This window comes from Carcharhinus amblyrhynchos, chromosome 27, assembly GCF_965287045.1.
Source record: "Carcharhinus amblyrhynchos chromosome 27, sCarAmb.v2.hapA, whole genome shotgun sequence".
Taxonomy (NCBI): Eukaryota; Metazoa; Chordata; class Chondrichthyes; order Carcharhiniformes; family Carcharhinidae; genus Carcharhinus; species Carcharhinus amblyrhynchos.
The window spans coordinates 39785725-39929024 of record NC_137350.1 but is presented as its reverse complement, the minus strand read 5'-3'; the positions used below and the strand labels follow the sequence as shown (position 1 = coordinate 39929024).

At 47.1% G+C, this 143300-nt stretch overlaps 4 protein-coding genes across 5 annotated transcripts in view; 2 read left to right on the top strand and 2 right to left on the bottom strand.

Moving 5' to 3' along the window:
• Positions 1-40533: 40533 nt before the first annotated feature.
• On the bottom strand, positions 40534-61735 carry LOC145359072 (cartilage-associated protein-like). The gene is made up of 7 exons (XM_080213446.1): positions 61234-61735; positions 53181-53330; positions 51828-51999; positions 49674-49802; positions 48115-48260; positions 43276-43359; positions 40534-41640 (listed from the first exon to the last, which is right to left on the bottom strand). The coding sequence occupies exons 1-7, from the start codon at positions 61690-61692 to the stop codon at positions 41491-41493; spliced, it is 1290 nt and encodes a 429-aa protein (XP_080069572.1). The 5' UTR covers positions 61693-61735; the 3' UTR covers positions 40534-41490.
• Positions 61736-76643: 14908 nt separating this feature from the next.
• LOC145359276 (peptidyl-prolyl cis-trans isomerase FKBP10-like) lies at positions 76644-102146 on the top strand. The gene is made up of 11 exons (XM_080213819.1): positions 76644-76873; positions 77495-77697; positions 78923-79068; positions 80937-81126; positions 83070-83215; positions 86009-86198; positions 93212-93357; positions 95439-95628; positions 96497-96639; positions 98392-98555; positions 101064-102146. Exons 2-11 carry the CDS (start codon positions 77507-77509, stop codon positions 101250-101252), a joined length of 1695 nt encoding a protein of 564 aa, XP_080069945.1. The 5' UTR covers positions 76644-76873; positions 77495-77506; the 3' UTR covers positions 101253-102146.
• A 517-nt stretch (positions 102147-102663) lies between these two features.
• Positions 102664-125838, bottom strand: LOC145359277 (cytosolic 5'-nucleotidase 3-like). 2 transcript variants are annotated; one of them, XM_080213820.1, is made up of 9 exons: positions 125782-125838; positions 118984-119082; positions 113902-113971; positions 112193-112239; positions 107450-107535; positions 106454-106543; positions 105746-105908; positions 104891-105091; positions 102664-103167 (listed from the first exon to the last, which is right to left on the bottom strand). In XM_080213820.1, the coding sequence occupies exons 1-9, from the start codon at positions 125821-125823 to the stop codon at positions 103030-103032; spliced, it is 936 nt and encodes a 311-aa protein (XP_080069946.1). In that variant the 5' UTR covers positions 125824-125838; the 3' UTR covers positions 102664-103029. The 2 variants fall into 2 exon arrangements, with proteins under 2 accessions (XP_080069946.1, XP_080069947.1); XM_080213821.1 differs by lacking the exon at positions 125782-125838 and adding an exon at positions 114809-115031 and having other exon boundaries at positions 118984-119083.
• A 16909-nt stretch (positions 125839-142747) lies between these two features.
• The window catches only part of LOC145359125 (kelch-like protein 10), a 24420-nt gene continuing 23867 nt past the window's right edge, over positions 142748-143300 (top strand). Inside the window, exon 1 of the mRNA XM_080213524.1 lies at positions 142748-143182. Within this exon, the coding sequence (XP_080069650.1) occupies positions 142763-143182 (420 nt within the window). The 5' untranslated portion in view covers positions 142748-142762. The remainder of the gene's footprint in view (positions 143183-143300) is intronic.

The following is a 143300-nucleotide window of genomic DNA, read 5'->3' as shown; positions in this document are numbered from 1 at the left end:
GGTGGGGGGGGTGGTTCCTCCATAGTCCCCCCTTCACTCCAGTGGGGTGGGACTGCCAGCTTGCTGTAAGTGGGAGCTGTTGTAAACCTTGTTGGAATGGAACAGACCTGGTGGGGAGTGTGGGTGGGGGAGTGGGGTGGGTGACAGTCTGGCAGGCCCAGACACTTCAGTCCCAGGCCTGCTAATCAGATAATAACAAACATTTAAATAATTTATTCAGCACTGCGCCAATTTCCGCTCAGAACTGACTTTGCCGGAAATCCGGTGGCCAGTGACTCACAGGGGCTGTGGTGTCCAGCGGGAAGGCCACTACACAGCCTCCCCTCGAGTCTCCCGGCCCACTGTGCTGTTCCAGCATCACCCCCTCCCCACCACCCCCGCCCCCACACCCAAAATTTAAAAATTAACATTGCTTTGACAAAGGGTCATCCAGACTTGAAACATCAGCTCTTCTCCTCTCCTTACAGATACTGCCAGACCTGCTGAGATTTTCCAGCATTTTCTCATTTGGTTTAAAGATTAACACAAATTCAAAACTCTGCATATTAAGTAGGATTACTAACATCTTGAAAAACAATGTGTTTTGAGAGAGGAGAGGGAAGATGTAGGGTTTTCACAAGGGAATTCCAGGGCTTAGGGATCTGGACAGCTGGGGTGAAGGAGATGTGTGGGGTGCACAAGAGGGCAGAAGGACGTAAGAAACAAAAGAAAGTTTAACCCCTCGAGTCTGTTCCACTGTTCCATGAGATCATGGCTAGTCCGAGGAGACGGTGTGATCCAAAGGCCTGGGGTAATGCAGTGGGGATCAAAGCATTGCTGGAAAAACTCAGCAGGGCTGGCAGCCTCCATGGAGAGAGAAACAGAGTCAATATTTTGTGTACAATATGACTCATTTTAGATTTCTAGCATCTGCAGTATTTATCTTTGATTTTACTGCTCTGGGGACATGGAACCAACGCCCACTATGGCCTCTGGTGGAATTGGAATTCAGGTAATAAATATGGAATATAAACCTCATCCTGATCATAGTGACCATGAAACTATCACTGATTATTGTAAAAACCTACCTCATTCACTAATGTCCTTTAGGAACAAAATCTGCTCTCCTTACCCAGCCTGACCTACATGCAACTCCAGATCCACAATAATGTGGTTGACTCTTAATTGCCCTCTGAAATAGCCTAACAAACCTCTGAGTTCAAGGACAATTAAGGATGGGTAACAAATGCTCGGTGGCACAGTGATTAGCACTGCTCCCTCACAATGCCAGGGGACTAGGGTTTGATTCCTGGCTTGGGTCACTGTGTGTGGAGTTTGGACATTCTTCCCATGTCTACGTGGGTTTCCTGCGGGTGCTCCAGTTTCCTCCCACAGTCCGAAAGAAGTGCTGGTTAGGTGCATTGGTCATGCTAAACTCTCCCTAGATGCACCTGAACAGGCGCCGGAGTGTGGCAACTAGGGGATTCTCACAGTAACTTCATTGCAGTGTTAATGTAAGCCTGCTTGTGGCAATCATAAACTTAAGCTTTAAATGCTGGCATTGCCAGGAACGTCCACATCCTTGAAAGAATAAAAATCTTGCACACCAATTTCATTTTCCTACATTATCCTCATTTCCAGTGATTCCTTTAGTGTTCTTTAATATACTCATTAAATGTACTCATTAGTTAAGCACCCACAAGCCTTTGAATGAGAGAATTTCAAATGTTCACACCCAGTAAGTGAAAAAAATTCTCTTCATCTCATTTCGAAATGGTCGACTCCTTTAATGGGCACTCATATTCCCATGACGATGTGGATACTGTCTGGTAGCACTCCTCCCAAATGTTTATTCCAATATTCCTGTCAGACATCAGACGTTGGAGAGTAATTATCAAGCATAGACTTTGTCCATTCTGTAGCGACAACACCCACTTTGCCTGCATCAAACTGGTTCTGTTGCATTCTGTGGCAGTCTGGAAATCTGAATGTTTGATGAATTCTCACAGTTCCTGGATGTATCAGCCCAGCGGACACAGAACTCCAGATTTAAAACTTTGACTCTATTCTCTCCCGGCAGATGCTGTCAGACCAGCTGAGATTTTCCAGCATTTTCTAAGAATGAAATAACCTGTGTCACTGTCTCCTCTTCTCCCTGTTAGCCGTTTACTCTCGCCTGTTACACTACAGTTCAGTTTCACATCTCTTCCCACATCTTTCTTTCATTAATCTTTATCATCAGACACATTTCTTAACACTTTGATCTCATCTTTATTAAACTTGCTAACTGACAATCACTTCCTGACAGAAATGCGAACACAACTTTCCCCTCAAATCATATCCTTTGTCCAACTGCTGGCTCCAACTCCCATCCTCTCTCGCTCCTCCCATTTTCTATTAGTTGTGACTCAATGCTCGTTCTCCACCTCTCAAACCCCACTTCAGGGTGGAACAGAAAATCCACACAGAACTCCAGTGAGGTACTGAGGGAGTGCTGCACTGTCAGAGGGTCAGTACTGAGGGAGTGCCGCACTGTCAGAGGGTCAGTGCTGAGGGAGTGCCGCACTGTCAGAGGGTCAGTGCTGAGGGAGTGCCGCACTGTCAGAGGGTCAGTGCTGAGGGAGTGCCGCACTGTCAGAGGGTCAGTACTGAGGGAGTGCCGCACTGTCAGAGGGTCAGTATTGAGGGAGTGCCGCACTGTCAGAGGGTCAGTACTGAGGGAGTGCCGCACTGTCAGAGGGTCAGTGCTGAGGGAGTGCCGCACTGTCAGAGGGTCAGTACTGAGGGAGTGCCGCACTGTCAGAGGGTCAGTGCTGAGGGAGTGCCGCACTGTCAGAGGGTCAGTACTGAGGGGGTGCCGCACTGTCAGAGGGTCAGTGCTGAGGGAGTGCCGCAATGTCAGAGGGTCAGTACTGAGGGAGTGCCGCACTGTCAGAGGGTCAGTACTGAGGGAGTGCCGCACTGTCAGAGGGTCAGTGCTGAGAGAGTGCCGCACTGTCAGAGGGTCAGTACTGAGGGAGTGCCGCACTGTCAGAGGGTCAGTGCTGAGGGAGTGCCGCAATGTCAGAGGGTCAGTACTGAGGGAGTGCCGCACTGTCAGAGGGTCAGTGCTGAGGGAGTGCCGCACTGTCAGAGGGTCAGTGCTGAGGGAGTGCCGCACTGTCAGAGGGTCAGTGCTGAGGGAGTGCCGCACTGTCAGAGGGTCAGTATTGAGGGAGTGCCGCACTGTCAGAGGGTCAGTACTGAGGGAGTGCCGCACTGTCAGAGGGTCAGTACTGAGGGAGTGCCGCACTGTCAGAGGGTCAGTGCTGAGGGAGCGCCGCACTGTCAGAGGGTCAGTACTGAGGGAGTGCCGCACTGTCAGAGGGTCAGTGCTGAGGGAGCGCCGCACTGTCAGAGGGTCAGTACTGAGGGAGTGCCGCACTGTCAGAGGGTCAGTGCTGAGGGAGCGCCGCACTGTCAGAGGGTCAGTACTGAGGGAGTGCCGCACTGTCAGAGGGTCAGTACTGAGGGAGTGCCGCACTGTCAGAGGGTCAGTACTGAGGGAGTGCCGCACTGTCAGAGGGTCAGTGCTGAGGGAGTGCCGCACTGTCAGAGGGTCAGTACTGAGGGAGTGCCGCACTGTCAGAGGGTCAGTGCTGAGGGAGTGCTGTAGTGTTGTAGTTCCCCCTATTAGATGAGATGTTAAAGAACCCCCGTCTGCCCTCACAGTCTGATATTAAAGTTCCCAGAACACAATTTGAAAGGGAGCTGGGGATTGGAAATTTTTAGCTAAATTGGTGGCAAGGTTCCCGTATTTTGTAAAGAGTGGACAGCGCCATAACGTCATTCAGATAAACTGTGGCAAAATCCATGTTTCCGGGACATTAACACAATCTTTACCATTGGCAAGAATTGGGGTGGAGGAAAATGATGAAAACAAGCTTTTTTCCTGCAAGTATCAACCTATCAGCCTTGGGTCAGAACCTTTTGTGGAGGCTCTGTGGCTTCATAAAACGTTCCCACAGTTAAGGGTTTGAAACAGAAGCAGCTGAAGAATTAACACCTAACTTGAGTCATTCAATTCAGAGAGAACATGATTGGGAACAAGCAGAAACATGCAATGGTTTGGAATGTTCCAACGGTTTTGTGCAGCTGAAAGGGACTTTGGCAGAATGCACAAGTGGAGAGAACATAAGGAACAAGTCCCGATGACCTTAGCTGCAGAGGACTGTAGAACAGTTGTAATAGGCAACATTTCAATCAAAATTACTCAGGCAGAATTGGACTTGATGCCAAAAAACATCATAAATATGTTTAGCCTGAATATCCCTGGGCTTGTGCTTGTATATAAATCTATAGTAACACAGTCAACTTGCTATTGAATTGTATTCTTCAGGAGAGCAACACAATCATCAGAGGAAATCATCCAACCAAAAAGAAGTATAAATTATTAGTCAACACTTCCGTGTTTTGGTTATTACTTTAGCTGCTACTAATTGGCTTCATTTCCACTGCTGCTGATGTTGGAAGGTCAGTGGAATTTTACACAAGGGTAAAAATCTCTCAGAAGATAAATTGGGCAGGATTTTACAGGCTCGCTCATCCCAAAACCATAAATATCCTGCCCGAGGTCAACAAGCCTTTCCATGATCCGCCCTGGCCCATTCCAATTCCCCTGGCAGACGGGACGATAAAATTCCAGCCAAATAGTACTGAGATCAAGATGAGAAGAATCTCGGTGACAACTGGGAAGTCTGGGTGAGTGCCAGAAGTGGTCAGGGAGAGTGAGGGTGGCAGATTGAGAAAACCTACTGTGGCTTGATACAAATGCGGATAGCGATGAGGACCATCAGAAGATACAGCAGGATGTAGATCAGTTGGAGATTGGGCGGAGAGATGGCAGATGGAGCTTAATCTGGCCAAATGTGAGGTAACGCATTTTGGAAGGTCTAATACAGGTAGGAAATATACGGTAAATGGCAGAACCCTTAAGAGTATTAATAGGCAGAGGAATCTAGGTGTACAGGTACACAGGTCACTGAAAGTGGCGATGCAGGTGGAGAAGGTAGTCAAGAAGGCAAAAGGCACGCTTGTCTTCATCGGCCAGAGTATTGAGTTTAAAAATTGCCAAGTCATGTTGCAGCTTTATAGAACCTTAGTTAGGCTGCACCTGGAATATAGTGTTCAATTCTGGTCGCCACACTACCAGAAGGATGTGGAAGCTTTGGAGAGAGTACAGAAAAGATTTACCAGGATGTTGCCTGGTTTGGAGGACATTAGCTATGAGGAGAGGTTGGAGAAACTTTATTTGTTCTCACTGGAACAACGGAGGTTGAGGGGCAACTTGATAGAAGTCTAAAAGATTATGAGAGGCACAGACAGAGTGGATAGTCAGAAGCTTTTTCCCAGGATGGAAGAGTCAATTACTAGGAGGGCACAGGTTTAAGGTACGAAGGCCAACGTTTAAAGGAGATGTACAAGGCAGGTTTTTTACACGGAGTTTATTGGGTGCCTGGAACTCGCTGCTGGGAGAGGTAGTGGAAACGGATACAGGAGTGACTTTTAAGGGGCATCTTGACAAATACACGGATAGGATGGGAATAGAGGGATATGGTCCCCGGAAGGGTAGGGGGTTTTAGTTAAGTCAGGCAGCATGGTCAGAGGGCCGTAGGGCCTGTTTCTGTGCTGTAATTTTCTTTGTTCTTTGTTCTTTGAATAGATCTGTGGTTAGATTGTATCTGGAGTCTTGTGTTGTGAGAGCTCTACCTGAGAGAGGGCATATTGGCTTTGGAAAGGTGGCAGTCCAGATTCAGCAGAATAATACTGAGAGTGAAAGGATTAAATTAGGACAGGCTGGATAATCTAGAATCATATTCCCTTAACTACAGAAGATTGTGTGTTCAGATGGTGGTAGGATTTGAAAAGAAAGATCGAGAGAAACTGATTAAACAGGTGAAGGGATCAAGAGTGTAAATTTAAAATTCGAGCTAGGCTATCCACTTTAACACCACCCCATAACCCCGAGCTTGCACTATCCCTCTTCCTGATATCACTTTCTTTGTCTATCAGGAATGAAAATTGGAATGGCACGGTGGCACAGTGGTTAGCACTGCTGCCTCACTGTGCCAGGGACCCGGGTTTGATTCTGGCCTCAGGTCGCTGTCTGTGCGGAGCCTGCACATTCTCCCTGTGTCTGCGTGGGTTTCCTCCAGGTGCTCCAGTTTCCTCACACAGTACAAAGTTGTGCGGGTTAAGTTAATTGGCTATGCTAAGTTGACCCTAGTGTCAGGGGGACTAGCCGGGTAAATATGTGGGATTACGGGAATAGGGCCTGGGTGGGATTGTAATCGGTGCAGACTTGAAGGGCCAAATGGCCTCATTCTGCACTGTAGGGATTCTATGATCCTATGAAAATCCCTCTTAACAAACTTTCAGTTGATTAGCAATGTTCCTCAGAAAAGGATCTGAATATTCCCAATCCTCAGTGATTGGTCTCTCTATCAGGATCCACCAGCAGCTGGGCAATTGTCAGCTGGATCCTTAAATCCTGAGGGCCTCCAGAATGGGTCAGAATAATAAGTAAAGCTGGACAGGAGCCCCCTAAATAAAGGGACCCACTTATCCTCGTCCAGCACCAATGTGGGGCAGTTAGCAATTGGACCTGACTGGAGTTGACAGAAAGATGGAGTTGAGGCTAATGATTAGCCATCATCGTGTTTGGGAGGGGGTGGGTGGGGGGAGACTGTGGTGTAATATCACCGGACTATTAATCTAGAGGCCTAGGTGTGTCTCCATGCGAACAAGGGTTCAAATCTCACACAGTAGCTGGTGGAATTTGAATTCAATTAATAAATCTGGAATGTAAAGCTACTGTCAGTAATAATGACCATAAAACTATCATTGATTGTCATACAACCCATTTGCCTTTTAGGGAAGGAAATCTGCCGTCCTTACACAGTCTGGCCTACATGTGAACTCCCGCCCCATTGCAATTTCTTAACTGCCCTCTGAAATGAATTACAGAATCCCTACTGTGGAGAAGAGGTCATTCGGCCCATTGAGTCTGCACTGATGGGAGGTGGTGTCATTGTGGTATTGTCCATTGAACTAGTAATTTAGAGACCCAGGGCAGGATCTGAGGACCCGGGTTCAAATCCCACCACGGCAGATGGTGAAATTTGAATCAGTAAAAATCTGGAATTAAGAAATCTAATGATGACCATGAAACAACTGTTGATTGTCATTAAAAACCCATCTGGTTTACCAAAGCCCTTCAGGAAAGGAGATTTGCTGTTCTCATGTGACTCCAGACAGCTTCCAAATGCCCAAATGGAGGGCAATTAGGGATGGGCAACAGACGCTGGTTTTACCAGCGACGCCCACATTCCATGGAAAAGTAATGAGTAAAAGAAAGACAGACAGGCTCGAGGACCACAAGGTTTTATTTTTGATGTTCTGGCATTGTTATGTTTCCACTGTTTCCAATTATGTTAAGGAAACAAACAAATTATTATGTAACCAATCTAAAATAAGATTTTTTTAAAAAATGTGTTCTCAGCGCATGAACGTTACTGACAAAGTCAGCAGTTATTGTAACAATAGCGTTGCTGGCTCCCCTCAGAGGGAACTTACATATTAACCACATTGATGTGACGCTGGAGTCACAGATATACCAGACTGGGTAAGGACGGCAGATCCCCCTCCCTAAAGGACACTAATGAATTAGATGGGTTTTTCCAACAACCAGTTAGTTTTATGGTCACCATTATTGACACTAATTTTAGTTTTTCAGTATTATTAAATTAACAGTCAATGGTCCCCACATCAGGAGAGAGGTCATCTGTATCCTGTTCCTCAAACTGCTGAATTCAGGGACACACAGGTGATGTCCCAGAACTGTAGGATACAATCGTTGTTTAAATTGTAACCGTCAATCTGACACTTGCACAGACCATTGTGAGTAATTACCAGAGAGAATCCGGCCTATCACTTTAATTCCGAGTCTTCTTTTTATTAGCTAAGATTGGTGAGAAAGTATAGCACTGATCTTTAATCTGATGCAGAAAACAAACAGTGGATTTGAGTGTGGATGGTCAGAGGCCAGTATCTCTCAGTGTCTCCAGTCAAACTCAGGCAGAGGCCTCTGCTGGTCCCAGGATTGCACTTTAATGTGTGTGTGTGTGTGTGTGTGTGTGCGGGTGGGTGGGTGTGGGTGGGTGGGTGGGTGGGGGGTGAGAGGTTTATGAGAGGGGGAGGGGGGATTGAGCAGGAGGGGGAGGGGGAGGGGGGGTTGAGCAGGAGTGGGGGGTGGGTAAATTGTGCTTCAGATAAACCAGACAGCAGCTGAAGATTGTTAAGAGCAGCCTATCGAATGGTCTGTTCAGCGATACTTCCTCCTCTGGGAGTCCCTGCCACTAATTACTGAGTAACAAGACTGCAGAGAATGTCTGAATTTATCACCAGGAGGGTCCCCCTGGGCCTCCCCACCCTTCCTCCCACAGTTTAACCCTTTCAGGAGTGGTCTGCTGCCAACAGCCGCAGAGATCCATTACCCATGTCGCAGGCACTGAATTACCCACCTGCCTTTTCTATTTAATTTCTTCATCCACAGACTCTGATTATTAAAGATCATCCTCCCCTCCATAGGGGACCCAGACAGAGAGCATCAGACAGGATAAAGTGTTCCGCACATGAGACAAAGGGAATTGGAGGTGTCAGAGGAAGAGGGAATAATTCAGGAGCTATGGGGAAAGAGCAGTGAGCTGTGGAAGGTGGATAGGGAATGGGACTTTTTAAATCCCTCTTTTATTCATTTTTACGGGATTGCCAGTTACTAACTACCCTCCATTTCAGACAGCAGTTGAGATTCAACCACATGGTTGTGGTTCTGGAGTCACATGTTGGCCAGACCAGGTAAGGACGGCAGATTTCCTTCCCTAAAGGATATTAGTGAACCAGATCAGTTTTTAGGACAATTGACAATGATTGCATTTGATTTATTATTGTCACATGTATTAACATACAGTGAAAAGTATTGTTTGTTGCACGCTATACAGACAAAGTATACTGTTCATTGAGAAAGAAAAGAGACAGTACAGAATGTAGTGTCACAGTCGTAGCGAGGGTGCAGAGAAAGATCGACTTACTGCGAGGTGGGTCCATTCAAAAGTCTGACAGCAGCAGGGAAGAAGCTGTTCTTGATTCGGTTGGTACATGGCCTCAGACTTTTGTATCTTTTTCCCGATGGAAAAAGGTGGTAAAGAGAATGTCCGGGGTGCGTGGAGTCCTTGATTATGCTGGCTGCTTTGCTGATGGATGACAGATTGACAGAGTCAATGGATGGAAGGCTGGTTTGCGTGATGGATTGGGCTACATTCACAACCTTTTGCAGTTCCTTGCAGTCTTGGGCAGAGCAGGAGCCCAGACCAAGCTGTGATACAACCAGAAAGAATGCTTTCTATGGTGCATCTGTAAAAATTGGTGAGATTATCATGAATGGTTTCATGGTCATCATTGAACTTTTAATTCCAGATTTTTATTGGATTCAAATTTCACTATCTGGGATTCGAACCCAGTTATCCAGAGTATTACTCTGGTCAGTGGACTATCAATCCAGTGACATTTCCACTGTGCCACTGCCTCCCCATACTTGGAGTACTCTTTCAAAGGGCTGGCACAGACACAGTGGATTGAATGGCTACCCCCAGTCACGTACAACATCAGACAAATCAAATCCTTCCTTCACCTGATGCCTCCACCTTCCCTGCGGAGGGAGTTGAGGTCATGGAGGCAGTGAGGGGGAGCCAGAGCTGAGAGAGCCATGGGAAAAGGCGGAGAGAGCAGGGAGAGATCAGGCATCACATCCAAGTGTCGAACAGTAAGGACGTGCCAACCATTAAATTTACCCTCTCCGTCACACAGAGAACAGACAGACAGACACTAACTATAGGCAGTGGAATCCTTCAGTTCTGTAGTGGCAGGTGGGGAACTTAATTTGGTATCAGGGCAAAAATTATTTCCCTGCCCTCGGGATGAACTGTCAGAATTCTATTCTTAGGATTTTAAGGTGGGTTAAAGGTCAAAGGTGAGTCAAGGTTCCCAATGAACAATGTCAGGAAGACATTTTGCATTCATTAGTATGTCACACATGTTCATTAAAAGGCTGCCTTGCCTGAATTAAGCTTCCATCAATTGCAATTGGAACATTGGCTGAGTGACACGCAGCTGGCCAGCTTCACTCTTCCTGGGTTTTGAGTAGACGGTGTTTTGGCCATTCACAACGTGACGCATTGGCTGTTGGTCAGACAAACTGCTCCAAGCGTGAAACATGGTCAACTGGAGAAGGGTATCAGCAGGGGTCGGGTGGAGACTGCACGTGAGAGGCAGGCAAAGGGGATAAGGTGGAGGAGGAGTTGGGGGGATGCTAGCTGTGAAGGGACTGTTTGATGGAGTGGAGGGAGGGATGAGCCTTTTGTCTTGGGTCTGGGGACTCTATGACTTTATGGGCAAGGATGCTTGGAGAGAGATGCTCCTCGAGGGCCTGGTAAGTATTTACAATGATGAGGTCCTGAGGGTTGAACTGAGATACTGGGCAGCAGAGGGAAAAGTCACAGTCAGAGGGATTGGGATGAAGTAAGGTGGCAGATCCAAGGACAAAGGTGCCGGGGGGGCGTCGAAGGTTTCATGAGGTGGTTTGTCATAGAAATCAACTACACAGGTGGCTTGGGTTATGAGTGGAGTCAGGGTGGACATGGCGACAGGAATAAGTGCAGACTCTGACGGGAGGGAAGACATGGGGGGGGGGGGGTGATGTTTGGAGGCCCGAAGGTCTGGCTGTTGCAGTCTGCAGGCAAACCTGCCTTTCTACTGGCTCTCAGCCAGGTGAGAAGGGGGAGGGCTGGTCACAGGTTGGCACAGGATCAGGAGGAGCAAGGGCCTGAGCAGCGAGAGGTAGATGGGGCTGAAGTAGGTCAGGATGCTGATGAACAGGGGCCAGCGCAACAATGAGCATTGCTCTGGCCACCAGAGTATCACAGGCACAGAAACCATCTCCAAATCAGCAAAACAGAGTCATGGGATGTGGTTACACATATCTGCTGACTTCTCCATGGCAACCAAGGAGTAAACTGCAAGGACTTGGAGGGAAGCTCATGCCGGTGATACTGAAGGTCATCACTGTCTTAAACCCCTTTGCCCGAGCTCCTTCAAGAGTTCCACTGGGAACGGCTGGCATTCTCCAATTAGTGGGGCAAAGCTGCATCTTGCTCTAGAAGTCACCGATTGGTCCAATTCAACTGCAGTCAGCATAGATTTCTCACAAGAGCAAAGAGCTATTGGCTGCAGTCATGAGAGCTCCTTGGCAACAGCCAATCAATTCACCAATAGAAAAGGATTCCACTCTGTGAATGTGGAACTCAGTCTGATCACAGAAGGAACATGCTGCAAGATTCTCCTCAGCCCCAGAGAGCTCCCATAACAGCAACCTGCTGGCCTACTCCCCACTGCCTCTGGTGTATGATGGACTTTGGCGATTTTACCAGCAGCTTCTTACAACCAAACAAAGACTTCAGTCAACTGCACAAACACCTCTAATTGTACACGGATATTCCTCTTGCAGTCAAAGCTAACTTGACCATTCCTTCCTCACTTGTAGCCTTCAAGTATGTATTAGTTCAAAATGACAAATAGCTAAAAAGGCCATTAACAGTCGTACTGCCCAACACAGCTTCCTCCAGACATAGACCATAAGACATAGGAGCAGAATTAGGCCACTTGGCCCATCGAGTCTGCTCTGCCATTCAATCATGGCTGATATTTTTCTCATCCCTATTCTCCTGCCTTTTCCCCATAACCCCTGATCCCCTTATTAATCAAGAACCTATATATCTCTGTCTTAAAGACACTCGATGACCTGGCCTCCACAGCCTTCTACAGCAAAGAGTTCCACAGATTCACCACTCTCTGGCTGAAGAAATTCCCCCTCATGTCTTTTTAAAGGATCATCCCTTTATCCTGAGGTTGTGCCCCCTGGTTCTAGTTTTTCCTAGCAGTGGAAACATCCTCTCCACGTCCACTCTATCCAGGGCCTCGCAGTATCCTGTAAGTTTCAACAAGATTTCCCCCTCATCCTTCTAAACTCCAACAAGTACAGACCCAGAGTCCTCAACCATTCCTCATACGACATGTAAGGCAACTTCCAGGGTGTATCACCAGACAGTGAGGAGCATCACTCTCTCAGCCCTCAAACCGCATCTACAGAGTTCCTGGCCACTCACAGAGCAGATTTAACTCCCCTCGAATATGCTTGGCATCCACTCACTGCCTGAGAGGGTGATAGAGGCAGGAAGCCCCACAATATTTAAGAAGCACTGAGATGATCACTTGAAATGCCAAAGTGTAAAGTGGTGCAGACCAAGTGCTGGAAAATGGGATTCGAATAGATAGGTGCTTGATGGCTGACACAGATACAATGGGCCGAAGGGCCTCTTTCTGTGCTTTAAAACTCTTTGATTCTATGATATCAAGGCAACAGCAGCGGTGACCTCAATGAACACATTTTCAAAGGTCAGAACATGGTGAAGTGTAATTACCGGGTGACATGATGTGTGTCCAGGCAGCACATTCACAAATAATGGCCAATGTTTAATCACGGGCATTTGTGATTAGTAGGCATGTTCTCAACTTGAGAGAAATGAAGAAATGAGAAATGAAGCGAAACCTCGACAGCTGCAGCTGAGCTGGTATAAATTGAGAGAGATGGATACTCAACGAGACCTTGGAGTCCTTCCGCATCAGTCACTGAAAGTAAACGCACAGGTACAGCAGGCAGTAAAGAAGGGAAATGGTGTGTTGGTCTTCACAACATACCATTTGAATATAGGGATTGGGATATTTTGCTGCAGTTGTACAGGGCGTTGGTGAGGCCACACCGGGAGTATTGGGTGCAGTTTTGGTCTCCTTACCTGAGGAAGGATGTCCTTGCTATAGAGGGAGCACAGTGAGGGTTTACCAGGCTGATTCCTGGGGTGGCAGGTCTGTCATATGAGGAGAGACTGAGTCAGTTGGGATTATATTCACCGGAGTTTGGAAGAGTGAGAGGGGATCTGATAGAAACTTATAAAATTCACACAGGGTTAGACAGGGTAGATTCAGAAAGAATGTTCCCGATGTTGGGGGGAGTCCAGAACTAGGGGTCAGAGTTTGAGGATAAGGGGTAAACCTCTTAGAACTGAGGGGAGGAGAAATTTCTTCACCCAGAGGGGTGGGGAATGTGTAGAATTCACTCCTGCGGAATGTAGTTGAGGCCAAAACGTTGTCTGATTTCAAGAAGAAATTAGATATAGTTCTTGGGGCTAAAGGGATATGGGAGGAAGGGGGGAATCAGGATATTGAATTTGATGATCAGCCGTGATCATAATGAATGGCGGAACAGGCTCGAAGGGCCAAATGGCCTCCTCTTGCTTCTAGTTCCTATGTTTCAATGCTGTGCCCTGTTGACAGTGAGACTTTGGTAGGTGTCTTCTGGTGGTCAGGGGCCGAGAGGGCACTGGCCTGATGCAGAGGTACTGGGTGACCCTCCTCAGCCTGACCCACTGGAGACGATGGGGTGACTGGCAGAGGGGAAATGGAGCTGGGCACCCTTGGAGTGTTTTGTGATGATGCCTCTGAGTGCCTGGCCAGCACCCTCCTCCCCATGGGTGGCCAATGGCACCTGACCTTTTGAGGAGAAAGGGCACTTGAAGGAAGGTTGAAGATACACTCCCACCTCCTGCCCGGACACTGTTGCACTGTCCCCATCGCCCAGAGCACAGAGTGACGTTCTGAACACATATCTAGCAATCACTCTATGTCCTGCTGGACCTGGGTCTCTGGTGTAGCTGCCATCCTTTCCATGGGGACAGCGAGTCTCACAGACAGAACATGGATAGACTTGGGTCCAGTCTGCACATGTGGCCTCCAGCATCTCTGCCTGATGTCCCCCTGCCTTTCTCCAGCACGTTTCTTACAGCTGACCCCAGAGGCTCATTATCTGCATGGAGCTGAGCGTAGCCTGGTCTTCAGCAGCCGCCTGAGTCGCCACGATCTCACCTCTCCACCTGTAGTAGACCCGTGTCTGTGATGTACCCACCAGATTGTGAACCCGAGCCGACTCCAGAACGTGGATCCACTGGGGTCTCTGCTGGTGGAACGTGCCGTGAATACCATGATGGTGCATCTTCAGAGATTACTGAAGCATCCTCCTCAGCTGTGAGCTTGGTCGTGGAGCTGTGCCTGGTCTCCCTTGTTGTTCTGCCCTTTTCTTGCTGCTACCTGGAACAGAGAATGAGCAGAAAGAGTAATTGACTGAGCAGGTGTGTAGTGGAGAACCTGCCTCTCTCTACATCAATGGGGACGATGTAGAAATGGTCGCGAGCCTCCAGTTTCTAGGTGTTCAAATCACCAACAACCTGTCTTGGTCCCTCCATGCCAACGGTACAGTTAGGAAAGCCCACCAACACCTCTACTTTCTCAGAAGACTAAGGAAATTTGGCACGTCAGCTACAACTGTCACCAACTTTCACAGATGCACCATAGAAAGCATTCTTTCTGGTTGTATCACAGCTTGGTATGGCTCCTGCTCTGCTCAAGACTGCAAGGAACTACAAAGGGTTGTGAACGAAGCCCAGTCCATGACACAAACCAGCCTCCCATTCATTGACTCTGTCTACACTTCCTGCTGCCTCAGGAAAGCAGTCAGCATAATTAAGGGCTCCACGCACCCCGGACATTCTCTCTTCCGCATTCTTCTGTCAGGAAAAAGATACACAAGTCTGAGGTCACGTACCCACCGACTCAAGAATAGCTTCTTCCCTGCTGACATCAGACTTTTGAATGGACCTAGCTCACATTAAGTTGATCTTTCTCTATACCCTGGCTATGACTGTAACACTACATTCTGCACTCGCTCCTGTCCTTTTTTATGAACAGTATGCTTTGTCTGTATAGCGCGCAAAAAACAATACTTTTCACTGTATACTAATACATGTGACACTAATAAATCAAAGCATACGCAGCAATATACACACTATACATGGCAGTATACACAGTATACACAGCAATAATGGCAGGGCAATTATTCCTGGTGTCTCGGTGTCTGTCACTTGCTGGATACAATCTTTAGCCAGAGGGCAGTTCTGACATTTGACAGACTGGACTCATTGTGCAGACAGCTGCACCCATTAAATAAATTACAGGGAGGCTAAAGGATTCTGAAAGGCTGGATCCTGATGCTCAGTCATAACAGCAGAGAGTTCAATCTTGGACAGTTCAATAGCAGAGAAGGGCTTGTGTCTGTATAGTGTGACCTCAGAATGCCCCCTCTCCCCTCCACCACTCCCCACTGCCTCCACCCATAAGGTGCTTCACAGCCACATGGCCTGTTTGTGCACAGCAAGCTCCCACATACATCAATGTGATAATGAGCTGATAAGCTGCAGTTAATGAAAGAGGATGAATATAGGAATGGGTTGAATCCTACGCTGCAGAAGAAGGGCATTTGGCCCATCAAGTCTGCACCAACCACGATCCCATCCAGGCCCTTTCCCCATGCATTTACCCTAGCTAGTCTCCCTGACACTAAGGGGCAATTTACCATGGCCAATCCACCCAACCGGCACATGTTTGGACTGTGGGAGCAAACTGGAGCACCTGGAAGAAACCCACACAGACACGGGGAGAATGTGCAAACTCCACACAGACAGTGACCCAAGCCGGGAACTGAACCCGGATCCCTGGTGCTGTGAGGCAGCAGTGCTAACCACTGTGCCATCTAGTAGAAATCCCCTTGGTCTTCAAAACGGTGGTTAAGGGATTTTGTATATTAACGTGAAAGGGTGGAGATGAGACTTCAGTTTACCATCTCACCTGGAATCCCACCTTCCTCAGCACTGGGCTGTAAGTGTCAGTGCAGATAGACCCTCAAATCCCTAGAGTGAGGTTTGAATCGATGACCTTCTAAGAAGTGAGAGAGTCAATCACTATTCACAAATGAAACCTCCGCAAGTTACAGCTCCAACAGCACAGCCCTACCCTACTGACCTGTGTTCATTATGATCACAGACCACCAGGATGTCTGTATCAAATGATCCCACCGAACATACCTTGCCTGGAAAGATAGCAGGGTTTCCTGAACCCATTACTGATTCTGTCCTCCTCCTTGTCAGTTCACATTTATAGCAATAACACAGCAGCTGTAACACAAATCAGGACAGACATTCAAAAGCTGATTAATAATGAATCCCCTTATCACCATAAAAGGCACAAATGCAAATTATTTATAGAAAGAGATTTAAATAATTTTCTGTCCGTAACATCCATCTTCCAATGCCCTGTGTCCATTCACTCCTTTGCTCTTTCTGATCTGTCTGACCATAGACAGAGACCAGGATGTTCCTCACTGCCTGTGAGAGAACTCGCCATGAAGGTGACATTAGTGTTCCTTTAAGGAAGTTTTTTTTAAGAAGACATGATTTCTGCAGCTTACAGCCTTTGGTGATGTCATGGGAGGAGAAAAGAAGTGTCAGCAGGTCAGGAGACAGGGATTGTTCTCAGTTTGGTTTTAGCTGCAGTGTTCGAGGCATCTTCGATGTAGCTGGAAAAGAACTCTCTTCCTCTCCGTTCTGCTTTGAAATTTTTACTGAGCTGAAAGAAAAGCTTGTTGCCATGCTGCTGTAAACATTCTGTTCTTCAGTGTTTTTGAGGAGCTAATATAACTGTAGGTTGCTCTAAGTTTTCAAGAACATTTGAAATCAGCTTTCAACCCAGAGAACGAGATTCCAGCATCATGTGAGTTTTGGCCTGCACAGTGATAAATCTGTTTGAAGGATGTTGGCTTTTGGTTTTGAATAGAGCGTCATTAAATAGGGGCGGCACTCTGGCACAGTGATTAGCACTGCCGCCTCACAGCTCCAGGGAACTGAGTTCAATTCCCAGCTTGAGTCACTGTCTACTTGGAATCCGCTCATTCTCCCCATGTCTACATGGGTTTCCTCCAGGTGCTCCAGTTTCCTCCCACAGTCCAAAGGATGCGCAGGCTATGTTGATTGGCCATGCTAAATTGCCCATAATGTCCCAGGATATGTAAATTAGAGGGATTAGCAAGGTAAATATGTGGGGTCAGACCATGGGGTGGGATTATTGTTGGTGTGGATTCAGTGGGCTGACTGGCCTCTCTCTACACTGTAGAGTAGTTTAATGCAGACAAATGTGAGGTATTGCACTTTGGAAGGACAAACCAAGGTAGAACATACAAGGTAAATAGTAGGACATTGAAGAGTACAGTAGAACAGAGGGATCTGGGAATACAGATACATACACAGATAGATAGGGTCGTAAAGAGTGCTTTTGGTACATTGGCCTTTATGAATCAAAGTATTGAGTATAAGACTTGGAATGTTATGGTGAGGTTGTATAAGGCATTGGTGAGACCAAATTTAGAGTATTGTGTGCAGTTTTGGTCACCTAATTACAGGAAGGATGTAAATAAGGTTGAAAGAGTGCAGAGAAGGTTCACAAGGATGTTGCCGGGACTTGAGAAACTGAGTTACAGAGAAAGGGTGAATAGGTTAGGACTTTATTCCCTGGGGCGTAGAAGAATGAGGGGAGATTTGATAGAGGTGTATAAAATTATGATGGGTATAGATAGAGTGAATGCAAGCAGGCTTTTTCCATGGAGGCTAGGGGAGAAAAAAACCAGAGGACATGGGTTAAGGGTGAAGGGGGAAAAGTTTAAAGGGAATATTAGGAGGGGGCTTCTTCACACAGAGAGTGGTGGGAGTGTGGAATGAGCTGCCAGATGAAGTGGTGAATGCAGACTCACTTTTCACATTTAAGAAAACTTGGACAGGTACATGGATGAGAGGGGTGTGGAGGGATATGTTCCAGGCTCAGGTCAGTGGGACTAGGCAGAAAAATGGTTCGGCACAGCCAAGAAGGGCCAAAAGGCCTGTTTCTGAGCTGTAATGTTCTAAGGTTCTATCGGGTTTCTATGATATATTCATTATGAGTTATACATTATAGTGACTGTTGTGTTTGTTTGTAATTGATAAAAGTTCTTGTTGTTCATTCTCCAAGCTGATGCTTCCAGAATTCCAACTAAAATTTCCTCTATGAAATCATTGAGATAAAAACAAAAACAAAAGAGGACATCTTTGCATAACCTATTTCTATAGCAGCATGGTGCACTTGGGATATTCCAAACAGAAATGTAAACTAATTAAATTTTACCATCAAAACAACCATTTGATTCTGAGGCCTTGATGAATAATTTTTATCTCTGATGGGATTCCTGTAAACATCCGGTCTCTACAGGAGATCAGCGACATGTCACCCATTTCTTTGTGTTTCCTCACTTCTAAATCTGCATTTATTGAATAATCACAACCCCTGTGATCCGAGGCATGAATAACTCTCACCCCCAACCCATCAACACAGTTAGATTCCCCCTTCGAACTTTTATTACCCTTGGTCTGTTTGACTTGTTCTTACTTTTAGTTTGTTTATTAATTCCTCCGCCAGCTGTTTCCATTTATCTCTTTAAAAATTCCACTCCCCAAATTAAGTTATCTCTAAACTGTCAAAGATAAAAAAAATGAAATGTGTGGATTCTAACAGTGGGTATTTTCTGAGTCTAAATCTTTGCAACCTTGGCACTGTAGTTTACCCTGGTTTGAGCTTCTGCTTTTATATTTATTTCATCATAAAGACAGCTACTTTCATCGCCATCATATTGTTGTTTCACCTCCTGAAATCCTCCTTCATGCTTTTATTATCTCCAAGCTCGATGCTTTCTGTGCTCGCCAGGCCAGTCTTCCACCTCACACCCTCCATAAATGTGAAGCCTTCCAAGATTTTTTCCCATATATCCTAACTTGCACCGAGCTCCATTCACCAGCAGCCCTGGGGCTTGTTGACTCCCCTTGCTTCCTAGTCCAAGGAATGGCCCAAGTTTTAAAATTCCCATGTCTATTTTCAAATCCCTCCTTGGCCTCGCCCTTTCCTGTGTAATCTCCTCCAGCCCCATATTTCTCCGAGATCTCTGTGCTCCTCTAATTTTGCCCTCTTGAACACCTCCAATTTCACTCTACCATTGGTGGCCGTGCCTTCAGCTGCCTGGGCCCTGGAACTCTTTCTGCCTCTCTACCTTTTTCCACCTCCTTTTAAGACACGCCTTAATCCTCACCTCTCCTTAATATCTCCTTTTTTTATTTATTGGTGTCACAAGTAGGCTTACATTAAAACTGCAATGAAATTACAGTGAAAATTCCCTAGTTGTTATATGCCTGACGTCAATTTTCTATCTGATTACACCTCTGAGAAGCACCTTAGCACATTTTTGCTACATTCAAAATGCTTTATAAATATAAATTGTATTTGCCATTGTTAAGTCATCATGTTAAGTTCATTAGTTCCAGATCAGTAAAATTTCCTCACCAACATCAAAGAAGCAGTCTATACAATTGAAATAGGTCACCCCACTGAGTGAGTGACCTGAATCTGTCTCTTTCCCTGTTTTTCAGTTTCTCTGAATATTTATATTTTTGCCATCAGAAAATTTGGCCTCAAATTCAATCTGCCCTTGGTTAGTTATTCTGGGGTGCTGAGGGACCTCAATACTGCACAGACTGTCCTATTTAAGCAGTGAAGCTATCAGGACAAGTACATACACGTCCGGTGAATCTCACAGCTTTGTACATGTGATACAACAGGCAGTCAGACTGGTTTGCGTGACCTTGATTACAGTAAAATGTTTGATAAGTTATATGAAACTGCCTATAAGCACAGATGCAGACAGAGACAGAGAGAGAGAAAGAGAGACACAGAGAGAGAGAGGTACAGAGAGAGATAGATTCAAAGAGAGACACAGAGAGAGACAGACAGAGAGAGAGAGAGATACAGAGAGAGAGAGATAGTGAGATAGAGAGAGAGAGAAAAACAGACAGAGACATAGTAAGATAGAGAGACAGAGAGAGAGAGAGACAGAATATTGAGAGAGAGGTAGAGAGACAGAAAGAGAGAGAATGTAGATTCTGTATCAGAAACTGAGATTATCTCAATGTGAGAACATTGTTCAAATAACTTTTAGAGAAATTTGTTTCTAACCATTTACACTGATTTTTCTGCATTGCCAACTTTCCCCCAATCACTCGCCTTCCCACTAATGTTCACACATCTGATCCTCCCTCACTCCACGCTTTCTCACTCCACCCTCCCTCAATCTTACCTGACCCTCCCTCCCCACCCCTTCATCCATACAAACTGTTTACACTGAGCTTATTGGAATCCATGATCAGGAGGGTGAAGCTTGACTGATTCCTCATCCCTGCCCCAGAGCGCTGAGCTGAAAGTTATCCCCTGATTAGTTATCAGAGTGGAATATGAGAAAAGATGTCTTTTGTTTGGGGCACAAGACGGAGGGAGTGTAAGTAAACTCCATCAATACTGCCCCACAAACATGCCTTTATTTCACACTGACAAAAAGCCCTCCACCACAGCAGAAAATGTTCTAACACCAACTATCTCTGCTCTCCATGGGAGAGACTGCGATTCCTAAAAAACTGGGTGTGTCAGTATTGATAGTGCACACTGAGGTCAGGAGTTTCTGTCTGCGCTCCAAGTGATGTAGGTACAGCCACAGTGCTGTCAGGGAGGTATGTCCAGAATGTTGGACCAACGACAATGAAGGAGTTTGAGATATTTCTGAACCAAGATAGGATGTGTAAACATTGGCATCCTTCCCCAACTGGATTTTTGGATTAGGACAGAAAACGTCAAACTTCTTTAGCAATTAGAACCACGAAAATCTTGCTGCTGTTCACACCAGTAGGATCTCACTGTCCCACTGACAGTGCACCCCACTGCGAGTTTCCCCAGAGTGAGAGTGTATCCAATGGGAAAACTTGTTGACCCAGTGGGACCATGAGATCCCACAACAGTAGGTGACACACTGTCTCCCAAGCGAAACCTGCCATGGAGAGCAAGAAAAATCCTATTCAACATCTCTACAGAATGAGATCACTAATATGTTACATTTGGTCAGTTTTACTCTCTGGTTATACGAATTATGATGTGGAGATGCCGGCGTTGGACTGGGGTAAGCACAGTAGGAAGTCTCACAACACCAGGTTAAAGTCCAACAGGTTTATTTGGTAGCATGAGCTTTCGGAGCGCTGCCCCTTCATCAGGTGAGTGCCAATGTTTGAGTACCACTGACCTGATGAAGGAGCAGCGCTCTGAAGCTTGTGCTATCGAATAAACCTGTTGGATTTTAACCTGGCGTTGTTATGAAAGTTGGAATGTAAGCAAGATAGTGGAAGATAATTTGAAAGCAATAGAAATATGAGGCAGGATTTTATGGCCTCGCTCATCCTGAAACTATAAAATCCTGCCCGAGGTTAACGGACCTTCCCACTGCCCGCCCCTCACCTGCTCCGATTCCCGTGGTGAACGGGACAATAAAATCCAGCTCACGGTCTCTCAGATGAAGATTTGTGGGACAACAAACACAATTGCTGGAATTATACCACCTCAACCACCCGAGACTTGTAGGACGGAGGCCAACAAAGAGTGCTGTTCTGTGAGCCGCGCCCACAATTCCGGGGGCGGGGGGGGGCGGAATGCTGATAAAATTCCAGTCAATGAGTCAGGAAGTTTGGAGGAAAACAGACAGACAAGAACAACTTTTGCGGACAATCACCAGGAGACAGCAATATGTCTTTGGAAGAGCACCCAGGAGCAAGAAAATATAATGTCTGGTAATGAGTGGTAAAACCGAGGAGGAAATTTGGCATGTCAGCTACAACTGATAGACTCCCTACAGTGCAGGAAGAGGCCATTTGGCCCATCAAGTCTGCACCAACCACAATGCCACCCAGGCCCTATCCTAATATCCCTACATAAGCAGCCAGCGTAATTAAGGACCCCACACACCCCGGACATTCTCTCTTCCACCTTCTTCCATTGGGAAAAAATACAAGTCTGAGGTCACGTACCAACCAACTCAAAAACAGCTTCTTCCCTTTTGAATGGACCTACCTCGCATTAAGTTGGTCTTTCTCTACACCCTAGCTATGACTGTAACACTACATCCTGCACTCTCTCGTTTCCTTCTCTATGAATGGTATGCTTTGTCTGTATCGCGCGCAAGAAACAATACTTTTGACTGTATGTTAATACATGTGACAATAATAAAACAAATCAAATTCACTGACTGTTTAAGAAGGAAAAGAGAGAAAAGATTTGAGAACAACAGCAAGGTTTTGTTACTATCCAGGACTGTGAAAGTGAGAGTCACAATCAGCAACATTATAAACCTGTTTTGTTGGTTAAGGAATAAACACTGGTGCAGGACACAGGGGAGAATAGCCCTCCTCCTCTTCAAACTGGTGATTTCTCATGTCCAATCAACAGCACAGACAGGCCTCAGTTTAACCTCTCAGATTCACCCAGACCAGACAGCAAGAGAAGTTATTCTGGGTGAGATGATTGGTGGCGAGGGCCGTGGGTTCTTCACCTGAGCAGAAAATCAGCTGCCTCAAGCGGGGAGGGAAGAAATTAAAATCCCTGTAATGAAATGAAAGCAGACATGAACCCAGAGTGCCCAAGGCATTAACCCTCCCTTTAGCTATAATCAGCACACATTAGAATCTCTCTCCAGCTGCTCCCATCACAGTAAATCAATAGACAGTTCTTCCTCTATCTGGTATTCTGCTAATAATTATCTTAAATCAGTAAAGATGATATGAAATGTGCAGGGATTTACTGCGGGAACTGGATAGAAATACAGCCAGATCTCCACCTCCAATCTGAGGAAATTTAGCAAATATCCTTTGCTTGTTTTATGCTGTTACTATTAAAATATCCAGAATATTCAGCCTCTCAGTCTGTACACTCTTTTGTCATTACCCCAAGGTGCGAGGCTTGTTGCTAGGAAGCAGGCTTTGTGTTTGTGATATTTTCAGATCTCTGTAAAATCGCCCAGAGGCACACTCGGTGAAGGATAGAGCTGGATATTTCCGAAAGGAGGGGGGGATGAATTTTCCATCTGAGTACTCCTGGATTGGGTGCAGTTAATCAAATCATCGAAACGGACAGAAGAAGGCCACTCAGCCCAATATGTCTGTGCTTGCCCTTTGAAGGAGCTGTCCAATTAGTCTCATCCTCCTGCTTTTTCCCCAGAGTTTGGACAAATTGGCCCCTCCTAGTATTCACCCGATTTCCTTTGGAGAATTATTACTGAAGGTGCTTCCTCTGTAAGGCTGCATCTTCCAGCTCACTGAGTAACAACAAAATTCTCATCTCTCTCCCTGGTTATTTTTCCAATTATCTTAAATTAGTCTCTTCCGGTTTCTCCTTATTTACCCATTAAAATCCCTCAACATTTTAAACACTTTTAATTAAATAGCCCCTTAGTCATTTTTACTCTAAGGAGATTAAATCTTGCTTCTACAGTTTTCCCATGAACTGCCTTGTTCCTGTTATTCTGTATAAGGAGAATGGTTGAACCCCTGTGGAATGGACCTTCAGGGAGAATGATATCACTGAAGCAAAATACTGTGGATGCTGGAAATCGGAAACAAAAACAGAAAATTCTGGAAAGACGCAGGCCTGAGAAACACAGTTAATATTTCAGCTCTGCGGCCTTTCAACAGATCACGGGGAATCTCCAGCCTCAACTCCACTCTCCGCCACTCAGCTCCAGACTAATCCCCCACAAATAGGAGAACTAACAAACTTGCATTTGTGTAGCGCCTTTAATGTGGTAACACGTGCCAAGGCATTTCACAGAAGCATCATAAGCCCAAATAAAATGACACTGAGTAAAGAAGGAGATGTGAGGTAAGCTTTAATGGACAATTAATTTTAATGGACAAGCAATTTATACACAAAAATCTCCCATCTTCCATACAATCATAGAATTCCTACCGCACAGAAGAAGCCAACTGGTCCATTGAGTCTGCATTGACTCTCTGACAGCTCTTCTCCCCCAGCCTATCCCCGTAACCCCACATATTTACCCCACTAATCCAACTAACCTACGCATTTTGGGACACTAAGGAGCAATTTAGCATGGCCAACCATTTAACCTGCATATCTCTGGAGTATGGGAGGAAACCAGGTCACCCAGAGGAAACCCACGTAGACATGGGGAGAACATGCAGACTCTACATAGACAGTGACCCAGAGCCGGAATTGAACCCAGATCCCTGGAGCCGTGAGGCAGTAGTGCTAATCACTGTGCTATTCAAGTATTTTTGTAAATGTTGATTAAGGAGTAGGTATTGGCCAGGACACTGGGGAGAACTCCAGCTTTCTCTGGAAATATGCTTTGAGGGTTTTTACAGACATCTGTGAGGCCCTCAGTTTCAAACCCCTCTGGGCCAAATGGCCTCTTCCTTTACTGTCAGGTGGAGCTGGTTTCTGCTGATCAGGGTTAAATTTGCAGTTTAAAGGTGAGGCAGGTTTCACTGATGACTGGAGGTGGAGGCTCGCTGAGTTTTTGCCGAGTCTGTATATTTAAATCAGCTCCACACCCAATGACGCAAGTTACAGGGAAATAGAAAAGCGAATGTTTATTAACTCATTCACTGCTTAATATTCTTTTGACCAAAAGAAAGACCTTTCTTGTATAGCAAACTTCACCTCCTCCACACATCCAAAAGTACCTTTTTTTATTCATTCACGGGATATGGGTGTCGCTGGCTGGCCAGCATTTATTGCTCATCCCTAGTTGTCCAAGTCAACCACCTTGCTTTGGCTCTGGAATCACATGTAGGCCAGACCAGGTAAGGGCGGCAGATTTCCTTCCTAAAGGGACATTAGTGAACCAGGTAGGTTTTTCCAACAATCGACAAAGATTTTGTGGTCACCAGTAGATGCTTAATTCCAGACATTAATCCTATTGAATTCAAATTCCACCATCTGCCGTGGCGGGATTCGAACCTGGATCCCCAGATTATTAATTGAGTTTCTGGATTAATGTTCTATCAATAACACTATTAGGCCATTGCCTCTCCAACCAGTGAAGTACTTATATGTAAAAATAATCATTGTTGCAATGCAATGCAGGAAAACCAGCAATCAACCTGTGCACAGCAAGATCCCACAAGCAGGAAGCTGATCATAGAATAAGGCCATTCAGCCCATCATGGCTCAGTTCCATACTGCCCTGCTCTTTCCCCACAGCCCACAGTTACACACATTTTCCCTTAAAGTATTTATTTGGAAGTTACTATTGAATCTATTTTCCTTTCAGATAACCCCAGATTACAAAAATTAGCTGTGTAAAAGGATGTTTAGTCATACCACCTGTGGACTTATTGCCAATCTCCTTAAATATCAGCCCTTCCACCCACTGGAAACTACGTATCTACTCCATCAAAGTCTTCCTGAAATTAAACACCTCTGTCAAACATTCCCGGAGATAGTCTGATGGGGGTAGGAGTGGGGCTGAAGGGGAGAGAGGGATTAGTTATGAAGTGAGTGCTAGAGAGGGAGAGAAAGAAAAATGAAAGAAAGAATAAAGATAATTTCCTATTTCTCATCCTGAGTTGGATGTCCGGACGAGTGTGGCCGGGGGTAGGAATCTTTCTCTGGGCTGTAACCCAAGGAATAAAGTTTAGTTCAGTGTCAGGCAGATAAAGTGAGGAGAGTAATCTGGGATGGGAGATAAATCCAGGCATTGTCAATAAAACCCAATCCCATCAAAGAATTAAAAAGAATCTTCAGACTCACAGAAGAATTGCTGTTCCTGGGGATTTTTTTTTGCAATGATTATTCCACACAATCTGTTGAGTATATACAGATAACTCCCCCCTCCCCCATCTCCATTCCCCGAGAGTGCCTGTGTGAAATCAAAATGTTCGTATCTCCAGGTTGTTTGACTACAGAAAGCATCGCAGTAGGCTCTGACGTACACATTCACTTCCCAGCTGGGTGACCGGATAGTAATGGAAGTAACTCTGCTGGCTGGACCCCCACCCCAGCTTTCCAGAGCAGGCACTGAGATCAATTCCAGCTCTTCCTGCTTGAGATCCGTCTCACGGGTCTGAGTCACCACTTTGGGCACTTTTGTGCTTGTGAATCCAGACATGGGGGATGGGCCGGCACAGTGGTTAGCGTTACTGGCTCACTACGCCAGGGACCTGGGTTCGATTCCTGACTTGGGTCACTGTCCGTGTGGAGTCTGCACGTTCTCCCCATGTCTGCGTGGGTTTCATATCACAGTCTGAAGATGTGCGGGTTAGGTTGATTGGCCATGCTACATTGCCCCTTAGAGTCAGGGGGACTAGCTAGGGTAAATACATGGGGTATGAGGACAGGGCCTGGATGTGATTGTGGTCGGTGCAGACTCGATGGGCCAAATGGCCTCCTTCTGCACTGTAGGGATTCGATGATTGGCCTGTCTCTGTCAGGTTGTCTAAGCCAATTGAAAGTGATGGTCTGAATCTCTAAAAACCATCAGCAACCTGGACAGGGTCAAACATACACTGCCTACACTAACAGATCAATGTGAATCTGAGCACTTTTCAATTAGTATTTCCTCCCTGCAGAATATTGAATACTCATTCCAGAGATCAGACAACATCCTTTTATCTCTCTGCACACAATCTGCTCATCACAGAAATTTCTTGGATGCTCCCCCCTACCCCGACCCTCCTCATTTCCTCCTCAAAGCAAACCTCCCTCTCCTCCCTCTCTTTCTGATACCCACTTGTGTCCCATTCCTTTCCCCCTCAAATGCATCATTTTTATACCATTAACCTCAACCACTCCCTGCGGTAGCAAGCCCCGCATTCTCGCCATACCCTGGGGAAAGTTTCTCCTGAATTCCCTCTCAGGTTCATTAGTGACACAGGTTGGCAGGGTGCCACAGTGGTTAACACAGCTGTCTCACAGTGCCAGGGACCCGGGTTCGATTGCTAGCTTTGGTCACTGTGCAGAATTTGCACATTCGCCCATGTCTGTGTGGGTTTCCTCCGGGTGCTCCGGTTTCCTCCCACAATCTGAAAGACGTGCTGGTTAGGGTGCATTGGTCGTGCTAAATTCTCCAGAGAAAATCCCCCAATAGCCGGAGTGTAGCAACTGGGGGATTTTCACGTTACCTAACCCTAACTGTAACCCTAACCCTAACCCTAATGTTAATGTAAATGTTAATGTAAGCTTACTTGTGACACCAATAAATAAATAATGACTGTCTTATATTAATGTCCCCCTAGTTCTCATCTTGCCAACAAGTGGAAACATTTTCTCTGTATTTATTTTATCAAACCTCTTTGCCATTTTTAAGATCTCTGTCAGGTCACCCTCTTGGTTATCCAAGGGATAGACATCCTTGTCTATCTAAACAATGCCAGACTCAGCAACCTTTCTTGATATTTATAATCTCTCTATTTTGGTATTGCGTTTGCACTGATATCCTTCTCACTGAACGAAGGGCTGAACAGTTCATGTTGCTACGAATCTGGACAAAGTTCATCTTTGGCCACGTCATCTCTATAATAATTCTAACCTGCACAGCCTCACAGACTAATACCCACACTCTGCTGATCTTTATATGGAGCGTCCCAGTTAAACGTGGCAGGACCTGCAGAGATGGTTATCCCAATAATGGAAATTTACGAATGGAAATGATCGAAAGCTGGGTTTTGATGATTTCCAGTGATGAGACTGTAATTATCACCGTTGGCAGCTTGTTCCATTGCGGGAAGGAAGACTGGAATCTAATGGTCATTTATGAGGATAATTACCTGCTGTCTTATCACTCACAGAGGGCACCGGGGGACTTCTTTCTACGATTTTCCACAAGTCCATCCCGTATTTTAGAGAACCAGCTCAGTCTATTTTTTCTCCCCTTTGCTGTCGTGGTTCTGTTCATGAGTCTCTTGGAGGGAATGTTACCGGACAGTAAGTAATAGTGGGAAACAATGGGTCAGATTATCCCATTGCGACCCACAGCTTTTCCGGGAGATTCTCGTCATTGGCCTTTTTCCGGGGCTGGGGGTGGCGGAGGGGGTGGAGTCAGGGCTGGCCCGGGGATTTGTTGTGGGGGGCTGCGAGGAGAGGGCTGGAGGGACAGCACTGTGGGGGTCCTGGGCTGGCCGGCAATCGGGGAGTCTGATCGATCGGGACCACTGTGCGTGCACAGAGTTCCAGAACTGTTAAACTCCAGCGTTAATAAGCCCCACCCCAGGGAACTCTGCATTGCACAGAGCGCAGAAATTCAGGTCTGAATCTGCACTGGAAAAGCAGTCATGATCTAGAACAGTTTTCCTGCCAATTCAGCACTTTTGGGAGAACCACTCCCAACATCCCTACTTCTGAATTCTCTTCCTTTACAGATAAGTATCTGTGTTTTGTATGTTTCTCTCGACCTGTGTCACTACGTTTGATGATTCATGTGTCAGGATTCTTCTGCTCCTGCAGCCAATTCTCATTTCCAAGAGTATTTCTTTCATATAGATTTATATAGAACCCCTACAGTGCAGAAGGAGACCATTCAGCCCATCGGGTCTGTACTGACTCTCTGGTTTGCATTCCAGGCTGTGCTGATCTCAGAGTTTCAGCTCCGGAATGGAACCACCGAATCCACTGGAAAGTTAGTGCGAGTGTGTCTTTGGTCTGACAGGATTGACTCTGATGCCTTCAGGGTTGGTTATCCCACTGCATGTGTCTGCTGGGAAGTGTCCTGCAGTGAGAGTCAGCACCTTTGGCAGGGGAGAGTTAATTGGAAGGGACTGACAATAAGTAGTTGCTACACAACGTTAAACTGGCGGAATAATTCATGATCCACTTTCTCTCAGTTTCCAGCCAAAGGACCCAGCTGCTCAAGTCTGTATCCAGCGGCTAACATTGCCAGAAGAAAACCATTCGCTCAGGGAGGGACAGGGAAAGATAAAATAAATTGTAATAATTCTTTCCCTTGCTTCCTCCCCCTGGCACGTTGGCAAAGGAATGATTGACAGATAAGAATACAAGAGAAGAATCACAAGATTCGTCATCCAGGTGACTCACCCTGCCTGAATCCCTAAGGATTCACTTCCCCTTTTCAGTGTGAGGTTAATGAGAATCAGACCAGTCTCTCTGAACGTGGGACTTTAGGTCAGTGCTCCCCCTCTGGGAAAAAGAGCCATCCCCGATAGAACATTCTAGACCTGATCAGCTATAGCTCAGGGTGGCAGTCCCACTTGAACAGTATCCGAGCAAGACCAGACCCGAGAGAAATCCCAGAGGGTGGGAGGGAAGGGAGGAAATGAATTTTCTGAAATGCAAATCAAGAAACAGAAAGTCTCCTTGAACCAGCCACTGAAAAATAAATATCAAAGAAGCAAGGACTGGCGATGGATCTGAGAAACAGACTGTGAGTGAGACAGAGACAGAAAACCAAGTGTCCTGTCTCACTGACACTGTTGTGTCTGTGAGCACTGAGAGTTTTTGTATCATTCAGGCTAGTCACTGGTTTCTGCTGCCTCTCCCAGTCTTTGTGGGACTGGGCGGAGAGCTGGGGATTTGAGAAAAGGAACCTGTCCCAGCAGGGTAAAACTGGAAGAGATTTGCATTTCCAAAGCACCTTCACTGACCTCAAGATATTCCAAACTCCTTCCCAGCCAGTGAAGCAGGGGGACTGCCTGAGGCAGAGGAAAAGCACAGCCAGTTTATGCACAGCAAGATCCCTCAATCAGCAATGTCACATCCACATGGGAATCTGTTTAGGTGATGTGTTTGTGAGATGAATACTGACCAGCTTGTCAGCAAGGATTCTTCTGCTCTTTAGTTACCAACGGCCATGGAAATCTTACAGTACATTTCATAGGGCACCTGGACTTTCAGATTAATCTCTCACCTCTGACAGTGCGGCACTCCCTCAGCACTGACCCTCTGACAGTGCGGCACTCCCTCAGTACTGACCCTCTGACAGTGCAGCACTCCCTCAGTACAGTCCCTCTGACAGTGCGGCTCTCCCTCAGCACTGACCCTCTGACAGTGCGGCACTCCCTCAGTACTGACCCTCTGACAGTGCAGCACTCCCTCAGTACAGTCCCTCTGACAGTGCGGCTCTCCCTCAGCACTGACCCTCTGACAGTGCGGCACTCCCTCAGCACTGACCCTCTGACAGTGCGGCACTCCCTCAGCACTGACCCTCTGACAGTGCGGCACTCCCTCAGCACTGACCCTCTGACAGTGCGGCACTCCCTCAGCACTGACCCTCTGACAGTGCGGCACTCCATCAGTACTGACCCTCTGACAGTGCGGCACTCCCTCAGTACTGACCCTCTGACAGTGCAGCACTCCCTCAGTACAGTCCCTCTGACAGTGCGGCTCTCCCTCAGTACTGACCCTCTGACAGTGCAGCACTCCCTCAGCACTGACCCTCTGACAGTGCGGCACTCCCTCAGCACTGACCCTCTGACAGTGCGGCACTCCCTCAGTACTGACCCTCTGACAGTGCGGCACTCCCTCAGTACTGACCCTCTGACAGTGCGGCACTCCCTCAGCACTGACCCTCTGACAGTGCGGCGCTCCCTCAGCACTGACCCTCTGACAGTGCGGCACTCCCTCAGCATTGACCCTCTGACAGTGCGGCACTCCCTCAGCATTGACCCTCTGACAGTGCGGCACTCCCTCAGCACTGACCCTCTGACAGTGCGGCGCTCCCTCAGCACTGACCCTCTGACAGTGCGACACTCCCTCAGTACTGACTCTCCAATAACATTCTGGTTGGAGTGAATGTGATTCCCCCTCACCCCCGTCCTGTTTTCAATCTGGAGTTTGGAATATACAATTTCATTTTTTAAAGTTCCCCAGGGGAGACAGCTGGAATTCCAGGGACTGCAATCGGGAATGTTCGACCTGAACATGGGAAAAACTGAGCAAAATGATGCCATTTGTGTGACCCAGCTTGTCCCATGCCTGCGTGGGCATGTGTGGCAGTCGGACCCGTGCCCGGTGACAGATAAAGCCATTAAGAAGCCTACTGATTGCCAGTTTACATTGCCCACGTAGTTTTACATTTTCACCTGGGCCCAATGGGCAAGCGGGCAGTAAGTCCACAAATCATCAAGGACAGGAGAAAAGACCCCAGAGCACAAACACGCCCCATTTATTTACCAAATTTTTTGTTCTCAGATAAAAACAAATTACTGCGGGTGCTGGAATCTGAAACCAAACGAGAAAATGCTGGAAAATCTCAGCAGGTCTGGCAGCATCTGTGAGAAGAGAAAAGAGCTGATGTTTCGAGTCTGGGCGACTCTTTGTCAAAGTCTTTTGTTGCTCCCAGATTTCTCCCAGATTTCCATCAATCGCTGTCGCTTTATTAAGTCTGCCCAGCTGTATTTGAGGACCTCATCTTCTCCAGAAGCTTTGCCTGAGGATTGCAGCACAGGGCGGCCTCCAATAGCAAGCACAGGTCTTTGAACACCTCACCGAATGGGGATAATATCATCAGCTAATGGACCACCCCTGAAGGGCAGGAGGGAGAGGAGAGCAGCGGAGCTCAGATAGTGTCTCCAGGTGGGACCTTTGGGAGGAGATGCAATGGGCTCAGTTGGTGGAGGAGCAGCAGGGAGGTGAGGGCGGGAGTGTCTGCAGAGTCTCGGGGCTAGTTTTCACAGACAGCACTCCACCAACCTCCAAATGTCTGACGTCCCCCGCTGACAGAGACTCCACCCCTCGAGGGACACTGACAGCAACCTGCCAGCTGATTGGGCTGAAACGGTGTCGGTGGACAGCCCACGCCAGTGGCTTTGAAGATCAGAGTGACTTCCAGCTAGCTCTGTTCCGGTTCTTTCTGTGGGTCAGTGAGGGGGTGGGGGGGGGGGGGAGGGTGGGGGGGGGGTCTCAAACAGCGACACACAGATGCTTCAAGATGGTCACTGGCACGCCCCCACATTTATCCATCAGCAAACAGACAAGGTCAGCCATGTGGACAGAGCCAGAGGCTGGTCCCCTGGATCCAGGGTATCATAGATTGCATTCACGTGGCCATTAACACACCAGCTGGGAGCTTCCATTCATTGTGTAAATCTTCTGTGATCATCAGACACCATTGTGCCCAATACCCTGGGAGCTCCCATGATGCTTACACCCTGCGCCACTCACGGGTATAAAGGCTCCTGCGAGTGTGGATGACCCCTGGGTGACGAGGGCCATCCCCTGGACAGGTGACTGTTGACCCCCCTCCAGAGGAGAGATACAGCAGGAGTCAGACCTCCACAAGTGTGGAGAGGATCACTGGGCTTCTGGACCAACACGAGGGGAGTTGTGCAGTATCCTCCAGAGGGTGTGTTCCTCACAGCCATGGTGTGCTGTACCCTGCGCACTCTGCCTTTGCCACGGGGTGGGCCATTGGAGACCGAGGGAAGTGTTGCATCCCCACAGGCCGGGGGGGGGATGACTGTGGCTCTGGGGGTCAGAGGAAGAACCCGGAGACAGTGCAGGGTGCGGAAATGGAGGCAGACAAGAAGAACTACTGGACACCAGGAGTAACTTGATCTTGTGACCTTCTGCTCGGCCTCCAAGGATTCAGAACTTTCTCATGCCAACGGCACAGTCTCCTGTACAAACATTTGGGAAATGCCAAACCAACGCCAAACTCCACAAGCCCAAACACAATCCTGTTTTTGATTTGATTTATTATTATCACGTGTATTAACATACAGTGAAAAGTATTGTTTCTTGCGATACAGAAAAAACATACCATTCATAGAGAAGGAAACGAGAAAGTGCAGAATATAGTGTTACAGTCATGGCTAGGGTGTCACCAAATCTGTAAGAAATTGAATTAAAGTATTGTTAGAAAGTTTAAAAGAGATAGAATGAAGTTTTAGAAGGATAGAGTGAGAGTAAAAGATAGAATTAGAAGGTGTGCTGGGCAAAGCTTGTAAGAAGTCGCCTTGCTTTGGCGCCATCCTGGAAAAGAAAAGTTCTGAGCCTCTGCTGCGTCTGGCACTGATTAAAACCATCAAAGAAACTCAGCCCATCAAAGTCAACTTTATATAATTTTCAATGCGGCAAAACAGAAAACACATCTGGCCAAAACATCAAACACGGAAAATGTCAAACCCCTGTTGTTCCTTAAAATGCCTTCAACTTAACCCTGTGGTTGCTGCATCTCAGTGCCCACCCCGTCCCGTCCCGGTCAGTGCCACTGGACGCTGCTGCTGACTCCGCTCTCCTGCTGGAGACGATGACCTTGGTGGTCACCCTCTGGCTGGGGGGAGACTGAGCATGCTCCGTCTGGGAGGGTGTGTCCAGCACACTCCACAATCGTCATGGTAACACCGGATACAGCAGCCGCTGGCTGGGGTGGGGGTGGTGGGCAGAGGGGCTGGTGTTCTCCTTCAGGACACTCTGAGGGGGGGCCCAGAGAGATGAGGCAGCTTGTCCCTCAGCCTGAGGGATGTTCAGACCTCCCTGCTCACCAGGGATGGACGGGCACCGAGCAGACTCGGCACCTCATCCATCGCTCACACCGGCAGTGACTCCAGCGGTCACACGGTGGTTAGACCTGCTGCCTCACAGCGCCAGGGACCTGGGTTCGATTCCCAGCTTGGGTGACTGTGTGGAGTCTCCTCGTGTCTGTGTGGATTTCCTCCGGCTGCTCCGGTTTCCTCCCACACTCCAAAGATATGCCGGTTAGGTGGATTGACCTGAACAGGCTCTGGAGCGTGGCGACTGGGGGAATTTCACACTAACTTCATTGCGGTGTTAATGTAAGCCTTAGTGTGGTGCTAACTGCGTGGGAGATACAATGGGCAATCTCACTGCAACATTCCCATTTCCAACATTCCCATGTGAGGTTTGTCCTCCCGTCACACTCGAGTCCGTGCTCAGTACACCGACCCTCAATGCATACTCATCCTCGCTGCGCCCAGTGAGCTGCGGTGTAGCATTCCAGCTCCAATGCATCCACCTCGTAATGGCTCAATGTACAATCTGGGCAACCACAGCCCATTCTTCAATACCCCACTGCACCCCCCACATTCCTGACCTCCTCTCCCACCCCCCCACCCCGTGCTCTCCACGCTCCCTCCCTCCGGAGAGCCAGGTTGTGTGTCGGAGTGCAAAACCTTGCTCCGCTCTGAGCTGATACCAGGTGTGCCACCTCCCACCCTTGGCAGCAAAGGCTTCAGTGCCAGTTGACCCAGAGTCTGACCCTGAGCGTCCCTGAGGTACAGCCACCCGATTTCACTTCTCCAGACAGCTCTGCACCATCTCTGTACTCACCCATGCCCATTGCAAGATCACTGAAGCCACATGCGGTTCACCACATCGTGCCCACCGCCCTGGGTGGCAACCTCTACCTCTGGGTCTCCTTGGTTAAATGCGGCAGCCTCCTCTTGCCATTCCCGGGCATCGGAGAGTCCCACCTGGCAATGCCCTCCTCCACCAGAATGCCAAGGCACCTCTCCCAACAATGGGGTGAGGGGCAGCATGCCCACCAGATCTCCCCTCCCATTTTCCATGCCCACCGGGTGCTGAGGGCATTGCCACCCACAATTAATCCTCGCAATGCTGCAGAGAGCTCCCTCTGCCACCCCCACCACCCCTCGCAGCCCTTAGGTTGCTGCCCGCTGAGTCAGGGTCCCATTGGCCTCATTCCCCCCACCCTCACCGAATCCAGGTTGCTGACCCCATACCCACCGCCTGACATGAAATTCCAGCCCGGAGTCTCACCGGGTGATTATCGAGGCTGAATATTGCAGAGAGAGAGCTGGTATATATCACCATCTGCTGGCTGAAGAAATCAGCAGTAATACCATCCAGAAACAGGATCCCCACCTCAATACACTTCTCAATCACACAGGGCAGGAAGGTTAATCCTGTTTTAGGTTTGGTGGCACAGTGGCACGGTGGTTAGCACTGCTGCCTCACAGCACCAGGGATTCCCAGCTTGGGTCAGTGTCTGTGCGGAGTTTGCACATTCTCGCCGTGTCTGCGTGGGTTTCCTCCGGGTGCTCCAGTTTCCCACAATCTGAAAGACACGCTGGTTAGTTGCATTGGCCGTGCTAAATTGCCCCTTCGTTTCCCCAGATGTGCAGGTTAGAATCGTAGAGTCTCTATAGTGCGGGGGTTGCCATTCGGCCCATCAAGCTTTCACTGGCGACAATCCCACCCAGGCCCTATCTCAACCCCACACATTTACCCTGCTACTCTGACACTAGCTGACAATTTTAGCATGGCCAATCAGCCTAACCTACACATCTTCAGGTGGTTTGGCCATTCTAAATAGCCCCTTAGTGTCCAAAGGCGTGCAGGTGGTTGGATTGGCAGTGGGAACGGTGTACGGATGCAGGGATGGAGGGAGGGGGCAGTCAGGGGGATGGGTGAGGGTAATATCCTCTTTGGGGTAGCTGGTGCAGACTTCACACAGTGAATGGCCTCCTTCTGCACTGTAGGGATTCTACGCTTCAGAGAATCTCAATGAGTGACGTTAAATTGTTCTCAGTTCCCAGAACATTCCGGAAGGTCACTGAGGTTTCAACACAGCCAACGGCTAAGGCACTTCACAGGTGCACCATCAGACAAACAGTGACATTTTAACCAAAATGGAGGGAGGGTTTATGGAACACCTGAGAGAGAGAGAGAGAGAGAAGGATAGAGAGGGGTGGAGAGAGAGAGAGAGAGAAGGATAGAGAGGGGTGGAGAGAGAGAGAGAGAGAGAAAGGGTGGAGAGATAGAGAGGGGTGGAGAGAGAGAGAGAGAGAAAGGGTGGAGAGATAGAGAGGGGTGGAGAGGTTTAGAGATGATGTGGAGATGCTGGCGTTGGACTGGGATGGGCACAGTAAGAAATCTCACAACACCAGGTTAAAGCCCAACAGGATTATTTGGTAGCACAAGGCACAAGCTTTTGGAGTCTTGCTCCTTCCTCAGATAAGTGGGAGTTGCATTCACAAACAGGGCATATATAGACACAAACTCAACTTACAAGATAATGGTTGGAATGCGAGTCTTCACAGGTACAATGTGAGGGGAGAGAGGGTTAAGCACGGCGTAAAGAGATGTGTATTGTCTCCAAACAGGATGGTTAGTGAAATATTGCAAACCCAGGCAACTCATGGGGGTGACAGACAGTGCGACATGAACCCAAGATCCCGGTTGAGGCCGTCCTCATGTTTGGGGAACTTGGCTATCAGTCTCTGCTCAGCGACTCTGCGCTGTCGTGAGTCATGACGGCCACCTTGGAGAACCCAAAGATCAGAGGCTGAACGCCTGCTGAAGTGATCCCCAACAGGAAGAGAACACTCTTGCCTGGTGATTGTCGAGCGATGTTCATTCATCCGTTTGTCGTAGTGTCTGCATAGTCTCCCCAGTGTACCATCACCTCGGGGCATCCTTTCCTGCAGCGTATCAGGTAGACAATGTTAGATGAGTTGCAGGAGTATGTACCGTGTACCTGGTGGATGGTGTTCTCATGTGAAATGATGGTATCCGTGTCGATGATCCGGCGTGTCTTACAGAGGTTGCTGTGGCAGGGTTGTGTGGTGTCGTGGTCACTGTTCTCCTGAAGGCTGAGTAGTTTGCTGTGAACAATGGTCTGTTTGAGGTTGTGCGGTTGTTTGAAGGCAAGAAGTGGGGTTGTGGGGTTGGCCTTGATGTTCGTCTTCATCAATGACACATTGAAGGCTTCGGAGATGTCATAGCTTCTCCGCCCAGGGAAGTACTGGACGATGGAGGGTACTCTGTCCAATGTGTTTGTCTTCTGAGGAGGTCGGAGCGGTTTTTCGCTGTGGCATGTCGGAACTGTCAATCGATGAATTGAGCGCCATATCCTGTTCTTACGAGGGCATCTTTCAGCGTCTGGGGGTGTCTGTTGCCTTCCGGAGGAGTCCAATTGGGAGCATCAGGAGGGGGCAGGGGGAACCAGGAGAGGGAAGGGGGAACTGGGGTGGGGGGGGCAGGATCAGGGGGCACCAGGAGGGGACGGGGAGCAGCAGGAGTGGCAGGGGAGGAGGGACACCAGGAGGGGGGCACTGGAAGGGGACAGGAGCATCAGGAGGGAGGGGGACATCGGGAGGGGCGGGGGGAGATTTCATTCCCCATGCTCTATCCAGTGAGACTTGCTGAATATTTGGAGGTTTTTGTGTCAGGGGAATCCGTAAAGCAGAGAGAATCAATGTCTCAGAGGAAGGAATGATTGTGGGGCGGAGGGGGGAGCAGTGCGTGGGGGGGGACAGGAGGTGGGGGAGCAGAGGGCGGGGGGCAGTGGGCGGGAGGGTCAGTGGGTGGGAGGGGCAGTAGGTGGGGGCAGTGGGTGGAAGGGGCAGTGGATGGGAGGGCAGTGGGCAATGGGCAGGGGAGGCAGTGGGTGAGAGAGGCAGTGGGTGTGGGGAGGCAGTGGGCAGGAGCAGTGGGTGAGGGGCAGTGGACATTGGGGCAGTGGACATTGGGGCAGTGGACAGGGGTAGGCAGCGGGCAGACCAGTGCGCAGGATCAGTTTCTGTCGGGAGTTCCCCATTTTGAGTCAGAAGTTGGAACAAACTCTGAATTTTAAAATACAAAATCTGGCTTTTATTAAATTAATATACACTCTGCAGCAAACCAACATGGAAATACTGAGTAGGTGTGAGAGAACCTGTTGATTCACACAACTTACACTCCAGCACAAAGCACCTCCTTCCAGTCTGGCCACACCCCAGAGGGAATTGCCAATTCTCCACTATCTGGAGATTATTTTCTTGGTTATAGCTACAAAAACCCAGAAGGAAAACATTGGGCCACTAAAAAAATGTGTTTTCCCCCATCTCCTATCGAGATATTCCACTTATTAAATATAAAATCATTGGCATTAGAAAAAACACTGCGTCAAAAATGACCAAATTTCTACTGTTTCCCAGAGGACTCAGGTCTTAGAGAAATATTAATCTGGGAAATCTATTCAGGGCTGGATTGTCCCCCCATCTCACCAAATTCCAGTAATTATAAGCTCAGAATGTTAGTGATCTTGTGTATATCAGCTTGGGCGCTCACCCCCACCCCTACCCCTCCCACTACTTGTCAAGGTCCTCAGCACTGAAGGCACAAGATTAGGATACCACCCATCGGCATCCCCCCCCCGACCCGCTGCGGAGAACAAAAGGCACAAATACAAAAGGGAATTGGATAAATAATTGAATAAGAAGTCATGTGCAGTGCTTTGGGGATGGAGCAGTGGACATGGGATTAAATGGATAACTTTCTTAAAGGGCTGGCAAAGGCACAATGGGCTGAATGGCCTCCTTTGCTGCAGAATTATCTAGATGCAAGATTTGGCGTGGTTTCTTACAGCAAGGGGCCAGCGACAAAGCTGCTTCAGAAAGAAAACAGTACAAGTGTTACTTTATCCCTCAAATTAAATACTGCAGATTCTGAAAAATCGAAATAAAAACAGGAAGTGCTGGAAATACCAGGCAGGTCTGACATCATTTGTGGAGAGAGAAGTTTAGAGATAACATTTCAAGCTTCTTGAACTGCAGTAACATTCCACCCAAGTGTACACCGTGGCCTGAATTTTCACACAGAGGTTCTCTGTGAAAATGGCAGGAAAAACCTGAATCTTTAGGGATTGCAGGGGGGCAGAGGCAGGGAGCAGGGGGATGAGGCTGGTGGTTAGGGCAGACAACATATTGCGCATCAATGGTTCATGAAGACAACTACCCATACAAATCAGCAACTGCCCCCACTCACATGTGAGGGAGGTGCCTGAAACTCCATGTGTGCAGATTAAACAGTGGGAGCTGATCTGAATCTTATGGATTTGTTTAGAGAGCTGTGGTAACCTTTTGGAGAGGAAAGTTACCCCTTTGGATATGGTCCTGGGACACTTTGGGAGACATTGGGGCTTTTTGAGATTGTTAAAAGTAGACCTGATTGCGTGTAAAAGAGCACAAACTTATTGGAACTGTAAAAAAACTGTCACAGTTTCAAAGAACTGTCAAGCTGTCAAAGAAATGTCAAAGCTGCTAAAGAACTGTCAAAACTCATTGGAATTGCCAAAACGTATTGGAACTGCCAAAGCTGTCAGGTGATTTAACTCTGTTAGGCTTTATTTTTATATATGGAGTTTTTTAAAAAGTGCTTGTTATTTCACTCTATTGTTTTAAAACTGAGGATTATCATTATAGAATCTGTGCTGTATGACTGGGTTTACAAACCAACATCAGTATAGGGGGGTGCCTATATTTTGTTTGGTTTTCAGCTTCAAGTGATTAGAGAATAGAAATATTTATTTTACTAGCAAATTGAGTATTTAAGTGAAATGTTTGTTTTCATAAGTAAAAGGAATTTCAACATATTGAATGTTTTTGAATCAGTGAGTGCTTTTTAATAGTGAGGTTCTCAGTAGACATATGGCTTCTGAGGTGAGTTGGCATTCAGATATTATAAGGGCAATGGGGGTTGTGTGGGGGGCATGAGTTAGCACTAAATTGGCATGGAGCTATAAAGGGTTATGAGTGTGTGTAGGGGGTATGGGCAGGCATGGGGATATGATGAGGCACTGGGGATAGGTAGAGTATAGGATGGCAAAGGGGTCCTGAGAGGGCATAGATTAGCATGGGAAGTGTGTGGAGGAGGAGTGGGGTTGAAGATTTTTTTTGTTGAAGTTACTTAAGAATTGAATAAATCAGAGGCACCGAGACAAGCCTGGTGCCTGGTTCTGGGGGTGCCCTGCCTGATTCCAAATTCAACCCAGAACAGAAACCCAACCTTCTGGGTCTCTTTTTCTTGGGTCAGGTTCAAGGAGTTGGGAAATGTCCCAATTCTGATCATCCAATTCAGGAGTGAAAATCCCGGCTTGTATTTCTCTCTCCACAGACACTGCCAGCTCTGCTGAATATTTCCAGCACTTTCTGTCTTTATTTTATTCTTTGACTTCCCTACATATCAAATTAGGTGGACAATGAGGTTGATCAGTATTCAGCTCCGTGAAGCCAGTTTGAACTCGGATCAATCCCAGCAATCTGACCCACTCAGAGATCTCCATAGGGCTTGTTCTGATGACCAGGCTACCATTTATTGTCCATCCGCAGTTAGTGATGCTGCAAAGCGTCTTACTGAGCCACTTTAGAGGCAGCTTAAGCATCGGTGTGAGATTGGAGTCACCTGTAGCTCCAGGTTGAGTTCACGTGAGAGTTTCCCTCCCCCAAAGGATGTTAATGAACCAGTTGCGAATTCAACAAGCAAATTATAAGACCCTTGCTGGACCCCCCACTTGGAGTACTGTGCGCAGTTCTGGTCGCCTCACTACAAGGAGGATGTGGAAGCTATTGAGAGGGTGCAGAGGAGAGTTACAAGGATGTTGCCTAGATTGGGAGGCATGCCTTATGAGGATAGGTTGAGGGAGCTGGGACTCTCCTCCCTGGAGAGACGAAGGTTGAGAGGCGACCTGATAGAGGTTTATAAAATGTTGAGAGGAATAGATAGGGTGGATTCTCAGAGGCTATTTCCCAGGGCTGAAATGGTCGCTACGAGAGGGCACAGGTTTAAGGTGCTGGGGAGCAAGTACAGAGGAGATGTCAGGGGAAAGTTTTTCACTCAGAGGGTGGTGAGTGAGTGGAATCAGCTGACGTCGGTGGTGGTGGAGGCGAACTCGCTGGGGTCTTTTAAGAGACTTCTGGATGAGTACATGGGATCTAATGGGATGAGAGTTATAGATAGACCTGGTAAGTATGGATATGATCAGCGCAACTTATGGGCTGAAGGGCCTGTTGCTGCTGTAGTGTTCTATGTTGTATTGACGGTCACAGGAATTAACTCCAGCCTTTCAGTTACTGAATTCAAATTCTGGAACTGCAATTCTGCAATCAGAGCTCACATTCTCTGGACTATTAGTCCAGGCTCCTGGCTCCAGGACTAAACTACAACATCATCATCAACACTTCAAGAGACAGTGCAGAGCCAGAGACCCCCAACACAACAGGCTCAGAAAATAACAGCTGTCCTAATTTTCCACCCTGTTATATTTTTGGTTAGTCTGAGACAACTTCTGCAGGTGACTGAGTGCACACTCCACGGAGCAAACCAATCCCATCCATGTTCAACCATCACACAGTTCAAATCCCTACACTGTCCTCAGTGTAGGCAGTGGGACAGAGCGGAGGTCTGGGACTTTTCACTGGGACTGTGTGTGATACGGCATCACCTCCACAGAATGGAAAAGTTTTAAAAACTGTCAGGCATTTTGGAAAGTGAGGTACATTGTGGGTCATTTTGGTTCCAAGGTTCAGGAAGTGTAAGTTGGGATAATTTGGGACTTGCATCTTGGGATAACTTGTTTGTTTTCCTTCTGAAGGTTGTCTCCTGATCAATGATAACAGTACCATTTCTACCAATTTCAAACTTGTGTCTCACTCTCACAGAAACACTCTCTCCCTCCCTGCCCAGTGTAAAAGTTTGCAGACATGTTAAAACACACACATTTCTCTCTCAACTCAGAATCTTTGGCCACCAAACTGAATTTGGGAGCCACATACACACACAGTGACTCGGATATCAGGCATATGGTCCAGTCTAAGTCTAATTAGGGGCATCGTCCAAATCTCCTTTCTGTCTTAGTTCCTGCCACCAATCTGCAAGGATGTCTTCTTCGTAATCCCCGTCCCCCTCAAACTCTTCATCAGTTATTTCCGCCTCACTGTGGAAAACCGTCTCATCCGACACTTCCGCCTATCAATAGGAAGATAGGAAGGTGAGCGTTATTTGTAACAGACACACTCAATGCAACAGAAATGACAGAAAGACTTAACATGGAGGTAAATGGAAAGTGTGAAGAGCAATGGAAAGCTGGGGGAAATATTCCAAGTAATTCCAGACAAAATAGGTGTGGGATTAGGAAGATTGTATTCCTATGGGTGGCACGGTAGCACAATGGTTGGCACTGCTGCTTCTCAGCGCCAGGGACCTGGGTTCAATTCCTGGCTTGGGTCACTATCTGTGTGGAATTTGCACGTTCTCCCCGTGTCTGCATGGGTTTCCTCCGGGTGCTCCAGTTTCCTCCCACATTCTGAAACACGTGCTGGTTAGGTCCACTGACCCAAACAGGCGCTGGAGTGTGGTGACTGGAGGAATTTAACAGTAACTTCATTGCAGTGTTAATATAAGCCTTCCTTTTGACTAATAAATAGATAAACTTTATTATAGCTTTCACAACATCACAATCTGTTTCACGGCCAATGAATGACTTTGTGAAATATTGTCATGTTCGAAATACAGTGCATGCATAGACATCTCACAAAGCATCAGTGTGAAAATGACCTGATAATGTGTTTGGAGTGATGTTTGTTGGTGAATAAATATTGATCAGGACATCAGAGAGAACTCCTCTCCTTCAAAATAGTGCCACAGGATCTTTAACAGCTATTTGAGAGAGAAAGTAGGGCCTTGGTTCAATGTTTCATCAACAAGGCTGCACCTCTGGCAGTGCAGCACTGCCTCAGTACTGACCCTCTAATAGTAAGTGACTGGAAAATGTTAACAGACTTTAATGTTTGTCTTGTATTTTTCTGAGTTTAGGAGATCTCGTTAAGGTATTTAAAATGTTAATAGGATTTGATAGGGGAAGGTACAGAAAAACTTTATTCTTTGATGAGAGAATGCACCACAATTTCTGTCTAGTCCATCACATAGACCAGCCTCCCATCCATTGACTCTATCTACATTTCCCGCTGCCTTGGAAAAGCAGCCAGCATAATTAAGGACTCCACGCACCCCGGACATTCTCTCTTCCACCTTCTTCCGTTGGGAAAAAGATACAAAAGTCTGAGGTCACATACCGACCGACTCAAGAACAGCTTCTTCCCTGCTGCTGCCAGACTTTTGAATGGACTTACCTCGCATTAAGTTGATCTTTCTCTGCATCCTAGCTATAACTGTAACACTACATTCTGCACTCTCTCATTTCCCTCTCCACGTGTACTCTATGAACAGTATGCTTTGTCTGTATAGTGTGCAAGAATCAATACTTTTCACAATATGCCAACACATGTGACAATAATAATTAAATCAAAAATACAAACTTAAACTAGTTAAGATGTTTGGGTGAATTTTGGGAGCATTTTTTTCGAAAAAGTTGTGGAAATCTCCAACTCTCTCTCCCAAAAGGCTGGGGATCAACATGGAAATCTGTAAATTTTTGGTGAGGAACGATACCAATTGATATGAAGCTTTGGTGGGGTTGAATCAGGCAGAATCCAACTGAACGGTGGAACAGACTCAAAGGGCTGGCTGGCCTTCTCCGGCACCTGGAGCTAGCAAAGCCCGTGATAAATCTCCCAATTCAGAATCACAGATCCCAAAACTCACTTCATCATCTGACTGCAAATAGGTGTCTGCGAATTCCAGTAACTGATTCTGTAGCTGGGTCTGGTTATAATACTGGTGAGCATCCTGCAAACAGGAGGAAAAGAACAGAATTATTACAGAAATGACCAACAACCAACTCCAAACATCAACAACTTCTGAAAAGGATCAGTAACTGACCCGGTTCATCACTAATGACCCTGGGCTTTCTAAGCAGAAATGGATTATTAAAACAGCAGAGTTACACTGAAGCTTTGAAAACTGCACGTTTGTCCTTTGCTGGAGAATTGTGTTCAATTCTGAGCAGCTCTCTATGGGGAGGTTGACGAGAAGCACATGGGGGGGTGAGGGGATGGGGGGGGTGGGGGCAGGGGCCATGTAAAGGTCTGTTGACCTTGGGAAAATTTTCCTGTATTGTTTGGAAAATCTCACTCTGAGTGTGGGATGAGACAGTTTCCTGTGAGGAACATTTGGGCAGAATGGGTCTATTCTCCCCGAAATTTAGATAATGAGAAGGAGATGATCTTGTTGAAATGTATAAAATTCCTGGAGGGCTTGACAGGGTAGATGCTGAGTGACCTTTCCCCTGATTGGAGAGTCGACAACGAGGGGTCGTTTAGGGCTGAGATGAGAAGAAATGTCTTCATACGGCGGGGGGGGGGGGAGGGATATATAGGGTGAGACATGGGGGAGGGTCTGGATTTGCCGCGGGGGGGCGGGGAGGAGTTGGGAGATTCCCCAAAGCAACACTGGGCTATCCCCAAATCCCATGGGGAGTCATGGCCCAATATCCGTCATCAGTCATGTGTCAGTGAGACTCCCCCTCCAACTCCGACATTTGTGGATTCAAATCTCACTCCAGAATTGGGGAGATAATCCTGTGACAGTCCAGTGCAACAAGAGGGAGCACGGGGCTGGTGCAGGGAGTGTGGGGTGGCACAAGGACACAGTGATTAGCACTGCTGCCTCACAGCGCCAGGGAACCAGGTTCAATTCCAGCCTGAGGTCACTGTGTGAAGTTTACACGTTCTCCCCGTGTCTGTGTGGGTTTCCTCTGGGTGCTCCAGTTTCCTCCCACAGTCCAAAGATGTGCGGATTGGGTGGATAAAACCAAAATACTGCGGATGCTGGAATCTGAAGTCAAAAGAGAAAACTCTGGAAAAATCTCAGCAGGTCTGGCAGCATCTGTGGAGAGAAACAAGCTGATACTTCGAGTCCTGATGATCCTTTATCCTTTAACAAGGGATCATTTGGACTCGAAACATCAGCTCTTTCTCTCCACAGATGCTGCCAGACTGTTGAGATTTTCCAGCTTTTTCTCTTTTGGTTACAGGTTCGGTGGATTGGCCATGCTAAATTAACCCTTCGTTAAGAATCATGGAATCCCTACAGTGCAGAAGGAGCCATTCGGCCCATTGAGTCTGTACTAACCACAATCCCACCCAGGCTCTATTCCTGTAACCACACACATTTACCCTGCTAATCCCCCTGACACTAGGGTCAATTTAGCATGGCCAATCAACTTAACCCACACATCTTTGGACTGTGGGAGAAAACCGGAGGAGCCGGAGGGTCCAAAGGTGTGTAGATGAGATGGATTAGCCACGGTAAATGTGTGGGGTTACAGCATAAGATGGGGGAGAGGGCCTGACTCTATCAGAGAGTCAGAGCAGACTGGGTGGGCTGAATGACCCCTGTCTGCACTGTAGGGGTTCTATGGGGTGGGTGCTGGGCTGGAGGAGGTGGTGTATCTCTGATGGGTTAAACCGGATCACTGTTTGCTCTGTCAGGTGGATGTAAACAATCCCACAGCCACTCCCCAGTGTCCTGGTGAATACTGATCCCTGGATCATCACCAGATACACACGACCTTGCTTCCTGATCGCTGCCTGTGGGAATTAGCACAAACTGGCTGATTTTCCCCCATGATAATCATGACAGCATTTCAGAAACACGTCACTGAATATCAACCGCTTCATGATAATCCATTGTTGTGGAAGGTGCTATAGAAATGCAAATTATTTCCCTCTTAACCTGAACCATGGGAGAAAGCAGACAGCGCTTTGGTTTAACATTTTGTCATTCCCTCGGCACTGACCCTCCGACAGTGCGGCGCTCCCTCAGCACTGACCCTCCGACAGTGCGGCGCTCCCTCAGCACTGACCCTCCGACAGTGCGGCGCTCCCTCAGCACTGACCCTCCGACAGTGCGGCGCTCCCTCAGCACTGACCCTCCGACAGTGCGGCGCTCCCTCAGCACTGACCCTCCGACAGTGCGGCGCTCCCTCAGCACTGACCCTCCGACAGTGCGGCGCTCCCTCAGCACTGACCCTCCGACAGTGCGGCGCTCCCTCAGCACTGACCCTCCGACAGTGCGGCGCTCCCTCGGCACTGACCCTCCGACAGTGCGGCGCTCCCTCGGCACTGACCCTCCGACAGTGCGGCGCTCCCTCGGCACTGACCCTCCGACAGTGCGGCGCTCCCTCGGCACTGACCCTCCGACAGTGCGGCGCTCCCTCGGCACTGACCCTCCGACAGTGCGGCGCTCCCTCGGCACTGACCCTCCGACAGTGCGGCGCTCCCTCGGCACTGACCCTCCGACAGTGCGGCGCTCCCTCGGCACTGACCCTCCGACAGTGCGGCGCTCCCTCGGCACTGACCCTCCGACAGTGCGGCGCTCCCTCGGCACTGACCCTCCGACAGTGCGGCGCTCCCTCGGCACTGACCCTCCGACAGTGCGGCGCTCCCTCGGCACTGACCCTCCGACAGTGCGGCGCTCCCTCGGCACTGACCCTCCGACAGTGCGGCGCTCCCTCGGCACTGACCCTCCGACAGTGCGGCGCTCCCTCGGCACTGACCCTCCGACAGTGCGGCGCTCCCTCGGCACTGACCCTCCGACAGTGCGGCGCTCCCTCGGCACTGACCCTCCGACAGTGCGGCGCTCCCTCGGCACTGACCCTCCGACAGTGCGGCGCTCCCTCGGCACTGACCCTCCGACAGTGCGGCGCTCCCTCGGCACTGACCCTCCGACAGTGCGGCGCTCCCTCGGCACTGACCCTCCGACAGTGCGGCGCTCCCTCGGCACTGACCCTCCGACAGTGCGGCGCTCCCTCGGCACTGACCCTCCGACAGTGCGGCGCTCCCTCGGCACTGACCCTCCGACAGTGCGGCGCTCCCTCGGCACTGACCCTCCGACAGTGCGGCGCTCCCTCGGCACTGACCCTCCGACAGTGCGGCGCTCCCTCGGCACTGACCCTCCGACAGTGCGGCGCTCCCTCGGCACTGACCCTCCGACAGTGCGGCGCTCCCTCGGCACTGACCCTCCGACAGTGCGGCGCTCCCTCGGCACTGACCCTCCGACAGTGCGGCGCTCCCTCGGCACTGACCCTCCGACAGTGCGGCGCTCCCTCGGCACTCCCTCGGCACTGACCCTCTGACAGTGCGGCGCTCCCTCAGCACTGACCCTCCGACAGTGCGGCGCTCCCTCAGCACTGACCCTCCGACAGTGCGGCGCTCCCTCAGCACTGACCCTCCGACAGTGCGGCGCTCCCTCAGCACTGACCCTCCGACAGTGCGGCGCTCCCTCAGCACTGACCCTCCGACAGTGCGGCGCTCCCTCAGCACTGACCCTCCGACAGTGCGGCGCTCCCTCAGCACTGACCCTCCGACAGTGCGGCGCTCCCTCAGCACTGACCCTCCGACAGTGCGGCGCTCCCTCAGCACTGACCCTCCGACAGTGCGGCGCTCCCTCAGCACTGACCCTCCGACAGTGCGGCGCTCCCTCAGCACTGACCCTCCGACAGTGCGGCGCTCCCTCAGCACTGACCCTCCGACAGTGCGGCGCTCCCTCAGCACTGACCCTCCGACAGTGCGGCGCTCCCTCAGCACTGACCCTCCGACAGTGCGGCGCTCCCTCAGCACTGACCCTCCGACAGTGCGGCGCTCCCTCAGCACTGACCCTCCGACAGTGCGGCGCTCCCTCAGCACTGACCCTCCGACAGTGCGGCGCTCCCTCAGCACTGACCCTCCGACAGTGCGGCGCTCCCTCAGCACTGACCCTCCGACAGTGCGGCGCTCCCTCAGCACTGACCCTCCGACAGTGCGGCGCTCCCTCAGCACTGACCCTCCGACAGTGCGGCGCTCCCTCAGCACTGACCCTCCGACAGTGCGGCGCTCCCTCAGCACTGACCCTCCGACAGTGCGGCGCTCCCTCAGCACTGACCCTCCGACAGTGCGGCGCTCCCTCAGCACTGACCCTCCGACAGTGCAGCGCTCCCTCGGCACTCCCTCGGCACTGACCCTCTGACAGTGCGGCGCTCCCTCAGCACTGACCCTCCGACAGTGCGGCGCTCCCTCAGCACTGACCCTCTGACAGTGCGGCACTCCCTCAGCACTGACCCTCTGACAGTGCGGCGCTCCCTCGGCACTGACCCTCTGACAGTGCGGCACTCCCTCGGCACTGACCCTCTGACAGTGCGGCACTCCCTCAGCACTGACCCTCCGACAGTGCGGCACTCCCTCAGTACTGACCCTCTGACAGTGCGGCGCTCCCTCGGCACTGACCCTCTGACAGTGCGGCGCTCCCTCAGTACTGCACCAAGGGTGTCAGAGGCGTAGGGTTTGAACCCCAACCTTCTTCCTCTGCAGTGAGAATTTTATTCACTGAGCCACAGCTGAAGGTGGATCTGAACAGTACAATGATGAGTACAGCAGTGTGTCTCACAGGTGATTCAGCTTCTATGGGGGTGGGGGTGATGGAAGTGATGATATAGCCTTGATGTACAGCCTCCATGAGATAGTGTCCATCGGAGGCTGAGGAAGTGGGGCAAAGCTTCGTACTCACAGAGCGAGGTTGGAAATCTTCCTCCTGTAAACCCCACTGCTCACGGTAAAAGCGATAATACACCAGGTTCTGCTGCATGATTTCATCTTTTGGATCAAACAGCATGTAGGTCGCTACACAGGGCACTGCATTCTTAATATCATTCACTGTGTGCAAAAAGACAAGAATAAACTCCCATTAAAAGAAAACCAAACACTGAGGAAATCTGAATTAAACACAGACATTGCTGAATATTCGCACAGAGCTGCCAAAGGATCAGACCTTGGGACAGATTCCACGGTAGAAATATTCACCCCAGGACCTGGCGCAGAAAAGCCAACCCCAGCCGTCTCCATCCCTGATTGAATCAGGAGCAGTTGGGGAGGCAATGGATCCTTCAGCTTTTCCCAACCGATTACAGCCCCTTTCCCCGTTCCCCCACACAACTTTTTGAACTGCTTCCCTTTGCAGGGGTTTGATGCAGAATGACCACTTCAGAAAGTAAAGATTTGAGCACATTGGTGTCATGTGTAGGTCAAACAGATCAAATAAAGATGGCAGGTTTCCTACCCTGAACCATTAGTGAACCACTGAGGTTTTTCCAACAATCTGACAGCTTTGTGGTTATTTTACGAGACCCGTTTGTCTTTGAGCTGAATTCAAATTCTCAAATCGCCCTGAATTCTCCTTCTCTGTGAAGGATTAGTCCAAGTTCCTGGATTATTGATCAAGTAACAAAACCACCACACCATCATCCCCTACAGTCTCTTGCTGGGAAATAACTCCTTAAAGCACTGCAGAGTATGTTCTTTATTTCAAAATATTGATGTTCTCCCTTTAACTGGGAGAAGACACCACAGGTTTGAGCCACCACAGGGTAATCGCTCAACACATTACAACACCTCCAAAGTAAACAGCATCTGTGAAAGAGATTGAAGAAAACCAGTAAAAGCACAAACACTGGGAGAGACACACGAGTAGCAGCAGCCTGTCTCTGCCTGGTGTTTTCACTGTAGGAGGAGATGGACTGAGCCAGGGGTTAGAGGCAGAGACAGGTTGTGCTGCAGTGCTGGAGGACCCACTGAGAGAAACTCTATGGACACAACAGGAAATAGCAGGAGGCAGTCAATGCAACACAGCCTTGAGCCGAGGTGGCATGGGAACGGAGTGAGGGTCACTCACTCCCACACAAAGAAACTCATACAAACTTACATCAATTATACAGTCACGAAATAGCATGGTTAGAAATAGATAGGGGGAACACAGGCAAGAACCGAGAGAGAGAAAGGTGCATCTACAGTCAGATTGGCAATAACATGCACTTAGAAACAGAGAAAGCCAGAATCTAGATAGAGAGTGAGGCAAGAGACAAATAAGTAGAAACAAGTTAAACTAATAAAGGGAACAAGGTTGTTCTGTAATCTTCTAGAGATGGTGCTGTGTGTGTCTGTGTGTGAGAGAGAGAGGAAGTGGGAGTCGTGTATGTCTTTCTATGTCCGTCTGCACACACGCAAGTGTGCATCCGGCAACGTTGCTCTGTGTCTACCTGGTGGTCAATGTACATAAACAAGTATACTTACATTTGTAGTACGCAAACTGTAAATAATGGTACATGGTCGCAACAAACTTCTCCACAAAAAATCCCCCAACATTGGGAGTTAGATTCTGTTCACATTTGACTTTGCATTTCAGTGTTTCCACGTAGTAATCTGTGGACAGAGAATCACAGATTATAGGAAATATCTCAACACTTGCCTGATGCAGGATTAAAGCCACAAGGAAAACATGTGGAACCAGGTACATTTCTGCGTCTAAAGCGACTGGCATTCCGTTGGAGATATTTTACAGGTCAAAGGAGATAGAGTCATAGAGGTTTGCAGCATGGAAACAGGCCCTTCGGCCCAATTTGTTCATACTGACCTTTTTTTTCTGAAATCCCTAAACTAATCCTAATTACCTGCATTTGGCCTAGATCCCTCCATATCCGTTGTACCCATGTGATATCTAAAAGATATTTTAAAAGACAAAATTGTACCCACCTCAGAGTGCTCCTTTAGCCCAAGAACTATGTCTAATTTCTTCTTGAAATCAGGCAACATTTTGGCCTCAACTACATTCTGTGGTGGTGAATTCCACACATTCACCACCCTCTGGGTGAAGAAATTTCTCCTCACCTCAGTTCTAAAAAGTTTACCCCTTATCCTCAAACTATAACCCCTAGTTATGGACACCCCCACCATCAGGAACATTTTTTCGGAATCTACCCTGTCTAACCCTGTTAGAATTTTATAAGTTCCTATGAGATCCCCTCTCACTCTTCCAAACTCCAGTGAATATAATCCTAAGCGACTTAGTCTCTCCTCATATGACAAAGCTGTCATCCCAGGAATCAGCCTGGTAAACCTTCTCTGTACTCCCTTCTCACAGCTCACCCTCCCATCCAATTTTGTATCATCTGTAAATTTGGAGATTCAGTTACCTCTTCCAAATCATTAATATATAATGTTGGGGTGTGAGTACACATCCCTACAGAACTCTATCAGTCACTGATTGCCAATCAGAAAAAGACCCATTTATGCCAACTCTTTGCTTCCTATCTGTTAACCAGCTTTCTGCCCTTTGCAAGACATTACCCACAATCTCATGTGCTATAACTTTACATCAGAATCTGTTATGTGAGACTTTTGTTGAAAGCCTGCTGAATGTCTAAATAAACCACATCCACTCACTCTCCTCAGTCAATTCTACTAGTTACATCCTCAAAGAATTCCAATAGATTTTCAAGTATGATTTCCCTTTTGTAAATCCATGCTGACTGTGTCTGATTATCCCACCGCCTTCCAAATGCTGAGTTATGAAATCCTTGAGAATGGATTCTAACTACTTCCCCAGTAGTGACGTTAGGTTCACTGGTCTATAGTTCCCTGTTTTCTCTCTATCTCCCTTTTTGAATAGTGGGCTTACGTTAGCTACTCTCCAATCTGTAGGAACTATTCCAGAATCCAAAGAATTTTGGAAAATAACCACCAATGGATCTACTGTTTCCAGGGCCAGTTCCTTAAGTACTCTGGGTTGAAGATGATCAGGACCTGGAGATTTATCCACCTTCAATCCCATCAATTTCCCCAAAACTATTTCTCTGCTAACGCTGATTTCCTTCAGCTCACTAAAACATGTTTCTCTCAGCACTTCTGGTACATTATTCATGTCTTCCTTTGTGAAGACTGAAACAAAGTACAAATTTAATTCCTCAGCCATTACTTTACTCCCCTTAATGAATTCTCCCGTTTCTGACTGTAAGGGGCTACATTTGTTTTTGTCAATCTTTTTCTCTTCACATACCTATAGAAACTTTTACAGTCAGTTTTTAAGTTCCCCACTAGCTTACTTTCATACTCTATTTTCCCCTTCTTAATCAATCCCTTGGTGCTCCTTTGCTGAATTTGAAACTGCTCCCAATTTCAGGCCTATTGCTTTTTCTTGCTGATTTGTATGCTTCTTCCTTGAATCTGAGTTTCCTCCGGGTGTTCCGGTTTCCCCCCACAGTCTGAAAGACAGTTAGGGTGCACTGACCTGAACAGGTGCCGGAATGTGGCAACTAGGAGAATTTCACAGTAATTTCATTGCAGTGTTAATGTAAGCCTTACTTGTGACTAATAAATATACTTTATTTTATTTAGGTTATACAGACCAGTTACGCTGTGATACAGATCCTTCCTCCAGGTGTGACTTACCTGCCACTGCTTGGTAAAAGTCCTTGAATCCAGTCACATCACACAATTCTTCACAGCCACTGATACATTCCTGATACGCTTTGTAATACTCAGGCAGCGCATGTTCCATCTCAGTTATACTGTTGCGGAAATTCCCAATGTTATACGCCTTCACAGCCTTCAGAAACAGTGTCTACCAGAGTTAAAGAATAAAACAAGTTAGGGTTCACGTTCCCATTCTCCCCCCCCACATCCTCACATGCCACTCACTCCCTGTGCTAGTAACCTCAACTTTCTCATGGGCGCAATAACCCAGGATAGGACCTGGGATTGTGGGAGCCTTAGCACAACATTCCAGGATCAGGATGATAAAGGGACGCAGTCTTCCGGGAAGGAAATGCTGAGATCCAACATTTCCTAAGAGTAGCCAGGATTAGGAGTCACAACGGGAAATGACAAGAGAGGACTGGGCTGCATCACTCCCGGAATCAGGGTAATCTCTATGGAAGCTGCTGCTCTTCGTAACACAGTAAAAACTCTGTGAAAAGAGTTTCTGCCTCTCTGTCCCTGTGAGGTTACAAAGAGCATGATGTGGAGATGCCGGCATTGGACTGGGGTAAACACAGTAAAAACTCTGACAACACCAGGTTTAAGTCCAACCGATTTATTTGATAGTAAATTCACTAGCTTTCGGGGTTAAGCTCTTCTTCAGGTGAATGGAGAGTTCTGGCCTCAGACAGAGCACACTATCTGTAACCCCCGTGACTTGCCTGGGTTTGCAAAACCTCACTTACTGTACTGTCTGGAGACAATACACATCTCTGTAACCTGTGATCAGTGCTCCTTCCACTCACATTGTCGGCCACTTCAGGTCTTGAACAGCAGGTTAGGTGTAAAGGTTCACATTCTAATCAGTAATCTCTAAACTGTCTGTGCTTTATACGCTCTGTCTGAGGCCAGAACTCTCCATTCACCTGACAAAGAGCTTAACCCCGAAAGCTAGTGAGTTTACTATCAAATAAATCGGTTGGACTTAAACCTGGTGTTGTCAGACTTTTTACTGTGTTTACCCCAGTCCAACGCCGGCATATCCACATCATGCTCTTTGTAACCTCACAGGGACAGAGAGGCAGAGACTCTCATAGCATTGGGAAACACTTGACTATGTACATGTGCCACAGGGCTATGGATCAGGAGCTGGAATGTGGGATTAGCCTGGAAAACTCTGTCAGCCACCACACATCATGGACCTCAAATAGACATTTTATGTGCCATGGTGTTTTCCATAGTTCTCTTTCTAACTGGATAATTCAAACACAGCTATTCAACCAGGTTAGGCCTCGAGCTACCATTTCTAACTTTGTCACAGTTTACCTCATGTTCCCGAGCTTCCACATCAACCAGGTAAGTCTCAATATCAGGGATGGTTTTATAATAAGCCATCTTCTTCTGCATTGCAGCATCTTTGGGATTCTTTTGTAGGAATGTGTGAGCCGCAGCGATGGATTTCTCCAGGTTATTAACCTGTGATTAAAAACACATGTCAGAGACAGAGGGAGAGAAATTCCTAGACCTAAACACAGAAGCAGACAGGAGCTAACAGTTACAAAGGCAGCCCTCAGACCCAGTCCCAGACTCAAGCCTGAACTCCAGACAGAGCTGCAGTTAAAGAGGTACCATTATCAAAGACCCTGTTTAATTCCTGCTCTCCTACAACACACACACACAGCCCACACACCCTCACACACTTCCACTCACACCCACACACACTCCCTCATACACACTCCCACACACACACAGCCCACACACCCTCACACACTTCCACTCACACCCACACACACTCCCTCATACACACTCCCACACACACACAGCCCACACACCCTCACACACTTCCACTCACACCCACACACACTCCCACACACCCTCACACACTTCCACTCACACCCACACACACTCCCACATACACACTCCCACACACACACAGCCCACACACCCTCACACACTTCCACTCACACCCACACATACTCCCACATACACACTCCCACACACACACAACCCACACACCCTCACACACTTCCACTCACACCCACACACACTCCCACACACTCCCTCATACACACACACACAACACACACACCCCACACTCCCTCATACACCCTCCCACTCCCACACACACACTATTGATCACATGGTGAGTTTTTAACCTCGAATTCATGCTGTCACCTATTTCTACTTCTGTAACATCAGCAGACTTTGTGCCGATCTCTGATAAAACTCTCACTCAGGGTCTTATTACCTCTAACCTCAACTAGTCCAGTGCACTCCTAGTTAATCTCCCACATTCACCTGTCACACTGCATTGACTCTACACTGATTAAATTTGGATTTCTGTTAAGCAATGTCTCAAATTTAAAATTCCCATCCTTGTTTTTGAATTCCTTCATTGCCTCTCCTCTCCACACCTCTGTCATCACCTTCAGTCCCAGTATTTCTGCACTCCTCTAATTCCATCCTCTGTACATTCCTAATTTTATTCACTTCACCACTGGCACACGCGCTTCCAGCTGTCTTGCGCCCAAACCTCTGGAATTTCCTCCCTAAACCTCTCGGCCTGACTTCCCTCATTTAAAATGCTGCTTAAGACACTTCCTCTTCGCCCAAGCTTTCGTCCATCTGGCCTAACAGCTCGATACGATGTCATCATTCTTTAACGATTGCTCCTGTGAAGGGACTTGGGACATTTCATTACACGTGGAGGAATAGAAGAAGCATAAAGGTGCCATACAAATGTAAGTTGTTGTTGTTGTACCTCACGTGAAGTAAATGAAGAATGAACGTGGGACATACGACATGTGTGGCACATTGCCATCCTCAGAAACAAGGCCCAGCAACCATTGATGCCTGAACATGAGAAAGGGAAAGCCCAGTTCTGATGAAGGGACTAATCCAGTTTCTGTACAGTCACTGACGGATGGATGGGATTAGTCAAGAACTCCCCCAGAGCTTTCGCCCAAGGCTCAGTAAACAGGATCTCTGTACAGTTACAGTGTGTAGCCTTTCCCTAGACGCTGAAGAAAAGGGTGCAATGAGAGTCCTTTAGCAGATGCATCAGTGACCAGAGGACACATGAGAACTAACAAAAGCACAATTACTTTTATACAATGAGTTTTGATTTGGAAGACGCTGCCTGAATGGACGTTGGAAACAGATTCAACAATAGCTTTTAGAAGAGAATTGGAAAAATATTTGAAGGGAAAAATATCGATGAGCAATGAGCAGGGGAATGTGTCTGATTGGACGGCATCTTCAAATACAGGTATGGTGGGCTGAGTTTTAAAAGTTTATTTATTGGTGTTACAAGTAGGCTTACATTAACACTGCAATGAAGTTAATGTGAAAATCCCCTAGTTGCCACACTCCGTTACCTGTATGGATACACTGAAAGAGAATTTAGCATGGCCAACGCGCCTAACCAGCATGCCTTTCAGACTGCGGGAGGAAACCGGAGCATTCGGAGAAAACCCACACAGACACGGGGAGAATGTGCAGTCTCCACACAGTCAGTGACCCGAGCCAGGAATCGAACCCGGGTCCCTGGCGCCACGAGGCAGCAGTGCTAACCACTGAATGGACTCTTCTATTACTGTGTGTCTTCTGATCCATCTACAACTGTTCCAAATCCTTTCTTGGAGATTCTGCAAGAACAAAAATGACTTCATTCCATGAATAAAAGGTAAGGAAATAAGAGAGAATATCTAGAGACCAATGACATCAGTCGATTGCAGACAGCTGTCGATCCAATCATCTGGATTGTAACCGCAGTGAGAATCTCCCCGAGGAAACCCAACGGGAGACAGAACCAGACAACGGGAACTGTATCCAAAACCACTGAAAACCATGGATCAATTTCCAAATTCACAAAGTTTAGGAAGGTGCTGGCAGCAGAGATTCAGCTCCGGGGATTTTGGAAAGAGAATTAGAAACTTCCTCTGTTCTATTCCTGATGATCTGAGCAGATTAGTTTCATTAAAAGCATGACTGGATCTCGGGACGATTCTCAGCCTCGTCAATCATTTTCAAAAAGGAAATGGGTAAGTGTTGGAGAAAGGAAAACTACATCATTCATTTAGAAAGGTGCTGGGGAGATGGGTTTGTAGGAACAGCTCTCTGAGAGAGCTAGCAGAGGCAGCTGTGAATGGCCTCCCTCTACCAAGTTCATCCACGACCCCAATGACTGAGACCAACCCCTGGAAACACTATTTACAGTCACAGAGTTGTTACAGAGCAGAAGGAGGCCATTTGGCTTTCCTAAAGAGTATCTTGACTGACCGCTGTTCCCCTGCCTTTTCCCTCGTATTCCTGAACTTTGTTTCTGTTCAAATAATCATCTAACGCCCTATTGACTGGCTCGACTGAGCCTGCCTCCATCACATTCCCGATTCTTTCACAAGCCGGACCAGTTTCTCCCGATCGGCTCTGTCCAGCCCCCTTGTGATTTTGAACATTTCTATCAATTCTCCTCTTAGCCTTTTTCCCTCCAAGGAGAACAATCCCGACCTCTCCAATTTATCCTCATAACTGAAGTTTCCCATGCCTGGAACACTTCATAACTTCACCCCCTCCCTATCTCTATAATCTCTTCCCGCCTTACAACTCTCTGAGATTTCTGCGCTCCTGTAACTTTGAAGCATTGCTGATGTTAATCACTCTACCACTAGCCACCTGCCTTCGACTGCCTGGGCCTAAACTTTGGAATTCCGTCCCTAAATGTCTCTGTTTCTGCCTCCGTCTTTAATAGTTCTTTTTAAAAATTAGTTTATGGGATGCGGACATTAGTGCAGTCTGGGTGCTGTAGGTACACCCACAGTGCTGTTAGGGAGGGAGTTCCAGGATTTTGTCCCAGAGACAGTGAAGGAACAGTGATATATTTCCAAGCCAGGATGGTGAGTGGCTTGAAGAGGAAATTGCAAGTAGTGGTGTTCTCATGTGTGTTGTCCTTCTAGAAGGAAGTGGTTGTGGGTTTAGGAGGTGCTGTAGGGGGGAGCTTGATGAGTTGCTGCAGTGTATCTTGTGGACGGTACACACAGCTGTCACCGTGTGTCAGTGCTGGAGGGAGTGAATGTTTGTGGATTGGGTGCCAATCAAACGGGCTGCTTTGTCCTGGATGGCGTCAAGCTTCTTGAGTATTGTTGGAACTGAACTCATCCAGGTAAGTGGAGAGTATCCCATCACATTCCTGACCTGTAGATGGTGAATACAGTAAGAAGTCTGACAACACCAGGTTTAAGTCCAACCCCAATTTATTTGATAGTAAACTCACAAGTTTGAGGTTCCCCTCTTCGTCAGGTGAATGGAGAGTTCTGGCCTCAGACAGAGCATATAAAGCACAGACAGTTTACAGATTACTGATTAGAATGCGAATATTTACACCTAACCTGCTGTTCAAGACCTGAAGTGGCTGATAATGTGAGTGGAAGGAGCACTGATCACAGGTTAAAGAGATGTGTATTGTCTCCAGACAGTACAGTAAGTGAGGTTTTGCAAACCCAGGCAAGTCACGGGGGTGACAGATAGTGCGACATGAATCCAAGATTCCGGTTGAGGCTGTCCTCATATGTGTGGAACTTGGCTATCAGTCTCTGCTCAGCAACTCTGTGCTGTTGTGTGTCGTGAAGGCCACCTTGGAGAACGCTTACCCGAAGGTCGATGGTGGACAGGCTTTGGGGCGTCAGGCCTGTTATGGTCTATAAAATTCCTAGCATCTGGCTTTGTCTGGTAGCCACAGTATTTATATGGCTAGTCCAGGTCAGTTTCTGGCCAATGGTAATCCTGATGCCAGGTTGGTTTGATGCTGGGCCATTGCAAAGGGCATTTAACAATCAACCACATCCACATTGCCTTTTTAATTCATTCCTGGGACATGGGCATCACTGGCTGGGCCAGAATTTACTTCCCATCCCTCACTGCCCTTGTTCAGAGGGCAGCTGAGAGTCACCCACTTTGCTGTGGCTCTGGAGTCACACGTAGGCCAGACCAGGTAAGGACAGCAGATTTCCTTCCCTAAAACCCAGATAGGTTTTTCCTGATAATGGGTTTCATGGTCATCAGTAGATTCTTAATTCCAGATTTTTTTATTGAATTCAAATTCCACCATCTGCAGTGGCAGGATTCGAGCCCAGGTCCCTAGAAACATTAGCTGAGTTTCTGGTTTAATATTCTAGTGATAATACCACTGAGCCATCGCCTTCCCACACTGTTGTGGGTCTGGTGAACCAGATGGGTTTTTAATGACAGTTGGCGATAGCTTCATGCCACCATCTATCTTTATATTAAATCCCACATTCTGACCTCAACCCACATCCCAGAGCCAGGTTTCCGGGTTTAATCCCCCAGTGTTGCTGCCACTATGCCCATTCCCTCCCATCTCATTGTGTGGCTGGGTGTCAGATGTTTTTGAGGGGGTGAGCTATTAGAGATAGGATGGGGAGTTGGATCCAGACAGAATGTTCCCTCTTGCTGGGAAGAGGCCATCAGTCTCAGACAGTCACCCAGAAATGCAATGGGGAATTGAGGAGAAACTCCTTTCCCCAGAGAGGGGAGGGAAGTGGGACTCACTCCCACAGGGAGTGGCTGAGATGAAACATCCAGATATATTTAAGGGGAAGCTGGATAAACACGGGAGGGAGAGGGAATAGAGGGAGATCCTGATGGAGAAAATACAGGAGGAAGTTCAAACGAGGCACAAACGCCAGCACGGATTGTTTGGGCCGAATGGCCGGTTTCTGTGAGGGATATTCCCTGCAGTCTGAGCTGGGCTGCCTGTATGAATGAATGTGTCAGTCAGTAAAGGCCAGCCCCCGGGAGGAGCCCAGCTCAGCACCGGCAGACGTGGCATTTCCATCCAGCCCACAGCAACTTCCTAAATCAAACTGGGAATGTTACAGAGGGAACTGAGAGAGATGAGCTAATTCCCAGGGAAAACACATCGGGTACAAGAAAATTCACAATCCTGAACCAACAATCCAGAGGATTGTGTGTGTGCTTTCAAATCCAGAGGGAGGGAGAAGAGAGGGGGTGAGGGGAGGAGGGGAGGAGGGGGTGAGGGATGGGGAGAGGGTGAGAGGGGAGTGAGGGAGGAGCGGGGGGAGCGGAGCGGAAGGGCTGAGGGGGAGAGGAACGGGTGAGGGAAGGAGAGGGCGAGGGAAGGAGATTCAGAGGGAAGGAGAGGGTGAGGGAAGGAGATTCAGAGGGATGGAGGGGAGGAGAGGATGGAGACGGATAGGGAGCTGGAATAATGATTAAAGGCGCTGGGCTGTTTATCTCCGGTTGGGATTTGTATAAAAGTTCAGAGACTGGGGAGCGGGGGGTGGTATTTTCCGGAGTTCAGAGACTGGGGAGAGGGATTGAAACTTTCTCTCTTGTGGGAGTTTTACAGAAACAGTGATAGTTACTGTGGGTTTCCGGTGTTTGAATGAAGCTGAAAAGCGCAGCTTGAAGTGGCTGTGAAACTGGAAAAGAATTTGTGAAGTTTCTGTAATTTCATTCTGATCTTTCCATTGGATCACTAAAAATATTCCCCTCAACCTCCCCCCCAATAACCCCCCCTCACACACACACCCAGAGACATACACCCCCTCACACACACACACCCAGAGACATACACCCCCTCACACACACACACACCCAGAGACATACACCCCCTCACACACACACACCCCCAGAGACATACACCCCCTCACACACACACACACCCAGAGACATACACCCCCTCACACACACACACACCCAGAGACATACACCCCCCTCACACACACACACACCCAGAGACATACACCCCCTCACACACACACCCAGAGACATACACCCCCTCACACACACACACCCCCAGAGACATACACCCCCTCACACACACACACCCCCAGAGACATACACCCCCTCACACACACACACCCCCAGAGACATACACCCCCTCACACACACACACCCCCAGAGACATACACCCCCTCACACACACACACCCCCAGAGACATACACCCCCTCACACACACACACCCCCAGAGACATACACCCCCTCACACACACACACCCCCAGAGACATACACCCCCTCACACACACACACCCCCAGAGACATACACCCCCTCACACACACACACCCCCAGAGACATACACCCCCTCACACACACACACCCCCAGAGACATACACCCCCTCACACACACACACCCCCAGAGACATACACCCCCTCACACACACACACCCCCAGAGACATACACCCCCTCACACACACACACCCCCAGAGACATACACCCCCTCACACACACACACCCAGAGACATACACCCCCCTCACACACACACACCCAGAGACATACACCCCCTCATACACACACCCAGAGACATACACCGCCCCACACCCCTCCCAAACACACACACACCCAGACACACATAAAACATAGAACATTACAGCGCAGTACAGGCCCTTCGGCCCTCGATGTTGTGCTGACCTGTGAAACCAATCTAAAGCCCATCTAACCTACACTATCCCAATATCATCCATATGTTTATCCAATGACCATTTAAATGCCCTTAATGTTGGATACCCATACCCAGGCACATACGCCCCCCCTACACACACCGAAACATATACACCCCCCCACACAGACTCCTGCCCCCATCCCTCTATACACTGCCCCCACACGCAGACACTCACATCCCCCCACACATCCAGACACATACACCCCTCACACACACCCAGACAAATATACTGCCCCCCCAACACACAGACACACACACACACATACACACATGCACCCTACACACTCCCCCCAGACAGATTACAAAAGATTGTGAATGTAACCCAATCCGCAAACCAGTCTCCCATCCATTGACTCTGTCTAGACTTCCCGCTGCCCCGGCAAAGCAGCCAGAATAATTAAGAACACCCCCCCCTCTCCCCACCCCCACACACCCCACGCACCCCGGACATTCTCTCTTCCACCTTCTTCCATCGGAAAAAAGATACAAAAGTCTGAGGTCCCGTACCGACCGACTCAAGAACAGCTTCTTCCCTGCTGCTGTCAGACTTTTGAATGGACCTACCTTACATTAAGCTGATCTTTCTCTACACCCTCGCTGTGACTGTAACACTACATTCTGCACTCTCTCCTTTCCTTCTCTATGAATGGTATGCTTTGTCTATATAGTGCGCAAGAAACAATACTTTTCACTGTTAATACATGTGACAAAAAACCAAATCAAATCAAACCAAATCAAATCCCTTACACACACATCCTCCAACACCCCCCCCCCCCCCCCCCCCCCGCAGTAACAAGCTGCTGACTGTGTCCCCACATCCTGACAGTTTGCTGTGAATGGGGACATTGTTACTGTCACTCAGAGCCCGGGGCTGATCCCATTCCCCGCTTCTTACCTGGAAATAAGCTTTCTCCAGGTACCTGTAGGGGGTCCGGCTCTCAAACTGCAGCAGGGTCTCTCTCTGGGGGGAGCTGAGATTGAAGACGGGCAGGGAGTGTTTACATTTCCGGATGCAGATAGCTCGGTGTAGGATGTGGGAGAAAGCTCGCAGCTCCCCTGGGTGGGAGGTTTCCCCCTGGGCCGGGGTCAGGCTGCAGTTAGTGTTACAGTGCAACTGGCTGTCCCTCAGCAGACGGTGCACACGGAGGCTCAGTTCCAGGTACCTGATGCACTCTCTCCAGTTCTCCGCCTTGTATTGCTCCAAGGAGTAGTGGTAAGCAGAGTCCAGAGGAATCATCTCACTCTCTGGGAAACTCCGGAAACTGTACTTCTCATACTGAGCCCGGGCTAGCAGCAGCACGGCGCTGAGGAGGAGAGCTGTCCCGGGAACAGCGCAGCGCCAGCCCCGCTCCATCGCCTCCCTGCTCCTGACTGTCTGCACGTAGCTGTAAGGGAAAGCTGACATGGACAGGCTCACAGGGCCCAGGCAACAGGCAGGCTCACACAGGGTCTTAGAGCCCGCCCCCCCTCCAACATGCACCATTCCAACAGCAGATAATTGTTAAAAGGTGTTTCCTAAAGTTTAGCTTGCCCCACTCGTCAATTTTAAACAGAGCAAAACTATACTGTCCCCCATCAAACACTCCCATGAGAACATAAGAAATAGGAGCAGGATTAGGCCATCTAGCCCTTCGAGCCTGCTCTGCCATTCAATAAGATCATGGCTGATCTGAAGTGGATCAGTTCCACTTTCCCGCCCTCTCCCCATAACCCTTAATTCCCTTGTCTATCAGAAACCTATCTACCCGTGACTTAAATATATTCAGCGAGGCAGCCTCCACCACTTCAACGGGCAGAGAATTCCAGAGATTCACCACCCTTTGAGTGAAGAAGTTCCTCCTCAACTCTGATCTAAACTGTCCCCCCCCCTTATCTTGAGGCTGTGCTAGGACAGGTACAGCACGGGGTTAGATACAGAGTAAAGCTCCCTCTACACTGTCCCCCCATCAAACACTCCCAGGACAGGTACAGCACGGGGTTAGATACAGAGTAAAGCTCCCTCTACACTGTCCTCCCATCAAACACTCCCAGGACAGGTATAGCACAGGGTTAGATACAGAGTAAAGCTCCCTCTACACTGTCCTCCATCAAACACTCCCAGAACAGGTACAGCTCGGGGTTAGATACAGAGTAAAGCTCCCTCTACACTGTCCCCATCAAACACTCCCAGGACAGGTACAGCACGGGGTTAGATACAGAATAAAGCTCCCTCTACACTGACCCCATCAAACACTCCCAGGACAGGTACAGCACGGGGTTAGATACAGAGTAAAGCTCCCTCTACACTGTCCCCATCAAACACTCCCAGGACAGGTACAGCTCGGGGTTAGATACAGAGTAAAGCTCCCTCTACACTGTCCCCATCAAACACTCCCAGGACAGGTACAGCACGGGGTTAGATACAGAGTAAAGCTCCCTCTACACTGTCCCCCATCAAACACTCCCAGGGCAGGTACAACACGGGGTCAGATACAAGGAAAGAAAGACTTGCATTTATATAGCGCCCTATACTCTATAATTCACCATAATTGCTTGCCCATTATCACATTACTATTAATAGGAGTTTGCTGTTCATAATAAACGGATGTGTTTCCTACACTGCAGCAGGGGCTATGCATCAAAACCACTTTATTGACCAGGAACCTTATCAGTATGTTCTGAGGCAGTGCAAAGTACTGATCTGCCAATTCAACAGACGTAAGGAATTAATGATTTCATTGGCAGTGGGACAGAAATAATCTTAACTTTCCTCCACCGTCTTGGTCGTGCCCCCCACCCCCCCCACGCCTGCATTCCATATCCCACATCTCGGTGTCTGTCTGGTTTCTCTGTCTCTCCTCATGCCTCGCTATACTCAGATCCCCTCCCCTTTCCATCTACGCCACTCTCACTAAACCTCTTACCACCAACCCCTCTCCCAAACACTATCAAATTAAAATCCCTTTCCCTTTCACCGTTCTCCCTAGTCCTTGAATGAGCCAATCTTTCCCCAAATCCCCTCCAGTTAAATAGTGAGAGGGTAATTCTCCAATTCCCAAACATTCCTAAAGGAAATCACAAACCACATTCTGGATTATTCCTTCACATCTTTCTCCATCTTTCTAGCGCCTGCTCCATCCCACTATTTCCTCCTGTCTCCAGCTCAGTCCTCATTTCATTCACTGATTCCTGCTGAATGTGGTTTCTCTGCAGCCCCAGTGCAAGGACCCATCCACTTCTTTCTCCTCTTGCTTCTTTCTGATAATCCCAGGCAGTTTCCACTGTACCTGCTTTCTGATTGTTTCATCTCCAGTTTTAGTTACACAGAACAAAGATCAGTACAGCACAGGGATAGGCCCTTCAGCCCTCCAAGCCTGCACCCACACAGACGACTCTCTAATATTTTCTTGCCTCCATATAGTCCATGCTCCTCTGGAAGCGCGTTCCAGGCACTCACCACCCTGTGTGAAAAACTCACCTCATCTCTTTAAAACTTACCCCCTCTCACTTTCAACCTATGACCCTGAGTATTTGACCCTTTGACCCTGGGAAAGATTCTGACTATCCACTCTATCCAAACCTGTCATAACCTTTTAAACCTCTATCAGGTCCCCCCCTCATCCTCTGACATTCCAATGTAAACAATCCCAAGTCTGTTCAACCTTTCTTCATTGTCCATATCCTCCAAACCAGGCAACATCCTGGTAAGTCTCTCCTGCACTCTTTCCAATGCATCAACATCCTTCTGGTAGTGTGGTGACCAGAATTATACATAATACTCAAAATGCAGCCTAACCAAAATCTGTAACATGATTTTCCAATTCCTATACTCAGTGCCCGACCGATGTAGGCCAGCATGCCATCCGCCTTCCTAACCACCTTGTCCACCTGAGTTGCCACCTTCAGGGATTTGCAGATCTAGATCCCTCTGTATGCCAATATTTCTAAGGGCTTTTCCATGTACTTTCCTTCTGCAGTAGACCTTCCAGATCGCATCACCTCACGTTGTTCAAATGTTACCTTTTTTTCCAGGTAAACTTTGGGAAGTCTGAAGCCATTGCCTTCATCCCTGCCAGAAATCCCGAATCCTTGAGGGAGATTCTAGGAGATTTTTGTGGAAAAGAGTCTATTACACAACAACCTCACCTTAGATTGGGGAAATTTAGAGTTTCCAGTGGGATTTTCACTCGATTTTGGGGTGTGGGGGTTGGTGAGAGAGGAGGAGATAAAGTAATGCAACTGGCCAATCACCAAAAGAGGGTCAGAGCTTCTGTCAAGTTTGGGAATTAAGGAAATGAGAATGAATCCAAATAACCCGGGATGATGTGCTCCCTCCCAGTGTCCCATTCAGCAGCTGTAATATTTCAGGTCGGTGATGTTTGATTTTAATGACAGGGAAGTTGTTGCTGGAAGTTTCTAATACCCCGTGCAGACAGCCGCCCCCTAATGTCGCAACAGTCAAAGTGTTTTGCTGCAACCCATTTTGCACAGTAACTGCACGACTGTCTCTCACTGTTCTCAATTCTTCACTAACCCATCGCTTCTGTTCGGGGCTTCAGCACCAGGGGGCAGCAGATTCCATTAAAACCTGCTGTCCAGATGTGTGCATCTCCCACCCAAATTACATCTGGGAATTCGGTTGTTTGCGTGTACAGGAACACAAACTCTCTCTCCCTCATTTCTAACGCTCTAATGGGTAAAGCACATATGTTGTTGATTGGGGACAGAGGGTAGAAAAACTGACCGCAGACAGACAGGCACACACACACACGCCTCTGAACCGAGTGATCTCAAATAGCCCATGCTGGAAATAAATTGAAAAAAGCTTACTTTTTAAAGTAATTGTCCAACAGAGTGAAATAAACTATCTGTCCCATTCTCCAAAAACGAGCTAAACACAAAGCTGTAATGGTCTAAACTGAAAACTTCCAGATGCTGGCAACCTTGCTTTGTAATACTTTGTGAATAATGTAATTTTTTAAAAAATGTATCACAACATTCGACACAATTAAATAATGTTTAATCCTAATCTTTTTTTTTAAATAGATTCGTGACGTTATTGGAGGTAAACAGTTTACTGCAGTAATTGAAGTTTTTTAAAGGAAAAACTTGTATTAAAAAGTTAAATTTGAAGTTAGTTATTTTCAGCTAAAATTGCAACTCAAACAGAGCTGAGCAGCGCTGTGCAAGGGAGGGGGCATTGTCAGCCAGAGTGCAGGAGAATACAGCTTTAACATAATCTGGGTGCCAGGGGCCAGGTATAGAACTTTCAAAGTGTTAAACTTGATGAAATGAGGGTACATTAAAACCGGATACATTGAGGAAGTTTGTTCAGTAAAAGAGTCATTTAAAATCTGTAAAGTTAAACATGCAAAATACATAACAGCACTACCCCAAAACAAAACAACTAAACAAATAAGGCCCCAAGTGGATTAAGAAATTAATTAAAAGTGAAATACAAAGTATAATCGGCCTGTAAAAAATACAGGGATGCGATGAAAGGAACTCATGGAATTATTGAGTTCAAAATCAGAGTAGTGATGAACCTTTATAAAACACGCGGAATTTTACCGCCCCAGCTTTGGACCATCCCGCCCCAGGCTAACTGTTCTCCAAGCCTTACCCGCCCCCCGGGTCCGGGGCAGGGGTGCCGGTATGTTACAATCTCTGTGGGGACTGATAATATTTTAAAATTATAAACTCCCGGTTAATAACTGAAAAGAATGACAAGTAAAGATTTCATACTTTAAAACTTTTACTCCTGCAGATAACTCAAAGCACTAGTAATTAAACACTATTTTCCCTTTGCAGGAAGTTTATATTTTAAATTATAGAGAGGAACATTCTACTCACATTCACACACAATTATAGTAAACAGTCCACATTTGCTCTCAGTTGTCGATATCCCCATTTCACTGAACAGCAACTTCAAGTGACTGTTTCTAGACACTTTCCTCAGTTTATGAGAATTCCTTTACTCCCCGCCAGCAGATCTGATGGTTGTTCTTCCTCCTAGTCAGGCCAGAACAAACCTCCAGCCGACTACAGGATGCAACTCTTCTGTTAGAAACACAGAAAATAGGAGCAGGAGGAGGCCATTCATAAGAACATAAGAAATAGGAGCAGGAGTAGGCCATCTAGCCCTTCGAGCCTGCCCCGCCATTCAATAAGATCATGGCTGATCTGTCGCTGCTCAGTTCCACTTTCCCGCCCTCTCCCCATAACCCTTAATCCCCTCTCTTATCAAAAACCCATCAACCCGCGTCTTAAAAATATTTAGCGAGGCAGCCTCCACCACTTCAACGGGCAGAGAATTCCAGAGATTCACCACCCTTTGAGTGAAGAAGTTCCTCCTCAACTCCGTTCTAAACCGCCCCCCCTTTATCTTGAGGCTGTGCCCCCTAGTCCTACTATTCTTTCTGAGCGAGAAGAGTCTCTCCACCTCTATCCTATCCATCCCATTCATCATCTTATATGTCTCAATGAGATCTCCCCTCATTCTTCTAAACTCTAACGAGTACAAGCCTAGTTTATTCAGCCTCTCCTCATAGCTCAATCCCCTCAACCCCGGCATCAGCCTAGTAAACCTCCTCTGCACTCCCTCCAAGGCCATTTGACCTTGGAGCCTGCTCCACCAGGTCATAACTGATCCTCTATCTCAAAGCCATACTCCAGCGCTCTCCCCTTCCTCCTAGACAGCGTTAGAGTCTAGAAATCCATTTCTTTCTTCAATATATTCAATGATTTTATCTCCACAGCTTCACCACCCTCTGAGTGAAGAAATTTTCCCTCATCTCATAGCTGGGCACAACATTGAGGGCCGAAGGGCCTGTAATGTGCTGTAATGTTCTATGTTTTTATGTTTCTAATCTCAGTTCTGAATACTCTCCCATGTCTCCCAAGGCTGTGACTGATCCCCCACCAACCCCCAACCCCCACCCCCTCCAACCCCCCCAACCCCCACCCCCTCCAACCCCCCCCCAACCCCCACCCCCTCCAACCCCCACCAACCCCCACCCCCTCCAACCCCCCCAACACCCACCCCCCTAACCCCCACCCCCTCTAACCCCCCCAACCCCCACCCCCCTAACCCCCACCCCCTCCAACCCCCCCAGCCCCCAGCCCCCACCCCCACAACCCCCCCACCCCCCAACCCCCACCCCACCCTAACATCCTCCTCATCACTCACCTTCCCACCAAGTTTTGTAATCAATATTATATTTGTTTCCTCATTAGTAACATTGATGAATATTGTGAGTAGCTGGAGCCCAAGCACTGATCCAATGCACAGTAACACTTCAATGAGGGAAACAATTGTATGGTACACCCACTGGTTTTCGATTGCTTATAAACACCCCACAATGCGGTAGCAAACTGACACTGACCGGTCACATACAAGGGGTGGAGCATAGAGTGCCCCAGATTCAGCAATCTGCTACAATCAAAATGCTTGTACTCGTTAGAGTTTAGAAGAATGAGGGGAGATCTCATTGAGACGTATAAGATGATGAATGGGATGGATAGGATAGAGGTGGAAAGACTCTTCCCGCTCAAAAAAGACAGTAGGACTAGGGGGCACAGCCTCAAGATAAAGGGGGGGCGGTTCAGAACGGAGTTGAGGAGGAACTTCTTCACTCAAAGGGTGGTGAATCTCTGGAATTCTCTGCCCGTTGAAGTGGTGGAGGCTGCCTCGCTAAATATTTTTAAGAAGCGGGTTGATGGGTTTTTGATAAGAGAGGGGATTAAGGGTTATGGGGAGAGGGCGGGAAAGTGGAACTGAGCCACGACAGATCAGCCATGATCTTATTGAATGGCGGGGCAGGCTCGAAGGGCCAGATGGCCTACTCCTGCTCCTATTTCTTATGTTCTTATGTTCTTATGTTTCCCCATTGTGCAGCCATTCATCCTCTGTGTCAGTTTAAATCAGCATTCAGACTGAACTCCTGGTTCACTGAAAACTGTTATATTCTGTGCAATCAATATTCCAGTTAAAACACTAATAAATATTAGACATGAGGATATACCAGTCAATGCCAAGCACAAAACAAGAAATACATTGCTGCCCTGTAATATAACTGGTGCCCACACAATGGAGACAACTTTTACCAAGTTAAATGTCAAATCTAAAAACCAAAGCCAGTTTACTATATTGTAGATACTTGTAATTGTGAGATGTGAGTTTAGTTTCAGTCCTCAACAAGACACAGATCAATTATTTGCTCTCCTTTCACGATATGTTGGTATTATTTTGTTACAGACTAACATGCCCTGCTGTCTCCCAAATGATAAGCAACATATTTAATATTAGATAATGATTACACAGTTCACAAAGATTGTTTACTGTGGGTGTTTTTATTTATTCAGTATGATGATAAACTCCAGATCAAGGTGCCTTGTATTATTTAGAACAAAGAAAATTACAGCACGGGAACAGGCCCTTCAGCCCTCCAAGCCTACACCGACCATGCTGCCCGACTTAACTAAAACCCCCTACACTTCCGGGGACCATATCCCTCTATTCCCATCCTATTCATGGATTTGTTAAGGCACCCCTTAAAAGTGACAATCATATCTGCTTCCACTTCCTTCTCCGTCAGCGAGTTCCAGGCACCCACTGCTCTCTGTGTAAAAAAATCTGCCTTGTACATCTCCTTTAAACCTTGCCCCTCGCACCTTAAACCTGTGCCCCCCTGGTAATTGACTCTTCCATCCTGGGAAAAAGCTTCCGACTATCCACTCTGTCCATGCTTCTTATAATCTTGTAGACTTCTATCAGGTCACCCCTCAATCTCCGTCACTCCAGTGAGAACAAACCAAGTTTCCCCAGCCTCTCCTCATAGCTAATGTCGTCCATACCAGGCAACATCCTGGTAAATCTTTTCTGTACCCTCTCCAAAGCCTCCACATCCTTCTGGTAGTGTGGTGACCAGAATTGAACACTATAGTCCAAATGCAGCCCAATTAAGGTTCTATAAAGCAATAACATGACTTGCCAATTTTTAAACTCAACACCCTGGCAAGCATGCCGTATGCCTTCTTGACTACCTTCTCCACGTGCGTTGCCACTTTCAGTGACCTGTGTACCTGTACACCCAAATCCCTCAGTCTATCAATACTCTGCCATTTACTGTATATTTCCTCTCTGTATTAGACCTTCCAAAATGCATTACCTCACATTTGTCCAGATTAAACGTCATCTGCCATCTCTCTGCCCAAGTCTCTAACTGATCTATATCCTGCTGTATCCTCTGAAGCTCCTCATCGCTATCCGCAAATCCACCAACCTTTGTGTCGTCCACAAATTTACTAATCAAACCAGCTACATTTTCCTCCAAATCATTTATACATATTACAAACAGCAAAGGTCCCAGCACTGATCCCTGAGGAACATCACTTGTCACAGCCCTCCATTCAGAAATGCACCTTTCCACTGCTATCCTCTGTTTTTTATGACTGAGCCAGTTTTGTATCCACCTTTCCAGCTCACCTCTGATCCCATGCAATTTCATCTTCTGCACCAGTCCACCATGAGGGACCTAGTCAAAGGCCTTACTGAAGTCCATGTAGACAACATCCACTGCCCTACCCTCATCAATCATCTTTGTCACTTCCTCAAAAAACTTGATCAGGTTCGTGAGTCACGACCTCCCCTTCACAAAACCATGTTGCCTCTCACTAATACATTCACATAGTTCCAAGTGGGGAATCCTGACTAATAATTTCTCTACTACTGATGTAAGGCTCATGGGCCTGTAATTACCTGAATTATTCTTGCTACCCTTCTTAAATAAAGGAACAACATTGGCTATTCCCTAATCTTCTGGGACTTCTTTTGTAAGAAGTCTCACAACACTAGGTTAAAGTCCAACAGGTTTATTTGGCAGCACAAGTTTTCGGAGTCTCAGGCTCCTTCTTCAGGTAAGGATACAAAGATTTCTCTCAAAGCCCCAGCAATTTCCTCTCTTGCATCTCTCAGTATTCTGGGGTATATCCCATCAGGCCTTGGGGACATGTCTACCTTAATGTTTTTCAAGAACCCCAATAATTCCTCCTTTTTGATCTCAACATGACTCAGACTATCTACACACCCTTTCCCAGACTCATCATCCACCAAGTCCTTCTCTTTGGTGAATAAAAAGTACTCATTTAATACCTTGCCCATTTCCTCTGGCTCCACACGTAGATTCCCTCCCCTGTCTTTGAGTGGCTACCTTCCCTGGCTACCCTCTTGCCCTTTATATATGTATAAAAAACCTTGGGATTTTCCTTAATCCTGCTAGCCAATGACTTTTCATGATCCCTTTTAGCTCTCCTTACTCCTTGCTTAAGTTTCTTTCTACTTTCCTTATATTCCACACTTGTTTTGTATGTTCCCAGCTTCCTAGCTTTGACAAATTCTTCCTTTCTCCCTTTGACTAGGCTCACAATATCTCTTGTTATCCAAGGTTCCCAAAACTTGCCACACTTATCCTTCATCCTTACAGGAATGTGCAGGTCCTGAATCCTTATCAACTTACATTTGAAAGCCTCCCACATGCCAGATATTGATTTGCTCTCAAACATCTGCTCCCAATCTACATTCTTCAGTTCCTGCCTAATATTATTGTAATTAGTCTTCCCCCAATTTAGCACCTTCACTTGAGGACTACACTTGTCTTTATCCATCAGTACATTAATGCTTACTGAATTGTGGTCACTATTCCCGAACTGCTCCCCTACTGAAACATCAACAACCTGGCTGAGCTCATTCCCCAATACCAGGTCCAGTAGAGCCCCTTCCCTAGTTGGACTATCTATGTACTGTTTCAAGAAGCCCTCCTGGGTGCTCCTTACTAACTCTGCCCCATCCACACCCGAGCACTAAGTGAGTATATAGGGGAATATATAGTCGATATCGGGGAAGTTAAAATCTCCCACCACAACAATCCTGTTACTTTTACATCTTGCCAAAATCTGCCTACATATCTGTTCCTCTATCTCTCACTTGCTGTTGGGTGGCCTATAATAAACTCCCAACATTGTGACATTCCTACTCCTGAGCTTCTCGTTGGGTATTTTCCCCCTTGGAGGATCTGGCCACCTTACCTGTTGCCCCCAGCTCCATAGCAACAATTCCAATTGTACCCTGCATCTTACCAGGACCCCATTAATGCCCCCCACTTCCCTGCCACCCTGGAGGCAGAGCTAAAACTACCCCCCATACAAAACTCTTCAGCCTCACAGTACAAACTGCAGCCAATCATTCCCTTTTGACTCTCAGATACTCATTTAAAGAGAGGTTTCTGGGACTTTTCCCTGAATGAGGAGAAATAAACTGGTGTGACTGTGTCCCCACTGGCAGGGGTCCTGCAGTGATGGCTGGGCTTGTCAGTGGTTTGATACAAGGTGTGTGTGCGAGCAGCTTTCTCATGGTACAGATACACCAGCTGGAAAGGACTGCCCTATGGTACCCCACTAATCACCACCTACCAACTTATTCTCTGTTTCTGTCTGCTAACCAATTCCCAATCCATGCCAATATATTATCCACAACCCCACATGCTTTAATTTAATCCACTTACCTTTTATGTGTAACTTTATCAAAAGCTTTCTGAAATTTCAAATACACCACTCCCACTGGAGGTGCCTGGGCTCGATTCTCTCTCATTTTCACACATGTTCTGCACTTTGCATTTTTTGGTAAAATCATCCCTAGAGCCGAGTCCCTGTAAACTCAAAGACTCCTGTCATTGTTCCCAAATTCCTTGCCTCATCTTTGCAGTAAAACAATCTCAGTCTTCCTTTGATCTCTAACAATGAGGCTAAATGTCAGACAGATGTCAGAACATGTCACATGACCCCATTCATTAAAAATTCGCAGCTAAATTCAAAGACACTGTCCAAAGATATAATAATTTAATAAACTCCATTCAGCCTCAACTGGGAATCATGTCTGATTCTGGGCATCACACTTTAGAAATGATGTGAAGGTTTGAGAGAAAGTGCAGGAAGTATTTACAAGAATGTTTCCGGGGATGAGAGACTTCAGTTATGTGGACAGTTTGGAGAAATTAGAGATGTTCTTCTTGAAGAGAAGGGTTGAGAGGTGATTTGGTAGAGATGTTCAAAAGCATGAGGATTTTAGACAGGAAAACTGTTCCTGTTGGCAGAGGGTGAAAAACCAGAAGCAGTGATTTACATTGATTGTCAAAGGACCAAAGATGACGGGGGAAATCTTTTTTATGTAGCAAGTCATTGGGATCTGGAATGCACAGTCTGAGAATATGGTGGAGGCAGGTTCATATGTGGCTTTCAGAAAATAATTAGATAATTGGCTAAGAGAAAAAAATGTAAAGATTCAGAGAATTTATAGAATCCCTACAGTGCAGAAGGAGGCCACTTGGCTCATTGACTCTGCACCAACAACAATCCCACCCAGGCTCTATCCCATCACCCCATATATTTACCCCATTAATCCCTCTAATCTACGCATTCCGGGACACTAAGGGGCAATTTAGCATGGCCAATCAACCTAACCCGCACATCTTTGGACTGTGGGAGGAAACCGGAGCACCCGGAGGAAACCCACGCAGACAAGGGGAGAATGTGCAAACTCCCTGCAGGCAGTGACCCGAGCCAGGGATCGAACCCAGGTCCCTGGAGCTGTGAGGCACAGTACTAACCATTGTGCCACTGTGCCAACCAGTGGTGTAAAGTACAGGATCCCCATACCCCTTACACCACTTTCTTAACCTACCCTGCCACCTTCAATAGTTTGTGAACATGTACCCCAGGTCTCCCTGTTCCTGCACCCCATTTAGAACTGTACCGTTGGTTTGATATTATCTCTCATTGTTCTTCCTGTCTAAATGTATAATTTCACACTTCTTTGCATTAAATTTCACCTGTTGCATGTTGCCCAATCCACCAGCCTGTTCCTGACTTTTTGAATTCTATCATTATCTGCTCACTGTTCCCTATACTTCAAAAATGTTGCACTATCTGTAACTTTTGAAATGATGCTCTGTACCTCCAAATCCAAGCCACTAATACCTGTCAAGGGAATTGATGATCTTAAATACCAGCTGGGCAATATCCATGGTACAACTTCCTCCAGCCTCCAAAACAACCATTCACCATTCCTTTCTGTTTCTCATTTCTCAGCCAATGCTGCCTCTGCCCTTCTATTTTCTGTGGGCCTCAGCTTTTCTGATAAGCCTATTTTGTGGCACTTTATCAAACCCTTTTGAAAATGTATGTACATCACATCAACTGCGTTACTCTCATCAACCCTCTCTGTAACATCATCAAAAATTTGGTCAAGTTAATTAAACATGATTGCCTTTTAATAATCCACACTGGTTTTCCTAATTAATCCAAACTTTTCCAGTTCATTTTATCGCTGATTATTATTTCTAAAAGCTTTCCCAACATTGAGGATAAACTGTAGTTCCTGGATTGATCCCTATATCCTTGTTCAGAAAAGGGTATCACAATTGCAACTCTTCATTGCCCTAGCACCATATTTAAGGAGGATAGGAAGATAAGGCCAGTGCCTGTACAATTTCCACCCTTTCTCCCCTCAACAATCACTATTGTGCCCCATTTTGTCCAGGCAACTTACCAACTTGATGTAGCAGCATCTTTTCCAATTTCTTTATGATGTTTAGCCCATCCAGTATCTCCTGTCTCCCTGTGAATTTGTCCCCCCAGCCTATGACACTTTTTTTTTATTCATCAGTGGGACATGGGCATCACTGGCTGGCCAGATTTACTGCCCATCCCTAATTGCCCTTATTCAGAGGGCAGTTGAAAGTCAACCACACCACTGTGGCTCTGGAGTCACATGTAGGCCAGACCAGGTAAGGATGGCAGATTTCCTTCCCTAAAGGACATTAGTGAACCAGTGGGTTTTTCCAATCGACAATGGTTTATTTGTCATCAGTAGATTCTTAATTCCAGATATTTTTTATTGAATTCAAATTCTACCATCTGTTGCGGTTGGATTTAAACTCGGGTCCCTAGACGTTAGCTGAGTTTCTGAATTAATAGGCTGGTGGTAATACCATGATAGGGAAGGAGGAAGAGAGTAGGGTAGCTCTCCTTCCTGCACATTTAGTTGTCCAGGACATGGGAAGTTTCCTGGATTACATGGGACTTTCCCCACACTAACAGAAATAAACTTGTCTTGAAAGAGAAAATCTCACCAGCTATGCATCAATCAGCTTTTCCCAATGTGTTAACTTCACCTTTAAGGATGTTTTTAAACACCTCCTGATGCTCTTACAGATCGCACTCTTGTTTCTTCCTGATCTCTGTTCCCTCCTCTTGTTCCGATTTCACATGTTTGGTTACAGTTCTTTTATTATTAGATGGTTTTATAGCAATCACACATTAGTGTGACTGGTCTATTCATAGAATCAAAGATGTCCACAGTGTAGAAGGAGGCCAATCAGCCCATTAAGTCTGCACTGATTCTCCAAAGGAACATCTTACACAGGCCCACTGCCCTACCCTATCCCTGTAACCCTGCATATTTACCATGGCCAATCCCCCTAATCTACACATCCTTGGACTGTGGGAGGAAAATGCTATGAATTACTGCTCCCAGTTTATTTTGGATGATATACCTGGGGGAGGGAATAGATGGAAGATGGATTTGAGATTACACTCAGATCAGTCAGGAACTTATTAAACGGGGGAGGAGGCTCGAGGGGGAGAATGACCAACTCTTACCCAGAATGTGCATGTTTGTAAGTATTGCTCAAGAGGCAGTTTTATTTGTCTGTAACAATTACTTTTTCTTTTATGTTTGATGTGGAGATGCTGGTGTTGGACTGGGGTAGGACCAGTAAGTAGTCTCACAACACCAGGTTAACTTTAGGCTGGTTTTGTCAGACTCTTTTATGTGTAGCAGCCCTTTTATAGTTTTTTTTAAGAAAAATAACCATTTATTCACCACCTTACTCCTGTTAACTTGGATTTTATTCTCATTTTCTGTGTTATTTGTATTATTTCAATGACCTCTCTCTGAGATGCTCTTTGCGAATCTGAGATGATTTTGTTTTTCTCAATATGACCCAGTAAGAACATAAGAACATAAGAACATAAGAAATAGGAGCAGGAGTAGGCCATCTAGCCCTTTGAGCCTGCCCCGCCATTCAATAAGATCATGGCTGATCTGTCGTGGCTCAGTTCCACTTTCCTGCCCTCTCCCCATAACCCTTAATCCCCTCTCTTATCAAAAACCCATCAACCCGCGTCTTAAAAATATTTAGCGAGGCAGCCTCCACCACTTCAACGGGCAGAGAATTCCAGAGATTCACCACCCTTTGAGTGAAGAAGTTCCTCCTCAACTCCGTTCTAAACCGCCCCCCCCCTTTATCTTGAGGCTGTGCTCCCTAGTCCTACTGTCTTTTTTGAGCGGGAAGAGTCTCTCCACCTCTATCCTATCCATCCCATTCATCATCTTATATGTCTCAATGAGATCTCCCCTCATTCTTCTAAACTCTAATGAGTACAAGCCTAGTTTATTCAGCCTCTCCTCATAGCTCAACCCCCTCAACTCCGGCATCAGCCTAGTAAACCTCCTCTGCACTCCCTCCAAGGCCAAAATATCTTTGCGTAAGTACAGCGACCAAAACTGCACACAGTACTCCAGCTGCGGCCTGACAACACCAGCTTAAAGTCCAACAGGTTTATCTGGAATCACGAGGTTTCAGAGTGTCGCACCTTCATTGGGTGAGTGAGGAAGGAGCAGTGCTCCGAAAGTTCCTGATTCCAAATAAACCTGTTGGGCTTTAACCTGTTGTTGTGAGATTTCTCACTGTGCCCACCCCAGTCCAACACCGGCACCTCCACATCAATATGACCTAATGCCACATGAATGGGTGGCCAGCTGCCACAGGAAAATAGCTTTATGATGCCCTTACAGTCGAATATCCTGCCCATGTTTGCACTGGGCTGAGGTGCTTGTCTGGGATGTACAGGAGACCTGACTCCACCTTCAGGCTAGGAGAGGCACATTCAACTTCGGGAAGGTTTCCCCAAACGGTAAACAGGCACAGAGGGGGCAGGGACCCCCAGCTTTCACTGCCAATTACAATTCCAAGTGGGCTTTAGGACCCACAGGAATCCCCCCCTCTGAAGAGGTCCTCATTCCCTGTCATCGCTCTGGTTTTTATTAAATGGAGCTGTTTTCCCGGATTCCCAACAATAACATCCCCAAACCACCGGCCAGTTTCTGCAGCGGCGCTTTTTAAAGAGGGAAGTGGGGGGGGAATTACTGGGGGCTTTTGCTGCTGATCCGGATTTCAGTGAAAACACAATTCGGAACCACTAGGAATGTTTCACAGTTGGAGCTGCTATCCCTGGGCAGCTAAATCCCGGGAAGACCGCTTTACACGTTTACAACATTCCAGAGAGAGAAAAATCTGATCAGGGAGGGGGCTGGGGGCGTCTGGAGGCGAGTGAGACCGAGCTGGGTTTGTTAGTGCGAAGCCTTTTCTCACAGTCCACATCAGCGCCAGTTTACTAACTTGTGGCCCTGTCTATCTCTCACGTTGTAACTTTCCCAGGTCAGTTTTAGGGATTCTGTTACATTTTCAGCCCAGTTTTGGGGATTCTGTAACATTTTCCGGTCAGTTTTAGGGATTCTGTAACTTTTTTGGGTCAGTTTTAGGGATTCTGTAACATTTTCCGGTCAGTTTTAGGGATTCTGTAACTTTTTTGGGTCAGTTTTGGGGATTCTGTAACATTTTCCGGTCAGTTTTAGGGATTCTGTAACTTTTTTGGGTCAGTTTTAGGGATTCTGTAACATTTTCCGGTCAGTTTTAGGGATTCTGTAACTTTTTTGGGTCAGTTTTGGGGATTCTGTAACTTTTTTGGGTCAGTTTTAGGGATTCTGTAACTTTTTTGGGTCAGTTTTGGGGATTCTGTAACTTTTTTGGGTCAGTTTTAGGGATTCTGTAACATTTTCCGGTCAGTTTTGGGGATTCTGTAACTTTTTTGGGTCAGTTTTGGGGATTCTGTAACATTTTCCGGTCAGTTTTGGGGATTCTGTAACTTTTTTGGGTCAGTTTTGGGGATTCTGTAACTTTTTTGGGTCAGTTTTGGGGATTCTGTAACATTTTCCGGTCAGTTTTAGGGGATTCTGTAATTTTCACAGCTCACTTTCAGTAATGTTATGCCTTTTCTAGCTCAGTCTCAGGATGAGTACTCGGATGCTGCCCGCTGTGTGTCTCCTGTTCGCACTGGTTCTCTGTGAGCCGGGACCCCTCACTGATGTCCTCGTTGACAGATACTTCATCCCCCCTGCCTGTTCCCGGGCGGTACAGAGCGGAGATTTTATCCGTTACCATTACAATGGCACCTTCGCGGATGGGAAGAAATTCGACTCCAGGTAAAAATACAAACCGGGATTAAAAACGGATTCTTTCAACTGAGATTCTCCGGGAAGTCTGACTGACTTTATCAAACTCCGCAGAGCAGTCTCCAGGGTAGCGGTTAATGCTAACTGTAACTGATCGGTTTATAACATTGTTTAGTTGAGATATTTTAATTACTCATTTAACTCCAGAGATTTTATATTTAAAAAGAAAAAATATTTTCTGAAAACATTTTGGAACGATTGTATATGAGCAGAGTTTCTGCAGTTTTGTGAATAGTTTTTAAGAGTAAGTTTGTGATTAGGCGCTGGGGGAATTTTGTTCTTTATTCTATCTCTGGAAGTAGCCAGTCTTATTGGAGAGTGTTGATATAATCCTGCCATCCCTTCACTGTCAAATCTAAATACTGTCCCCATTAACTCTCCCTTCTCCCTCACAAAGAGAAGGAAACACTTTGCAGCACTTCCTGTCAATTGCCACATCATCCACCCCCCAAAACTGCAGGGAGACAGGTCATCCCAAACATTTCCTGGCCCCTCCATTGCTTCCTCCTGCTTTGCAGGCTGAAGTGATGTCCTTGTTGCGATTCGGATGGTGAAATGGAGCCAGGGTTTTATTTCAGGGGACAGACATTACAGATCTACACCTTTTTAAATCCAATTTCCATGGATTTCACTCTGCTCCTGTATTTAGGAGCACCTGTGAGTTACTCCATCACTGAATAAAATTCCGTCCCTCATTAATGGGCTTTTACCCAATGAGAAGCTGATAATGTAAAGTCCTGAATCTGGGAGGGGGTCGGGGGAGGAGGAGGGGGGGGGGGGTCGGGGGAGGAGGAGGGGGGGGAGGGGGAGGAGAGGGGGGGGGAGGGGGAGGAGGAGGGGGGGGAGGGGGAGGAGGAGGGGGGGGAGGGGGAGGAGGAGGGGGGCGGGGGGTCAGGGGGTCAGGGCAGTGATTTCAACATAATTGAATGAAGCTAGGTCACTTCTGCAGAGTGGGGAACTCATGCCCGCTTTGGCAGCGAGACACTATGTTTGGGCAGCACATCCCATAAAAAAGCATTGAACCCAGAAAGCATTATTTGTTTGATGAGTGTGAGGTTGGAGGGCATAGGGAAGGAGGAATGAGGGATAGAGGAGCATAGGGGAGGAGGAGTGAGGCATTGGAGGGGCATGGGGGGAATGGGGTTCCTGTGTAATCTGAAATTTAATGTTGAATCTTTGTCTCTCACTCTCTCAGCTATGACCACAGTAACACTTTCAATGTCCAAGTGGGAAAGGGTCGCCTGATCCCAGGAATGGATAAAGCACTTTTGGGGATGTGTGTGAATGAAAGGCGTCGCATTGTCATTCCCCCTCACCTCGGCTACGGCAGCCAAGGAGTCGGTAAGAACGTTCCTTCCTTTCCCTACACCCCCAGATGGCAGAGTGAGTAGATGTACCAGCTGGTCAGTTACTGAATCACAGAATATTCACAGCACAAAGAAGGCTACTCGGCCTATTGTATCTGTGCTAGCTCACTGAATGAGTAATTCACCCAGTGCCCCTTCCTGGCCTTTTCCCTACAGCCCTACACATTCTTCATTTTTGGATTACATTCCAAATTGAAAACTTTGATTAAACCTGTCTCCACCGCACTGTCAGACAGTGCATTCTAGATCCTAACCACTCGCCGTGTGAATCTGCCTCCACCGCACTGTCAGACAGTGCATTCCAGATCCTAACCACTCGCCGTGTGAATCTGCCTCCACCGCACTCTCAGACAGTGTATTCCAGATCCTAATGACTCACTGTGTGAATCTGTCTCCACCACACTCTGACAGTGTATTCCAGATCCTAACCATTCGCCGTGTGAATCTGCCTCCACCACACTTTCAGACAGTGTATTCCAGATCCTAATGACTCACTGTGTGAATCTGTCTCCACCACACTCTCAGACAGTGTATTCCAGATCCTAACCACTCGCCGTGTGAATCTGTCTCTACCACACTCTCAGACAGTGCATTCCAGATCCTAACCACTCGCAGAACATGTTCTCCTCTTGTCTCCTTTGCTTCTTTTGCCAATTATTAAATCTGTACCTTCTCGTTCTCATTTTTTTCCAGCAATTGGACCAGTTCCTCCTATCCACTCTGTCCAGCCTGCTTATGATTGTAAACATTTATCAAATCTCCTCTCAATGTCTCTTCTTCAAGGAGAACAAACCTAACTTCTCTGATTTATCTACAGACCTGAAGTTCCTCATTACTGGAACCATTCTCTGAATCTTTTTGTACCCTTATCTGTCGTCACATCCTTCCTAAAGAATGGCACCTAGAACTGGATTGAATGCTCCAGCTAAGCCTAAACCAACGTACGATACAAATCTGCTTTTGTACTCTACGCCTCTGTTAATAAACTAATGCTGCATGCTTTCATCGAGAAATGTTGAAATTGTGCTCTGTACACCAAGGTCTGGTCTAATCCATAAAAGAAAGAGCAGGGGTCCTAACAGTGACCCCTGGCTATAAATCTTCCCCCAGTCCAAAAAACATCCATTAGTCACTGCTGTCAGATTCCTGTTACTACCAATTTGCTGCTTTTTATTCTGTGCACTCTGAGCCTGTTGTGCAGGATTTCATCAAATACTTTTTGCAAGTCCGTGTACACCACACCAACAACATTGCCCTCTTATTGTATCCAAAAAACTTCAAATTAGTTCAACACAATTTTCTCTGAATAAATCAGTGCTGGTTTTCCTTAACCTGCATTTGTCCATGTGATTTATATGCCTGTAGAAGACTTTGGGATTTCCATTGATGATAGCTACCAATCTCTTTCCATACTTCCTCTTTGCTTCTCTTATTTGTCTTTTCAATTTCTCCAGAAACTGTCCATATTCAGCCTGCTTCTCAGTTTTAAATGCACTTTTTCCTAATTGTACTGAGTCTGGGATTGGTCTTCATTCTGTGCTCAGTTTGTTAATCTCAGTCCAGTAGGTAGAAAAGACCAGTTTTAACTCCATCCTGGGCTGGACTGGAAAGTTCAAACCCAGGTTCCTGATGCAGCAGGTTCACTGTCTCGGGATTTATATCAGAAAGTCGGCTGTTATTGTTGGGAGAACAGGATCAGATTTCTGTGTTTGAGAGGCCTCTGTAACTCCCTATCTTTGGTACCAGAGGATGGGTAATATTTAAGGGAAATTAAACGATATGAATTATCTATATCTGTACTTGGCTTTTCTACTTTTGTCTTCCCTCCTCTCTGCTTCACAGATAATGTCATCCCTCCTGATACCACTCTCTACTTTGACGTCATTCTTCACGATGTCTGGAACCATAACGACAAGGTGCAAATGAAGACTGTCTACAAACCCACGACTTGTAACCGTACAGTGCAGAACAGTGATTACATCCGCTATCACTACAATGGCACTCTGCTGAATGGGACACTCTTTGATTCCAGGTGAAGGAGAATTGTTGGCTGGGATAGGATCAGTGTTCTTGCATGTTGCATTCTCCCCTCAGTAGCTGTTACTCTAACCTAGTGCTTGATGCAAGGAGTGTGGAAGGTGTGAGGGAGGAGGTGAAAAAATGTGCAAACAGAAAAGAGAGAGGGAGTAGGTTCTCTTCCAGTGGTCACCCTCTGGATGGCACCCAGTTACCTTTCCAGTCGATAGTTCTGGTCAACATGTCAACCTTGAATAATTCGATCATGTATCTCATTGCTAATTGTGGGATCTTGCTGTGTGCAAATTGGCTACAGCTTTCCCTAAATTCTCAAAGTACTTCATTGCTTGTGGGGTGCTGTGGGTCTTCCTGAGGTAACATAAAGGTGCTACGTGAATGCAAGTTCTTAATGTTGACTCTTAGGGAGGGAAAAGGGAGAAAGTTGAAGTCAATTTGCGGAAAATCTTTGGGCAATCCCTCCAAATCCTGCAGGAAACCAGGCTAGCTCTAGGTGACTGTAATTATCTGTTACATTGCACAATAATGAAATGTACTCCCATTCCTCCCTCCCTCACAAATCTCTGAAAACCCTTCAACGAGAATACAGCAATGGAAAAATGTTTTTCAGTCCAGTCTATTCCTGCACACCCCGCCTTGAGGCCAGATCCAAAGATTATAGACTTTGCTTCTCACACCGTTCATTATCCAGGCACCAAAATAAACAACCTTCCTCCCCTCCTGAAATGTTACTGTTGTTCTGGGTTAACCATGTCACTCATTCACCAACTTCCAGCTTTACTCGTCTAATCCTGTCCTTGTCCAGGAGTTTGTGGTAATTTGAATGTTCCTCTGGCATTGAGTTTGTTTGTTCCTTTTAGGATTCTCTTTGTCCCGGGGATGGGTGGGGGGGTGGAGAGAGAGGGGAGGACGTGTGCAGAGGTTCCTGATCTCCTCCTCCCCGTGACAGTCTTTCTCTTCCGGGTGCCTCTGGACGTCCGCTGAGCTGTGGAATGGGACCAAGTTTGGTTGAGTGCTGCTTGTTGGGGCAGGATTATTATTTTAAGTTCTGTACATTCAATGAAAGGGCCCATTAAATAAAAATATTTAATAGAACTATTTGTACATTCATTCTGTGTTTTTCTTTCTTTTCCGGTGTTCATATCCCTGAGTCTCCCTTTGGCAGGAGCTCACAATTGGAGAATTATATCAGGAGCCCAGAGTGTGGGGAACCTGAGGCACGGGCTTGAGTTCAGTCAGTGTTGAACAGAAGCATAGAAACTTGCAGCACAGAAGGAGGTCCATTGTGCCTGTTGTGCTGAATCCCAAAATCCTTATTTTTTGTCGATATTTGGGAAGAGTGAAACGTTCCCAAGAGAGATCGTCAGGCGTTCCGTCACGTGGTGTAACACGGCATTCGAATTGGCTAGTTTCTGTCTGACATTCAGGTTATGTTTTGAAAATGACGCCTTTAAAATATTCCAGCTAAATCCAGGAATACGGGAAACCCTCAACGTGATGGCAGCAATCAAAAAGTTAATGTTTAATTGGCATTTTCAAGAGAAGTATTTTTATTCTTTTGTAACAACCACAGGGAGGATTGAGGTGAATGGTACTGATGTGTTTTAATGGGAAGTTGGATAAGCATGAGGGAGAAAGGAATGGATGGAAATGTAGATGGAGCGAGATGAAGAGAAGAGCTGTGTGGAGATGTAGACACTCGGGCTGAATGGCCCGTTTCTGTGCTGTGGATTAGTTGCCAGGGTGAAACCAGACCCCAGTATTGGTGTCGCTTTTACATGTTTCACCCACTCCTGAGTTCCCTTTTGTTTTTCCCTTCACCTCCTCCTTCAGTGCGTGCACCCTACCCCCCCCACCCCCCCCACTCCAGGGCAGTGACAAGTGATTCCTCCACCCCTTCTCTTTCTCATTCTTTAGTCTCTTTTTCTCCCTCTTCTGCAGTCACAATCGAATGAAGACATACAACACCTATGTGGGAATCGGCTGGTTAATTAAAGGGATGGACGAGGGTCTCTTGGGAATGTGTGTCGGAGAAAGGAGAATCATCACCATCCCTCCTTTCCTGGCCTACGGAGAGGCTGGATATGGTAAGCAAAATCTCAGAGATCGATCAAATGCTCTAGGAGTTGCTTTCATCACTGGAGCCCCTGGACAAGAATGTTGGGTTTACCCACCCACCCTCCCTTCCTCACCCCCCACATCCTCCTCCGTATGAGGGGAGACAATGGCCTGGTGGTATTATCACTACACAATTCAGAAACTCAGCTAATGTTCTGGGGACTCGGGTTCGAATCCCTCCATGGCAGATGGTGGAATTAAAATATCTGGAATTAAGAATCTCCTGATGTCCATGAAACCATTGTCGATTGTCAGAAAAAATCAGCTGGTAAAGGACATCATAATGCCCTTTAGGGAAGGAAATCTGCTGTCCTTACCCGGTCTGGCCTACATGTGACTCCAGAGCCACAGCAATGTGGTCGATTCTCAACTGCCCTCGGGCAACTAGGGATGGGCAATGAACGCTGACCCAGCCAGCGATGCCCATGTCCCATAAGCAAAACATCCCTTGCCCAAGCCTGCACTCCCTCGATGCTCAGTCAGCTGAAATGTGTGATCGGGAAGGGAACGAGTTTGATTTCAGCTCGGTGCTTGTCCCAGCGGCTAGGACTTTCACACTGGTTTTATCGTAGCTGAGCTGGAACTTTGGGAATCGTCCACAGCTCCTGTTCCTGATCTGTGATTCTTGTTGGATCGTGTGTACATTATCCAGGATAGGAACATGCTCAACTGTGATGCCTCAGTGGTCAAATAGCCTGCTGGTAATAATCCATCCTCTAAGTTCATTGGACAAAGAATGACTGGGGTGACAATAGTTTAGTGAGTCACCGTCCTCCAACCCAGGAGTGAGACATGCCGATAACCTCTTGCCCAGAAGTGTTAGGTGAGTGTACGGGGGAGAATAGATATCGGCTGTAATTTTACTGGCCCACGTGCCACGGGAATCGGAGCCGGCGAAGGGTGGTCCGCGGGAACATCCATTCACCTCGGGTGAGATTTTCCAGGTTTGAGACCAGTGAGGCCATAAAATCCCACCCGATGGATCTGATAGTTGAGAGCAAGGAAGGATTTGGGAACCGGGGAGGCCATTCAGCCCCTTAACTGTTGCTCCATTTGTTTTGATCATTGTTAACTGCACTTAACTCTCTCTTGATTTCATTTAACCCGTCTGTCAGTTTTGGCCTGTGATTGAGATGGGGTGGGGTAATGGAGAGAAGGTCACACAGCTTCTTCACCCCCTGGAAGTTCACCGTGTGTCAGTAATGTCTGTGACTGTGACGCTTCTCCTTACAGGTTTTTAACTCAGTGAATCCTGATTCTGTGGGTGAGAGAGTGCTGACTGTGTCAGGCATTTTCCCCGTCAATTCCTTGCTCTCATGTGCTTTCCCTCCCCCACTTGCAGACACAAAGCCACATAGTAAGCATACCTGCCGCTTGCTTCCATCTCCTGTTAAAACAGATCCTGCTTCTAAAGCTAAAGTCTGTGGAATCTGGAATATTTGCGGGAGACGCCCAGTTGTGCAAGTCCAGAACAGTTTCTAACTTTCAAATACAAATGTAGGTGCAGTTAGCTGGGCCTGAAATAATCCCCAGCTCAAAGGGATTTATTTTTAAAAAATGCAGCTTTGCCTCCAAGGTTTCCAACAAGCTGCTAATTGGAGTCGATCGCACACTTCCCCAAAAAACATGAATGAACAGAGAAGAAAATTGTTTCTAAATTGATGAGAACTCAGTAAAAGCAAAACTTCGCAGTGCAGGACAGCACTGGGGTCAAGGGTCAGGGGCCACAGTGCAGGACAGCACTGGGGTCAAGGGTCAAGGGTCAGGGGCCACAGTGCAGGACAGCACTGGGGTCAAGGGTCAGGGGCCACAGTGCAGGACAGCACTGAGGTCAAGGGTCAGAGACTGCAGTGCAGGATAGCACTGAGGTTGAGAGTCAGAGGTCACAATGCAGGACAGCACTGGGGTCGAGGGTCAGGGTCACAGTGTAGGACAGCACTGAGGTTGCAAAAAGAAGGATGATGCAAACAGTGGTCACCTGACATAGAATCATTGACTCCCTACAGTGCAGAAGGAGGCCATTCGGCCCATTGAGTCTACACAGTCAACAATTCCACCCAGGCCCTATCCCCATAACCCCACATATTTATCCTGCTAACCCCCCCGGCACTAAGGAGCAATTTAGCACGGCCAATCCACCTAACCCGCACATTTTTGGACTGTGGGAGGAAACCAGAGCACCCGGAGGAAACCCACGCAGACACGAGGAGAACGTGCAGACTCCACACAGGCTGTGATCTGAGGCCGGAATAGAACCTGGGTCACATTCAAAGCAGCAGTGCTAAGTATTGTGCCACTGTGCTGCCCACACAAAGCTTTTGTGATTAAGAGCTCTTCAGTTTGAGGCTGTGGGAAAAAGACTGAATTGGTGTAAAAGATGGGAAAATGAGACTTGATTTTTAGTGAGGATGTGGGGAGTGTCATGGACTTATGGAATGCGGGTTTTGGGTGAACACGAGAAGGTTTAGAAGAGCCCTAAACTCTGCTCTCATTCTGGCCCAGGAGGGGTCAATCCTGAGATTGGACGTTTTATTGATCCCATTCTCTGAATTAGGAGCAGGATTGTTGGGTTTCTGTCTGCCTCCTGGCAGGGGTTGAATAGGGGCAGGGCTCCAAAAGCTAGTGGTGTTTGCTACCAAATAAACCTGTTGGACTTGATGTTGTGGGACTTCTTACAGGGGTTGAATACACCAGAGTATGTAATGGTATTTTGTATATTCTTGAGCGTTTAGCTGTCTGAATCTATTTCACTGGTCCACCAGGTAGTGACATCCCCCCTCAGGCCAGCTTGGTGTTTGATACACTGCTGCTGGATCTACACAACCAGAATGACACCATCTCCATAGAGAAGCAGATGGTCCCAGAGCCCTGCATTCGACAGATTCAGTCTGGAGACTTTGTTCGCTATCACTACAATGGCACCCTATTGGATGGAACCTTCTTTGACTCAAGGTGAGCTCTTCAACAACACAGACATCCTTGACCGTTACCTTTTCTCACTGCGTGTTAGAACTGTGAATGATGCAGCCCAGAGTTCCCACTTCTCCGCATTTTGAGAACATTCATAAGAGCAACTTCCCAACTAACTCCAGCTGGCCATTACTAAGGAAGGACCATTAACCACTTAGGGGAATTTCACAGCCTTATTTGTGACTAATTAATTTTATTTAGAAACATAGAAAAACTACAGCCCAATACAGGCCCTTCGGCCCACAAAGTTGTGCCGAACATGTCCCTACCTTAGAGATTACTAGGCTTACCTATAACCCTCTATTTTACTAAGTTCCATGTACTTATCTAAAAGTCTCTTAAAAGACCCTATCGAATCTGCCTCCGCCACCGTTGCCAGCAGCCCATTTCACGCACCCACCCTCTGAGTGAAAAACTTACCCCTGACATCTCCTCTGTACCTACTCCCCAGCACCTTAAACCTGTGTCCTCTTGTGGCAGCCATTTAAGTCCTGGGAAAAAGCCTCTGAGAATCCACTCGATCAATACCTCTCAACATCTTCTGCGCCTCTATCAGGTCACCCCTCATCCTTCATCTCTCCAGGGAGAAAAGGCCGAGCTCCCTCAACCTATCCTCACAAGGCATGCTCCCTAATCCAGACAACATCCTTGTAAATCTCCTCTGCATCCTTTCTATGGCTTCCACATCCTTCCTGTAACGAGGCGAGCAGAACTGAGCACAGTACTCCAAGTGGAGTCTGACCAGGGTCCTATAAAGCTGCAACATTATCTCTCAACTCCTAAACTCAATCCCTCGATTGATGAAGGCCAGTACACCATACGCCTTTTTAACCACATCCTCTACCTGCACAGCTGCTTTGAGCGTCCTGTGAACTCGGACCGCAAGATCCTTCTGATCTTCCAGACTGCCAAGATCCTACCATTAATATTATATTCTGCCATCCTGTTTGACCTGCCAAAATGAACCACTTCACACTTATCCGGGTTGAACTCCATCTGCCACTTCTCTGCCCAGTCTTGCATCCTATCAATGTGTCAGTGTCACTGTGTCAGTTAATGTCACTGTAGCTGAAGCTTGCCTCTGAGTCAGAGGGTCGTGAGATAAAATTTCATCCCAAGACTTAAGCATATTTTAAGGGATGTCTTGACAGGTACATGAATAAGATGGTCACAGAAGGATACAGTCCCCGGAAGGGTGGAGGGTTTTAGTTCAGTCAGACAGTGTGGTCAGTGCGGGTTTGAAGGGCCTGTTCCTGAGCTGTAATTTCCTATATAATTCACACAGATATTCCCAGTGTAGAGCTGAGGGAATGCTGCACTGTCGGAGATGTCTTCCCAATTTGATGTTAAAACAAAAGCCTGACTCCCTTTTCGGGTGGATATTAAAGATCCCATGGCGCTACTTGGAAGAATAATGAGGAAGTTCTCACCAACACCTAAGAACATAAGAAATAGGAGCAGGAGTAGGCCATCTAGCCCTTCGGGCCTGCCCCGCCATTCAATAAGATCATGGCTGATCTGTTGTGGCTCAGTTCCACTTTCCCGCCCTCTCCCCATAACCCTTAATCCCCTCTCTTATCAAAAACCCATCAACCCGCGTCTTAAAAATATTTAGCGAGGCAGCCTCCACCACTTCAACGGGCAGAGAATTCCAGAGATTCACCACCCTTTGAGTGAAGAAATTCTTCCTCAACTCCGTTCTAAACCGCCCCCCTTTTATCTTGAGGCTGTGCCCCGTAGTCCTACTGTCCTTTCTGAGCGGGAAGAGTCTCTCCACCTCTATCCTATCCATCCCATTCATCATCTTATACGTCTCAATGAGATCTCCCCTCATTCTTCTAAACTCTAACGAGTACAAGCCTAGTTTATTCAGCCTCTCCTCATAGCTCAACCCCCTCAACTCCGGCATCAGCCTAGTAAACCTCCTCTGCACTCCCTCCAAGGCCAAAATATCCTTGCGTAAGTACGGCGCCCAAAACTGCATACAGTACTCCAGCTGCGGCCTCACCAATGCCCTATACAGCCGCAGCAAGACCTCCCTACTTTTATATTCAATCCCCCTCGCTATGAAGGCCAGCATCCCATTCGCCTTCCTGACCACCTGCTGCACCTGCAAGCTGGGTTTTTGTGACTCATGCACAAGGACCCCGAGGTCCCTCTGCACTGTCGCCTGCTGCAGTTTTTCACCACGTAAGTAATAATCCTTCCTACCATTATTCCTACCAAAATGGACCACCTCGCACTTGCCAACATTAAATTCCATTTGCCATTTCCTGGCCCATTCGCCCAGCCTATCTAGATCCTTCTGTAGACTCTCCACACCCTCCGCACAATTTGCCGTTCCACCAATCTTGGTGTCATCAGCAAATTTCGACACCCTACACTCGGTTCCCTCCTCCAGATCATCTATATAAATGGTAAAAAGCTGAGGCCCCAGCACCGACCCCTGGGGCACTCCACTAGTCACCATCCGCCAATCCGAATAACACCCATTAACCCCCACTCTCTGCCTCCTATTTGACAACCAATCCTCTATCCACGCTAACACCCTACCCCCAACTCCATGTCCCCTGACCTTCTGCAATAACCTCTTGTGAGGCACCTTGTCAAACGCCTTCTGAAAATCAAGAAAGACCTTCTCCGGGGTAACTAGGGATTGGGCAGTGAATGCTGGTCTCACCAGCATTGCCCTTTCCTGAAAAAGGAATCATTTAGCAGTGTTTTTTAGAATGTGGTGACCAGCAAGCAAGGGGGAATTAACTAATCTCTCAAATCCAGATCTCCCTCCAATCAGTCTCCGTCTATAGAGTGTGTACATTTTTCTCCCAGTGATTTAATAGAATGAAGAAAGTAAAGATGGTCTGAGGAATCTTGCTGCTTTTCTGCAGCCTGTAAGGAGCGAGTTGGTCTGACAGCTACTGTCCTTAAAATATTCAGCAAACCCTGCAGTATCTCGCTTCACAGTAAAGCTTACAGTTACAGAGACCTCACTCATTTAGAATCAATAATCGCAGGGTACGGTTGTAGGGATATTTTTGGTAAAGATGGAGAATTTAACTGGTGATTATTCACCAACATTATGCTGCCCTGAATGTAGCTTTTCAGCAACAACAATTTGCATTTATATAGCATCTTTAAAAACAGATTGAAGCTTCACAGCAGCATAATCATCCAGGAATTCAGCACCAAGCCTGTCGAAGATCTTTGTTTTGAGAAGCATGATGAAGGAGAGAGAGAGGTGGAGAGGTTTAGGAAGGGAATTCCAGAGCCATAAGACGTTGGAGCAAAATTAGGCCACTCGGCCCATCGAGTCTGCTCCTCCATTCAATCATGGCTGATGTTTTTCTTGTTCCTATTCTCCTGCCTTTTCCCCATAATCCCCGATCCCCTTATTAATCAGGAACCTATCTGTCTCTGTCTTAAAGACACTCAATGACCCGGCCTCCTCTGTGGCAAAGAGTTCCACAGATTCACCACTCTCTGGCTGAAGAAATTTCTCCTCATCTCTGTTTTAAAGGATTGTCCCTTTAGCCTGAGGTTGTGCCCTCTGGTTCTAGTTTTTCCTACTAGTGGAAACATCCTCTCCACGTCCACTCAATCCAGGCTTCGCATATCCTGTAAGTTTCAGTAAGATCCCCCCTCATCCTTCTAAACTCCAACGAGTACAGATCCAGAATCCTCAACCGTTCCTCATACGACAAGCTCTTCATTCTACAAATCGTTCTTGTGAACCTCCTCTGGACCCTTTCCAAGACCAGCACATCCTTCCTTAGATATGGGGCTCAAAACTGCTCACAATACTCCAGAGCCATATACAACCTCAGAAGTACATCCCTGATCTTGTATTCTAGCCCTCTTGACATGAATGCTAACATTGCATTTGGCTTCCTAACTGCTGACTGAACCTGCATGTTAACCTTAAGAGAATCTTGACTCCCAAGTGCCTTTGTGTTTCTAATTTCCGAAGCATTTTCCCATTTAGAAAATAGTCTCTGCCTCCACTCCTCCTTCCAAAGTGCAAAACCTCACACTTTTCCACATTGTATTGCATCTGTCACTTTGCTCACTCTCCTAACCTGTCCATTCCTTCTGCAGTCCCCCTGCTTCCTCAATACTCCCTGTCCCTCTATATATCTTTGTATCATCTGCAAACTTAGTAACAGTGCCTTCAGTTCCTTCCTCCAAATCGTTAATATATACTGTGGGAAGTTGTGGTCCCAGCACTGACCCCTGAGGCACACCACTGGTCACCGGCTGCCATCCCTCTAGTGTCTTCCACCGTGAAGACTGAAGCAAAGTAAGTATTCAGTTCCTCTGCCATTGCTTTGTTTCCTATTAATTCTCCAGCCTCATTTTCCAGTGATCCAATGGCTATTTTTGCCTTTTACCTTTTATATATTGAAAAAACTCTTCCTATCTCCTTTTCTATTACTAGCCAGCTTACACTCATATTTCATCTTCTCCCATCTTATTGTTTTTTCACTTGTCCTCTGCTCATTTTTAAAGGCTTCCCAATCCTCTGGCTTCCCACTAATCCTTGCCACTTTGTCTGCTTTTTCTTTTGCGTTTATGCTCTCCTTCCCTCATCAGCCATGGGCGCCTCATCCTCCCTTTAGTATGTTTCTTCTGGGATGAATTTCTGTTGTGCCTCTGGAATAATTCCCAAAAACTCCTGCCATTGCTGTTCCACTGTCTTCCCTGCCAGGCTCCCTTTCCAATTAGCTCTGGCCAGCTCCTCCCTCATGTCTTTGTAGTTATTTTTATTTAATTGTAACACCGTTACATCTGACTCCAGCTTCTCCTCCTCAAACTGCAGGGTAAATTCGATCATACTGTGGTCACTGCTCCTTGAGAGTTCCATCACCTTGTTCCCTAATCAAATCTGCCTCATTACAGATCACCAAATCCAGAATTGCCTGTTCCCTAGTCGACTCTGTCTCAAACTGCTCCAAAAAAACCTCTTAGATGTTCCACAAATTCCTTTTCTTGGGATCCACAACCTACCTGATTTTCCCAGTCCATTTGCATATTGAGATCCCCCATGATTATTGTAATATTGCCTTTTCTATCTCCTGATTTATTTTCTGCTCCACATCCTGACTGCTACTCGGGCGCCTGTACAGAACTCCCATCAGGGTCCCCCGGCACCCGATTTCCAGCTCTGTCCACTCGGTGCTGGAACTCGGGGTGGAGCTGCCTAATGTATGCAGCAGGTAATTTAAATATAGGAACGGAGAGAGAAACATGTCCCGTAATGAATTTACTGCATTCTGTTTCTCATCTCAAAATCAACTGGCCAACACAACAGGAGAACAGGTGTGAATTGGATCACTGGGTTTAATATTGAATGTCTGACTCTGGGATGGGAAACGGATCCAATGTAACCTGAGACCTTGAACTGGGACCCTTCTTAAAACGTTGATTTTAACCCTTTAAGTAACAGGTTCTCCTGCACGTATTTCCAACAAAGTCTTGAAATTTTAAAATTCAGAATTTGAGAAATAAAACACAGCAGGTAATGTAAGCACCTGTGTGGTTGTAAATACATTTACGGTTCTAATGAAATGAATTGTGATTTTTTTTTTGTGTGGTTGGTATGTGAATACACACACACACAGCAGGGTCAAAGGGTTAATAGCAGAAACTTCGGTTCATGCAGGTTTCTGGAAGATTCCAGCCCTGATGGAACGTTGACCTTTCATCTTTGCATTCCCAGGAGCTTTTGGGCGGTATGTCACTGAGCTGAGAGTTCACGGGCCTTGACGGCAGTGAGCTGGGAACCCACGCCTGGCATGTAACACCCCTCGGGAGCAGGTAGTGTGGTTTGGGTTGGTTTATTGCAATTGAAGCAGGGTTGTGGCGGCGGAGGGCAGTGAGGAGATTTTATTTTGTGCGTGTGTGTCTGTACTAACTTTCTAAAGTGGGAGTTTTTATGCCCCTCTGCTCTGTGATTGTGGTCTAATTGGACAGCAGGCAGTGCCAACTTCCTAAGGCATCTTGGCAAAGCCAATGGCACCATGAAGATAGTCAATTACTGTCACTTTGGTCAACTCCCTGCTATTGGCTCTCACTGGAATACAGGTCTGCTGGTCAGCCCTCAGAAGTCATGATGTGGAGATGCTGGCGATGGACTGGGGTAAACACAGTGAGAAGTCTCACAACACCAGGTTAAAGTCCAACAGGTTTATTTGATAGTAATCCCACAAGCCTTCGGAAACGGTGTTCCCTCGTCAGGTGCGTGGAAGGTTCTGATCAGAGAAGGGTATATAAAGTCACGCACAGTTTACAGAATACTGATTAGAATGCAAGTCTTTACAGCTAACCTGCTATTCAAGTCTTAAAGATGCAGATAATGTGAGTGGAGAGAGCATTAGGCATAGGTTAAAGAGATGTGTATTGTCTCCAGACAGTACAGTAAGTGAGATGTTGCAAGTTCAGGCAAGTCATGGGAGTTACATGGGGGAGTATTCTGTAAACCGTGTGTGCCTTTGCTTGTGGGTTTACTATCAAATAAACTGGTTGGACTTTAACCTGGTGTTGTGAGACTTCTTACTGTGTCAGCCCTGGGAACTCAGTATCATCTCTTCCTGTGAAATGCCAAGACATTTGCAAAGCTTCTGAACATAAGCGGACTTCCCAGTCTGATCCTGTCCTTGCTTAAGGGTCTGGTGTGTAAAGCCCATAGTTGATCTTTTACCACCATTGTGTTTTTTTTATTGTTGCAGTTGAAACATGGTCTCGGGGTCACGATTGTAACCCCCTCTCCCCCCCCCACCCCTTGTCAGTAGCAGAGTGGTGCTGCATCAGGTGAACTTCTCCGGATGCTGTTAGTGTCGCCTTCCTCCTCCTCATTCCACAACTTCACATCTGTAACTGAACCAGAAATTGATGTGATTTCACCGTCTGGTAGTAATCGAACTGGCAGGTGCCTCTGTACGGTGTCGTCATACTTGGCAAGATATTCAATGTGTTTCTAAATTGTGTTTTTAACCTAGTTACTCACGGAATAGAACATATGACACTTACGTTGGCATGGGTTATGTGATTGCTGGGATAGACCAAGGTTTACTGGGAGCGTGTATGGGAGAGAGACGGCGTGTCATTATCCCACCGCACATGGCCTATGGGGAGGATGGTGTTGGTAAGAATTTTATATTTTCAGTATCGTTGTGCTGAGATTTGGGTGGAGGGATTGTAAACAATAAAACACACCATTGAAGTATTTTGATTCTATCCATTACGGTTCAGGAAGCCAGCTCACTCACACATTCTCGAGGGCAATTAGGGTGAAGAAATAGAAACCCTATAGTACAGAAAAGAGGACATTCGGCCCATCGAGTCTGCACCAACCACAATCCCACCCAGGCCCTACGTCTGCATATTATCCCTACATATTTACCCACTAATCCCTGTAACCTACACATCTCAGGACACTAAGGTCAATTTTTTAGCATGGCCAATCAACCTAACCCACACATCTTCGGACTGTGGGAGGAAACTGGAGCACCTGATGGAAACCCACGCAGACACGAGGAGAATGTGCAAACTCCACACACAGTGACCCAAGCCGGGAATTGAACCCAGGTCCCTGAAGTTGTAAAGGAGCAGTGCTAACCACCGTGCTACTGTGCCACCCATTACCCAGGGTTGGGTAATAAATGCCAGCCTAGTCAATGACACCCACCTCCTGTAAATTATCATTTTTTAAATTGATGTATAAGCACTAATTAAAATCAAATCCTCTGATCCTGGTTTTCAAATCCCTTAAGGGCTGTGCTCCCTGCCACTAACTCTGGAATTCTCTTTTTAAACCTCTCTGCCTCACTTTCCTCCTTTTTAAAATGTTCATTAAAATCTTCCTCTTTGACCAAGATTTGATTTTTGCCCTGAGATCTGTGGCTCAGTGTTTCAGGGTGGAGCCTCACTCAGCAGCAATCTGGAAGGTCTGGCTGTCTATCTTGGGCGGGTGTAAGAACTCACACAAGTATTTTGAAGATCCAGAGAGAGCTCTTCCGGGCTAATGTTTGTCTCTCGGTGCCACCATCGCACATCCTTCAACCACTTAATTTATTGTTTTTGGGAGTTTGCTGTGCACACATTGACCTCAAGATGTAGGAGCAAAAAAGGCCATTCAGCCCATCAAGTCTGCTCCACCGTTCAATGAGATCATGACTGGTCTGATCTAATCCTCATCTCCACTTTTCTGCCTTTTCCCCATAACCCTCGATTCCCTTACTGATTAAAAGTCTGGCTGTCTCAGCCTTGGGACAATAATAATCCAGCCTCTACAACCCCCTGTGGTAAAACATTAGCTGCTGCTTTTTTTTATGTTGCATAGAACATAGAACAGTACAGCACAGTACAGGCCCTTCGGTCCTCAATGTTGTGCCGAGCTATGTCCAAACCCAAGATCAAGCTATCCCATCCCCTATCATTCTGGAGTGCTCCATGTGCCTATCCAATAACCACTTGAAAGTTCCTAAAGTGTCCGACTCCACTATCACAGCAGGCAGTGCATTCCACACCCCAACCACTCTCTGGGTGAAGAATCTACGTCGGACATCCCTCCTATATCTCCCACCATGAACCTTATATTTAGGCCCCCTAGTAACAGCTGCATCCACCTGAGAAAATAGTCACTGCACGTCCATCCTATCTATCTCCCTCATCATCTTATAAACCTCTACTGAGTCACCTCTCATCCTCCTCCGCTCTAAAGAGAAAAGCCCCAGCTCCCTCAAGCTTTCCTCATAAGACCTACCCTCCAAACCAGGCAGCATCCTGGTAAATCTCCTCTGCACTCTCTCCAATGCTTCCACATCCTTCTTATAGTGAAGTGATCAGAACAATATTCCAAATGTGGTCTCACCAAGGTCCTGTATAGTTGCAGCAATAACCCCACAGCTCTTAAACTCCAACCCCCTGTTAATAAACACTGATACACTATAAGCCTTCTTCACGGCTCTATCCATTTGAGTGGCAACCTTCAGAGATCTGTGGATATGAACCCCAAGATCTCTGTTCCTCCACATTCCTCAGAACCCTGCCGTTGACCCTGTAAACCGTGTTCAAGTTTGTCCCACCAAAATGAATCAATCCCCTTTCCTACATCCTGAGATTCTCCCTTTCCCAATGGGTGTGTCTGTGTATCCTGCTGAATAAAGCTGATTGTTTTACAAAATTCTTCAGTCGTGTGGATTGACTCTGGATTTTGATTTGCAGCTGATAAGATTCCAGCCTCTGCTGTTCTCATTTTTGATATTCACATCATCGATTTCCACAATCCCAAGGATAAAGTGGAAATCCAAACCTACTTCAAGCCAGACTCCTGTAACCAGACCTCCCAGATAAACGACTATGTGACATACCACTACACAGCTTCTCTCCTGGATGGCACCCAGCTTTACACCTCGTAAGGTTTTTATTGAAGTAGCTCTCACTGTAAGATTACTTGAGTTGGGGCTGAAGGAGACAACACAGTTAATGTATAAGAGAACAATACAGAGTACAGTTGATGTAAATCCCTGCAAAATGCTATGACGTCATTAGACGTTAGATCCTCACTCGAGCATCCTTGCCCACAAAGATCGCGAACCAAGGAAATGGGTTCAATGCCCAGGCCAGCACGAGGCGTACAATCTCCAATGCAGTGATGATGGAGAGCTGCACTGTCAGGGGTGCTGGCTTTCATATAGAATGTTTAATTAATGTCTGTCCTGCACAGGGGGATTTGAGATTCTACGGCCTATCAGCTATTTTTGTTTTGGGAAACTTAAGGGAGAAAAAAACATTCAAATGAACAAATAACAACACTGAATCATGGACTCATTACCAATCACTCCATTGTGGGAGTGTGTTGGATACCAGAATTGAGGCTTATTGTTAACTGGGTTTGGGAGAATAACTTTCAGACAGAATTCTCACTGCTGGCTCATATAAGATGCAATCTACAGGAAGGCGGGTGTGTTTCAGGGGCAGATAGGATTAGGGTTTGTTTGTGATGGGGTCAAACCACTTACTGAACCTCACCTGAGCTCATATTCACCCCAGGGGTTAGAGGCCATTGGACTTCATTGCCTTGTACCCATGTGGTATACCCTAGTGAACATCAGGGTTAACAAAAGAAAATAGTTTGGCTCTGAAGTGATTGAGTGTTCCTGGGTGAGGCCATCATTGTACTATGGGTTGGAAATGATTGGGGTTGGGTGTCTTAGCTCCTGATATCAGCAAAGGAATTGCTGGAAGTTTTAACTGCAACAAATTTCTTGTTATTCCTCTAGCTATGATTTTGAGACTCCTCCCACTTTACTCCTGGGCTCCTCAAAAATGATTGAAGGATTGAATCAAGGCTTGCTTGGAATGTGCATCGGAGAGAAACGGATTGTGACAATCCCTCCACATCTTGGTCACGGAGAGAAGGGAGGTGAGGAAAGCTGAAGATTTGATTGTGGGACTTGGTTACACACCTAACCCTGACCTGTTACCACGTTAAATCCAGTTGGGGCAGTGATGTGCATTTACACAGCTGTATATTGAATAGAACTCCCCTTTCCGAAGACAGATTTCCCTTTCAATGCTGAACCAGCTCCTAATAATTCATGTCCTTTTGAGAAAAGATGCCCCCTGTTCTTATCAGGTCTGAGCCCATACCTGACTTCATATCCATACATAGAAAGACAGAAGATAGGAGCAGGAGGAGGCCATTGGACCTATCGAGCCTTCTCCACCATTCATTATGATCATGGCTGATCATTCAACTCAGTAGCCTAATCCTGCTTTTTCCCCATAACCTTTGATCCCATTCCCCCCCAAGTGCTATGTCCAGCTGCATTCAATGTTTTGGCATCAACTACTTCCTGTGGTAATGAATTCCACAGACTCATCACGCTTTGGGTGGAGAAATATCTCCACATCTCCGTCCTAAATGATCTACCCTGAATCCCTACCCTGAATACTTGACCCCTGGTTCTGGACTCCCCCACCATTGGGAACATCCTCCCTGCACCCCCCTGTCTTGTCCTGTTAGAATCTTGTAAATCTCTATATCACAATCCCCCGCACCCCCCAGCCCAACCCTCATTCATCTGAACAAAAGCAATTCTAACCGAGTCAATCTTTCCTCATACATCAGTCCTGCCATCCCCAGAATCGGCCTGGTAAATCTTCGCTGCTCTCCCTCAAGAGGAAAAAAGACGTCCTTCCTCAGAAAAGGAGACCAAAACTGCACACAATACTCCCAGTGTGGCCTCACCAAGGCCCTGTATAGTTGCAAGAACACATCCCTGCTCCCGTACTCAACCTTTCGCAATGAAGGCCATTGAGGTTGGTCTTAACTGCCAGTAAGGCACATGGTTGGGCTGAACCTTCAGCCAGAAGTTGAAGATGATAGCACTTTCTATGGGCAACTAGGGCTGGGCAGTAAATGGCAGCAGTGTCCACATCCCCTGAATGAATTCTGTCCTTGACGTTCTTGCTCACCCTACATTGCTGTGCCTGAAAAATATCCGATTCTTATCATGATTTTAGTTGAAGTTTGCTGATGCTGCATTGAGCCTTGATTGACAGAGTCATGGGGTGATCCCAGCTCACTCCAGTCCATTAAATCACTATTCCACATGACTATACACAGCTGGACCATGTTGAGAATTCCTTTTTCCCATCCCTCCTGCTGATTGTAAGGAACAGGAGGTTATTCAGTTTCTTTTTTGCATTCAGTTCGACCCCTTCTGAAACCAAAAGAGAAAATGCTGGAAAATCTCAGCAGGTTTGGCAGCTTTTGTAAGGAGAGAAAAAAGCTGACATTTCGAGTCCAGATGACCTTTCGTCAAAGCCAGACCAGCTGAGATTTTCCACCCTTTTCTCTTTTGGTTTCAGATTCCAGCATCTGTAGTACTTTGCTTTTAGACCTTTGCTGATCTGTGTCTGAACTTCATTTACTCATCTTGATTCCATAACCCTTAATATCCTTTTCCCAACAGAAATCTGTAAAACCCCCTGAACGTCACTCCATGTTCCTTGGAACATGTGATGCTAAGCCAGTTCAGAGTTGTATAAGATCCTTCACTGTACGTGTCCTTAGATTGTGACATTTGTCTTCCTGCTGAAATATCAACCACAGGGCAGATTATGGAATTGATTTTGTTTTTGTTTTTCTCTCCTGTCCTACTACCCAAAGCTGGAAATGTGCCAGGCAGTGCAGTACTACAGTTCAATGTTGAACTGCTCAACATGAAGCCAGGGGTTCCAGAGGGTTACCTGTTCATCTGGAATGACAAAGCACCAGCCAAACTTCACGAAGAGCTTGACTTGAACCAGGATGGAGAGATCTTACTTGAAGAGGTAATGAGCAGTGGGTGCCGCACTCTGGGAAGGGGTTGAAGGCATTAGAGAGAGTGCATCCATCCACAGTGTTTCGCTTTTATTCAAAAAAGCATAGGCAGGTTGAAATGGACGGAGGACAGAGGCAGGTTAGAAATTTAATGCAGAGAAACGTGAAATGGTTCATTTCGGCACGAGGAAAGGGGAGAGACGATACAAAATAAACAATTCTAAAAGGTTTGGAGGAGCAGAGGGATCAGGATGTAAAGCATAGATCAGTGAAGGTGGCCAGACAGGTTAAGTAAAGCAAACAGCGCTCAAGGCTTTATTAATAGGGAACAGAGTACAAACATGAGGAGGTTATATTAAACCTGTATAAGACATTGCTTTGTCTTCGATACAAAAGCAAAATACTGCAAATTCTGGAAACTGGAATAAAACCAAATGCTGATAATGCTCAGCAAATCAGGGTGGCACAGTGGTTAGCATTGAGGGACCTGGGTTTGATTCCAGCCTCAGGTGACTGTGTGGAGTTTGCATGTTCTCCTCGTGTCTGTGTGGGTTTCCACCGGGCGCTCCAGTTTCCTCCCACATTCCAAAGATGTGCAGGTTATGGGGATTAGCCGTGCTAAGTAGGGTTGTGGGGATAGTGTGGGAGAGGGTGCTTGGTTAAGACACTGTCAGAGACTAGGTGCAGACCCAATGGGCCGAGTGGCCTCCTCCTGCACTGTAGGGATTCTGTGAAATCGAGCAGCATCTGTGGCGAGAAACAGAGTTAACATTTCAGGTCAATGACCTTTTGTCAGGCCTAGTTTGGCCTTGACTGAAATGTTTCCAGTTCTGAGCACCATGTTCTTGGAAAGATGAGAAAGTGTTAGAGAGAGAGCAGAAAATATTTCCAGGGAACTTCAGTTACATAGATAGGACAAGTTAGAATTGTTTTCCTTGGATGAGAGCAGGTTGAGAGGAGACCATAAGACATAAGTAGGCCATTCAGACCATCGAGTCTGCTGTGCCATTCCATGAGATCGTGACTGGTCTGATAATTCTCTTCTCCATTTCCCACTTTATTCCCATAACCCTCGTACCCTTCCTGATTAAAAATCTGTCTATCTCAGCCTTGAACATACTTAATGATGTGGAGATGCTGGCGTTGGACTAGGGTAAGCACAATAACAACTCTGTCAACACCAGGTTAAAGTCCAACAGGTTTATTTGGTAGCACAAGCTTTTGGAGCACTGACCCTTCATCGGATAAGTGGGAGTTCTGTTCACAAACAGGGCATAAAGAGACGCAAACTCAATTTACAAAATAATGGTTGGAATGTGAGTCTTTACAAGTAATCAAGTCTTAAAGGTACAGACAATGTGAGTGGACAGAGGGTTAAGCACAGGTTAAAGAGATGTGTATTGTCTCCAGACAGGACAGTTAGTGAGATTTTGCAATACACATCTCTTTAACCTCTTGAACAGAACTCCCACTCACTTGATGAAGGGGCAGCACTCCGAAAGCTTGTGGCCTGTGCTACCAAATAAACCTGTTGGACTTTAACCTAGTGTTGTGAGACTTCTTATCATATTTAATGACCCAGCCTCTCCGGTTCTCTCTGGTAAAGAATTCCAGTTATTAAATGGGTAACCCCTTTCTCTGGTCCTAGACTCTCCCACAAGGAGAAATAACCTCTCAGCATCTATCCTGTAAAAGCCCCCTGAGAATCCTCTTCTGATCTGATCAATATGTTCAAAATCATGAGGGGTCTAGACAGTGGATGGATGGGGAGAAACTGTTCCACATTGCTGGAAAAGTCCAGAATCAGAGGACACAAATTTAAAGTAATTGGTAAAAGAAGCAAGGGCAAAATGAGGAAAAACATCTTCATACTGTGTGGTGCAGTGAGTCATGTTCCTACCTTTCAACCCCAGGTTCAAGTCCCACTTTGACAGCCATTAAAAGTACATTCATAACGTGACTGAACAGGTTATCAGCCTCCGAGTTTCACACTCAGTCAGAAGGCAATGGAAAACCACTGCAGCACTTTGCCGAGCGTAACCATGGACCAATCCAATGGAAGTCCATGGTTGCCAGCACACTCTTAGGGCCTGGTACCTGAGTAAGTAGGAGGGGTGGTTAGAATAAGGAATGCACTACCCGAGACTCTGGAGGCAGGATTGATTGAGATATTCTGAGGGAACTGGATAATCTGAAAAGGAAGAACGCACAGGGTTATGAGAAGGCTGGGGGATGGCACTGAGTGAGTTGCTTCTTCAGAGAGCCAGTACAGACTCAATGGACAGAATTTTACCGGCTGAATTCTGTACGATCCTGTCCGAGGCCAATGGAGAATGCCGTACTCCGAGCCTTGCCTGCCCCTGGAATTGGGGCGGGTGTGTCGGTGAAAATTCCAGCTAATAGGCCAAATGGTTACAGCACAAAAGGTCATTCTATGATCCTACATTCATTGTGTAGGAAGGCCCTGTTCTGGGATATTCTTGGGTTTTAACTCTCCCTTGTGTTCTTTGTTTGAACAGTTTTCTAGTTACATTATGACACAGGTCGAACATGGCAAGGGTCGTCTCTCACCCACTGATGATCCAGATAAGCTGATAAAGGACATGTTTGGGAATCAAGACCGGAATCAGGATGGAAAAATCACTCCAGATGAGCTCAAACTGAAAACCGATGAGGACCATGAGCGCTTAGTGAAGGATGAGCTCTGAATGTTTTACAAAAAAAACTTTCCAAAGCTTCCCAAAGCAGGCACCCTATAAACACAGCATTGGAAGAAAACACTTTCTACTCTTTGTTCTGTTAAATAATTTGTTTTAATGATCTCAGTTGAATTTTCCTTGTTCTTTTCTCCTTTCAAAGTTGTTCCTTCTACACGCTGGGATTGGGGACAGATGATCCTAGGACTTTCCTGCTACGTCTGTTAGGACTGTGGACATTACTCAACCTAAATATTCTGGATGAGACTGGGAATAAGTTCAAGTGGTGGAAAGTTCTTACTAAGCAGACTTGGCAGTCCAGTGTAAACCTCACACATTCCTGATTGGAGATGTCCAAGCATCTTCACCGGGAATGTTCAGTGTGATCTGAAACAAGGAGACTTGCAAATTTCTCCTTCCATTCCACTTGGTCTTTCCCTTTCCCCAGATATTGAGGTCAGCTCTGACCAATAAAAGTCATCTCAGCAGCAGTCAAGGAATGAGCCACACTGATTGTGGGTGGGGGAGGGAGGGGGGGGGAGTGGTGCCTCTAATGCTTTGGGAGAAATGCCCTCTCTGCCCAGGATGCAGAATCCTGCTTCAAAGCCCATGTCCTGGCTGAGTTCAATCGCTGTGTTTATTGGATGGGGACAGCTACTCAAGGCCATGTCTTGCTTTATACCCATCCTTAAGTTCAGGATATTTCATGTATACTTTTCCATTTTTGTTTGCATTGAGTGGATTTTGTGCAGAGTATCTCGGGTGCAGTCGTGTCCCACCGCTCTTCTAGTTTGGAGCGAGAGCTTTGAGAGTTTGATGTTTGGTGCTGTATGTTTAGGATGCAAGTACAGAGAATTTCCCACGGCATTTGAGAAAGAGTTAATAAATTTTGTTTCTTACATAAAACTCTAATTTTCTCTTTATTTTGTCTCATTCAGATTGATTATATTCTCAAGAAAACAACAGCTGTGGCTGGTGTTTATTACCCATCACTATTTGTCCTGAGGAGTGGCAAATGACAGGTAGTGAGGTTTAGATTTGACCAATTCAGACAGCAATTAGAAATCAATCACTTTGGGGTTACGCTTCCTTCTCTAAAGGGATATAAATAGCTGCCTTTACAATCCTGACTGATTCACAGGAAGAGCCTGTGTTTTATGGAATACTAGCTGAGTAACCATCTGTATTCTTCCTGGTATCCCTGAATGGCTGATGAGGACTCTGGAGATTTACCACCAGCTGTGATCCAGGGTAGACCATTTTGGACGTTACTTTGTCAGGAAGGATTAAAACAGCAAAAAAAAACAGAGCAAATCTTTGTAGGTTACCAGAGCAAACTTCACTCCTTAAATTTACACATTTCCTTCTCCAGTAATATATAAAGACCATTCCACCCCAGAGTATATAAAGTAAAACCTTGGGCTGATTCATGTGCACAGATTTTCTTTAAAATCAGAACTTTGCAATGTGAGACTGTGACAGCAATGTGAAGAGTCAGCATGTTTAAAAACCTCCTTCAGGTGTATCTGTGAATGTTTTTAAGAACACAATTAATCTACACAAAGGAACAAAGAGAACACTGAAGGAAGTAGATTCTCTGAGGCTAATTTTCTGAGGTAAGTTCTGTAGCTATGCCACACTTGTTTTAAAACTCTATACTGGCCTATGGACAGGGGTGAGTTCTGACACTGCTTAGCAAATGTTGCCTTGTTTGTGCATCACAGACCACGGTAATCAAAACTCCAGATAACTGACCCAAGCTGAGCCACCATCGGTGCTTTCAGGATGCCTAATTGTTCCGACAACAATTTGACAATTGACCAGATTCAAGAACATACTGCAGAATTCCATTGGCTACATCCAAGGTTTCATCACTCACAAGGACAATGTCGTAGGACGCCAGGTATTCGTCCAGGAGCTGTTCGATCTGCAGGAGAAACAAAGATACTGAACACGGAAAGGAGTTTAATCAGAGATTCTACAACGGATAAACATCCTCACACTAGTTCTGAGCCTGGCAGGCCGGGAATACCAGCTCTGTGCTAAACTAACCAAGGCCGTGCCAGGCTTGCCCTGGTTTCAGTCACCTCGATGTTTCAGATATCCACATTCCAGCTCCTGTCCCACGCAGAGTGAGCACTTGAATTTGGGTGTGAAAGGATTGGATGCTGACAGTGATACCTAACCTAATCAAATACATGTCCTGTCTGGGCACATGAGGAAAGGAATGGCTTCTTGTGCAAGACTCACAACACCAGATTAAAGTCCAGCAGGTTTATTTGGTAGCACAAGCTTTCCGAGTGTCACTCCTCCTTCACTCACCTGAAGGAGCAACACTCCGTGAGCTCGTGCTACCAAATAAATCTGTTGGACTTTAACCTGGTGTTGTGAGACTTCTTACTGTGTCCGCCCCAGTCCAACACCGGCATCTCCACAGCTTGAGCAAGACCAGCATCTACTATGTAACTGTACCCCAGCAAGTTTCAGGAAACAGTCTGCTAATTGAATGAGTTTTTAGGATTGTTAGAGGGTAGATTGTGTGAAGTTTTGGTCTCCTTATCTGAAGAAAGATGTTCTTGTGCTAGAGGGAGTATAGCAAACGTTTACCAGGCTGGTTGCTGGGATCTCAGGTCCAATGTATGAAGAGAGATTGAGTTAGTGAGGATTATATTCACTGGAGTTCAGAATGAGGGGGGAACTCAAAAATCTACAAAATTCTAACAAGATTAGATAGGGTGGATGCAGGAAGTATGTTTCCAATTCTGGGGATGCCCAAAACCAGGGGTCACAGTCTGAGAATACAGGATAGACCATTTAGTAAAGAGATGAGAAATTTCTTCACTCAGAGAATGGTCAGTCTGTGGAACTTGCTAACACAAAATTGTTGAGGCCAAAATAGAGTATGTTTTCAAGAAGGAGTTAGACATAGCTCTTGGGTATCAAAGGATATGGGGAGAAAGCAGGAACAGGTTACAAAGAACAAACAGCACGGGAAACAGGCCCTTCGGCCCAACGAGCCCGCGCCACCATTTCGACATTGTGAGTCCCCTCATTGGCATTCCACATTGGAAACCAGAGTGAGGGAAGACTAATTTAGGGACAATTTGTTACACCAATCAGCCTAAGAGCACATCTTTGGGGTGTGGGAGGAAACCGGAGCACCCGGAGAAAACCCACGCAAGCACGGGGAGAATGCGCAAACTCCCACAGACACCGACCCAAATCCACGTATCTGCACAGCAAACAGCGATAGTCGCTGAGCTGTCGTGTTGCAAGTTGAGTGATCAGCCATGATCATAATGAATGGCGGAGCAGGCTCGAAGGGCCAAATGGCCTACTCATACTGCTATTTTCTATGTTTCTGTGCAGAAACAAACCGATTTGTCTAGAAGGGGGTGAAAACCTTAAAACAGAGCCAGGCTATTCAGCACAGAATGCAGACAGTCAAAGTCAGCATGAACTCGATCAGTAATTTTAAATCTGTGAACAGGGATATGCAGTGTCGATATGGTGAATGATATCGACTGCTGCATCGACCACCAGTTCCAAATCTTCCATCAGTGTTAACCATCTGTGATTGTGGGATGGCAAGTCACTAAGTGAATCTCCCTGAACAGAGCAAAAGGCAGCAATGTGCACCGCTCTCTCACCTTGTCATTGAGAAATCCAATCTTCAGGATGTTCTCCTGTTTCTGTACTCCATCAGCCATGCTCAGATCTCCCAGTGAGTCTCCCAGGAGGATAACGTTACAGCATTCCGCCAGCTGCTGGAAGTGTTCTGTGTTCCTCAGAGCGCCTTCACGTTTATTGTAAATGTGGATCATCTCCCCTTTAAATCCTTTCAGAACACCCTGAGTGAGAATTAAAACAAACACACTATCAAGACAGTGTCACTGCCCCTTGCAGTTCAGCCCTAGTCTGAAGCTGCACTCGTGTTCAACTCTTTGTATTGTGTCTTTCACAGGACACCTCATAGCCAGTGTAGTGCAGTCACTGCTGTCAAGTACAAAACTTGGCAGCCCAAATGACACAGCAAGATCCCACAATCACTGTATCCAGTGCTGGGATATTGAGGCCACTGGCATTTCCCTCGGCCTGGGAAGCAGTTCCAGTCTATGTTGAGTTTAATTTTGTTTGGGCAGTTGTTCTATTGGTTTTTGCACAATGTTTGGCTCACAGAAACCATCCCCACCTAAAGGAGAAAGATAAAACCAGCTCGAATGCTGGTGTTTAAGTTTCTAACCAGGAAATGTACTCTTATTTTCCCCAGTCAGTAGTTTTTCCACCTCCCTGCTGTGGTACAAAATCCTGACATTTCCATATTCCATTTGTGGACACTGACAACTCAACTCCATCATCCACACTCATTGTAAACTTGGAGACTCCTGAAATCCCAGCTCAATCCAGTCCCAGAAACAGTTCACCAGACCTCCCATCCCTCTGCGGCCCCGTCCCTCCCACCACACGAGGCTCACCCTGACACAGGAAGCCACAGCCTCACTCACATTCTCATCAAAGTCCATGAAGTTTGACACCACGGTGACGTTTTGATGATACACGCCAACCTGTCGGATTATTTCCTCTAGAATGTCGCCAACGCCAGCCGAGAATATGAAGACAGGAACATTGTATTTGTGAAGTCGATCAAAGAAAATCCTGTATCCATCCCTGTGGGAGAAAGCAACAATATCCCAGGATTTTCACACGCATTGCCACTTGCTAATTGGACAGCTGCGTTAACTCAATGAACAGCTGAATGAAATGGAAAAAAACTAACTGACTTGCATTTATATAGTGCCTCTCACAGTCTCTGGCTGTCCTAAAGCACTTTATTAACAACGGCATCTTTTGAAGTGTAGTCTTTGTTATATCGTAGGGAACATGGCAGCCAATTGGTGCACAGCAAGCTCCCACCAATGGCAATGTGATCATGATCAGGTCATTTGATTTGTCAATGTTGATTGCAGGAGAAATATTGACCAGGACACCTGGGAGAAATCTCCCGCTTGCCTTCCGAATAGGGCCGTGGGATCTTTAATATCAACCCCGGGGGAACAGATGGGGGTCTCAGTCTATTGTCTTACTCAAAAAACAGCAGCTTTGGCAATATTGCACTCCCTCACTCCTGCACTGACACTGTCAGCCTCAATTCACGAGAGTGTAACCAACTGGGAGCTAAACTACACGACACCCAATGGATCGATCGCTCCTACCTCAGCTGAGCTTCTGATTCCATCACAGTTTCAGCCAGCTTGCTCTTCTGGATCTTCTGCTCGACCAGCAGCTCATGGACCTTTGTCCACCTGCAGGAGAGAACACAGATCCCAGAGACAGAATGTTATTGTTTCCAGACATGCAACAACGCTTGGGAGATTGACACCATCTCCACTGCGCACAGTGGCAGCCGTGTGTACCGTCTACAAGATGCACTGCAGCAACTCACCAAGGCTCTTTGGACAGCACCTTCCAAATCATGATTTCCACCATCCAGAAGGACAAGGGCAGCAGATGCAAGGGAACACCATCACCAGGAATTCCTCTCCAAGTCACTCATCATCCTGATTTGGAAATATGTCGGCCATTCTTTCACTGTTGCTAGGTCAAAATCCTGGAACCTCCTCCCTAACAGCACTGTGGGTGTACCTACACCACAGGAACTGCAGCAATTCAAAAAGGCAGCTCACCACCACCTTCTCAAGGGACAATTTGAGGGTGGGTAATAATATCAATGCCAGCCAGGCACACAACCCAAAATAAATCAGAAAAAAAACCTTATCTAAATTATATTAATATGAATGATTGAATAAAAAAGAAAATCTGCAGATTTATTTGATCTCCTGCTGTACAAAACCAAACTGGTAACTGTGCATCGCATCATCCTAGAAGCAGGAATGGGGGAACAGCAGAAATAATCCCCCCTCCTTCCCCTCGAGCTGTCAGACAATACAGTTTTTCAGATGGTACTGACCCCCACAGAGCAGCTGGGGTCACAGAGAACTATCAGCATTGGCAATTGTACTGTAATGTCTTCCTAACCCAGATGTGCTGAGGCCAAATACAACATTCCTCCCCTCACCCATACTTCCTGAGCATGTTCTACCCATCGCAGTGGGTACCCCGATGCATCCTGAAGCTGAGGCCATTGTGCTGCGTGTGGCCGGATGGAGTTAGATTAAAAGTAGAAGGAAAGTCTGAAGGTCATGACTCACCACTCGATCATCAGGGGTAACTTCTCCTCGATGCTGCGAGTGGGGTCGATCTCAATGGGATAATAAATGTTGAGAAGGTTCTTCAGCTGTAATGAGAGAGGGAGAATTATTATTGGAATAACGTGGAGTTCCTCTTCTTCAATTACCACCGTCACCTCCACAGCTCCCCCAGAGTGGGAATGGGTGAGGCTGCCTTGGGCGGCACAGTGCTTAGCACTGTTGCCTTGCAGCTCCAGGAAACCAAGTTCAATTCTGACCTCAGGTCACTGTCTGTGAGGAGTTTGCATGTTCTCCCTGTGTCTGCGTGGGTTTCCTCTGAATGCTTCAGTTTCCTCCCACACTCCACAGAGATGTGCAGGTTAGGTGGATTGGCCATGCTAAATTGCCCCTTAGCGTCCAGGGGTGTGTAGGTTAGAGGGAATAGAGGGGTAAGCATAGGGCCTGGGATGGGGATTGGTGTTGGTGCACACATGATGGGCTGAATGGTGTCCTTCTGCACTTGTAGAAAGATAGAAAAGAAAAGGGCTACTATAAAATTGATGTGGAGATGCCAGTGTTGGACTGGGGTAAACACAGTAAGACGTGGCATTTGCTACCAAATAAACCTGTTGGACTTTAACCCGGTGTTGTGAGACTTCTTACTATAAAATTGCCAGACTCTGCCAGGGGTTTTTGTTTAATCAACTTAGATGTAGAATTCACTTTCTCAATGGGGAGCAAGTTTGTTAGTAATTGTAATGAGGTATTTTAAATACTTTGTAGTTTTAAAGGTACATTAATACCTTTAATTAGACCATATATATAAATATACCATTTTTATTAGTTAAGCAAAGAAATTTTGATGCAGTGACAGAGCCTTTGATACTAAACATACATTAGATACACTGCTTTAAAGCACCCAACTGTTGGAATCACAAGGCCATGAAGGACACTTAATTGCCTCATCAGACACCTCATCAGCAACAACTGATACAAAAGTGAGTTTTAATGAAGCTGCCTTCACAGTTTCTAATCAAAACAGAGTCAGAAAGATATTAATGTCACAGCTAACAAAAGAGTTACGGTCGGGGACTTAGTGGGAAGTGACAAGAACTAATGGTAACATGATGACACTCCTCAAAATTGTAGGTAGCGATAAAAAGCTCAGTCACTGAATTGGTAACAATTAAACGTGTTTCATTATGTTGGCAATAAACAAACTTATCAGGGCGATAATTGGGGAATATCCTGAAGGCAAGTTGAGTTGACCACATTCCTTAGAGATTCAGTTAACTTCACTGACAAAACCAAAAAATACTAATGGCTTCAGTAGGTCCCGTTTATCAATTAAAGAGTGTCTGTGTGAGACTGTTCTAGTGAAGATGCTTTGTGAGGTTGCCAGCAAAATAGATGCCTGACTCAGAGGCTAGAGGACAGGATTAGGGATGATATATTGGAGAACCCACGAGGTATCGCTATCTCATAGATCAGGGTGGGTCAGTATTTCTTCTATGGATCAATACGTAAAGTGTGTCATTTGGAACACTTTGGATTGTGTCCAACTGACTGTGAGCTGCAGAACTGTATAAACCAGGATGATTTTCTTTGTCCAGTGGAGTGGTATCTCTGACCCATTGTGTCAAACCCTTGCTAGCAAGTAAAATAAAGACAATCTGTCAGTTAAGTATCCTGTGTTAATGTGTGTTTGTGTTAAAGTCAAACTCGAAAGTCGAGATTTCGACACACTGTAGGAATTCTGTGCTGGATTCCACTCAATAAGCTGTTTACACATAATCCCTTCCCCACCTCATGCCTGAGGTTGAGATTGGCTAAACTTTGGTTTCATTCCCAGGGGGTTAAAGGTTGATCTGTTCAGAGTGTTCCAAATAATGAAGGGTGAGAGTGTAAAGGGAACAATTCTTTATCCAGGAAGAGGAAGCCAGTGCAATGCCAGTTTAAGGTTTTACACCAAGCCCATGAGATTCAAGAACAGGCTGCTCCACAATAATCTAAGATATTTAAAAGGAAGTATTATAGAAACATAGAAGATAGAAGCAGGAGGAGGCCATTTGGCCCTTCGACCCTGCTCCACCATTCATTAAGATCATGGCTGATCGTCCAACTCAATAGCCCAATCCTGCTTTTTCTCTTTGATCCCATTCGCCCCAAGTGCTATATCCAGCTGCCTCTTGAATACATTCAGTGCTTTGGCATCAACTACTTCCTGTGGTAATGAATTCCACAGGCTCACCACTCTTTGGGTGAAGAAACGTCTCCTCACCTCCGTCCTAAATGGTCTCCCCTGAATCCTCAGACTGACCCCTAGTCCTGGACTCCCCCACCATCGGGAACATCCTCCCTGCATCTACCCTATTCAAACCTGTTAGAATTTTATATGTCTCTATGAGATCCTCATTTGCCTGAACTCCAGTGAAAACAATCCTAACCTGGTCAATCTCTCCTCATACATCAGTCCCACCATCCCCGGAATCAGCCTGGTAAACCTTCACTGCTCTCCCTCAAGAGCAAGAACATCCTTCCTCAGAAAAGGAGACTAAAACTGCCCACAATACTCTAGGTGTGGCCTCACCAAGGCCCTGTATAATTGCAACAACACATCCCCGCTCCTGTACTCAAAACCTCTCGCAATGAAGGCCAAAATACCATTTACCTCCTTTCCCACCTGCTGCACCTGCATACTTACCTTCAGTGACTGGTGCACAAGGACACCCAGGTCCCTCTGCACACTCCCCTCTCCCAATTTACAGCCATTCAGGTAGTAATCTGCCTTCTTGTTTTTGCTTCCAAAGTGAATAATCTCACATTTATCCAAATTATACTGCATCTGCCATTGATTTGCCCACTCACCCAACCTGTCCAGATTATTCTGAAGGATCTCTGCATCGTTGTCACAGTTTAGCCTCCCACCCAACTTGGTATCACCTAGAAACTTTGAGATGTTACATTTTGTTCCCTCATCCAAATCATTAATATATTTTGTGATTAGCTGGGGTCCCAGCACCAATCCCTATGGCACTAGTTACTGCCTGCCAACTTGAAAAACACCCAGGAATTCCTACTCTTTATTTCCTCTCTGCCAATGAGTTTTCTGTCCATCTCAGTACATTTCCCCCAATCCCATGCGCTTTAATTTTGCGCAATAATGTCTTATGTGGGCCTTTGTCAAATGTTTTCTGGAAGTCCAAATATACCACATCGACTGGTTCCCCTTGTCAACCCTACCAGTTACATCTTCAAAGAATTCCAACAGATTTGTCAAACATGATTTCCCCTTCATAAATCCATGTTGACTCTGTCTGATCCCACCACTGCTTTCTAAATGCTCTGCTATAAAGTTTTGATAATTGATTTGAATATTTCCCCACTGCCGTTGTTGAGTTTACTGATCTATAATTCCTGTTTTCTCTCTGCCTCCCTTTTTGAATATTAGAGTGACATTCACTACCCTCCAATCCACAGGGACTGTTCCAGAGTCTATAGAATCCTGGAAGATGACCACCAATGCATCCACTGTTTCCAGAGCCACTTCCTTATGTACTCTGGGATGTAGATTATCAGGACCTGGGGATTTATCTGCCTTCAATCCCATCAGCTTTCTCAGCACCATTTCTCTATTAATACTGATCTCTCTCAGTTCTTCCCTCTCACTAAATCTTGCATTCTCCAACATTTCTGGTATCTGATTTGTGTTCTCTTTTGTGAAGACAGAACCAAAGTATGTATTCAGTCGCTCGGCCATTTTTTTGTTCCCTATTATACATTCCCCTGTTTCTGTCTGGAGGGGACCTACATTTATCTTCACCAACCTCTTTCTCTTCACATATCTGTAGAAACTCTCACTGTCAGTCTTTATGTTCCCTGCAAGTTTACTTTCATATTGTACTTTCCCCTTTCTTAATCAATCCCTCTGTCCTTCTTTACTAAATTCTAAACTGCTGCCAATCCGCAGACCGATTATTTTTCTTGGCTAATCTGTATGCTTTTTCCTTAGATCGGATACTCTCTCTAATTTCCTTTGTAATCCATGGATTTGCCTCTTACCCATTTTGCTTTTGTGTCAGACAGGAATAAACAGTTGCTGTAGTTCTCCCATGTGTTCCTTGAATGTCTGCCATAGCCTATTCATTGTCATCCCTCTAAGTAACTCTCCCCAATCTATCAAAGCCGACTCATGCCTCATTTCCTCATAGTTTCCTTTATTAAGATTCAGCATCCTAGTCTCCAAATCAACTACTTCACTCTCCATCTTGATAAAAAATTCTATCCCGTTCTGGTCACTCATCCCCAAGGGGTCTCGTACAGCTAGACTGGCAATGATTCCCTTCTCATTACAAAGTACCCAGTCTAAGATGGCTTGATCTCTAGTTGGTTCCTCCGCATATTGGTCAAGAAAACCATCCCATATACACTCCAGGAATTCCTCCTCTACGGCACTATGGCTAATTTGATTTGCCCAATCTATATGCAGATTAAAATCTCCCATCATTACTGATATTCCCTTATTATATTTCCTTGCAAAATAAGATAAGGAGAGAGGGCAGGGGATTGGAATAAGAATGACAGCAGCTAGGTGGGATATTCTGGACCTGCTACACTGCCCCATGCACTCAGGGCAATCAAGCATGCAAAAAATGGATTCATCACATCTTTGTGACAATTCCATCTCTTAGAAGCTCCTTTAAATTCCACGTTATGATGAAAGCTACAGTATATGTGCATCTGTAAAATGGAGATACCAGTTACCTTTGTCTTGCATTCGTCACTAATTAACTTGCTGTCATGAATAATATCTGTAAAAATCCAAAATACATAAATGGTGTTACTTCACGTTAAGCAATTCAGTTCATTTACACTGTTCCCAGAGCAGATTCCTCTAAACTTTCTGGAATATTATGTGCTCACTGAGGCAATATCAATGTTAGAAACAGAACCTTGTCCCTTTTGCCCTGGAGTTAGAATCAAATACTTCCAGGACAGGTACAGCACGGGGTTAGATACAGAGTAAAGCTCCCTCTACACTGTCCCCATCAAACACTCCCAGGACAGGTACAGCACGGGGTTAGATACAGAGTAAAGCTCCCTCTACACTGTCCCCCATCAAACACTCCCAGGACAGGTACAGCACGGGGTTAGATACAGAGTAAAGCTCCCTCTACACTGTCCCCCCATCAAACACTCCCAGGACAGGTACAGCACGGGGTTAGATACAGAGTAAAGCTCCCTCTACACTGCCCACCAAACACATCCTCTACACTGAGGATTTACCATTCTCCTGAAATGAACCCTTCCTCAGACAGGGAGCTGTGGACAGAGTGTCACCGGGACAGGGCATCACTGGGACAGGAGTGGACAGAGCGTCACCGGGACAGGAGTGGACAGAGCGTCACCGGGACAGGAGTGGACAGAGCGTCACCGGGACAGGAGTGGACAGAGCGTCACCGGGACAGGAGTGGACAGAGCGTCACCGGGACAGGAGTGGACAGAGCGTCACCGGGACAGGAGTGGACAGAGCGTCACCGGGACAGGAGTGGACAGAGCGTCACCGGGACAGGAGTGGACAGAGCGTCACCGGGACAGGAGTGGACAGAGCGTCACCGGGACAGGAGTGGACAGAGCGTCACCGGGACAGGAGTGGACAGAGCGTCACCGGGACAGGAGTGGACAGAGCGTCACCGGGACAGGAGTGGACAGAGCGTCACCGGGACAGGAGTGGACAGTGCGTCACCGGGACAGGTGTGGACAGTGCGTCACCGGGACAGGTGTGGACAGAGCGTCACCGGGACAGGAGTGGACAGTGCGTCACCGGGACAGGTGTGGACAGAGCGTCACCGGGACAGGTGTGGACAGAGCGTCACCGGGACAGGTGTGGACAGAGCGTCACCGGGACAGGAGTGGACAGTGCGTCACCGGGACAGGAGTGGACAGTGCGTCACCGGGACAGGAGTGGACAGTGCGTCACCGGGACAGGTGTGGACAGAGCGTCACCGGGACAGGTGTGGACAGAGCGTCACTGGGACAGGTGTGGACAGAGCGTCACCGGGACAGGTGTGGACAGAGTGTCACTGGGACAGGTGTGGACAGAGCGTCACCGGGACAGGAGTGGACAGTGCGTCACCGGGACAGGAGTGGACAGTGCGTCACCGGGACAGGAGTGGACAGTGCGTCACCGGGACAGGTGTGGACAGAGCGTCACCGGGACAGGTGTGGACAGAGCGTCACTGGGACAGGTGTGGACAGAGCGTCACTGGGACAGGTGTGGACAGAGCGTCACCAGGACAGGAGTGGACAGTGCGTCACCAGGACAGGAGTGGACAGAGCGTCACCAGGACAGGAGCGGTCAGAGCGTCACCGGGACAGGAGCGGACAGAGCGTCACCGGGACAGGAGCGGTCAGAGCGTCACCGGGACAGGAGCGGTCAGAGCGTCACCGGGACAGGTGTGGACAATACTCACTGTGGCAGGTGGGGCTTCTCTTGCCTTTGTTGGCAAAACAAGTTAAGGTCTTATCAAAATCTGTGATAACCTGAAACAGAAAGAGTGGTTGATCAGCAGAGCAGATTTCACAGGCGCCTCACAGAATGATCGACACGGTGTGACTTGTGTTTAACTCATGACAACTACAAAGGACAGAACCAAACAAAGATACCTCCCGAACAATGTGAGTTATTCACATCGGACTCCGCACGAATGGAGTGTCTGACTTTCATCTGATTCACAGGATGTGAGAGTGATTGGCAAGACCAATCCCAGCTTCCCATGAAATGGTGATGAGCCATCTTCCTGAGTGAACTTCCTGCATTTGGGAGGGGAGAGGCCCCAGGAGGTGGAGGATGGATGGATGGCCAGACTGAGGGCAGACTAATGATGCAATCTATGTATCACTTTCAGGAGAAGGGAAACCAGAGCGAAGAGCAAGGGCTGGGGGTGGGGGGTGGGTGCCAAACCTGAGCATCCACACCAGGTTTGAGAGCCAGCAACCGGAGTTAGATTTCGACTATCCAGCTAACTCCACAGCTCGCGGAGATCACGGCTGAAGGTAAGACTGCTGTACAGAGATTCTTGTGCAGTGGGTACAGCAAACACCTCTGGACCCTCTCGTTTCAAACTGCAGTGTTGCAGTGACACTGCTTCATGAGCTGCAGGGTAGATGGATATCTGCCTGCCAAGCATCCACAGCGAATAAACAATGATAACTGATGACTAAACGTACTGATATATTTGCTTCCTCCCAGAGATAGGCCATCCACCAGTGCCAAGACCCCCTTTCCCCCTGAGGACCCCAGTACCCAATGAGGAAGATACCCCACCTGCCCCAGCATCACACCTTCTCTCTGAGTCAGGCACCAGCTCAGAAACTCACACGTTGGAGGGCATTAGGTTGTTGGCTCCGAGGATAGTGAGCAGTGGTGAGGATACATCCCACTCGAGTGAAGAGATGGCAGAGAGGTCCCAGGGCACCGACAGTGGGAGAACTGCAGGAGACCAGGGCCATGTGGAGTCTGAGCCAGATGACACACGTCGGAGGGGCATCCCTCAGGCAGCAGATGCTGGATATCCAGTAGGATGTGCAGGGATGTAATGTCCTATGTTCGGGGTTGTGGGTTTTAACATGTAGATTCAAAGTAACAACAGCAGATTTATTCTGAGATGTTCTCTACACAGAACACAAACTGAAATAAAACAGCAGCTTCTGTAAACATCCGAACAATATCACCATTAAATCATGTGATTAGCTCTTAAAGCAACCTGTAATCCTTTTTGATATATAACATCCCTCCCCCTTTACTTCTGTGGCACAAAAATAGAAATCATAGAATCATAGGAACCATACAGTACAGAAGGAGGCCATTCGGCCCACCGAGCCTGCACTGACCTCAATCCCACCCAAATCTTACCCCAATATCCCTACATATTTACCTGCTAATCCCTCAAGCCTACACATTTCAGGACTCTAAGGGGACAATTTTTAGCATGACCAATCAACCTAACCCGCACATCTTTGGATGGTGGGAGGAAACCGGATCACCCGGAGGAAACCCATGCAGACACAAGGAGAATGTGCAAACTCCACACAGACAGTGACCCGAGCTGGGAATCGAACCCAGGTCCCTGGAGCTGTGAAGCAGCAGTGCTAACCACTGTGCCACCAATTGCTACTGGCGTGCCAACAAACTACTATGATGTTATACATAGGATCAATAAGACTCTCGGCACACTACCATGCATCATTAATCATCATCATACACAGTCAATAAGAGAGTTGATCAGGAGATAGTTTATTCCTCTTTGGTTATATACAATGTTCTGTGATTTGGTCGTCCTTGACACTAGAAGTCTGATTTGCAATTTCAGTAGACACTTCTTCTCTTGGAACTAACTCTGCATCATTCTTACTTGGTAGAGTAGCACAAGACACAATCATCAGGGAATTCAGGTTCAATTAAGATTTTCATTGCAGCAGGAAACAAGGAGTTGGTTTGCAGCAGGTCATTAAGAAGGCAAATGGAATTTTGTCCTTCATTGCCAGAGGGATGGAGTTTAAAAACAGCGAGGTTATATTGCAGCTCTATAAGGTGGTGAGGCCACACCTGGAATACTGTGTACAGTGTTGATCTCCTTACTTGAGAAAGGATATACTGGCACTGGAGGGGGTGCAGAGGAGATTCACTCGGTTGATTCCGGAGTTGAGAGGATTGGCTTATGAGGAGAGACTGAGTAGACTGGGGCTATAACCATTGGAATTCAGAAGAATGAGGGGAAATCTTACAGAAACATGTAAGATTATGAAGAGAATAGATAAGATAGAAGCAGGAAAGTTGTTTCCACTGGCGGGTGAAACTAGAACTAGGGGGCATGGCCTCAAAATAAGGGGAAGCAGATTTAGGACTGAGTTGAGGAGGAACTTCTTCACACAAAGGGTTTTGAATCTGTGGAATTCTCTGCCGAGTGAAGCAGTTGAGGCTCCCTCATTGAATGTTTTTAAGGCAAGGATAGATAGATTTTTGAACAGTAAAGGAATTAAGGGTTATGGTGAGCGGGCGGGTAAGTGGAGCTGAGTCCACAAAAAGATCAGCCATGATCTTATTGAATGGCAGAGCAGGCTCGAGGGGCCAGATGGCCTACTCCTGCTCCTAGTTCTTATGTTACATTCTTAAAACTATTGGTACATCTGGAAATAATTGAAATTAATTCAAGATGACAATTGGTCAGCACAGTGTCACCAAACTAGTTCATCCTCAGTTTGAACCATGTAAGAAATTGGATTTGTTTTTGTTAAAACAATGGCTGGTCTCCATTTCTCATTCATGATATAATTACACACTAACACTCGATCTCCATGCTGAAATGAGTGTGTTTTGACCACACTTGCCTTCCAACAACTTGAGATTGTTGTTGACACTCTACTATCTCTGAAGTTTCTGGAGTAATAACAAATCACAGTTCTCAACATCCTCTGAGAGTAGTAACGTAGGTGAAATTTGGTAGTTGCATGAGTAGTGTTTCTATAAGATGGCCAAAAACTGAAAGTAAAACAGCACTCTAATGGCATCATCAAATCATGTGATCAGCTCCTAAAGCAACTTGCAATCCTTTTAAATATATAACAGGGGAGATCTGTGTGCTATGGCCTCTGCAGTGGAGGAGTCCATGTGGAGCAGAAACAATGCATTGACCTTCATCACTGAGTGCACAGCCTCCTCCATGGGCAGCATGGTAACTCTCATAGAGAGGCAGCTTCAGGGACAACCTTGGGTGCCAGGGGTAAATCCTGGCCCTGGCTGTGATCTCTGGACGTCTTCACCCATGTCAGTAATGGATATGGCACCAAGTCTCCCCGCTGGGTGCCCATCAGTGGTGAGCAGGGAGATCCAAGTGTACTTCACACTGGTGGACGAGCTTCCTGTCATCTCTATGGGCTCCTCCCAGAGTATTCCGGGTAGGGGCACCAGCTCCTCCCACCTCCTCCTCCCTCCCTGCAAGAGCTGCTGCATCTGATGTTGCCACAACTGAGGAGTGCCCAGCCAAAGGGCTGATGCTGTCAGTGAGGGAGTCAAAACCCAACACTCACAAACCTAAGCTAAACTCAGCTTAAACACAACAGGGACAGGTCACAGGTGACACTGTTTGTGTCTTTTACTTTGACCTTATTGTGAGGGTTGTGGAGTCGCAAATAGTTTTGCATGTTAGGTTTCTGTTCCATTGATGAATGGAGTTGGGTGTGTGCCATCTGTAGGTGTCTGTAAGCGTACAGCTTTGCATGCCATTTTGGATTGGGTTCTCATGTAATGACATCTTGCCATTGGTTGAAAAAGGATGTGAAGCTTTGGATTCTTAGCTCAGGGTTTGCATGTTCAGTGCATCACTGTCCTCCCTGCACGTTCCTGTCACCTGTTTCATCATCCTCTCCCCAGCTTCTTCCTCTGACCCAGCACTGGAGTTATCCTCTTGGGCCTGTGGAGGTGCAGCACCTTCCTCTGCCTCCACTGGCCCAGCCCTTGCCAAAGGCAGATTGTGCATGGCACAGCACGCACAAGTATGAGGTCACAAACCCACCAACACAAGAACAGCTTCTTTCCAACTACCATCAGACTTTTGAATGGATCTACCTCGTACTAAATTGATCTTTCTTTACACCCTAGTTATAACTTTAACACTATATTCTGCACTCGTTTCCTTCTCAATGAACAGTATGCTTTCTCAGTATAGTGCGCAAGAAACAATACTTTTCACTGTATACTAATACATCTGACAATAAATCAAATCAAATCAGAATACACTATACCCATTAGACAAGATGAAGATCACCAAAGCCTTGCAAATGAAGGATTACAACGGCACAATCTTCAGGGAAGATGAGATCCTGAAATGCTCGAGTAGCTGAATAGCTGATAGGTAAGTAAGGGTGAACTGTGTGATCGAACCTGCACTGACAGGAAAAGTGTTGCCACTCTGGGGGCTGTTCATCCTGCCCTTGGATGAGGAAATGTCCAAAACGCAACTGGTGCCCACGTTCCACCCAAACAACAAGCAGAAAATTGTTCAATGAATGTAGAATTCTGGCCAATGTTTCAGGCCTCTGATCTTTTACGAGAGCGGTAACGGAACTGCTCTATCCTGAATAATGCTGAGCTTCACAAATACTGTATGGTTTGATTTTGGAAACCTTTCTTGTTGGAAATTGTCACTGCCTTGCATTGTTTACTATCATCTGCCACTTCCCAGCCCAATCTGAACATTGTTCACATTCTATAATCAGTTACGTAGGTTTCCCGACTGCTGTGTGTCATCAACCTACCATTCAGGATAACTGGAGGTCACCCAGAATGTACACCCACAACTACTGAAGTAACCAAGGACTCAGTAATCAGCGGTTTATGAAGGATCTCCATCACCTTCTCAAGGGAAAGAGAAAGAGGCAATAAATGCTGGTCTCAGCAGCAATACCCACATCCCAAAATTGAGTACATTTTTGAAACATTAAAATTGTAGCTGTGAGATGGGGGTACTTGGAACTGCCCCTCATTAAAAACATACCTGAAGTTTGGATGGTCCCCCAGCACGGAGAGCAGCGATGATTTCTTTGACACGCTCTGGTTCCCGGATATGGACTGTGCATTTTTCTAATTCTGGTACCTGCAGGAAAACGAAATCAGTTACCTGGCAAATATTAAATCAAACACTCTGATAAAGACAGAAAAAGCATTCCCTTATAAACAGGTGGCGTGGGGGGAAGGAGGGGGGGATAAACCCAAAGATAGAGTTTACTATTTTTTATTATATTAAATACTGCTCTAGATTCTGATGGCTCAGGGTTGTAAGTGGCGTCAGGAATACATGATTCTGTTATCATTCTTGTGCGTCTCAGAGAGAATTGTTCATGAATTGGGCGTGGATGGGACAGAGTTTGGAAGGAGCTCGCAGGAGAGCTTCCTGAAACTGTACATAGATAGTCCGACTAGGGAAGGGTCATACTGGACCTGGTATTGGGGAATGAGCCCAGCCAGGTGGTCGACGTTTCAGTAGGGGAGCAGTTCGGGAACAGTGACCACAATTCAGTAAGCTTTAAGGTACTGATGGATAAAGATAAGTGTAGTCCTCAAGTTAAGGGGCAACACTGGGGGAAGGCTGATTACAAAATATTAAGCAGGAACTAAAGAATGTAGATTGGCAGCAAATCAACATCCCACATGTGGGAGACTTTCAAATGTAAGTTGGGATTCAGGACCGGCATATTCCTGTGAGGATGAAGGATAAGCATGGGAAGTTTTGGGAACCTTGGATAACGTGAGACATTGTGAACCTAGTCAAAGAGGAAAGGAAAGCATTTGTCAAGGCTAGGAGGCTGGGAACACACGAAACAAGTGTGGAATACAGGGAAGTAGAAAGAAACTTAAGCAAGGAGTAAGAAGGGCTAAAAGGGGTCATAAAAAAATTGGCCAGCAGATTAAGGAAAATCCCAAGGCTTTCTATACATATATAAAGAGCAAGAGGGTAGCCAGGGAGAGCGTTAGCCCACTCAAGGACAAGGGAGGGAATCTGTGCATGGAGCCAGAGGAAATAGGCAAGGTATTAAATGAGTACTTTGTGTCAGTATTCACCAAAGAGAAGGACTTGGTGGATGAAGAGTCTGGGAAAGGGTGTGTAGATAGTTTGAGTCATGTTGAGGTCAAAAAGGGGGAGGTATTGGGGTTCTTGAGAAACATTAATGTAGACAAGTCCCCAGGGCCTGATGGGATATATCCCAGAATACTGAGAGAGGCAAGGGAGGAAATTGTTGGGGCCTTGAGAAAAATCTTTGTATCCTCACTGGCTACAGGGGAGGTCCCAGAGGACTGGAGAATAGCCAATATTGCTCCTTTGTTTAAGAAGGTTAGCAAGGATAATCCAGGTAATTACAGGCCAGTGAGCCTTACATCAGTGGTAGGAAAATTATTGGAGAGGATTCTTTGAGACAGGATTTATTCCCACTTGGAAATAAATGGATGTATTAGTGAGAGGCAACATGGTATTGTGAAGGGGAAGTCGTATCTCACGAACTTGATCAAATTTTTTGAGGAAGTGTTGAAGTTGATTGGTGAAGTTAGGGTAGTGGATGTTGTCTACACAGATTTCAGTGAGGCCTTTGACAATCACAGAAACCCTACAGTGCAGAAAGAGGCCATTCGGCCCATCGAGTCTGCACCGACCACAATCCCACTCAGGCCCTACCCCGACATCCCTACACATTTACCCGCTAATCTCTCTAACCTACGCATCTCAGGACACTAAGGGGCAATTTTTTTTAGCATGGCCAATCAAGCTAACCCACATGTCTTTGGACAAGGTCCCTCATGGCAGACTGGTGCAGAAGATGAAATCGCATCGGATCAGAGGTGAGCTGGCAAAGTGGATACAAAACTGACTCGGTCATAGAAGATAGAGGGTAGCAGTGGAGGGACGCATTTCTGAATGGAGGGCTGTGACAAGTAGGGTTCTTCAGGGATCAGTGCTGGGACCTTTGCTGTTTGGAGGGTCTCAATGACATTATTGTTACTAGAGAGGCGGTGCTCGACAGACTGGAGGGACTGATTGTGGACAAGTCCCCAGGACCGGATGGAATGCATCCGAGGGTTCTGAAAGAAATGGCAGAGGTGCTAGTGGATGCCTTGGTCATTATTTTCCAAACGTCGCTGGATTCCGGGGAAGTGCCGGATGATTGGAAAGCAGCTAATGTTACGCCATTGTTTAAGAAGGGTGCCAGGCAAAAGGCAGGGAATTATAGGCCGGTTAGTTTAACGTCTGTTGTAGGTAAAATGTTAGAATCCGTCATCAAGGAGGAAATAGCGAGGCATCTTGAGGGGAATTGCTTGATAGAGCAGATGCAGCACGGTTTCGTTAAGGGGAAGTCGTGTCTGACGAATTTATTGGAGTTCTATGAGGATGTGTCTAGGGCGGTGGATAGAGGAGAGCCGGTGGATGTGATCTTTCTGGATTTTCAGAAGGCGTTTGACAAGGTACCTCACAAGAGGTTATTGCAGAAGGTAAGGGGGCATGGAGTTGGGGGTAGGATGCTAGCGTGGATAGAGGATTGGTTGTCAAATAGGAGGCAGGGAGTGGGGGTTAATGGGTGCTATTCGGATTGGCGGTTGGTGACTAGTGGAGTGCCCCAGGGGTCGGTGCTGGGGCCTCAACTATTTACCATTTATATAGATGATCTGGAGGAGGGAATCGAGTGTATGGTGTCGAAATTTGCTGATGACACCAAGATTGGAGGAAAGGCAAATTGCGCGGAGGGTGTGGAGAGTCTGCAGAAGGATCTAGATAGGCTGGGCGAATGGGCCAGGAACTGGCAAATGGAATTTAATGTTGGCAAGTGCGAGGTGGTCCACTTTGGTAGGAATAATGGTAGGAAGGATTATTACTTACGTGGCGAAAAACTGCAGCAGGCGACGGTGCAGAGGGACCTCGGGGTCCTTGTGCATGAGTCGCAAAAACCCAGCTTGCAGGTGCAGCAGGTGGTCAGGAAGGCAAATGGGATGCTGGCCTTCATAGCGAGGGGGATTGAATATAAAAGTAGGGAGGTCTTGCTGCGGCTGCATAGGGCATTGGTGAGGCCGCAGCTGGAGTACTGTGTGCAGTTTTGGTCGCCGCACTTACACAAGGATATTTTGGCCTTGGAGGGACTGCAGAGGAGGTTTACTAATCTGATACCGGAGTTGAGGGGGTTGAGCTATGAGGAGAGGCTTAATAAACTAGGCTTGTACTCGTTAGAGTTTAGAAGAATGAGGGGAGATCTCATTGAGACATATAAGATGATGAATGGGATGGATAGGATAAGAGGTGGAGAGACTCTTCCTGCTCAGAAAGGACAGTAGGACTAGGGGGCACAGCCTCAAGATAAAGGGGGGGCGGTTTAGAACGGAGTTGAGGAGGAACTTCTTCAAAGGGTGGTGAATCTCTGGAATTCTCTGCCCGTTGAAGTGGTGGAGGCTGCCTTGCTAAATATTTTTAAGACGCGGGTTGATGGGTTTTTGATAAGCGAGGGGATTAAGGGTTATGGGGAGAGGGCGGGAATGTGGAACTGAGCCACGACAGATCAGCCATGATCTTATTGAATGGCGGAGCAGGCTCGAAGGGCTAGATGGCCTACTCCTGCTCCTATTTCTGATGTTCTTATGTTCTTATATTTGGAGGAAAACGTAACTAGATTGATTAGTAAGTTTGCGGACGACACAAAGGTAAGTGGATTTGTGGATAGTAATGAGGACCATCAGGGGATACAGCAGGGTATAGATCAGTTGGAGGCTTGGGCGGAGAGATGGCAGATGGAGTTTAATCTGGACAAATGTGAGATAACGCATTTTGAAAGGTCTAATACAGAGAGGAAATATATAGTACATGGCAGAACACAACAGTATTGATAGGCAAAGGGATCTGTGTGTACAATTACACAGGTCACTGAAAGTGGCAATGCAGGTGGAGAAGGAAGTCAAGAAGGCATACGGCATGCTTGCCTTCATAGGCAGGGGTATTGAGTTTAAAAATTGGCAAGTCATGCTGCAGCTTTACAGAACCTTAGTTAGGCAGCACTTGGAATATAGTGTTCAATTCTGGTCGCCACACTACCAGAAGGATGTGGAGGCTTTGGAAAGGGTACAGAAAAGATTTACCAGGACGTTGCCTGGTATGGAGGACATTAGCTATGGGAAAACTTGGTTTGTTCTCACTGGAGTGACGGAGGTTGAGGGGAGACCTGATAGAAGTCTACAAGATTATGAGAGGCATAGACAGAGTGGATAGTTAGAAGCTTTTTCCCAGGGTGGAAGAGTCAATTACTAGGGCGCACAGATTTAAAGAAGATGTACGAGGCAGATTTTTTACACAGAGAGTAGTGGGTGCCTGGAACTCGTTGCCAGGGGAGGTGGTGGGAGCGGATACAGTAGTGACTTTAAAGAGGCATCTTGACAAGTACATGAATAGGATGGGAATAGAGGGATATGGTCCCCAGAAAGATAGGGGGTTTTCGTTAAGTCAGGCAGCATGGTCAGTGCAGGCTTGGAGGACTGAAGGGCCTGTTCCTGTGTTGTAATTTTATCTGTTCTTTGAAGTGGATTTAGATATTGCTGGAGGCAAAGTTATAGGTAAACATTATAGTACGTACAATACAGGTTCAACTCGAAGTTCTACATAAAGCTCTCTCTCCATGCTCTGTTATTATGTGATCTTCCATCACATTAACCCTTTACACTCCATCTCCTCTAATGAATACATTATTTACACTACCCTACATTTCCCTCAAAATCTCTGTCTTCATTTCTGGTTCACATAGAAAAGCATAATGGTGGTTTCAGCATCTCCACGAGCTTGTTCTCTGTTCTCTCAGAAGCTTCAAAGGACTGAAGTTCTCCACATTCTTTCAAACTCCCTAGTGTAGCATGTGAATCATCAGTGACAATTGGTTCTCTGTTCAGGTTACCCTGCTGGTTATACGGGCAATTGTTCAATCAATACCTGGTCTTCTTGTAGGTATTTTTTCTCACTGCTCTACATTCAGTCGCTAAAAGATATTGGGCTTGGTGTCTTTTCCATTACTTGGCCTTCTCAATTCTGGTCTGTGATGCAGGCTCATTCACCTGGTTGGAGTTCTGATAGATCACGTACTTTATGGTGTTGACTGTAGTTTCTGGTTTGGTTTGCACAATACTCACCCTCCTTCTCCTTTACTCTTTCAATATCAGTTCCTTTTAGACATGACTTAAGTGTACGTTGAAGAACAGGAAGTTGAGTCTACTTCTTATCAGAAGTTCTGATGGAACCAAAACATTCTGAATGGAATGGTAACTCAAAAGAGCTAAGTTGACATCATAATTATTTTTTTAAACAAAGCTTTTACTGTTCTTCCTCCTCTGGGTCTCGTATTTGCTTGTGGGCAACTGAGGAAAGTAGTTGTGTGGACAAACCCATAGGCTTCTGTAAACTTCTTCAACACTTTATTCACAAACTGTGAACCATTGGCTGAAATGACAAGATTGGGAATGCTGTGTTTGGCAAGAAACGTCATTGGTGAATTAACAACAGCTCCGGAGGTGGGACCATGAAGATGTTTTAACTCAATCCACCTCAAATCATAGTCAATAACTATGAGGAATGCCCTCCCTTTGAGTTCAAAGAGATCCATTGAGAGACATATCCACAGTCTAGATGGGAATGAGGATAGCAACAGCAATTCTTCTTGTTTCTGGCAATGGATTGCACATTTCCTACAGCCCAAAGACATTTCCTCTGATTTTGAGATACCCAGCCACCAAAGTAAACACTGGATTGCACTCTGGCATAACGCTCTGCAATGCCTGGATGTCCCTGCTGTATTCCATAAATGATTTTAATCTGGGGACCCTTCCTATGACTAATCTTTCATTATAAATTAGTAAGTCATCCACCACACTGAGATGTCTTTGTTGTTCGAAGGACTGTTTCAGGATGAGATCGGGACCGATTCTGGGACCTGTTTGGAACCTATTTTTTATATTATTCCCTCATTCTAGCTCATTCTTCATCTGCTTTTTGTGCTTATTGGATTTCATTCAGCCGCTGTGTCGTTGCTGGTGGGAATTTTGTCATCAATAATGTAGACTCTCCATCTCTGTGAGATTTATGTCCTCGCATTCAGACTTCTCAAAAGGAATGTGTGATAATGCATTTGCTGCTGTTTGCTTTGGACATACCCTATTGTGGCATCGAACCTCAGGAGTCCACTCTGGAATCTGCTAGTCCTTTGGTCCTTAATAAGGTGAACTCAGCTTGTGGTCAGTCTCAATGGTGAAGTGCAGCATTAAGACATAGTTGGTGAATTTCTCACAGGCCCAGGTGATAGCTACTGTCTGTCTCAGTTAGGGTGCACCTGTATTCCATTCCAGTCAATGACTGAGATGTGTAATACATTGCTTTGCACATTCCATCATTCTGGATTTGAAAGAATACTGTTCCTAATGCAAATGCTGACCCATCTACAACAATTATGATGGTCAGTTCCAGGTCATATTGTGCCAATATGTCTGGTGAAATTAGCATTTCCTTTATTTGTTTAGAATGCAATCGGCCCCCAATTCAGAAAAAAATATATTCAGCAGCCCCCAGACAGTACCAGCAACTGCAGACCCCCCCCACCCCCCCAACACCAGCAATGCCAGTAAAACTCTGACCCTTCACCTGAGCAAAGACCTGGTGCTCAATAGAACCAACCCCCACACTAGGCAAATAATCCACACCCACCATCACCAAACGGCAAAAGCTCAAACATCCTCCCCATCAACAAGGGTCAAGCTAAACATCAGTACAAAGACTTCCACTTACTACTCCACACTGCTGCTGACAAAGTTGTGACTTTGTCCACATTCCTGACCCGTGAGTCCTGTGTCCCACCACTGAAATATTTCCATATGACAGCACATCCCTCAATCCTTCCTGCAATCAAACAACATTTCAACAACTTTCCCTCTCTCCCTCCATTCCTTATTTCAATCCCACCCACTGTTTACCAATTCCTTCTCCCCCAAACCTCCACAGCTTGAGTTTCCTGCACCCCCTACATCCCAGCCACTAGTTAATATTGTGACAAGTTCATGCTGCTTACTGACAAAGAAAAACATTAGTGACATGGAGAGGTTTTTACACAGAGTCTGGTTAGGATCTGGAATGCTGTGTCTGAGAGTGCTGATGGAGGCAGATTCAATCGAAGAGAATTAGGTCATTATCCATGGGGAAAGATTTACACGGGAATGGGGGAAAGATGGGGCAGTGGGACAAGGTGAGCTGCCTCTCAAAGAGCTAGCACAGGTATGATGGGTCAAATAGCCTCCTTTTGTATGATTAGTTTAGTGAGAAGCTGTGAATCCTGTCCATTTAACTGATTCATCCACCAATATAAAAGTATAAGAGATGTGAGCAGGAGGTGACCGGCCAGCGATGGTCAGCGCGGATTCTGTCCAATTTTCAGCCCCAACTTTCCACCCGGATCCTTTAAATAATTATCGCCTCAGAGCGGAGCGTCCCCAGCCTGGGAATCCCAACACCCCCCACCCCCCCAACCCCTACTCCCAAACACCCCCCACCCCCCCACCCCTACCACCCCACACCCCCCACCCCCCCACCCCAAACACCCCCCACCCCCTGTGCTCCCAAACACCCCCCACCCCCCCCACCCCTACTCCCAAACACCCCCCACCCCCCACCCCTACTCCCAACACCCCCCACCCCCCCACCCCTACTCCCAAACACCCCCCACCCCCCCCCCCTACTCCCAACCCCCCCACCCCCCACCCCTACTCCCAAACACCCCCCACCCCCCCACCCCTACTCCCAAACACCCCCCACCCCCCCACCCCTACTCCCAAACACCCCCACCCCCCCAACCCCTACTCCCAAACACCCCCCACCCCCCCACCCCTACTCCCAAACACCCCCCACCCCTACTCCCAAACACCCCCACCCCCCCACCCTTACTCCCAAACACCCCCCACCCCTACTCCCAAACACCCCCATCCCCCACCCTTACTCCCAAACACCCCCCACCCCCCCCACCCCTACTCCCAAACACCCCCCACCCCTACTCCCAAACACCCCCCACCCCTACTCCCAAACACCCCCCACCCCCCCACCCCTACTCCCAAACACCCCCCACCCCCCCACTCCCAAACACCCCCCACCCCCCCACTCCCAAACACCCCCCACCCCCCCACTCCCAAACACCCCCCACCCCCCCACTCCCAAACACCCCCCACCCCCCCACTCCCAAACACCCCCCACCCCCCCACTCCCAAACACCCCCCACCCCCCCCACTCCCAAACACCCCCCACCCCCCCACAAACACCCCCCACCCCCCCCCACTCCCAAACACCCCCCACCCCCCCCCACCCCTACTCCCAAACACCCCCACCCCCCCCACCCCTACTCCCAAACACCCCCCACCCCCCCCCACCCCTACTCCCAAACACCCCCCACCCCTACTCCCAAACACCCCCCACCCCCCCCCACCCCACCCCTACTCCCAAACACCCCCCACCCCCCCCACCCCTACTCCCAAACACCCCCCACCCCCCCCACCCCTACTCCCAAACACCCCCCACCCCCCCACCCCTACTCCCAAACACCCCCCACCCCCCCACCCCTACTCCCAAACACCCCCCACCCCCACAGTAAAACATTCACCCCCCCCCCCCCCCCGAGGATAGGCACTTCTTCCCCCCTCCCCATCCCCCCCAGGACAGCGACCCCCGGGACAGGGAGATCCCCCCCGGGCCCGGCTCTGGATTTCCTCCCCTCGCCGCCGCTCTCTCACCATGGTCGGGTCGGGCCGGGCCGGGCCGGGCCGGGATCCGGGGCCGCTCCGTGCGCAGTGTTTCCGGGCGAGCGGCTGCTCGGTGCGGGGCGCGGCCTCGGGAAAGCCCGGGGGGCGGGAGGGGAAACAGGCCCGACAGCTCCTCCCCCCGCCCCAAAACCCAACCCCTCCCCCCCTCCCCCTCCCCCTCCCCCTCCCCCAGACCCAAGCCCCTCCCCCAAAACCCCCTCCCTCCAAACCCCCTCCCCCAGACCCAACCCCCTCCCCCCAAACCCCCTCCCCCCAAAACCCCCTCCCCCCAGACCCAAGCCCCTCCCCCCAAACCCCCTCCCCCCAAAACCCCCTCCCCAAACCTCCTCCCCCCAAAACCCCCTCCCCAAACCTCCTCCCCCCAAAACCCCTCCCCACACCCCCTCCCCCCAAAACCCCCTCCACCAGACCCAAGAACCTCCCCCCAAAACCCCCTCCCCACACCCCCTCCCCCCAAAACCCCCTCCCACACCCCCTCCCCCCAAAACCCCCTCCCCCAGACCCAAGCCCCTCCCCCAAACCCCCTCCCCCCAAAACCCCCTCCCCCAGACCCAAGCCCCTCCCCCCAAACCCCCTCCCCCCAAAACACCTCCCCAAACCTCCTCCCCCCAAAACCCCCTCCCCCAGACCCAAGCCCCTCCCCCCAAAACCCCCTCCCCACACCCCCTCCCCCCAAGACCCCCTCCCCCAGACCCAAGCCCCTCCCCTCAAAACCCCTCCCCCAGACCCAACCCCCCTCCCCCCAAAACCCCCTCCCCAAACCCCCTCCCCCCAAAAACCCCCTCCCCCCAAAACCCCTTCCCCAGACCCAAGCCCCTCCCCCCAAAACACCCTCCCCAAACCCCCTCCCCCCAAAACCCCCCTCCCCCAGACCCAACCCCAACCCCCTCCCCAAACCCAACCCCAAAGCCCCTCCCCCCAAAATCCCCTCTCCCAGACCCAACCCCCTCCCCCCAAAACCCCCTCTCCCAGACCCAACCCCCTCCCCCCAAAACTCCCCTCTCCCCAAATCCCCTCTCCCATACCCAGCCCCCTTTCCAAACCCCCCAGCACCCCCCTCCCCAAAACTCAACACCCTCCCCCCAAAACCCTCTCTCCCAGACTCAACCCCCTCCCCAAATCCCCTTCTCAAAACTCAACACCCCCTTCCCAAAACTCCAGCAACCACCCCACGCCAAAAACCATCTCCCCCAAACCTAACGCCTCCACAAATCCCCGGGCAACCACCCCACCCCACCCCACCCCAAAAAACCCCTCCACCTCCTCCTCCTACCCCAAAACATCCCAAACCTCACCCCATTACCACAAAAGCTAATCTAAACATACACCCTCCCTAGCCCTAAACTCCAGCCCCCAACAACTGCCCCTGAAAGCACCTCCCCAAAAACTCCATTCCCCCCTCCCCATACCATCCCACAACCTCTTAACTCAACAGCCTCCCCCAAATCCCTAACATCTGCCCCAAACTCTACATCATTACCCGCAAAATCTCTCCCACACCCTAACCAAACCCCAATTCCACCCTTCCCCAACCCTATTCCATAACCGTAATTTTACCCCCAACCCTATTCCCCAAATTCAAATCTTACCCCAAAAACCCTGCCCCCCCCAAATCTATACCCTACCCCATACCCAAACCCGCACCTACAAGTTATTGCCCCATCAGCTTACTCATCATTATCTGCAGTGATTTGATTTATTATTGTCATGTGTTAACATAGCGATGAGTATTGTTTCTAGCGCTATACAGACAAAGCAAACCATTCATAGAGAAGGAAAGGAGACAGTGCAGAATGTAGTGTTACAGTCACAGCTAGGGTGTAGAGAAAGATCAACTTAATGCAAGATAGGTCCATTCAAAAGTCTGATGGCAGCAGGAAAGAAGCTGTTCTTGAGTCAGTCGGTGCGTGACCTCAGACTTTTGTATCTTTCTCCCAACAGAAGAAGGTGGAAGAGAGAATGTCCGGGGTGCGAGGGGTCCTTAATTATGCTGACTGCTTTTCTAAGGCAGCGGGAAATGTAGACAGAGTCGATGGATGGGAGGCTGGTTTGAGTGATGGACTGGGCTTCATTCATGACCCTCTGTAGTTTTTTGCAGTCTTGGGCAGAGCAGGAGCCCATACCAACCTGTGTGTAATCAATCACCCAAGGCAGAAATCCCTTCACCCTTTATTTACAAGTTTGACAACATACAGAGTGCTTCCAGTTCGCAGTCTACACTCAGAGTTCCAGAAGAACTGACACGCCTGATTAAATACAAAGCAAGAGGTTCTCTGATTGGCCCACTCTTTATGATCAAAACAGTTATACAAATACAAAAATACATTACACCAATATCAACACCAGACATGCCATTTCAATACCAGAGTACAAATAACATATCACAATAATAAGCAGTTTGCAACAATAACTGGCAAGTTGCTATTTAAAACAGTACCAACGACCTTTGCTGTCCTTAAACCAATAACGAACAACTACTCTCTCGCACTAAGAAAGAGTTTGTTGTAAGTTATCTTTGAATTTGCAGGGCACTGCCCTCCATATTTTCCCCTTCCGAAGGGTCTGCTCTCTCTCCGAGTTTGATCCTCCGGGGGTCACAATACAGAACAACAACAAACACCTCCATCACAATATAATAACCATCGTGAGTCATCTGTAACCCTCTTGGCCTTCACCCTCCGGGCATCCTCACCTCCCGGATTTTTGCCTGCCCAATCATCCAGGGGTTACTTTATCCGAAGGGATACACTGTCCGAGCAATCCACAACGGTAGATAATGAAACGACAAACAATATTAACAAAGTAATACAGCAAGCAGCTCTATTGCACTGGGGATAAACTTTATAGATTATCTGCAGCCCTCCAGGACATCACCTCCCTAGGGGAGGGGTGTCAGACATCCCTTTATATCAATAGAGTCTATTATAATTAACACTGGAGTCCGCTGTAAACAACAATAGAGCCCATTAGAAGATCTCTTGCAACATTCCAGAGACTTCCCCTTTCAGAACTTTCGCTGTCATGTTTACGCCTTCCAGGATCACAAGGTTCATCTGAATACTTCCAAGATTCCGTCCCACTGGGCCAGATCTTCCAAGCTTACGCCTGCTAGGGTTGCACCTTCTGGGGTTGAACCTTCCTGATTCACATTTTTCAGCACACCCCTCCCTGGGTTGGGTCTTCTGGAGTTGTACCTTCCTGGCGCACACCTTTCAGGACATACGAGTCTCAACTGGAACATCACCTCACACACAAGTCCCAGTCGGGACAAGGGTTCTTGCAGGAGTCCCGAACAGGCAGATGGAAACATTCTCTGACCCTCAGACAAGAATCAAAGGGAGGCCCAGGAGGTGGACTTTACTGAGGCCTAGGGGTGGCTTTGACTCTGCTTCATGGGAATTGCTGGCCTGGAAACTGTTACCAGAGATCAAAGCAAGAGCTCCAACTAACACCAGCACTGGGAACAGAAACCCTTATTCCTTCTGGATAGAGAGAGAGTCACTCCAGGCAGAGAATGCAATGGAAACAGGGCTAGGCCTCAGGTTTCAGCAATCACAGCACGCAGCCCCAACACCTTACTCAGTCATTGGAGACAGGGGTCCTTCCCCAAGAGACAAATAGAACAGCAGACAGAGTGTTTTCCGTTATCAGTCTACACTCAGAGCCCCAGAGGAGCTGGCACACCTGGTTAAATACAAAGCAAGAGGCTCCCTGATTGGCCCATCAATTTGGCCCTTTCATTACTGTTACTAGAGAGGTGGTGCGCGACAGACTGGAGGGGCTGATTGTGGACAAGTCCCCAGGACCGGATGGAATGCATCCGAGGGTTCTGAAAGAAATGGCGGAGGTTATAGTGGATGCCTTGGTGGTTATTTTCCAGACGTCGCTGGATTCCGGGGAAGTGCCGGAAGATTGGAAAACGGCTAATGTTACGCCGTTGTTTAAGAAGGGTGCCAGGCAAAAGGCGGGGAATTATAGGCCGGTTAGTTTAACGTCTGTGGTAGGTAAAATGTTAGAATCCGTCATTAAGGAGGAAATTGCGAGGCATCTTGAAGGGAATTGCTTGATAGAGCAGACGCAACACGGTTTCATTAAAGGGAAGTCGTGTCTGACAAATTTACTGGAGTTCTATGAGGATGTGTCTAGGGCGGTGGATAGAGGAGAGCCGGTGGATGTGGTCTTTCTGGATTTTCAGAAGGCGTTTGACAAGGTGCCTCACAAGAGGTTACTGCAGAAGGTCAGAGGACATGGAGTTGGGGGTAGGGTGTTAGCGTGGATAGAGGATTGGTTGTCAAATAGGAGGCAGAGAGTGGAGGTCAATGGGTGCTATTCGGATTGGTGGTTGGTGACTAGTGGGGTGCCCCAGGGGTCGGTGCTGGGGCCTCAGCTATTTACCATTTATATAGATGATCTGGAGGAGGGAACCGAGTGTAGGGTGTCGAAATTTGCTGATGACACCAAGATTGGGGGAACGGCAGATTGTGCGGAGGGTGTGGAGAGTTTGCAGAAGGATCTAGATAGTCTGGGCGAATGGGCCAGGAAATGGCAAATGGAATTTAATGTTGGCAAGTGTGAGGTGGTCCACTTTGGTAGGAAGAATGGTAGGAAGGACTATTACTTACGTGGCGAAAAACTGCAGCAGGCGACGGTGCAGAGGGACCTCGGGGTCCTTGTGCATGAGTCGCAAAAACCCAGCCTGCAGGTGCAGCAGGTGGTCAGGAAGGCGAATGGGATGCTGGCCTTCATAGCGAGGGGGATTGAATATAAAAGTAGGGAGGTCTTGCTGCAGCTGTATAGGGCATTGGTGAGGCCGCAGCTGGAGTACTGTGCGCAGTTTTGGGCGCTGCACCTGCGCAAGGATATTTTGGCCTTGGAGGGAGTGCAGAGGAGGTTTACTAGGCTGATACCGGAGTTGAGGGGGTTGAGCTATGAGGAGAGGCTGAATAAACTAGGCTTGTACTCGTTAGAGTTTAGAAGAATGAGGGGAGATCTCATTGAGACGTATAAGATGATGAATGGGATGGATAGGATAGAGGTGGAGAGACTCTTCCCGCTCAAAAAAGACAGTAGGACTAGGGGGCACAGCCTCAAGATAAAGGGGGGGCGGTTTAGAACGGAGTTGAGGAGGAACTTCTTCACTCAAAGGGTGGTGAATATCTGGAATTCTCTGCCCGTTGAAGTGGTGGAGGCTACCTCGCTAAATATTTTTAAGAAGCGGGTTGATGGGTTTTTGATAAGAGAGGGGATTAAGGGTTATGGGGAGAGGGCGGGAAAGTGGAACTGAGCCACGACAGATCAGCCATGATCTTATTGAATGGCGGGGCAGGCTCGAAGGGCCAGATGGCCTACTCCTGCTCCTATTTCTTATGTTCTTATGTTCTTATCAGAGAATTCTTCTTTTTCCCCAACCAAATAAACAAAATCAATTTAACTCAGGGACAACTCAAAAGCCAGCTCCCTAAAAGCTCCCCGCCTCCTCCACCGAAACAAAAGACAAAGCAGAAAGGAATCTTAAAACATCAAATTAAAATGTGATTAAAGGGGTCAATAATACATCCCAGTAATGCCCAGTGCACCCTTTAATCAAGGAGTTCATATTCGAATAGGCCCACCTCAATTTCCTGATTAAAGTCATTATACTGTGATACGACCAGAAAGAATGCTGGGAAGAGAGTGATGGAAAGTGTTGTTGACAATGCAATCAAATGGCATTTAAACTTAATTTACACTCAGTTTGGGTTCGACCAGGGCCACTCCACTCCTGAGCTCATTACAGCCTTAATCCAAAAATGGACAAAATAACTAAAGTCAAGAAGTGAGGTGACAGTGACTGCCCTTGCCATCAGGGCAGCATTTGATCAAGTATGGCAGTGAGGAACCCTAGCAAACCTGGAGTCAATGGGAATCAGAGAAAACTTTTGCATGGTTGGAGTCATACCTAGCACGAAGAAAGATGGTTGTGATTGTTCGAGGCCTATCATATTAGTTGCAGGATATCACTACAGGAGTTCCTCAGCAGGGGGGGCATGGCTTTAAATTAAGGGGGGGTAGTTATAGGACGGATGTCAGGGGTTGGTTCTTTACCCAGAGGGTGGTGAGGGACTGGAATGCCCTGCCTGCTGCAGTTGTAAATGCGCCTACTTTGGGGGCGTTTAAGAGATCTGTGGATAGGTTTATGGAAGAAAAGGGATTGGTTTAGATTAGTGGGTCAGTGTTTTTTTTAAAAAACTGGTCGGCGCAACATTGTGGGCCGAAGGGCCTGTTCTGCGCTGTAATGTTCTATGTTCTATGTTCTATGAGTGTCCTCAGTCCAACAATCTTCAGCTGCTTCATTAATGACCATCCTTCCATAATAAGGTCAGAAGTGGGGATGTTCATGGATTATTCCACATTGTTCAGCATCATTCGCAAGCAGTCCATTTCCCCACGCAAGTTTGGACTAATCAGTAAGTAACATTCATGCCACACAAGTTCCAGGCAATGACCATCTCCAAAAAGAGAGATTCTAACCCTGAATCCCTGCTATCAACATCCTGGGAGTTACTATTTGGGGCAAATGTATTTTAATCATGTCCTCTGCAGTTCAAGCAGGTCTAGCATTTTTGGTTTTGATGCTGTGCTGTCTGTACTGGTATCTTTTATTGTTAGTGAAATAGGATAATTGAAGCAATGTTTATTTTTAATTTGGTCTAATGCAGTGTCCTGGAGATTTATGACTGTTTTGGAATTGTTGGATTGTGCCTGCTGAGAAGTCAGGTGGTATCTTGGAATAATTTTTTTAGAACAGGAAAAATGCAAAGGTTTTGGTTTCATTTTGGGAAGAAAATGCATGGACTGCAGACTGAAAGCAGTGTTCTCTCTCTGTCTCTAGAGTGGAATTCTTGCTGTCTGTGAGGAGCAGCGAGAAGCTAGAGGCAAGAAATATCTCTGTGTCTCTCAAGGTGTGTTGGAACTTTCAGGACTGGAAAAGCCTCAGTGTTTTCAATTCAACATCCAAAGGAGTAATCTGCAGCAGGTGTTGGAAAGCTGCAAGGTCCAGCATCATGTAAGGATACTTATTTTCTGTGCCAAGCTTAGAGTGGGGTGAATGTGGGGTTGTTTGATTTGGAACAGTAAAATCAGCTATTAAGCTTTATACTATATCATGGTTGTTCTTTTTTGTAATTGGTAGAAGTTATACTAATTCTCTTATATAGAATCCCTACAGTGCAGAAGGAGGCTATTCGGCCTATCAAGTCTGCACCAAAAACAATCCCACCCAGGCCCTTTCCCCGGATATAGATAGGCTGGAAAATTGGGCTTAGAAATGGCAGATGGAATTTATAAGAACATAAGAAATAGGAGCAGGAGTTAGACCATCTAGCCCCTCGAGCCTGCCCCGCCATTCAGTAAGATCATGGCTGATCTGACAGTGTTTCAGTTCCACTGATAATCCAGGTAAATCCAGATTTATCTGGATCCAGATAAACGTGAAGTGATGCATTTTGGTCGATCTAATGCAGGAGGGAGCTATACAATAAATGGCAGAACTATCAGGAGTATAGACACACAGAGGGATCTGGATGTGCAAGTCTACAGATCCTTAAAGGTGGCAACACAGGTGGAAAAGGTGGTGAAGAAGGTATATGGATGCTTGCCTTTATTCGATGGGGCATGGAATATAAAAGTTGGCATATGATGTTGCAGTTATATAGAAAGTTAGTTAGGCCACATTTGGAATACTGCATCCAGTTCTGGTCGCCACACTACCAGAAAGACGTGGAGGCTTTGGAGACAGTGCAGAAAAGGTTTACGAGGATACTACAACACGGTAACCAGACAATATAAACTGTCAAAATCTCAACTTCCAAGTTTGACTTGAACACACACATTAACACAAGATACTTAAACAACAGATTGTCTTTATTTTACTTGCGAGCAAGGGGAGAGTTTTGACACAATGGGTCAGAGATATCACCACCGGACAAAGAAAATCATCCTGGTTTATACAGTTCTGCAGCTCACAGTCAGTTGGACACAATCCAATCAAAAGTGTTCCAAATGACACACTTTATGTATTGATCCAGTAGAAGAAATACTGACCCACCCTGATCTATGAGATAGCGATACCTCGTGGGTTCTCCAATATATCATCCCTAATCCTGTCCTCTAGCCTCTGAGTCAGGCATCTATTTTGCTGGCAACCTCACAAAGCATCTTCACTAGAACAGTCTCACACAGACACTCTTTAATTGATAAACGGGACCTACTGAAGCCATTAGTATTTTTTGGCTTTGTCAGTGAAGTCAACTGAATCTCTAAGGAATGTGGTCAACTCAACTTGCCTTCAGGATATTCCCCGATTATCGCCCTGATAAGTTTGTTTATTGCCAACATAATGAAACACACGTATAATTGTTACCAATTCAGTGACTGAGCTTTCTTTCACTACCTACAATTTTGAGGACTGTCATCATGTTACCATTAGTTCTTGTCAGTTCCCACTAAGTCCCCAACCGTAACTCTTTTGTTAGCTGTGACATTAATATCTTTCTGACCCTGTTTTGATTAGAAACTGTGAAGGCAGCTTCATTAAAACTCACTCTTGTATCAGTTGTTGCTGATGAGGTGTCTGATGAGGCAATTAAGTGTCCTTCATGGCCTTGTGATTCCAACAGTTGGGTGCTTTAAAGCAATGTATCTAATGTATGTTTAGTATCAAAGAGCACCCTGTAACTGTGCACCTAAGTTTCTTTGTTTAACTTCTAAAAATGAAAGAAGATATATTTAATTTTATGGACTAATTAAAGGTATTATGTGTATCTTTAAAACTACAAAGTATTTAAAATACCTCACTGCAAGTACTAACAAACTTGCTCCCCATTGAGAAAGCGAATTCTACATCTAATTTGATCAAACAAAAACCTCTAGCAGAGTCTGGCAATTTTATAGTAGCCTTTTTCTTTTCTATCTTTCTCCAAAGCTCACTCTGAGAGTGGGGGAATTGATTATGAATTTGGAGCATCCAAACAAGATATAGAAACACAAGAGGCACCTTGTACCACGTACACACACCTTTAACAACTATGATGCTCACTTAGCTATAGACGAGAGGGAATCTGATGATCAGCTAAGTAACAGTAAGCTAGGGGATGAAGCCAATACTTCAAACGTTCAGTTACCCAAGGTGGGCACAATGGTATCGTACATACCTGAAGGGTCAAATGAGTGGAAGGATGCCACTATAAATCGGAAGAGCAGGAAAAGCCTCAGGAAAATATAAACACTGGCTTAACATCCAAGAGCAAGGGCAAAAAGCGAAAGAGATAGATGGTGAAAATGGGGTGGAAAGATGGAAGCCAAAAAAGTGAGATCTCAGTCCCGAGGATGAGACAGTAAACACTCATGAACCCAGGAAAAAGTCACAAATCTGTGACCAAAGTTGTGGCAACAGAGAACAGCGGTCTGAGAGTAGCAGCCCTGACAGAAACAGACACAGCAGTGGAGGCTAGGAATCAAACCAGGGACCGCAATAGAAGTAGAAGACCCCCATGACGGGGAAGTTTTAGTGGCTGCCAATAAAACTGAGCTATGGAAATAAGGCCAAAGAAAGAGATAATAGCTCAGAGATTAATAGCCTCCATTAATTGGGAATGTGAGCTGATAGATATCAAAGCAGCATTCCTTCAGGGCGAAACATTTCAAAGAAAAGTTTTTTTGAAGCCAAAGAGGCAGGTACACACAGACAGCTGTGCAATCTGAACAAATGTGTACACAGATTGAGTGACTCATCATGGGGTTGGTATTTTTCAGTATGACCTGTATTGCTGAAAATTGGCTGTGTCCATTTAAAAGCAGATCCTGCAAAGTTCTACTGGAAGTCTGAAGGGAAATTGGCCAGAGTTTTCATGATGCATGTTGGTGACTTCCTATGGGATGGCAGAGGTGAATTTGAAAAGAGGGTAATTAGTCGGTTAAAGGCGGAATTTAAAGTGGGGAGTTTGAGGATAAGGGATCAAGTCCCCAGGACCGGATGGAATGCATCCGAGGGTTCTGAAAGAAATGGCGGAGGTGATAGTGGATGCCTTGGTGGTTATTTTCCAGACGTCGCTGGATTCTGGGGAAGTGCCGGAAGATTGGAAAACGGCTAATGTTACGCCGTTGTTTAAGAAGGGTGCCAGGCAAAAGGCGGGGAATTATAGGCCGGTTAGTTTAACGTCTGTGGTAGGTAAAATGTTAGAATCTGTCATTAAGCAGGAAATTGCGAGGCATCTTGAAGGGAATTGCTTGATAGGGCGGACGCAACACGGTTTCATTAAAGGGAAGTCGTGTCTGACAAATTTACTGGAGTTCTATGAGGATGTGTCTAGGGCAGTGGATAGAGGAGAGCCGGTGGATGTGGTCTTTCTGGATTTTCAGAAGGCGTTTGACAAGGTACCTCACAAGAGGTTATTGCAGAAGGTCAGGGGACATGGAGTTGGGGGTAGGGTGTTAGCGTGGATAGAGGATTGGTTGTCAAATAGGAGGCAGAGAGTGGGGGTCAATGGGTGCTATTCGGATTGGCGGATGGTGACTAGTGGGGTGCCCCAGGGGTCAGTGCTGGGGCCTCAGCTATTTACCATTTATATAGATGATCTGGAGGAGGGAACCGAGTGCAGGGTGTCGAAATTTGCTGATGACACCAAGATTGGGGGAACGGCAAATTGTGCGGAGGGTGTGGAGAGTCTGCAGAAGGATCTAGATAGGCTGGGCGAATGGGCCAGGAAATGGCAAATGGAATTTAATGTTGGCAAGTGTGAGGTGGTCCACTTTGGTAGGAAGAATGGTAGGAAGGACTATTACTTACGTGGCGAAAAACTGCAGCAGGCGACGGTGCAGAGGGACCTCGGGGTCCTTGTGCATGAGTCGCAAAAACCCAGCTTGCAGGTGCAGCAGGTGGTCAGGAAGGCGAATGGGATGCTGGCCTTCATAGCGAGGGGGATTGAATATAAAAGTAGGGAGGTCTTGCTGCAGCTGTATAGGGCATTGGTGAGGCCGCAGCTGGAGTACTGTGTGCAGTTTTGGGCGCCGCACCTGCGCAAGGATATTTTGGCCCTGGAGGGAGTGCAGAGGAGGTTTACTAGGCTGATACCGGAGTTGAGGGGATTGAGCTATGAGGAGAGGCTGAATAAACTAGGCTTGTACTCGTTAGAGTTTAGAAGAATGAGGGGAGATCTCATTGAGACGTATAAGATGATGAATGGGATGGATAGGATAGAGGTGGAGAGACTCTTCCCGCTCAAAAAAGACAGTAGGACTAGGGGGCACAGCCTCAAGATAAAGGGGAGGCGGTTTAGAACGGAGTTGAGGAGGAACTTCTTCACTCAAAGGGTGGTGAATCTCTGGAATTCTCTGCCCGTTGAAGTGGTGGAGGCTGCCTCGCTAAATATTTTTAAGAAGCGGGTTGATGGGTTTTTGATAAGAGAAGGGATTGAGGGTTATGGGGAGAGGGCGGGAAAGTGGAACTGAGCCACGACAGATCAGCCATGATCTTATTGAATGGCGGGGCAGGCTCGAAGGGCTAGATGGCCTACTCCTGCTCCTATTTCTTATGTTCTTATAAACCTTTTAGGACAGAGGTGAGGAGAAATTTCTTCACCCAGAGAGTGGTGAATGTGTGGAATTCACTCCCACCGAATGTAGTTGAGGCCAAAAGGTTGTGTGATTTTAAGAAGAAATTAGATAGAGTTCTTGGGGCCAAAGGGATGGAGAGATGGAGAGGGAGGGGGAATCAGGATATTGAATTCGATGATTAGCCACGATCATATTGAATGGTGGGACAGGCTCGAAGGGCCGAATAGCCTTCTCCAGCTTCCAGTTTCCATGGTACCCGGTCTCAATCCCACCCCATCCTCCTGATGCCCGGAAAACATCCGTTCACCTTGAATCTCGTCTCTGTAATTTACACAAAGTATCCAAAATATCCCGGCCTCAGGGTCGCTTTGTCCATTCGCTGTGTAGAATTCCTGCTAACTCCACTGGGTTGGGATTGGTGGATTCCTTTTCCCGGGAACATTCTCTCCACCTTTTTAACAGCGATTGGACCGAATCCCTCCCGGTGTTTTCACCTTTTGAAGTTAGTTATCGGACAGACTGTAAATGGCAAATATTGTCTTTTGTTATGTCATTTTAAACGTCCCCCCTCATGTTTACGTTATAAGAACAGACAATAATAAAGCTGCACACAGACACACACACACACACACAGCCAGGACAAATCCACCATGTGAGTTGATAAAAGCAAGGAGTTATCGGCGAGGTCTCTCGGAGACTGTAAGCGGGTTTCAGGACTGAGTCCCGGACCAGTAGATGTTGAATGATCACTCACTGACCTGAGGCAAGGACCTTTCATTGTCCATGTCATCAGATGGAAGTCCACCAGACGTGCTGGGGACATTCTCCTTAGTGATGTTACAATTGGAGACGTTCTGGAATCCTGAGCAGCGCCGCTGAAACACAAGTCGTGACAACCACATTCACACACTGACCCAATCCGCCCAATCTCTTTGGGAACAGCTCCTTCTGCTCCCACTTCGGAGCCTTCACTATGGAGGAACCCTCAACGTCAACACGGCAGTTAAGGCAGAGCACCATGGAGAGAAAGATGAGCGCCATGGCTTGTACCATCTTCAACGAGCTTCGACTTGAGGGCAAACTGTGCGATGTGGTTATCAGGGTGAACGGTATCGACTTCAACGCCCATAAGAACATCTTGTGTAGCTGCAGCTCCTACTTTCGGTCAGTAACTGGAGCAGATAGGCTTCCTCCGTATCCCCATTCCACTTAGTGAGTGCTGTAGGCCCGAGGTAAAGAAGTTTTGCGAGGTAAATCACCCTGAAATATTCCAAACTCAACTCATTCAAAGTGAAATTCAAAATTGGTCCACGTGATAAGTTGCAATCTTTTTAATGCAACAGGATTGAAGTAGCGCCCAGCTGATAAGGTGTTAATCTGAAGACAGAACTTCATAACACACCAAACACCAGAATATTCCCTTTCGCCAGTAGGATGTTGCTAAAACTAACTGCAGGATTTTTATCTATCTAGTTGCAACAGGAGAATTTCCTACTTTGCTTTCTACTCCAGCTCTCCACCTGTAGCTGGGTTGTCCCAGAAGGAGCTATTTTAGTTACCTGCTAGTTCCTATTGGCATGCTGCTCCTTTCCATCATCTAACCCCACAGCAGGTTCCACTGAGAACACTCCCTTGCATCCTGGCTCCTTCATGGGGTTCTTGTCCAGTATCCGGTATTGAATGATCAGAAATTTCCTCCAATTAAACAGTTGGAAGACCCAAAGTCATGGTTGCAGTTTGGAACCTTGCCATTGTCCATGACCTAGAGCTCAGCATCCAATCACCACATCATCTGCTCCATTAGCAAGACCTCCTACTTCTAACATTGCCCCTGCTTCAGCCCATCTGCTGGTCAAACCTTCCTCATCAGACTTAATTATTCCAACATTGTTCAAACTGGCCTCCATAAACCTGACCTCTTCTGAAATGGGGAGCTGACGGCCTAGTGATATTATCACTAGCCTATTAATCCAGAAACTCAGCCAATGTTCTGGGGACCTGGGTTTGAATCCCACCAAAGCAGATGGTGGAATTTGAATTCAGTAAAAAAATCCGGAATTAAGAATCTTGCTGATGACCATGAAATCATTGTCAATTGTTGGAAAAATCCATCTGGTTCACAAATGCCCTTTAGGGAAGGAAATCTGCTGTCCTTACCTGGTCTGGCCTACATGTGCCACCAGCAATGTGGTTGACTCTCAATTGCCCTCCAAGGGCAACTAAGGCACTAAATGCTGACTAGCCAATGATGTCCATATCCCACGAATGAATAAACAAAAAATTATGTTGCCTTTATCAAAACTTGCATCAAAATCAGTCCAGCCATCACTCCATGCTTGATTTTGTCATTTTAATCTTTGTGTTCACCCCTCCATGGCCTTGCTCCTCCTTATCTCTGTAATTTCTTCCAACCCTACAACCTTCTGAGAACTCTGCACTCCTATTTCTGGTCTTTCTTACACCCCCTGGTTCCTTGAACCCAGTAATAAAAAAAAAGTCCAGATGCTGCAAATCTGAAATAGAAACAAATGCTGGAAATATTCAGCAGGTCAGGCAGTGTCTGTGGAGAGAAATTAAAAATAGAGGTGGAAGTTTATGGCCTCACTCATCCCAAAACCATAAAAGCTCACCCAAGGTCAATGGGCCTTCCCATGCTCCGCTCCAATTCCTGTGGTGGGTAAAATTCCAGCCTCTGTTTCAGGTCTGTGACCTTTCACCCAGATACAGTCTGGCTTGCTGAGCATTTCCAACATTTTCTGATTTTGTTTCTCCATCCTACCATTGGTGGCCATGTCTTCAGCTCTCTGGGTCCTAAGTTTTGGAATTGTCTCTCAAAAGCAATCTTTGTTCCTTCGCAACCGTCCTTAAATCCTACCTTCACGATCATTCTATTGGTCACCTCTCTTAACATTTGGATGTCGCTCGGTGTCAAATTAATAATGTTCTTGTGAACGACCCTGGGATGTTTTACTAAATGTGAAATGTTGGTGTGGTTCTGCAGTCCAGCTGGTACTGAGTGAACCATACAGCAGCAAGAAAGCGGGTGAAGAAAGGATGTCTGCAAGTTGGAGAAGCACCACAGCCAAATCATTCCTGGGCAGGGACCACATTGGAGATTTAGCGTGGATTTAAATAATCTTGCATGAATTAGTTCTCATCTTTGTCTTTCTTATTGTAAGCAGGCTTGTACCAAAGTATCCACAAATGGATTAGTATGAAGCAGCTGCAACATGAGAAAGATGGAATGGTTGGGTACAATTGTACTTTTACTTATCCTAAGATTTCTGCATCTTTCACTCTGCAGGGCCCTATTTACTAGTGGCTGGAACAGCATAGAGAAGAAGGTATACAACATCCCAGGGGTATCCCCTGACATGATGAAGCTCATTATAGAATATGCATATACTCGGACCGTACCAGTCACTGTGGAGAATGTCGAAAGACTCCTGGCTGCTGCAGATCAGTTTAACGTTCTGGGCATTGTCAGAGCTTGTTGTGAATTCCTTGAATCCCAGTTGTGCCTGGAAAACTGCATTGGGATATGCAAATTTGCAGACTACTACTTCTGCCCAGAGCTCCGACACAAAGCCTACATGTATATCCTGCACCATTTTGAGGAGATAGTGAAGGTGAGTGAGGAGTTCCTAGAACTGTCAGCCTTTGAGCTCAGAGACATCATTGAGAAGGATGAGTTGAATGTGAAACAAGAAGATGTAGTGTTTGATGCCATTCTCAAGTGGATTGCCCAAGACCCAGACATCAGGAAAAAGTGCATTGTCATACTGCTGCCTAAGGTACATGAGGAGCTAAATGTATCTTCATTTGTGTCAATTAAATATTTTTGTTGTAAAAGAGAGATTGGCTGGAGCCATGGATTAACATATTGTCCTTTCATCTCACACCTGAGATTGA

What these genes read in the sequence shown, in the direction of transcription:
- LOC145359072 (XM_080213446.1), bottom strand. Translation starts at nt 61,692, where the DNA reads ATGGAGCGGGGCTGGCGCTGCGCTGTTCCCGGGACAGCTCTCCTCCTC. An exon ending in ACAGTTTGCGTACTACAAAT is followed by an intron (nt 48,261 to 49,673) that starts GTAAGTATACTT and finishes TTTTGCACACAG; the next exon opens with TGAATGATATTAAGAATGCA. An exon ending in AAGATTTCCAACCTCGCTCT is followed by an intron (nt 43,360 to 48,114) that starts GTGAGTACGAAG and finishes TCCTGTTTGCAG; the next exon opens with GATGCTCACCAGTATTATAA.
- LOC145359276 (XM_080213819.1), top strand. Translation starts at nt 77,507, where the DNA reads ATGAGTACTCGGATGCTGCCCGCTGTGTGTCTCCTGTTCGCACTGGTT. An exon ending in GGGACACTCTTTGATTCCAG is followed by an intron (nt 81,127 to 83,069) that starts GTGAAGGAGAAT and finishes CCTCTTCTGCAG; the next exon opens with TCACAATCGAATGAAGACAT. An exon ending in GGCACCCAGCTTTACACCTC is followed by an intron (nt 95,629 to 96,496) that starts GTAAGGTTTTTA and finishes TTATTCCTCTAG; the next exon opens with CTATGATTTTGAGACTCCTC.
- LOC145359277 (XM_080213820.1), bottom strand. Translation starts at nt 125,823, where the DNA reads ATGTGGACAAAGTCACAACTTTGTCAGCAGCAGTGTGGAGTA. An exon ending in TCATGGACTTTGATGAGAAT is followed by an intron (nt 105,092 to 105,745) that starts GTGAGTGAGGCT and finishes ATTCTCACTCAG; the next exon opens with GGTGTTCTGAAAGGATTTAA. An exon ending in TTGGATTTCTCAATGACAAG is followed by an intron (nt 103,168 to 104,890) that starts GTGAGAGAGCGG and finishes TTTCTCCTGCAG; the next exon opens with ATCGAACAGCTCCTGGACGA.